The sequence below is a fragment of the Pseudochaenichthys georgianus genome, chromosome 2, assembly GCF_902827115.2.
Source record: "Pseudochaenichthys georgianus chromosome 2, fPseGeo1.2, whole genome shotgun sequence".
NCBI classification, from domain to species: Eukaryota; Metazoa; Chordata; class Actinopteri; order Perciformes; family Channichthyidae; genus Pseudochaenichthys; species Pseudochaenichthys georgianus.
Window position 1 is genome coordinate 9,724,107 of NC_047504.1, and position 144,179 is coordinate 9,868,285.

The 144,179-nt window shown below is 46.5% G+C and overlaps 2 protein-coding genes and 1 long non-coding RNA gene across 5 annotated transcripts in view; all 3 read right to left on the bottom strand.

Moving 5' to 3' along the window:
- Positions 1 to 2,291: 2,291 nt before the first annotated feature.
- Positions 2,292 to 56,525, bottom strand: nrp2a (neuropilin 2a). 3 transcript variants are annotated; one of them, XM_034100529.2, is made up of 18 exons: positions 55,815 to 56,525; positions 47,782 to 47,959; positions 38,673 to 38,854; positions 32,013 to 32,243; positions 30,504 to 30,659; positions 29,757 to 29,926; positions 29,145 to 29,300; positions 22,168 to 22,312; positions 20,742 to 20,917; positions 20,229 to 20,408; positions 19,996 to 20,140; positions 15,245 to 15,325; positions 15,007 to 15,114; positions 11,879 to 12,144; positions 10,956 to 11,052; positions 9,305 to 9,337; positions 4,692 to 4,754; positions 2,292 to 4,613 (listed from the first exon to the last, which is right to left on the bottom strand). In XM_034100529.2, exons 1-18 carry the CDS (start codon positions 55,888 to 55,890, stop codon positions 4,309 to 4,311), a joined length of 2,748 nt encoding a protein of 915 aa, XP_033956420.1. In that variant the 5' UTR covers positions 55,891 to 56,525; the 3' UTR covers positions 2,292 to 4,308. The 3 variants fall into 3 exon arrangements, with proteins under 3 accessions (XP_033956420.1, XP_033956429.1, XP_033956439.1); XM_034100538.2 differs by lacking the exon at positions 9,305 to 9,337; XM_034100548.2 differs by lacking the exons at positions 2,292 to 4,613; positions 4,692 to 4,754 and adding an exon at positions 4,884 to 7,460.
- A 29,698-nt stretch (positions 56,526 to 86,223) lies between these two features.
- Positions 86,224 to 144,179, bottom strand: part of pard3ba (par-3 family cell polarity regulator beta a) — a 168,113-nt gene continuing 110,157 nt past the window's right edge. The window contains exons 20-24 of the mRNA XM_034101017.1: positions 119,410 to 119,520; positions 119,033 to 119,302; positions 112,237 to 112,348; positions 97,908 to 97,984; positions 86,224 to 87,322 (exon numbers count right to left, since the gene is read on the bottom strand). Of these exons, the coding sequence (XP_033956908.1) occupies positions 86,980 to 87,322; positions 97,908 to 97,984; positions 112,237 to 112,348; positions 119,033 to 119,302; positions 119,410 to 119,520 (913 nt within the window). The 3' untranslated portion in view covers positions 86,224 to 86,979. The remainder of the gene's footprint in view (positions 87,323 to 97,907; positions 97,985 to 112,236; positions 112,349 to 119,032; positions 119,303 to 119,409; positions 119,521 to 144,179) is intronic.
- LOC139435118 (uncharacterized) lies at positions 134,275 to 135,596 on the bottom strand. The gene is made up of 2 exons (XR_011644392.1): positions 134,890 to 135,596; positions 134,275 to 134,428 (listed from the first exon to the last, which is right to left on the bottom strand). It is a non-coding gene; the product is annotated as an uncharacterized lncRNA (long non-coding RNA).

Here is a 144,179-nt window from a genome sequence, read left to right on the forward strand (position 1 = left end):
CAGGAAGTAAGGCATCTAAAGGTGAGTCCCAAAATAAAACAGGTTATTATTTATATAATATAGAGTTTAATTCAGCAGTAACTTAAAATCATAATGTATAAGCAGTGATTTTACTGGTCCCTCACATCGAGCACATCAACACCTTCACTCAAACTGAAGCAAACACCCAGGACAGATGGTTAGGACCCACTGCGAGGGGCCTCCTGCAATGCCTGATAACAAGTGTCTCGTGCTATATTGGGCAACCGTGACTGTAACCACAGCCTCAAGTGGAGCGAACAGGTGGCCCGCCTCACAGAACCAGTGGTCACGTTGCGTGTCCACAATGAAGGTTCAGTCAAGAGGAAATGCTCCAGACACCATATGATGGCCTCAAAAAATATCAGAGGCTTCTGCTGGGAAATCAAATCCGGAGCTTTGTAACTAAACTTCGCTGCATAAGTCGTGAGCTTCAGTCTGCAGGGAGGAGCATCAAAACATAAAATAGAACATTTGGCCCTGAAATTGCCCCTTATCACCCTCAGTAGATTTGGATTTCCTCAGCTGCTTCACAATGACAAGAAAGCTGACCTAGTTTGGGGTCCTGTATCAGCTGTTTGGAGCTTCCCAATCATTTCCTCCATGTATTTGTGTTTCAGAGGCAGTATCTCAGATGAATAGAAGGGTTAACATACAAACATACCTTGACACACACCACCTCCACTTTGCTAGGACACCGTGAGAAGCCTACATGTTGTACCATTCAGGAAATATTAAGTGATTAAGTTAGAAAACCAAACAAAGTTTCCCCCCTCGCTGCGATGACTAATGTGCTGCCTGTTTGCCCCCTTTCCATCTTGATTACATAATCCCCGCATTAATTAGCTGTGTGTTGAAGTCACTTCCTGTGGCGCGACCCTCAAATAGGCTCCATCCACCCACAATCTGGCCTATCGACTTACAGGGTGCCAGAGCTTTTTCTTTGAAGGCCGCCTCGGCTTCTGAGGCACATAAACCCTCTGATCTGACGGCTAAAGGAAAGGGCCCCCGCAGTGTACCGTTTGCAGACTGATACAAACCTTGAAAAACAACATTTGGATAACACACGCACTCACACAGGGAAACACAATTGAGAATAATTTGGTTGTGAAAACAAGAGGCGGTATGGAACAATGACAATCTGGCTCCTTTGGTAATTTCCTGTCGGCGTTCATTCGTGTGATGTGGTCGTGACTGTTCTGCCGGGATCAATCAGACCTGTGAGCAGATGGCATCGCGCTCCTCCAGCGGACTGGGGCTTTTCTGTGTTTTTCAGAGGCGGTAATTGGCCCGCTATGTCACGGACCGGAGCATGCTAACAGCCACTGCCATCGCACTGTGCAGCGGCAACAAGTGTCCTCCTGTCTGTACGGAACCTAATGTCCTACCTGAGTGACAGGCTCCGCTTCATATCTGCTCAAAGTTGTGTTACATGTTGCTATAATTAAAAAGCTACCATTAAAACAGATTTCAGGAGTGCATACAAGCAACATTAACTTTGGCACTCATTAAACTCCAAAGTCACTGCTGTAAGACCCCTGTTAAAAGAAATTGGACCACTTTGGCGGTCTCACTAGACGTCCAGGTCAGAGACCCAGGAGAGCCTCAGATATCACACATTCTGCATCTCTGTTTGCTAACAGGGTTTGCATTTAGGTGAGGAAAGCTTATGTGGGTAAATGGAACCGTGTGTGGGAAACTCTGCAAGCTGTATAAAGCAGAGGCAGAGTAATTGCATGTGTTGTGTGTGTGTGTGTGTGTGTGGTGTGTGTGTGTGTGTGTGTGTGTGTGTGTGTGTGTGTGTGTGTGTGTGTGTGTGTGTGTGTGTGTGTGTGTGTGTGTGTGTGTGTGTGTGTGTGTGTGTGTGTGTGTGTGTGTGTGTGTGTGTGTGGCTGGCTGAGACGTCGGGTACTTCAAAGCTTTGATGTTGGAGCTCCTAAATGAGGGCCACCAGAGGTCCAGACTAATGGGACATCATGTGGAGATTAGAGGCCAAGTGTAGCAGGCTGACAACAAGGCATTATGTGTGTGTGTGTGTGTGTGTGTGTGTGTGTGTGTGTGTGTGTGTGTGTGTGAAGAAAAGAGCGAGAGTCTGTGTGTGTGATTCCCCGTGTGTATTCTTTTTGCAATTAAAAGTGAGCCTCAGATGGAGTTTGTGGGTAATTGGACAGGAAACACAAGTCTTGCCTGAATGTCAATAAGACTACGAAAACCTCCATCAAACTTCTTGTACACGATGTATCACAGTAAGAAAGGCTTATTTCTCATTATGGTATAAATCCTTTATTAAATAATCATAACAATAATTATAATAACAATCATAAAAAGAGCATTTCTGTACAAAGTCCCCTTCAAAACAACAACAGCAGTCCGAGCAGTGCGAAAGGGGGGATCCCGTCCTTTTTTAATTTTATTTACGTGTTTTGGTCCTCCCAGGCAGAAGGGGGCGCTGGGACAGGTCGCTGTCAGCGTCAGCTTTCTGTTTCTGATACCGGCTCCAAAGGCAAGCTGGACCCCCGAGGCTCCAAGGCACTTTGAAGAGAGTCAGTGGGGTCCAGAGAAGAGGGCCTCAGAGGAGAGGGTGTGTGTGTGTGTGTGTGTGTGTGTGTGTGTGTGTGTGTGTGTGTGTGTGTGTGTGTGTGTGTGTGTGTGTGTGTGTGTGTGTGTGTGTGTGTTGTGTGTGTGTGTGTGTGTGTGTGTGTGTGTGCGTGTGTGTGCGTGTGTGTGTGGTGACAGCAAGATGGGATGAAATGTGTGTGTATTGAATCCATGGGGCATTTCTGTACTCCATGGTCTAAAATATATACCGTAAGCAGCAACTGTTGTTCCCTTTGATTCTCAGTGTTTTATGAGTGTGTTCATGTTCTGTATATACATCTGTAGCAATGTGTGTGTGTGTGTGTGTGTGTGTGTGTGTGTGTGCGTGTGCGTGCGTGTGCGTGCGTGCGTGGGAGCTGACTTCCTCTCCCACCCTCTTCTTCTCATGGCTTATGAGTCCATCAAGAGCGCGTGCAATACAAGACCCTTTCTGATTGGTTCAAAAACAGTCCCGAAGAATGCCTGCCTTGCTTTGCGAGAGCCGACATTTAAAAAAAAAAAAAAAAAAAAAAAACCCAGGCCACAATTAGCCAGTAGTTTGAGGTGGGGGTGGTGTGCTCTGTGTGTATGTGTGAGTAAGGGGGGATAGGTCCTTTAATCATGGCTTTTGAGGTCCACGTGGAACGAGAAAGATATGGATACCTCTTCTCTTGTCTTCGTGTCGCCTCAACTTTCCTTTTTCATCATTTCCGTGGACAGTTTCTTTTAAGGCGTGTTGTGTGTCCGGGGCACGCAGTTAGTGTTATTCCCCCGCAGAAAGCCCCCGTGAGAGAGCAGGGGTCTCCGTGTCTCTCTGTGCGTCTTCAGTGGTTCTCAGTCCCTCGCCAGCAATCCATAGGTTGCACCGACCAAAGCTCCTTGACCTTTTTACCATTAACCACAATGTAAACATGACCTTCTATTTGACAGGAACCAGTAACAACTAAATCTAACAATAACTCTCTGTCTTTAAAAGAATGTGTTAAAAAGTCGCCCCCCCCCCCCCACTCCCCACCTCTACACACACATACGCCTCTTTTTTTCTACTTATCTGCCATCACAGGCTGGCGGTAGGCCAGAACGAAAACATTAAACAGAGAGGAACGGAGCGATGGACGTCTGGGACTAAAAATACCGCAGACTGTCAGGAACTAGGAGGATAACTGAGGCTGATAGGTAGCAGAGTCTACGGACGGAACAAAAAAAAGCCAACAGGCCACACAAAGGAGCTAAGTTCTAGGCCACTGTGTTCACATGTGATCAAAAGACGCTTGCTAAGCACGTTCCTAACCTACCACCTTTCCAACACGACGTGTTCTGTGTAGCTCACAGTATCCTGCTTCAAAACTTCACCTGGTACAAATCTAGGATGCATTTATACACGCTTGGTGGAACAGGATTCTGTAATTGATATGTGTAGATACTTTTTGAGGCGTAACATCCCCGCAGTGGAACGATCCACCTGGGTAACCGCAGTCTTTCTCTCATTGGTTATTTCACCACAAAAATACTACCAACACTGGTCTGTGCCGTTTTTTGAGCTTTGAAGTTCCCATTTGAGCTAAATAAAAGTGGCTTTCTGCTGTCCATATGTCTGAGCATCTGCACCCCTCACTGAGGAAGCAACTAAAGGTGAGGAAATGAAGAATAAAGTGAGAGGTTTTCACAGAATGGCAGCATCTCTCGCTCCGTCTCCCCTCTCGCGAAGCCTCCTCACGCCTCGGTGCAGCAGCGCTGTTGGTTCAGCTTGACCTTGTGCTTGAGGCCGTCGTACAGTTCGAAGTTGTAGTTCTCCAGGGTGGTGGAGGAGCGTGACGACAGGCCGCTGTAGGAGCAGGTGCAGTACAGCAGGAGGCCGGCGCACACCGCCCCCAGCACCACGCCCAGGGAGCTCATCACGATGATGGTGACCAGGATGGGGTCCAGGGTGTACAGCCACGAGTTGTCCTTCTCCGAGACGCGGGTCACCGGAGGGTCGGAGGACGGGGACGCTGTGTTCCACTCTGGGAAATGTAAAACTGGGAAGGGAAGAGAAAAGTTAGCGACATGACACTCAGAAGTGACTCAATCTGATCGAAGGGGTTGCTGTGACTTACCTCCACCGAGAGAGTCTCTGCCACTGAAAAGACGTCCATCTCCGAAGTCATTGGGTCTTCGAACTGTTAAAAAGAAACACAAAAATATAAGTCTTGAAGCATGAAACCTTAATATAATTGAAGTTATAAAGCTTTTTGCTGTTCCCAAGTTAAAACCATGACAATCAACAGGTTATTCACACGTTCCTACTCAGCGTCCATATACACACACGAGTCTGGGAATAATAGAAAAATATGACTTTATTAATAGAGAAAGATCATTATGATACATTCCTGTCAAACACACAGTCATCACATAGCATACGGATGGTATAAGACTGTTCATTCTGTGTGGATAAAGATGCAAACATCGAATAAGCAACATCATTATCACCGGTAAATTCATCGACACGGGTACTGTCAAACTTAAGAGTGGTGCATAAGATGATTAAAGAAAAAAAAACGAATGGCCACATTTAAGTAGTGCTTGTGAGAGGGGTGTGAACGGATATGTATGAGAGTGTCTGAATTGGATGATTATAAGTGTTGTAAAAACTTGCAGCGGCTGCAACACTTGAGCCAAATAGCTTGAGTGTACTTTAGATGAGTTTTCTCCTCACTGTGTGTGTGTGTGTGTGTGTGTGTGTTTGCGCTCGCTGCTCTTGGCAGGCATGCATAGTGGGAGTAACTGGTTGGCAAGGCACACGTCTGGATCTGGGGGTCTTTAGATGGCCGATGGCGTTATTAATACAGTTTCCGGGGCAACTGAAGTTGGCAGGGGATTGGGTGACGGAGGTGCGGTAGATGGGAGGGAAAAGTGCTTACCGCAGCCTTAATAAATGTTATCCGTCCATTAACTAATTACAACTATTAGAGGCTTGGAGCGTGACGGTGTGGAGATGGCAGAGTACGGTGCCCCCGAGTTGATTTAAAAGCCTGTGGTGAGAGCCTGCCAAAAACCCTCCTTTTTCTCCACCGAGAGAAAAGTGCAGCTTCTAGATCGTGGGCGACAAATGGAGGTGCTTTCTGCTGAGCTGCGGGCGAGGAGGTGATGGATTTCTGCTGGTGTGACAGATCCCGAGAGCACGGGCCGTTAAGCCACAGAGTGAAGACCTCAATTCCATTCAATCTGAGCGGTTCAAATGGGCTTGTGTCAAATCTCGCCACCTCTGTACCGACTGATGAGAGAGAAACAGGGGCCAACTTGTCTGTGTCGGTAAGAATGATTAGAAATGTCCCAATAAAGCATGTTTTAAGATCCCAGATTTATGTTAAACATGAATAAGAAGTGCATTCACTATGTTTTACATTATGTTAAAGCCATTCATGGCGTCTTATGGCACTGTAGGAAGAAGCATCACTAGCTCTGCTCTGGTTCTCATAACGCCTCTGAAGGGTGGCATACACAGATACACTTATTACTTCCAGCTGGTCCAGTGGCATTGTGGGATTTGTAGGAGTATAAATCAAGAGCAAAATGGTGATGGCAGACAGCTGTGTCTATTTACAACCCTAAAAACAACAAGCATATATCCCCACTGAAAACACAACAAGGCTGGGCTCAGCATGGGTTTCATCTGGGCGGCTCAGAGACATATGGAGGAACAATGGGGGTGGGTGGTATGTAGCATAAATGGGAGTGGGAACAACGTGCTTTATTACGCCAGAGAATCAAGATGAAACACTAAACACTGAAGACGGCTGCATCCATCACCGACTGACGCCTTTATCAAGAACAGACACGACGCTCAATCAAAGAGCTGGTTATCTCCATTTGTGATGCAGCACTTAAAGTATGATGGATTTGCATTCCTTTGTTTTTAAATGTGAACATGCTCTGTTGAAAAAGCACAATGGGGGGATTTTTCCTAACAACCCCCTCACTATTGGTACAACTCATATCACAGCTTTCTCGTGTTGTTATTACAGAGATACCAAGAGCTTTCTTTCTCCGGGGCTTGCCAGATCATTTCCACAGCCGGCACGTTGAATGCCTCTCAGCCAAACAGTTTCCTCGTCTCTCTCTCCGCGCTGCCGAGCTCCAGGGTCTCTGGGGTCTTGTTTCAGCCCTGTGGTTTGGCAGCTCCGGCTGGCTCTCGCAGCAGGAGCGGCTCGACCCCTTCTCTTTGCAGCCCACACATGTCTGTGTGTGTCCGGGCTGGGGTCAGTCCACGAGGACCGCTGGCGTTACGAGCAGCCAGACGGCACTCAATGGGCCGAGACAAGCTGTTCGGATAAATAACTTACTCAGACTTTAGTCCTCGCATCAGGAGCAGCACAGTGTGAAATGTCAGCAGCAAACTCCTTAATGGAACAGAGAAAAAACCCAAGCTACATCCATCCAGGCGGAGAGGGAGGTGTTTCTTTAGCAAATGTTCACATGGCAGTTTAGTCATCATCACCCTCTGTAAGCTAAATGAGGGTGGGGGTCGTCCAGTGGATGTTCTGTCAATCACACTGACATCACACGTACGCCCTGCTCTGCCACACACACGCAGCTAATGCTCCTCCCTCAGCAGAGGGTCCGGTGTCGGTCCCGGCTGTCCAGCCTCACGGTCAGGACTGGCTCCACCCCTGGGGCGGCCATACTGGAGGACCAGTTAGAGTACTGGAAGCACTGCGAGGAGCTGTGATAGGCCACCGACAGCTGGCTCTTCTTGGTGGCCAGGTGTTGCCGGCAGCAACAGAGGGCCCTGACCAAGATGGCCACCGCCAGGAGAAGGAGGGCGACCCCCGCGGCCATAATGTAATACCAGTGGATGGGTAAGGGAGGCACAGGAACGCCTCCCCCTGGTGGAGAGATACAGAGTGATTGGCCAGCGGGAAAAGAGAGGAGTGGCACTTTTCTACATTTAATTCTTTATTTTCTATCCCTGTTGTTCTTCATCATACGAACAGCAGGCGTGCACCTCGTGTGAACATGCACAAGCATGCCAGTTGCAAAAATTAAAACAAATCTCCAAGGCCAAAAATAAAAGTAAAAATGCATCCATGTCTCTCATGTAGCTGGGGTTGCAGTCGGAGTTTTCACACCAAGACCATCGAGGGATTTGGGTTGAAATCAGTCCAATGGTTGATCCGGTCAAATTCAATGCAATTAATTTTTCAAAAAAAGCTCCAATGGAATGACTTGGTGTGAAACAGAAGCCAAACATAATTAGTTCTATAAGCAACCACACACATTGAATTAGGACGCTTCCTCTTCCTGTTTCACACTGGCACAGGAAGTCACTGCCCCCCCGATAAACCTCATGCAAGAATCAGTGGGATCCAATGTTCCAGAGCTCTGAGCTGATAGTGGGCTGGGATTTGTTATTTATCTGGCAGATTTGTTTTGAGTGCATAAATGATCCTGTTCTGTTCGTGGTTTCTGATTGTCTTCTTTCTCATGCATCCTGCTGCTGGCCAGTCCTCTCCCCCCTCAAGACAAGCCCCGCCTCCTTGGAGACTATCTCCACAGATCTTATACGCTGCTAACCCTGGCTTGAACCCTGGCTTGAACCCTCTTCTCAAATTCTTGGTAACTGACCACCTTCCAAGAAGATTTTATTCGCCTGCTATGTGAAAACGATCCCCTGAAGCCCGGGTGTTCCTTCAGACAGAGAGCTGTAAGACCGAGAGAATGTCAAATTGAACTAGGAAAGGTGAAGCAGAGCTGAATACATCCTGACTTTTGGACCGTGTCACATAATTACAGAGGGAAATGGTGCTGCTACTTCACACGGCACACACTCATTAGACAGAGCCGAGTGAGGGAGAGGGGAGAGACGCCGCGCCTGCCGCTGCTCAGTCACTCTATCTGATTGCTTTCCACTGGGGACACTGGTGTGTGTGTGCGTGTGATATGCATGTGTGTGTTTGTGCATGTTTATCAAGTGTTAGAGACTCCGTGTGTGTGTGTGTGTGTGTGTGTGTGTGTGTGTGTGTGTGTGTGTGTGTGTGTGTGTGTGTGTGTGTGTGTGTGTGTGTGTGTGTGTGTGTGTGTGTGTGTGTGTGTGTGTGTGTGTGTGTGTGAGGCAGAGGAGTAGAAAAGCTGAAGAAGTGCACACACATCACATTCTCACTGAAACCGCCGGGCTCTTATCTTATTGGAAGACATTATGAGATGCCAAAACACTAACATCAATCTCATAGAGTCCCCCAGGATGCTCTAAATATTTTTCACGAGGCAGACAGTTATTCAAAACCCTTCAGGCTGCGTCAGGCAGTGAGAATATGTAGCTCTTTTCAAATATCTGACTCCATGAGGTGCGCTTGATTTAGCTTGCCTTGCACGCAGGGTTAGCTCTTTGAGGCTAACGCTTTGCTTCCACGGAGACTGACAAGGTAAAACTAGTGCACAACAGCACAGTGAGATTATTCATTTGGCATTTTCTGAATGTAGATTTTAGCGAGGGGTTTAGTATTTGATCGGTGATACATGCCGATGCCATGAACCACCCGTTTTGATAATGAATGCAGATTCATCTGGAGTCGCGCAGCTATGGCCGACTCAGCCTCTGTGTTGTTGCGTTGGGCTTTTCATTTAAGTGTTCGATACAACTCGGTGCCACCAAGCAGCAAAACCCCAGGCTAGTGCAGACCAACGGGCAGGAAGCAAGACCACAGAGGAAGTGACTTCAAGGCAAACTCACCTGGGTTTTCAGGAGAAAACGCCGCGAAGGGTTCTGCGAGGACAAAGAGAGAGGAGACGGGAGGGAGAGAGACAACTGTTAGATGACTTTAAATAGAATGGGAAGAGTCAGCCAAATGTCACGCAAATGTCACGAGACTATCAAAGTCGTCCTGAGGAAATTTGAGTTAATTCCTCAGATAAGTCACATGAGTTATGGCATTTACTCGGCTGCTTTGCCAGAATGCAATTTCAGTGGTGGAGAATCTAAATCTAAGATGGCTTTATGGGCTACGTGTGTGTGTGTGTGTGTGTGTGTGTGTGTGTGTGTGTGTGTGTGTGTGTGTGTGTGTGTGTGTGTGTGTGTGTGTGTGTGTGTGTGTGTGTGTGTGTGTGTGTGTGTGTGTGTGTGTGTGTGTGTGTGTGTGTCTTCGCAAAGTTCACGCATTTCAAGTTGTTTATCTGCCGAGGCCAGTTAAACTGGAGCGGGCAGGTTTTTTTTGTCTGGCTTGCTGCAAATACACAGAGCAGAACCTTTACTTTGATTGGCTGGAATGCAAACACAGAGAACCGATGTGTGTGTGTCTTACTGTGTGTGTGTGTGTGTGTGTGTGTGTGTGTGTGTGTGTGTGTGTGTGTGTGTGTGTGTGTGTGTGTGTGTGTGTGTGTGTGTGTGTGTGTCAGGGGGCGAGTGGGAGAAAAAGAAAGACGGAAAACGACTTGGGAACTTGTGCCTCTTGGCGGGAACCCAAATATACCGTGAAAAACTCGACTGCGTCGGGTGATAAGCAACATCCCAGCTTGCTCTGGGAGTGGCGAAGGAGGTGAGGGAAGGAAGGAAGGAAGGAGGAAACACAGCAGCTTGGAGGCAGTGGGGGGGTGGGGGGGGGGTCTTAGCTGTCATCTTTGCCTTCCAAGCTGCTGAGCTGCATCGACTCTCTGAAGACTCTCATGACACAGCCAAATGATTGATAGCAGAAACACACACGGCAGAAGTGTTGGAGCGACAGACACACACTCACAGCGACAGACACACACTCTCTCAAGTCGAGATGACGTCAGGGTCCTGGCCGTGCACCCCGGCTCGCTCTCTGATCTGTTTAAGACCCTCTCCAAAGCCCCTGCTCGGGCCAGATTAAGGGCTGTGCTGGCGCTCGGCTCGCACCAGGCACCGGGAAGTTGCTCGGGAAACAGCCTGTCTCGTAATTCCCCTCGACGGCTCGGGAAAAGCTCTGTTTACAAATACGACGGAGGAATGAGCGTGCGAGAGAGAAGAAGAGAAATCTAATAAACATAGATTAGCATCGCCGGGGCCCACGGGGCGTTTATGGCCTAGTTTGACTATTCTTCTTTCTTTTTCTTTCTGGGGGAATAAACGATGTGCCTCCCACTCCTTCCTGCTTTCATCTCCGTGCTCGGTGGGCTTCTCGGAGGAAAGGCTGTCTCCGAAACTGGGATGGGTTTAGGGGGGGGGGGTGTTTATCTCTGCATGTGTGTCGCTGATCAACGACCCGCTGGTTAACAGTGGAGGAGGTGTGAGGGGTGTTGGTTTTCAAATATTCTTTCGGAGTGAGAAGATGGAGAAAAATAAAGTTTGTCACCATATGTGTGTCTGTCAGAGTGTGTGTGTATCCGTCAGTGTGTGTGTGTCTGTCAGAGTGTGTGTGACTTACGTGTACACTCTTTCAGGGGCGTGCTGGAGCTCATGTGGATGTTGTCTATCCAGATGTGTCCTCTGGTGCCGTGCACGAAGAAACCCTCCATCACAACCTGGCGCGGGAGGAAGACGAGGCATTCAAAGTTGAGAAACAAGAGGAGGAAGAGGAAGACGGAGACAGGAGGAAGGCAACGGGGAAAGAGGATAAAAACTTAATACGGTGCCTGTGATTTCAAAGTTGCACTCAACACTTGCAATCATCCTCTGCGAGCTCCGTCAGCTGACTTCTTTATGAGCGCGCTAACCGCTTGTGATGTCTTTGACAGATGCACGACGCTCCCCAAACAGTCACGCAGCCAGTGGAGACAATACGGGTTACTTTAGCTGGGTTTGAAGCCAAACCTGGCCTTAGGTGACAGAGATTAAAACGGATGCTTTCATATGCTCTGAGAAGACTGATCTCCCTCTAACCAAAGACTTTAAAGACATATCTGGGGAGGCGTACAACAAAGGGTATGACCCAGATCCCTATTATCAAGCAGGCACACTCTAATATAGTCTAATGTGGTGTTTTTCATACCAGATCCATTCCAGAAAACTAGAAGAAACTTTTAATTACCGTACTTTTCGGACTATAAGCCGCGACTTTTCCCCCCATTTTGTTTGTACAGCTAACGGCCACTAGGGAACCTCCTACATCTATGGATCTTACAGGTAAAATTAACCACCTTTAACACTACGGGCTCTAGGACCGGTCCGCGCCCGCCACCTTTAAGCGGCGGGCTCCAGCAGGAAAAGCTGGAGGCCGGAAAAGAGTGAGACAGGTAGCGCGCCAAAGTGAAAGTGGAACCGAGAGACAGAACGAGAGCAAGACAGACGGACAATTTAGCTGCTGCGGCTTATATGCAGGTGCGCTTTATAGTCCGAAAAGTACGGTACCTGGAAGTCTTTGGGGGAGCGAGGCAGGATGGTGCGTCCCTCCCTCCACACGGGGCCCTGGTCGTCTTTCAGGGTCCACAACACGGTCTCCTCGTTGTGGGCGTCCCGCAGCAGGACCTTCAGGTGGCCCTGGGCCTCCCCCGACAGCTGGTAGGAGAAGCTGAGGCACAGGGGCCCGCTGTCGGCCACCAGCACCGGGCTCACGATCCAGGCCTGCTGCTGCTCCGTCTTTAGGCTGGCGTCCATGTGCAGGTAGCTGTTGAGCTCTGGAGGGGAAATAACACGGAGATGAGTTGTCAAGTGGTTTGAGAACTGTTCCTAAATCCAGACTTTCCACGTTTTGAAAAGTCGAAGTGGATAAAGTTTCGGGTTCAGTGAAAAATAAAAGAAACATTGAGAATCTCACAGCGGCGATGTGCAATCAAGCTGTTTTAGTATTTATACCAGATTGTCGAGATGAGCAGAGCTTTGTTTCAACCTTCAGTTCGCTGCTCGCGACAGTCACATGAAAGTCAAAATAATAAGCGTGATTTAAATGGGCTTTTCCATTTCAGCTGGAGGCAATGAAACACAGGACGTTTGAAAAGATGTGAACACTTCTGATATGCTCTGTAAGTGGATGCGGCTGGAACCGGTTTGTGGGGCACTTCTCATACACACAATTGCCATCGTAAATCACCGCCCTTTGCTCACACAGACAGACAGACACATGTTTTCACACAATTACAGATATCTCCAACAGAAAAAAGAAGAAATGAATCACCGCTTGCTAACAGGAACTGGATCACCCGCGCACAACAGTCACCGCTAACAATAGGGAAGTGACAAATGTAAACACGGGGAAGAATGGGTCCAGTGAGAGCGTCACATGGAGCGCCAACAGAACTCCAGCAACGACCCTCGGGGCCCATTTCTCTTCATTCCCTTCCAGGTAAACGACTTGCACTTCGGAAAGGTCCAACAAAAAGCACGCCGCCCCGTTTGTTTACACCCGAGGATGTTTAGTTTGCAAATTGGACGCCGACATGAATTCCATTGTGAGCGATCGCGAGCCTACGGTATGTTTCAGGTTGTGTTTGTGAGAGAAGGACTCGAGGAGGCGTCTAGTGAGGAATTTCTTAAGTGGGCCTCGTGGGAAAATGTCAACAATCTGCAGATGAAATCACCTGCTTTATCATGAACCGCTTCACCCGCGTCACATCAGGGCGAGCTACGGCAGATTTCCAATGTTGCTTTCTTTACAACAGCGTCTGATTTTATCTACAGCACCTCGTCGTAGCATCCAGTGTGTGTTTAGCGCCGCCGTGCATACGCTATTGAACGACTGGGTCGATAACCTTTCGCTGTGTGTGACTGTGAGTGTGTGTCCAGCAGATCCGGAGGGACACATTTCCCTGGGACTTGACAGCTCTCCGCTGCCCGCCATATGCACAGACTCGCCTGTGTGTGACACTTCAGACAGTGTGTGTGACAGTATGTCCCTCGGCCTTTCTCAGCCCTGGAACGAGTGGCGTGTGTGTGTTCTCCTCTGCTCCACATGCTACTGTTTCCCCGTGTGTACACGACCACACCTATGGATGAGGTGCGAGGTGTTTCATCACACGTTTTAATGCGAGCACCGAAGCCTCTTCCGTCCTCACATTTGAAGCGCGGCGTCTCGCAGCGCACCCCCCATTGTTGTGCCTCTTGTTCGCCAGACAGCTCATAATCGAGCCTGTCTCTCCATACACGGCACAACAGAGCATTATTAATCCAGTTCACAGCGGTCTCCGGCAGCGAGAGGCAACAAGGATTCAATCTATGAAGCCTGTTTAGCATGTTTTTCCTAGTGGGGGTGTATTAAGACAAATACACGGGGCTAATTCCTCCTCTCTGCCTAATAACTGGTTTCATGGCTTAGGTCAGAAGATGAGGGGATCAAGGCGCCTGGCTCTCCCGGAGTAAAGGAACGCTATGAAGGATTAAACAGTGATTTGATAGCAGCGAAGTAATGATCCTGCGTCGGCTGACCTTTGACATCAGCGGGAGAATCAAAGGCGTGTCAAAAAAAACGACTTGGAAATGATACTCCACACACCTGACTAATCTGAGCAACCTTTCCCGATCCGGCCGCGATGAAAGACGCCGCTTCAAAGCCCGCTGTCGAAGATGGCTTTGACCTGAATCGCTCGCGCTTCAGGAGCGTCTGCCGCTGAACACGACACAGGTGACATCGCCAATTTGACAACAAAAAAAAGCAGGCCGCGATGAACCTCTCGTTTGATTCCCTGCAGCTGGAGGAACGCTGAATCTTTCATGGAGACTTGGCTCGAGACACACGTGCATTTTAAAACAAAGTTGGATAACAATCCCGATGAAAAACTATAAATAGTGCAATAAAAAAGAACCCTCCGTAAACCCAGCAGGATACTTCTTCTGTAGTTTTTAATAACACGCCGAAAGCTGCACTTTTGATCCGGGGCTGTGTAAAAAAGGGAAAGTGAATAATTATTTCTTCAAGGAGTGACTAAGTAGACGGAGCATGTGCCCGGGGTGATGGAGGGGCAGCAGCGGACGGCTGGGAATAAACGCTTTGCAGTCTCCTGCTCTGAACTTAATTGGAGCTACCGGGTCTCAACCCCTTCCTGGGAGACTTCACATGTTGTGACACTCGGAGGCGAGGGAGCTGGTGTGTGTCACATGTGAAGCTGTATGTGCTGAAGATGGCGGCGGCATCTCCTTCGCTTCATAAATCCATTCTCATCCGCTCGGAGAAGATCAGCGCGGCTGGCAGACGACGACTGAATTAGACCGGCTTCAATTTAAGGAATTATTTTAATGAAATTGAAAAAAGGACTCTATGAAGATGCAGACGGAGAACGACTCCATTTAATTAGTGTCTGCACTCGGCGAAGTTGATAAAATAAACTAAATGCATTTCTGCTTGTGCAATGTTCTGCGCCCGTAAAGAAATGATCCGTGCCTACATAAAAGCTTTGCCGCAAAGATCCAGAAAAAGAAGTAGAGATATCCATCGTCTGCCGGAGCAGCCGACAGCAGGACTACACGCAGCTCGCTGTCCATCACATGGTTGTGAGTCGTTAACCAGACAGTGAATCACGCAGGACCTTCCTATGACTGACACTCACCACCGTGGCTGTGCAGGGTCCAGAGCAGGGGGGCGTTGCGGTCGTGCGTCCACCCACACAGGCCCTGATCGAAGTCACAAATGCTGTCTGATGGAGGATAGGTGGCGACTGCGGAGGTGGAGAGGGAGAGAGAGTCAGAGCTATGAGAAATGCTTTCTTCTTTACATAATGTCCTTTCAAAGGCTTTCATCTTTTCTATCACTCCTCTAATAACGCCATTAATGCTGCCTGGCCTCACCTGTAGTAAAGGTGGTGGCGGTGGTGGTCTCAGCGTCGGCGGGAACAGTCGGTGTGGCGGTGTCGGCCGGCGTGGTCATTTCTGCGGAAACATAACACGCAGCTCAGGTCAATGTAAGAAACAAACATTAGATCAGAGCCATAAGGTCTAGCACAGGGGTGTCAAACTCAATTTCATCACGGGCCACATTCGCATAAAGGTTGCACTCAAAGGGCCGGTTGTAACGATATAAATATATAATATAAATATAAAATAATGTATTATATTACATTATTGCCTCTGAATTGGATTATTATCGGATAGGATAATAACTTGGTAATTAACTACGTCTGAAAGCAGAAGTCCAGGTCTCTTCAGTGCGCATGTCACAAACGAGATGCATTGTGGGACATGTAGTTTATGGGCAACCTGCTTCTGTAAAGTGGCATATAACCGGTATAATAAACGTATTATATTCTTTGCAAGCTCTTTTGCGGGGCCACATAAAATGAAGTCGCGGGCCGGATTTGGCTCCCGGGCCTTGAGTTTGACACCCCTGGTCTAGAGGTTATTAATGTGGAGTTTCTCCTTACATACATGAGGTAGGGCAAAGAAATGTGAGAGGAAGTGATAAGGAACAACGGCAGAAAGGACCAGGAAGTAATGACTTTAATAACCAGACATAGTGTGACATCTTTTGCTTTGTCTTGGGAGTTAGAATCGGAAATAATACGTGTATTTTGTCGAGAAAATCTAAAGCGCTACTACAGCAAAGGGGCAGAGCATAAAAAAGAGGCTTACATATCATAAGAGGCAAAAATAATAAGATAAAAATGAAGCAACTGTGAAATAAAATATGAAGCTACTATACTTTTTTAACAGCAAACCGAGAGGTATACGGTTTGGAGCCATGTCAAACCATAATTCACCACACAAACAGCTCGTCTCATTGTGCTGCGTGTTTAGGGTGAGTGATAGCTCTTATCATAACTGAGAGTGTGAGGTCGCCGTCCGAAAACTAACTTTATCTCCCATTTCCTTCCATCCCAGTGTCAGAGACAGGCACCCAAGCATCCTCCCCTTAGGTTGTGTCTGGGTGCTAGGGCGTCAGGATCAGTCTAACGAGTATGCACACACACACACACACACGCTACACACAGATCCAGAGTTAAGGCTGATGGATAGATGTGTTTAAAAACTCCCACTCTGTTTTCTTTCGGGAACTTCCCTGTGTGTTACCGAGTGCCTCGCTCACTATAACTCATACTGGCTCAGAAGAAGTCACATGTATGATTCTCTCTGCCTTTAACATCTATTTAAGCACGACTAAGTCATCGGGACGGACACACGACACACTACGGCAAGGCAGTGTGCGCCAAACAGACATGTGCTGAGCAGGCTGCTGGAGGAATGTGAGGTGGGAGAAAGCGCCGGGAGGGGATGGGTCGGCCCGGGCGTGTTGTCGATATCACTAATGCAGCGACAAATATATCGCTTCCTTTTCTAACTTAACCGACGTGAAAATCGTATTTCTCGTATTTCCCCGACAGGTCCATCAATTGGATCTGAAACACAAAACGGTGCAAACATCCCCACAGAAAAATCCCACGGATCCATCTGCAAACTTCTCTCTGCTGGGCGGCTGTTAGTGTCAATAGTGGAGCTTCCCACCGGTCTTGCTGCATCATTTAGAGACCATGAAAGGCACCAACCGCTGCGTGATACACAATTGATCCGCTTAGAGGAACTTCCTGTGGAAATGAGTGGCACGGCGCCCCAGCTGGAGAAATGGCAGGCATGAAAGGACGTGACATTAACCCAGCGCTAATGTCACGTCCTTTATGCCCGCCATTAACTTTCTAATGAGACTTTTAACGCTGCCTGCCCACGGGGAAGGGAAGGGACCCTCTTGTTCTTCTTCTACCCTTATATTCCAGTCCTCCACCTAAGTCTTGGGACGGGGTGTTCAAATAAACCTATACATTACTTTAGCGCCCACACACACGCGCTCCCATGTGTGCGACCGAACACACACAAACACCCGATGCAGTCCATTAAGATTCAGCATGCTCCTGAGCGCTGCAGGCTCTCAAAGGGCAGGCCTCGTCACAGTGTAAATGTGCTGACCTTTCCAGGGTGTGACAGCAGAGTCGGGGGCAGCGGGAACGGGCCGCTGCTCGTGTGTTTACGTGACGCGGAGAGAGAACGCGTGTGCGAACGTATGTGACCTGCCCGCCTTGCCCCGAGCCATAACCTTGACGGGGTGTGTGTGTGTGTGTGTGGGTGTGTGTGTGAGGCCTGTTCTGTGCAGAGGCTTCTTGTAATGCAGGGAAAGTCCCTCTGCAGCGGAGTGTTGTCTTACATAATGTGTCTGCTGCTGCAGGTGAGCATGCAAGTCATCATCATGCACGGGATGAGGCACACACACTTAGAACTGGACCCAGGGGAACCGCCGGCACGGATAATGGAGGTGCACACTCGTATAAATACACACCGCAGCTGCGCATGCATAAATATATACGCTCATAAAAACACACGTAGACATACACACGGATAAATGCTTTTTTATGCCTATTTGTCAACACACACACACACACACACACACGCACACACACACACACAATGTATACATCACTTCAGGGGACATTACATTGACTTACATGCATCTCCTGGAGACTTAACCCTAACCAAGTCTTCACCCTAAAATGAATGATCCCCCTTATGGGGACCTCCAATTTGTCCCCATAAGGGAGGCGAGTCCCCTATACGTGACTATGTAAACAGATTTAGGTCCCCACAAGTATAGTAATGCTAGACCACACACACACACACACACACACACACACACACACACACACACACACACACACACACACACACACACACACACACACACACACACACACACACACACACACACACACACAGCTCTCTGCTAAAAGACATTGCTCCCTGTGAAAGTATCTGACTCAGCAATATGTCAGAGAAGAGAAAAAAAAAAAATCTTCAATTATGTAGAAAGCTTTTCTGTAAATCTCCACTTGGCAGGCACACGCAGACAAATGGATGTGCATGCACGCATACACCCAAAAAGAACATGATGGGAAAGATAAGTAGCCATTGTTTGATATTTTGTAGGGTGGGGTTAAGTGATCAGATCAAGGTTCCATCACACACACACATTTCCTAAAGTATGGGTGAGCTCCACCATATTTACTGAGGTTTTGCTGAGCCAGTGTGTGTGTGTGTGTGTGTGTGTGTGTGTGTGTGTGTGTGTGTGTGTCAGCTACTATCCAATTCTCCTAAAACTGAAATGGTCTTACCTGAATAAAAAGGAAGAGATATTTTGCATTTTTTTCCAAGATATGTCGCTAAGATTTATTTCCTGAGCTCATACATTTTTTAGAGAAAAACGTCAAGGTGAGGCTGTGTGCGCGTGTGTGTGTGTGTGTGTGTGTGTGTGTGTGTGTGTGTGAGACAGATGTGAATCAACAGGGGGGGGAACGGAAGGAGTCAGGACCAACAGCAGTGAGATGGAAAAGAGGTGCGAGTGATGAGTGGAGGAGGAGGAGGAGGAGGAGGAGGAGGAGGAGGAGGAGGAGGAGGAGGAGGAGGAGGAGGAGGAGGAGGAGGAGGAGGAGGAGGAGGAGGAAGAGGAGGAGGAGAAAAGAACAACAACATGTACGGACCCACGCACCGGGCCTCAGGGTGGGAACAGAAAGAACTGAGAGCATGTGAACGGGGAGAGAAGCAGCTGCTCCGTTCAACCACAGATACGGGGTAAAAGAGATTCTATTTCATCGGCCGAAACCACGTGAAGGAACTCAAAAGAGGGCATAAGTGAGGACAAAAGGAAAGAAGCGAATAGTTTGGAGTGCGGACGACTCACAGGATGTCACTCGGCAGCGGTGCAGTGTTCCTGCTGAGCGTGGAGGCCTGTGAACAACGTGTGACACGCTTCCTTTGAAACCATTCACACACTATCTGCTCAAAATCACGCCTCTGCATAAAGCGCATATTTGGGGGATCTGTTCGTTGTTCTGCCTTTCCCAGAGGGCACCTGTCAATCAAACAGTAAATGCAAAACACACTGTTTCCTGTGTGGCACGGGGGGAAAGAGCCCAGGTTTGTACATCAGCAGAAGTGAATGTTATGGGCAAAGCGTCTTCTATCATTCACTGCTTTCGCACCGACTGTTTCATGATTTGTTCAGAGCAAAGCAGCGAGTGTGTTTTACTCTGCACGACTAACCATCTCTGCTTAATATTCCATCCCTCTTCAACTACACAACACTTCATCAGCACTTTCAACTGGCACACGCAAATCACCTCGATGAGTCTGGAGAGAGTACGTGTACAGTGTGTTCTTTCCGCAGTGTATTCGGTGTGCTTGTGCTCGACATGTTGTGCTGGAGAGCCATCCTGTTCAGACACAGAGGGAGCGGTAAACAGTGAGAGTCCAGATGTGTGTGTAACCTTACATCTGGAGAACAGACCGTGCTGGAGAGTGAACAAACCGACCGTTCCCCCTCTCCGGGGACACATTCCTCCAAACCGAGCCCTGTCCGCGCCCCGTGTTGTAGCCAACTTATATTTTCCAGGTGAAATAACCTTGGATTCAAATCAAAATCTCAACCTCTTGAGGGTCGCCGCCCGCCCCTTTCCAACACTCCTCACCTCTGCGAACGACTCATGCATATCTAAAGCGAGCCTCACTTCCTCAAGCCCCACGTGCTTCTGGTTAGATCAGCTCATGATGTCAGAATGTCCTACCTGGAAGCTCGCAGCCCAGGATCTCCACCCTCATGCCGATGCCTGCTGGCGACCACCTCTCCGGGTACAGCCTGATGTACTGCGACACGATCTCCTCGAAGCGCCGCAGCTCCGGGGCGTCGTAGTGTGTGTTGCCCTCGAAAAGCTGCCACACATAACACACACAAAAATCATTTTTTTCATTTGGAAACTAATTCAGATTCTCCCCGGCCTCTTCGTCCTCCCTCGCCCACCTTAGGCAGGCTGGTTTTGCTGTCCATGATGAAATTCCACTCTTTGCCGTTCAGGCTGTGCGCCACTTTGTACTTCCGGACAAACGCCCGGTTGTCTGTGGTCGCCCCGCTCGCTGCGTCCCCCCCCCTCGCTCCCTGGGTGATCACTCCTCGCACCGTTTTGGGCACCCCGAGGTCCACCTGGGATTAGATTCAGATGCAGGTGGTTAATATACTTTACACAGAACAACACATGTCATATATTATTAAAGTATACAGTATGTATTCTACTGTACAGTATGTAATTGTGCATTCTTCTAAGGTATATATCTTTCCATATTCCTCCAGCTTACTTTCACCAGTATGGCTATTGCATTGTATTTTATTTCTTTACTAGATGTTACTATATCAAATCTCCAAAACTAAAACGTGACAGCTCATAATATAGCATATGAATGATGTTTCTGCAGTGCCTTAAATAATATGTTTCTGTTGGCGCTCGTCATCTGGAAACACACAGTAAACTCCTCTCACCTGCAGCCACTCCTCTCCGGCCAGCGGCTGCGCGGGGGCGGGGAACCAGCCGGAGCGACTGGCCACCAGCCGGGCGGTGCTGGGGCTCCAGCCCAGGTCCCGGCTGGAGGAGACGGAGATCTGAGCGTCGGGCAGCAGGCCGGACAGCAGGCCCTGCAGCTCGGAGCACGGAGCATCTGGAGAGGGAAGAGGAGAGGCCGCAGATAAGTTTAACCCCGGGCGGCGCTGATGGAGAGGCGGCGACCTCACACACACTCACGCTGCTACACAGATTCCCGCCGGGGAGCTGTTAAGCCTCGCCGCAGGATTGCACTGCTGGCCACTGAGCGGGGAGAGTTCAGACCGGAGCAGAGAGGACAAGTTCTGCAGCTTCATGTTAAATATATTAGACTGCCATTAGTGAGATGAAAGCATGCAATAACGGCCCTGCTTTCAAATCTCAAACACAAACATTTTAAATATGTTATATTCTCTCCAAAAGCTTTGTGTTTTCGCTGTGCTGCACAAATCTTATGTACACTCACTGACTGTGGGGAAAGCCCCGCGTACATGCAAAAGCACTTGGAAATGAAACTCATGCAGATATGGATGAGCGGGTCGCACTGAGAGGAACTTGCTGAGGGAGGATGTGAGAGGCAGAAATGAGGATTAAGGGGATGAGGGAGGTATTATACGATGAGCCAGGAGGCAGGGAAGTAGAGAGTAAGGAGAGGATGATGGCTGGGGGAGAAAGGGAGGAGGGCAAGATGTTGGAGAGGCTCCTACAGAGACAGGAGGAGGGGGAGACACAGAGGAAGGGCACGAGGAAGAGAGATGGGGAGATGTTAGTTGTGCTGACGGTTTAAGAGAACACAGATCAAAGTTTCATGCTGTTATGTCACTGCAAAAGCAGGGGATGTAAATAATAAATAAAAGGCATAGAAAGTGTGTGTGTGTGTGTGTGCGTTCATTGGGGGGGTGCTTGCTTTTGAGGTCAAATGCTATATTTAGAAGCTGTGGATGTACCTGTGCTGCACGATGCTAACGGTTGCTCTGATAGCAGCCGTTGAGGCTGACGCGAATCACAGTTTCCGATGTAAGAGTGAACGGGGAGCCATGAATGATTGATCCAGACTCATCTCTCAATATAGAGGAGACATCAAAAAAGTTTCTAAAACCACGAGGGGGGAAAAGAGGGAGATGGAGACAGAAAGTGGGTGCGGAGAATAAATGGAGAGGGAACTGACACTGCTGCTGGAGAATAGAATCAAAGTCTCCTTAATTAGGTTCCTACGTGTAGGAGATATCAGGAAGAGTGTGAGAAACTACACCTACGTGTGTGTGTCGATGACAGTGTGGGTGTGTTCCTAGTTTTGACGGTTAAGGGGGTCATTTCAGTTTCAGTCAAAGTCAGGAGTGTGGAGCCGGGGGGTTCTGGCACACACACCTGTGATCTGGCACCCGTAGAGCTCGAAGCGCAGGGCGATGCCGTTCTTCCAGGTCTGTGGTCGGATACGAACAAACCGGGCGAGGACCGGCTGCGGGACGCGGTTCAGAACCACCTCAGTCGGGTCTGTGTTGCCGTGGAAAATCTGTAGAGTAAAGAGAGACAAAGGTGTAAGGAGATGTACCGCTCATTATGGTATCAGTTCCCATCTCTCGCTTTCTCACACACACACACACACACACACACACACACACACACACACACACGACACTGCTCTACACACCCCCACAGTGCACGGTTTCGCTCTGCTTCACACACACACACACACACACACACAGTGGCAGTCCGGACAAAGCAGAGACAACCCAAACACGGATCCGATATCACCGGCCCAGCTGTCGATGTGTTTTGGGGTCAAAGGTTCAACGCTGGGAGGCTGGGAAAACCTGACGATGGATGAGGGTTTCTCTCACACACACACACACACACACACACACACACACACACACACACACACACACACACACACACACACACACACACACACACACACACACACACACACACACACACACACACACACACACACACACACACACACACACACACACACACACACACACACACACACACACACACACACACACACACACACACACACACACACACACACACACACACACACACACACACACACACACACACACACACACACACACACACACACACACACACACACACACTGCTCCTCATATACCAGCTACCTCCATGCTGGTGGCCGCTGGAAGCTGTGGGAGACATGACCCGACATGTCCAAACACGATTGGCTGTGAGACGCGCAGGAAGTGTCTCCAGGTGGGCAGGATGTGAGAGAAATGTACTTCCCAAAGCATCAACATTCACTTCTTATTGACGAGCACTCCCTTCCTTCCACGGGCACTGAAGCAGCAGGGTGGGGCAGCAGGGGTCGGAGGGCAAACGTAACCAGGGTGCTCGAGTTACTTCCTGTTTTGGGTTTCGAGGGCGTTCACTCAATGACGGACAGAGATGCTCCTTTTTGTAATATTGTCACACAAGTTCTTTTCTAATCACTTCCTCTTCCCTCCATCATGTCAACACCTCCATCCATTAGCCCTCTTAAATATCCTCCTCCAAACCGCCGAGTTGCTATCTCTGCACACATCCTCTCGCCCTTATTGCCTTTCTTCCTCTTGTTGGTGGCTACAAACTGAAACCGCTCACACAAAGACACAGGAAACCACACACACACACACACATCCTACACTCTCAAAGAAGGAGAGGAAGTGTCTTTAAGTGAGTGACTGTTAAGTGTCATTCACGATGTGTCTGTGGTCGCTGTGGGTCTGGAGATATTCCGCTAACATCACACAATGGAAAGACAAGTGCTACAAGCAGCTGAATTAAACATTAAAGGCATCATTTCCTAAAAACATGCCTCGACGATTTCCCCTTTACTCTCTTCCTAGCACACGATGATCAAACCAAAGCACACGGCCTTCGCTTAAGAATTTGATTCCTTCTTGTGTTGATAATGTTGTGTTGTGAGTCTGCGATATCGGCGTTAAAAGGGCCTATTTGTCAAATTCCCTGTGCGGCACATACCTCCAAAAATTGATTCCATAACCAGCGGGAATATGATAGATACGAATTCAAAATCCGACTCAAGGGGTTTTATTTGATTTTGGGCACGGCCTGATTTAATCAAGTGCAGCTGACTCTGGTAATACAAAGCAGTGCGAGTGTTTGAACAGATAAGCGGGTCTATCTGCGCGGTATCTGCTGCTGGATTGAGGATAGACAGCCGCGGTGTTTACCTCAGAGGCCAAACAGTGGATGTGGGCTCTGATGGGGGTTATGTAAACACCCACGCATGCTCACACAAAGTGGAGCGTATAGCGCAGGGCTCGGCTCGCATACAACCAACCAACCGCCACCGCTCCCGGATAACGTGTGCGTGAAACAAAGGGCAGCAGAGAGGGGACAGGAAAAACAAGAACAATGTCCTTAGAAGAACGGTTTTAAAACGGATGAAGAAAGGGAGGAGAAAGAGAGGAGAGGTTGAATGGAGGGCAGCAGATATAACTGAAAAAGGAATGAGGAAGAGGAGGCAAGGCAACGGACACATTCATCACCAACACGGGAAATACTCGTGTTCATATCTTGATAAGGGAAAACGGTTAATTCATCAGAATGGCCTCCATCTTGAAATGAATTGCTATCTTTATATAACATTCAGAATCCGACAAACACCATTATTCAAGATTAAAATATAATTAATTTGATTTCCAGAAATGATGCGAGTTAAACAAATGGATTTATAATAAACATGCCTGCCTGCCTGTCTATATTACATTTACAATAATGAATTAGATAAATGCATGTCATGCCTTTATCTATTTCCCTTTGAACGAGATGCCCATCACGACTTACACGCCATTAGCCGGGTGCATTTCAATATTTCTTTTTATCTTTGGATAAAAAGCAGAGATGTATAATCTATCATCACCGACACAGAAAGAAATATCAGTTCAATATAAATCGACTCTTTGCTTTTCTCTCTTGGAGGTGAGAGGGGAGACGGAAGATGAGAAGTCAGCTCCTCCACTTCCTCCCGTCTATTGTCCCGCTACCTGAGGGTCGCTCATCTGACCTCAGACCCATTACTGCCAAGGTTAAAGGTCAATACCCTTAGGCAGCAGATGGTTGCTCATTGACCAACTTGTAGATAGTATAGTTACTTTTTGACTAACTAGGAATGTGACGTGAATTGAAATGTAGCGGCCTTTGCATGGGTGGAAAGTGACTAAGGACATTTACTCAAATATAGCACTTTACGTTCCTTGAGTATTTTCCTTTATGGGTACTTTTAAGTCGGGATTTGTACTTGTAATGGAGTATGTTAAGACCATAGTATTAGTACCTTTTCTTAAGTGAAGCAGAACTTCTTCCAACACTGCATACTGTCAGTGTGTTGTGTGGCCTCCTCTGAAATCTGCCTGACGACTGGCATGTTTTTGTGCCATGCAGGCAAGGTGGCCTGAATAATTAACGTCATCATGTTGTGTCTCCTAGTCTGGAGGCTCATGAAAATATAACGAAGCCCTGCACACACACACACACACACACACACCTGGCGACCAGACTGGTTTGTGTGGACACTGGCGGGACACGGGCACCATGGGTATTTAACTATTGATGACCTCTCTGGAGAAGGAGGTCACCGTGAAAGGCGCGTTGCAGTAAGCAGCCTCTCTGATGCTCTGGATTGGCCAATGGAGTAAGAAAGAAGCCGGTGTGCATCCACAACACGTCTTAGATCACAAAAAACATGTTTTCTGGAGAACGAGTGAGATAGATGTACCATCATAGCTTTTCTCACATGTCTCCTTCCTTTGCCAGTTTTCCTTCACGCTGACGGCACCACGGGGAGCGAGCTCTGCACGAGACATTACTCGTTTCCCGGCTGCTTCTTCATCCCTGCGTTGTTCCCCAGATCCCAGCCTCTGTTCTCCGTCCATTACACTCGTCAGCCCCGTCTTCTTGCTCTAGTTATTTCCACTGTCTATTTCTCTCTTTCTTTCTGGCCATTACCCCTCCTTTCTCCTCCATCTCTGCCCAGACGTTCTCTCCCTCCCTTCTCGCTATGAAGATGTTGACAGTAGGAACTGGTTCCAGCTGGCCACTCTCCACTACTGGCTCTAAGAGGAGCAAGCAGTGTGTGTGTGTTGTGTGGTGTGTGTGTGTGTGTTGTGTGGTGTGTGTGTGTGTGTGTGTGTGTGTGTGTGTGTGTGTGTGTGTGTGTGTGTGTGTGTGTGTGTGTGTGTGTGTGTGTGTGTGTGTGTGTGTGTGTGTGTGTGTGTGTGTGTGTGTGTGTGTGTGTGTGTGTGTGTGTGTGTGTGTGTGTGTGTGTGTGTGTGTGTGTGTGTGTGAGGTTCAAACGGTGGAATTGCCTTACACCACCTTATGTCGTATTCTGTCAGAGTGTTTATGCTGAATATGGTTTGTATTAGCTCAAAGAGGTACAAACACGTGTGTGTATGAGGGTGTGTGACAGTGTGATGGGGGGCTGGCTGAAATGCTGTGTGTGCATTTTTCTCTCTCTCCCATGTTACTGTGTGTGTGTGTGTGTGTGTGTGTGTGTGTGTGTGTGTGTGTGTGTGTGTGTGTGTGTGTGTGTGTGTGTGTGTGTGTGTGTGTGTGTGTGTGTGTGTGTTGCCTCACAATGCTTTCCAGTAACACAATACCGTGTTAGCGCTGGGGCTGCTGGGATTTTTCCTCCCAGACGGATGACAATGTTTTAATTGTTAATTTGTTTAGGTGGACGTGTCATTGTGTGTGTGTGTGTGTGTGTGTGTGTGTGTGTGTGTGTGTGTGTGTGTGTGTGTGTGTGTGTGTGTGTGTGTGAGATATGCAATTCCTAAGTGTGCTCGCGTCTCATCAAGTAATGAGGTGCATATGTGAGTAGTGTGATTGAGAATTAACAAGTCACACGGGTGTCAAACTGAAAATGTGTTGGCGTGCAGAAAATGAGTGAAAAAAATTATCACACACACACACACACACACACACACACACACACACACACACACACAGAGCCTGAGGTGATTGTAATCTGTGTTTTTCTCAGCCGCGAGAAATGTTACACTTTTACAAGAAAGAAATGTGTGTGTCCCACAATGCCAGCGTCTCTGTCTGCCTCTCCAATAATCTGGATTGGCATTAAATCAGTCGGCCTCGACAATAAATCTCCCCCAATATCAAACACCGTGAGGCAAGAGGTGCCGAGCCAATCCTTTTTCCTGGGTGATTCATATCTGACGCACACACTCATGATGCCTCAGCCTTCCACAAACACCGCTGCACATGCACTCCCAAGGCCACATGGCTTCCAGCTCACCGTGAAAAGACAATTAAAAGAAGCAAATCCCAGTCATTACAGGACCCCCGACGAGACTTTAGTTTCAACCACTTAAAGGCTCTTTGGGGGGGGGGGGGCTTAGGACGGGCTAACTGGGAGTTTGTTCGACAAGGCGGTGGATTAGCAGTCACGGAAGAAGACTCACCCTAACCCGCGGGGCTCATGGGGAGGGTACCGTGAACTCAGCGCTGGGCTCAAATTATGACTGCGACTCGAGTGCCGTTTGTCAAAAGTGTTATTATTTCCTCCCACATCGTCCATCACTGTCTGCGGTCGGCGAAAATACAAAGAAAGTTTTATTCAACTTAATCCGAGATGTCTGTGTTGTACATCCAGAATGTGATTGAAAAAATAAGTCTCGTTCATTGGACTCAATGTTGTCATCCTTTCTTTATGCTCATCAAAACCAGATGCTATACTTAATTGTATCTCCATTTGTTGTATAGATGATGTAATGCCCCATTGGCGCACAAACTTTTCTGTTGGCTTTTAAGTCAAATCTTTTTATTGATTTTTCAATTTCCTTCAGGGCTGGGTGCAAAAGTAGCAAGCGTTACCAATTGTCTCATTTATAAAAGGGACCACTCAGTGAAGCAGCATCCCTCCTAAAAGCACGTCGATGTCTCCGTCTGAGTCCGTGTCTGGACGTTGGGACAGATTAGAGGACTCAGATTACACGGTACAGACACACATCATATACAGATGCACACGCGCAGATCTGCAGACGGAGAGATCAGCCAGGGGTTATTTAAAGGAGGGGTCTGCGCATGTTGCACGTGTGTGTATGTGGAAGGAGTGGGGGGTGCAATACATCGCACAGATGTTGACTTTTTAAGTCAAATCCACGTCCCCTCAATAATCTCCACATCAAATACCCCCCACTGGCCCCACCCAAAACCAATCACCGGCACACACAGAAGGGAGCCCCCGGTCTGTGTGGGTAAGTGTGTGTGGATTAACCCTCCACACACCCGCCACTCGCCACTCTCCACTCTCCTGCAATCCACAGCGACCTTAACCCAGATATGTGGAGTTCCAATCCCCTGGAGACGGGCTTACTGTAGGTCACATAGACCACCTGCACGGTATTCGTACACAACCCCCCCCCCCAGCATCCATTCCAGAAGATGATGATGCTCTGAAACTCCTCACCTGCTCCGTCCGCACACCTGGTGACTCCACAGAGCGAGGTGTGTGTTTATGTGTGCGTCAGTGAGATATGATGCATCGCGGCCAGATACGGGCACACAGAGGACTCCATTGTTCTTGTTTGTCAGCCTCCCCTCCTCTCTTTAAATCTCTATCTCTTCCCCTGTTCCCTTCCTCATGACCGGGGTCATTAACAGTCCTCGAAGGAGAACGACTCCTTCAGGAATGTTCCATCTATTGATAGGACTCTCCTGCGCACACAGCGGCTTCTTTTGTTGGGAAACATATCATGATGGTTTAATAGAAAGGTTACAGAAAGGTGGTTGTAAATAACTCTACTCCACTTCACGTGTTTTAATGCAGGCTGTTCCGAAACACTCACATGCAGCTACACAAAGTAATGCACCTTAAATTGTTTATATCCCACAAAAACAATTCAAGTACGAGGAAGTACAACATGTAAACCAGGGGTCTCAAACTCAAGGCCCGGGGGCCAAATCCGGCCCGCGACTTCATTTTATATGGCCCGCAAGAGCTTGCAAATAATATAATACGTTTATAATATAATATGCCCATAAACTACATGTCCCACAATGCATCTCGTTTTGTGACATGCGCACTGAAGAGACTTGCAATGATTTGCCCTGGACTTCTGCTTTCAGACGTAGTTAATTACTAAGTTATTATCCTATCCGATAATAATCCAATTCAGAGGCAATAATGTAATATAATACATTATTTTATATATATATTATATATTTATATAGTTACAACCGGCCCTTTGAGTGCAACCTTTATGTGAATGTGGCCCGCGATGAAGTTGAGTTTGACACCCCTGATGTAAACAGTCAGCGTAGTGAGGAGAGTCTTGTTTGAAACCAAATCCTACCTTGTGGTTCTTGCCGTGCCGGTACACCATCCAGTCCTCCCCGTTGGTGCTGACCTCCATCTTGAAGGTGGTGACGTAGTAGGACTTCTGCGTCTCTTTTGAAACGGCCCCCTGCATGGCGATGCCTGTCAACACCTTCAGGAAGTGGAGGTCAACCTGGGGGAAAAGGTGGAAAGTAGAAATGATTTAAAACTAGATTTCCTAATGGATCAGAAAGAAGGAGATAGAAAGGCTGTAGGGATTGGTGGTGGTCAGGGCTGATGGAGATACCAGCTGCTGAGTCTATCTGTCACACAGACAGCAGGGCCTGCTGCTGATGGAGCTTACGGGGGGGGGGTCTGTGTGTGTGTGCATCTTTGCATTGTCGTGAGGCGAGGAAGGCTGGAGGCAAAGATCAATGGCGTAGTGTTCGGATGCATTCCTGAGGAGCACCCTCATCAATCACCGGCGTGTGTGTGTACACTTTACACTCGTGGACAGTGTGTTTCCAGACAGGGACGATTGAGAGCGCGGAAGCACTTCCTTATCATCGCTTCACAGTTTTATTTTCAGTGTGTGTGCTGTATGTCACGGTGCGTATAAGACAGCTGGATGTATTAGGACGTTTCAGACCTGGATGTACTCCTTGTTGCTGTCCTCTGAAGGCGTCCAGGCGTTGTCTTCGTTGTTGAGGCGGGCCTGCCGGGGCAACCAGCGGCTGTCGTAGAAGGACGTGGACGCCGAGATCTGATCGTCGCTGATCTTCCCCGACTCCATGCCCAGCGCCATGCTGCAGTGGAACGCTGAGAGACGGAGAGGGGGAGAAAGCTGAGCGTTAACTGTGTGGAGATGGAAAATAAGCAGCAAGAAAAACAAGAAGAGAGAGAGGAAGGAAGGAAGGAAGGAAGGAAGGAAGGAGTGATGACAGATGCAAGACTGAAAAAGAAGATCCCAGCAGAATATTATACAGTTTGAAGACAGAGAGACGGAGAAAGTAAATCCAGACAGAGAAAGGGCAAAGGGAGACAGAGAGCAGCCCAACAGGTGAGCGGAGGTAAATTGAGGTGAAGCTAATTTATAGACTAAAAGAAAAATAGTTTCTGAGTCTGCTTCTGAGAAACCGTGCTCTCTTCGGAGGAGACTGAGGGGTGAGAGAGAGAGCTCGAGATTTAAAATAGCATTAAAGTAGGTAAAGCTGAAAAGGTCGAGAGGGTAAGAGGAGCGAGAGATGAAGACAGAAAGATGAGTGTCAATCAGCGGAGAAGAAGCTCTCACACACACACACACACACACACACACACACACACACACACACACACACACACACACACGCACACACACACACACACACACACACACACGGAGTTATCTGGCACTCACAGTTGCTGACTTCTTTGTGCGTCATGTTGTATCGGGCGGAGAAGCCGTCTTTGGCCACAGCCATGTCGGTGTGGAAGGAGAGGGACAGCAGGCCGGAGGACGACTGGATCTCCGGAGGGATCTTCGTCCCGCAGTACCGACCAATCAGAGGAGACACTGCAGAAACAGAAGGAAATCTAATTAATGAACTATTCTGTCTAAATACATACATTATAGGTTGATTTCAGGGTGTGTTTTATTTTGAAAAACTGATCTGGTTTCATATACTGAGTTTTCCATATGACCCTACACGTGTCTGATGGAAGAGGAATCCAGCTCGATCCGAGTTCAGTGGCAAGCTGCTCCAGTAAGTGTTGTCTAATGAGTCGCAGCATGCTTCTCCCACATTTATTTCCCCCATCTCTCCCCCCTTTTCTCTCCCGTCCATCCCTCCATCTGCCATGTGTGTCTCAGCCAAGGCCCAGCAGGAGGACTGGAATCCCTGCCTCTAAAGCAAGCTGCACTGGGATCAGCTGCCGACACACACACACACTTACACACACCAGTGAGGATTACAATAGTCTCAGGGGTAGCTCCCTCACCAGACACCAAATTCCTCACCCTTGCGTTGTTCTGTCTCCCGTCCCTCCCTCATGCCCGGGGACTCGGCTCACTGGAACTGGGTTACACTTTAATTTCCTCCTAATTCTCAACTTTGAATGGTATAAATTGTTTTCAGCTATCAAAGCTCCCAAATTCGAGGCTATAATTGGAATTTTAAATCCACTCGGATCCCTTTTTAGCAACCGCAAATAGAATAATTAGAGCAAATCCTCAGTTATCGGCTTCATATTTCAAAAAAGGGGGAAGAAGTCGGCATGAGAGAGAGAGAGAGAGAAAGGTGGGAAGTGTAATGTGCTATTCATCAGCACTACAGCAACTAACAGCACCCTATGGCGGTCACTTTCAAAGGCCTTCATAATATCCCTTTAAATGTTGTTTCCTCACTACTTCCTGATCTCGACCGATAGGCCACTTTCGCCACCTCCTATTGGATACACACAGATATTCATCGTAGCCATCACTCTCACTCGCCCGGGGGAGGAAGGAAGCGCTAGGTGATAAGGAGAGAGGACTGGGGGGGTAGGAAGGGGGGGTGATGAAGGGTGTTATTAAGGAGAGGGAAGAGGGGCATGGGAAAGGCTTGCTCCTTAGGGGGGTCGAGGCACTTTCAGCTCACCGTGTGAAATAATATTTCCTCTCTGTAATGTGTACGGTTTACATCAAAGAGAGCCATGGCTGCACAGGAAATTGAACACTGGTATGCAAATGTCTGTGTGGGAATGTGGAGGATGAGATGTGGATGTAATGACTGTGTGTTATCCCCAGGATGTGTGTGTGTTATCCCATGTGTGTGTGTGTGTGTGTTATCCCATGTGTGTGTGTGTGTGTGTTATCCCCAGGATGTGTGTTTTTCAATGCACTTGAACAAACGAGTGTATAAGGCTTTCGTCCAGCGTGTGTCCTCACCTTGCGGAAGGCCATCCCACACGTCCAGCCAGTCGTACTTGCAGTCGCCCTCTCCCACCAGCAGGGGGTCGTTCTCCAGGTCAAAGGTCAGGAACGTGAGGACGATGTCCATGTGGGGCGGGGCGATGATCATGTACGAGCACTCCAGGTTGTGAGGGTATTTATCCGGGAAGCCCGGGGAGTCGATCATGCCGGAGGAGCTGGTGAAGTTGCGGAAGCAGAATTCCGACCCTGCGAGGATAAACGGGTATTTAGAGAGGAATAAGCAATCGGTCATATTAGGGGAAGATACGGGCGTTAGCAATCGATCACACTGGGATATCTCATCTGACTTGCAGAGGGTGTTGCAGAGAGTCGTTCATCACTGACAGCATGCAGGGATACAGTAGCTGTGGTGCTGAGACACACACACAGGTCGCTGATGGAGAGGAAATACACAGTGGGTAAATACACAGTGGGCGTATCCAACTCTGCAGCGCGCGATATGAGCATCGCCACTTTAAAGTTGAACCACTTCTGTATTCAAAAGCAGTCTGTATGTTGCTGGAAAACTATTATACCTTCAGAAAAGTCGTCATTTTATGTTTGACGACTTTATAGCGGCCTTAAACAAAAAACCCGTTCTCATACATTTCCCTGTATGACTCAACAACACACACTTATGCAAGGCTAACAAGTGAATAGACTGAACCCTGCTCTATTCTATATACTCCACACACTCTCGTCAACTCCCATTCTTTTGCACACACACACCTCAAACGTTGTGTAATGGTTAAGTGGGCCCTCTGCGGCGGCCCCTCATCAGCCATGCAGATTTATGCGCGCTGGGCGGCTCATCTTGAGCGGCGGCAGCTGTGTGGCTCAGATCAGCTACCCATCAGCCACTGCTCCGCGCCCCACTGGGGATCCTGAGTCACGGGCCGGTGTTTATGGACCGGCACATCGATGAGGGTGCGAGAGTCACAGCGACTTCACACACACACCGACTTCACAAACTTTTCTGTCACCTTCTCTATCGATACACAGTCTGGTCTGTGTTCCTATTTTCAACTTTGCCAGGAGGGCATGCGACAAGACTTCTCATCAGGTCTAACAGCGCATGTCAGAAATGCCTGCGGTTCGGCCTTCTTTATGTCAACCGATGCCACCTAAATCGCTGCTCATGTTGAGGCTATTTTTGCTGTAAGTGGACACAGTTTTATTTCTTTGCCATTTTAAACTCAAAGTACATTCCCCTTTGCTAAAACGCTCACAGGCCAGCGTCATGAAAAAGTCTGTTCGTGTAGTATTTTCCCACCGCCGGGCGAGCAGATAAAGGCCTGCTGAAGAGACTCGGGGGCTTTCTGGTCGGTTTCAAACTGGGAGAGTGTGTCTGCAGCAGCAGCTCTGCGTCGTGTCAGAGAAGTGGCAGGCCAGCCTTTGATAATACTTATTCATAAAGAGCAGCAGCGACGTAACCGGCGCATTCCTCCTGCAGCATTCCTCCAAGGCACCAGTCCTTATTATCAGACAGCCCTATAAAAGCTGAGGGTCGACCGGCTGCTCCGCCCCCCCCCCCCCCGTCTACACTTGGTTAATGGCAGAGAGCTGACCCCAATCACGATGAGAAAGAAAAAGAAAACTCAGGAGACAGTGTGTGTCTCTCGCTCTTGTTCTCCAGCAGCTTCAATTCTCCGTTTCTTCTTCTTCTTTTTTTATTCACATTTGAACGCCTATTGTTTCCCTCGACTCCTGCATGCTTCCTGTGTATGTGTATCCGTCAACATGTTGTTCTGCAGATGTTGACACAAACGTATGAAATCTTCCCACGCATGTTAAAAGCAGCACTCAACCTCTTGTGTGTCGACGCCCACACACACACACACACACTACAACATCAATACACGCCGTGGATGATATACCTTCATGCTAGGAGCCAGGCTGCCCACACACACACAAACACAAACACACACACACACTGCAACATCAATACACGTGCACACATCTAGGCATGTTGAAATATGGTGGTAATTTTCAGGAAGCTACCGGCGATATCTCCCCATCCCCTCAACTACTGACCTCGCCTCCCTGAAGCGATGACGGTATTCTTGTGCGCGTCTACCAACTGACTAAAGAGCAGGAATCGAAGTATACTCGAGTGCCAGAAAAGCGTAAAGCAGTGATGTGATTGTAAAACAGTAAATAAACCCTGCAGTATTCATGAGCCATATGCCATGCAAGTGTGTCTTTGTCTGTTTTTGTGTACGCCTTTTATTTAAGTGTATATTTTGCTGCCGGCATGTTTTCCTCTGTGTGTGTGTCTCTCAGTGTGTGTGAGACCCAGTAACACACTGGCCTTGTTCCTTACTGGGTCACCGTGCAGCAGTCTGAAGTCTCACCGCCCAAAACCTCAATCTGAGCACAGCTTGACTCCATCGCTTCAAAACACACCGCTCTGTGCTTTTACACACACGACCCAGCCGCTTCACACACCCTGCCTCGCCACGTGTGCCCGGGTGTTTGCGTGTGCAGCCGTGTTTGCGTGTGCAGCCGTGTTTGCGTATGCATGAGTAGTTCTGTTCGCGCTCATTACTTCACAGTGTATGAACTTGCTAAAAACAAGTCCCGGTTAGTGCCTCCCTCCGCCAGCCGTGGTTGGTGCTTTCCTCGCACCCTGAGATGCCATTTGGCAAGACATGTCTGCTGGCAGAGGAGGGGAGGTCACGGCGTGAGTGTGCATGTGTGTGTGTGTGTGTGTGTGTGTGTGTGTGTGTGACTCAGGGGGGTGAGTTGCTGGGTAGAATCCACTCGATGCTTGCACATGAGTGCCTGATGTAGTCGCAGCTCCACATGTTGTGTCAGGGCATCCCATCCCCCCTCTTCTTCTCTCATCCTTTCCTCCGCTTCCTGTCTTCTCAGCAGCGACATGCCGAGTCTGTGTTCATTCGTTCTTTTAACTCTCCGTCTCGCCTCGCTCGTCCCGTCCTCGGCACGCCACTCTGAGGGGCTCACCTCTGCACACATCAAACCCCCCCCTCCAACCTCTCTACCTGCCTGTCTGCATCTGACATGCATCTGCTCCTCGTGTTACCCCTGCTGCAGCTCACTTCCACATTTCATTGAAGAAAACCCCTCCTGGGGCATGTGGGGAGGGGTGTGTGTGCGTGCGTGTGTAGCGGAAGAGGCGTGCTACGTACACATTGGGGTTGGGGTGGAAAACCCACAACAACAACAACAACAGCAAACAAGAAGACGACCCGAGCAAAGAAAAACACAATCTTGGCGTGCCACGGCTCGACACTTTTATGGACCCGGAGAGACATCAGTCTGAAGCAGCTTTATTTAGAACGCGTCCTCTTTCACGCTGCGTGGTGGAATGAAGCCTCCTGCTGTGTGTGATCAGATTTTCTTTTGTATGCTGATCGGATGTATTCGCTCTTTAATTAAATGTACCTTTGCTGGTTAATTACTTGAGTGTAATTCCAGCGTTGGGACGATTCAGGCATAGCGTGGCAGTACGCCATATCGTAACATCACTGCTGCAAATGTTGCCATCCAATCAGCGCTATAACATCCGACACACACACGGGGACCGATGTTGTGACTGGCACTTGGTCGGGGGTTCCTGCCTGAGGCCCTGCTCGCGCCGTGACCCCGCAGATGCCACGACAGCGGTCATGGAAGGACTCACCACCCCGGGGTGGGGGGGGGGGGGCCGTAGTCTTAACTCGGGATTGGCTGCGACGTTATCGCCCCCCGCCATCCTACTGGTGGGCTTTAGGGAACTGGGAAGAATGGGGCTCTACTGGAAAGTCTTCCCCCTGTAGCCGTGGTAACAGCGTCAGCACCACATGACTGTCTGTAAGTGAAAGTGTGTGAGGGATGGATGGGGGGTTGGGGGGGGGTGATAGTCTGGGGGGGGTGATAGTCGGGGGCTGAATAAAGGGTTAAGCACGCATGAGGAGGCGTAAAGTAGGCCACAACAATAATAGGGAGGAGGGGAGGGGTGCTGTTTGACTGTACGGCAGGATTAAGGCATACGTGTAATGTGTGTGTGTGTGTGTGTGTGTGTGTGTGTGTGTGTGTGTGTGTGTGTGTGTGTGTGTGTGTGTGTGTGTGTGTGTGTGTGTGTGTGTGTGTGTGTGTGTGTGTGTGTGTGTGTGTGTGTGTTGGATGTTTTTTTGGGGCAAACGCTCGCCCTGGCACTGAAGGGTGGAGGGGTATCAGGGAGTACAGTCAAAGGTCGGTCCGGCTGCTCCTCGCTGGAAATAATTAGCTGTACCCCATTACACACACACACGCACGCACACGCACACACACACACACACAGAGATTGTTTGTCCAATTCGAAAACCCCCTGGAGATGTTACAGTCAGCAGCGCTTATGTAATAGGGTTCAATGAACAAAACAAAAAAAAAAGGCAGTATCATTAGTTCATAGAACAGAAAACAGGCCAAGGTCTCTCACTCACACACACTTACACACACAGCCAGAAGCAGACACACACTGTCTGACTTCTAGACGCAGCATGGTGGGGTCAGTCTGGACTGGAAGCTGGACTGTCTGTTTAATATAAGAGGGAAACTGACACACACACACACACACACACACTTCCCAGCTGTGTGCCGAGATTCCTATCTCTGCAAGACGCGCCCTTTAAAAACACATACGACCCATACACACCCCCCCGCTACCAGAAGTAGATCTAATCCACTGTAAGCTAGTATTTCCTTCACTGTCTGAAAACATTGGAAAGGACCAAATAACATGTTAAAGTCTTCCACTGCTAACTACAGATACACAACAATGAAACTAAAATCCATTAACGAGTGTAAAAAGTGATGGCGGTGGAATTACTTCCCGTCTGGTAAATAAGGACATCTCGGGCGGGATCTCTGCGCTCCGTCAGAAGTGGCGAGCTGTGCGTAGCGGAAACCCGTGGCCCAAACACACAAACAGCTCTGATGAGAAACTGTGGCAACGGCGTAATTAACACATGGCCTCAATCACGCATCCCGAATACATTTTCACTCCTGCTTCGTCGGCCTCTCTCCCTTCACCCCAATCACTTCCCTACTGCGCCTGTCTCTCCCTCACTCGCACACATGAGAGTCTATCATCCCGCCTACACACACACGCATCTCACACAACAAGCTGAGTGGAACCACCCACACACACACCGCCAGCAGAAACCTACATGTGCTCTGACACCATCTCTTATCCCCCGCCCTGAATTTATACCGGGATTTTGTTAAATCCATGGCAACTGCATCCCCCGTACACCAGCCTCAATCAAGCGTGTGTGTGTGATACAGATGCAATGTACACTATCACAGGGGTTCGAGCTGGTGGCCTTGGTAACGGCGCTGAGCTGAACGTCAAATCTGGGTCACTTCGCTTGACACAGAAACGGAGATGTTTTTCAGAGGGGGTAACTCAACGCTTTCTTTGTAGCAAGGACGCTTTTCTTGCTTTCACTTTTATAAATAAGTTGAATTAGATAGTGGCTGCGAGAGCACATGCAGCCGGTGACTCACCTGAACATAAATCTCTGAGCCGCCTCCCTGACCATTTCACCTCGCCTACTACACACACACACACACACACACACACACACACCACACACACACACACCACACACACACACACACCACACACCTCTCCACCACCACTAAAAACAAAGACACTTCCCACTACAATCTCACCTGCAGTATGCGCCTCACCTCGTGCACTTCCACGACCTCGGGAAATTCCATGTCGCCACACACTCATCCCCATCAATCTCCTCTCCACCGCCTCCACTCGTAAACCTTTAACCTTTAAGTCCAACTCCAAGTTGCCTCGGAGCTCTCCCCCCCCCTCCCCTCATCTCCCCAGAGGAAGCGGATCCTGCTCCAATTAAACCGGCATTCCTCACATGCTTCCAGGCGGCTTGAAAGTCGTTTTTCTCCCCTCTCTTGAACTTTTGTTTACATGCACGGCTGCCGCTGCTGATGTAAATTGTTTTAAGAGTGTCGGGGTGGATGATCAGAGGCTTCGGGCCATTAACGTGCGGCAGAGACAAAACCATTAGCTGGAGTTTTAATGCACAGTTTATGTCGGGATCAGAGTGTGGAAAAGTTGAAACTCATGTTTCCCACAAAATGTAAATACTTTCAGATTACTTCAAGAGATAGATAGATTGTACGCCATGAGCAGCGGAGCCTGGTTTCTGTCTCTATCGTTTAAAAAGCAACATAAATCAGACGCTATCCTTTGAGTTTCAAACTTCACATCGGTATCGTGTAACACTGACAGAAGATTATACTAAATCAAAGTGTAAGAACATCAGAAGAAACAGAAAAGCCTTTGCTAGCTGTTGAATATCCAACGAAAAATCCTACTTATGTTTATTTATTGAAATGTTTACCAAAAACAGTCTCCTGCATTATCTACAGACTTATTCATACATATTTAAACAGATCGCACTATTGTTTGAAGAACATGTTACTTGTATTAAAAATGCCAAGTCATTCAGTTTGAAATATAAAACCTCACATACCAGTTGCCATATTGATTATGAGATCAATTAAGATGCATCAAATCCCATAACCAATCAGCAATCACACCCGAATGTTCATGAACCAAACAAACAGGTGTGTTCGTATAACAGCCAATCGTGTTCCAGCTCCATGCCTCACCTGTTTTGAAGACTTCGTAGCGCAGAGAGAAGCCGGCCCCCTGGTGGGCGTAGTCCGACACGAATCGGATCTGCAGGGAGGATCCGGACGAGATGATGGGCGCCGGGGCGATGTTGCTGCAGTGCCGACCCAGAACATCGGAGTTCTCTGATGTCCCATCGCGGATCTCGATGAAGTCGTACCTGAAGAGAAAACAAGATTACTTCCTGTTGCTTGAAAACTATTTTAAAACAATTCCGTTCATTGAGCTGAATGCAGCAGGAAGGAACTAAGAGAGGAAAGGATATACAAGCTAGGGGGCAGTGTGAAGATAATCATAGATAGAGGGCTCAGCTAGTAAAACGCAGACAGGTGTGGACCTCTTCAGCCTCAGGTCAGGATACACAGCGTCACATTAAGATATAAGTAAATATATCTTTCACTTCAGTAAAAGATATTTCACCAAACTTGAACTCTTTCCCCTCACCTGTATTCAATTAATGCTGAGGCAAACACATTCAGATCCCTTTTTACGCAAGCTTACATCCCAACATCGTGATTCAAAGGGAAGATTAACGATTAATAAAAGTGTAGAAATAGACGGTTCATGGACAAAATAAAGAGTCTCGGAGAGAGGAAAGGTGAGGAGGACTCAGGGAGCTCTCAAGGAGACCATTTAAGATAAATAAATGTGAGGCGCTTGCTTTTAGCTTCCACATGCTTGCACACTCAGCTCATTATAACCTTTGACTGGCCAAGTGACCCTGAACGATAAAGCACATACTTAACTGTCAGCTCAGTGTGTGTGTGTGTGTGTGTGTGTGTGTGTGTGTGTGTGTGTGTGTGTGTGTGTGTGTTGTGTGTGTGTGTGTGTGTGTGTGTGTGTGTGTGTGTGTGTGTGTGTGTGTGTGTGTGTGTTTTTATGAGAGAGAGGCTGAACGAGCCCACCTGGCTGATCCTCAAATAGCTCATGTGTCGTCCCTCTAACATTGTTAACATAGAATATGCGTCACATGACATTGTTGCCAGCTCATTTATGTATGTGTATGTCCATATAAAGTACAGAGAAAGAGACATTAAGACAGACGAATATAGAAAACCATAATGTACTATAAATTATTCATTACCTCCTGTGGTTTGCACATAGCATTGTTGATATGAGTAAGAAAGGCATCTGGAGAACCCCAGGGGTTTTAAAGGTAATCATTTGGGGTTGTGTGACAATATTGGAAGGTGTGGAAAACTCCATAATTTCTGTTTGTGCGCTCGAGTGCTGCTTTAAGTGACTTCATCTCAAAACTGGCAATTATACTAAAGGTAATCGTCACTTTTCCACCTCCATGTTCAGCTAAACATGCATGTTATTGTATTTCGAGACGCGCCACTGTGAAACGTTTCCTTGTAATCCGCTCTCCATAATATCTATCCCCGTCTGTTTCTCTCTCCAGGGCCACCGAGTGTCTCCTCACCCCCCATATTGTGATTCCCTGCGTAACTAACTGCATCGCCACACGAGCCCCGCAGCTCCACCCAGCGCGCCCTCCGTCACACACACTCACGCAGACACACTCGTCTCAATTAGTTCATATGACGAAGCCGTCAGAAAGACGACGGCCCGCCGCTGTGGTCTCCCTAATTACTGTGAAGGGTGCTTTGAAGCTGAAAAAGCTTCGCAGACATCTCTTGACTTTTTCAGACACTTTTTAAACACCGCATCTTTGCTAATATTCTAAACAAGAAACTCAGACTGAAAAGTATTAAGCAAAGCTGAGAGGTAGCAATCAGCTCTCGGCTGTGTTCCTTTATGGCATCGAAAGCACTAAGACTGCCTTTGTACTGCGGCTTGGAAATAAAACAGTCAGTAAGCCTCTTTTTTGGCTATCTCACTCCTGCAGTGTGTTGATTCCTACACAGAGCATTGCAGCTGATGCGGGGGATAATCCCAGCCAATTTAATCTGGGTCAAAGTGGCACACGCACAGGTAAGGATCAAAGTGTGGATACGGCAACAAGACTGCCATGTTTCCACAACACTGCTGGCAATGTTGAGTATCAAGGGGTACTCAACGTGCACTGCCCAGGGACCATTTAGCAGATTACAGTTCATAAATAAAGATTCATAAAATGTAAATTGGCAAAGCAATTGAATTTATCTCTACTTTTTTTATTATTATTATTTGTTTTATTTATGGAATATCAGGCCTGTACCTTTGTTGGCGGGTCCTGAACATCCTCCAATGGCACTTATTTTGATAAACAAGCTCTATTGGCTTTTTAAAAAACATTTCTATTACCTTATGTATCAACAGGTAAACACGAATACCATAGTTGATCAATGTATCGTCATTGCAGCACCCTCTCTCAGGCCTGGTTTGGCCCACACGCTGTGATTGGGTACCACTGGTCTAAAGAGAGGTGGTAGGAGAGGTGATATCTACCTGCCGGCTGTCCACTCTCTCAGCCTTTCCCTCTGGGCCCTCCACTGCATGGAAGTGCAATACTAAATCGCGGGAGTGCTCTTTCACAATTTCACATTATATCTGTGCATCAGCATGGAGGAACGTTTGTGAATTATTCAGAGACAGATGTCGTTCCTCTCTAAAGAAGACTTTAGAGTCACGGTCGAAGTAAATCTGCACAAAAGTTGCACTTGAGTAAAGAAGTCCGATCCTCTTGAATGTCTTGGTTGTAATCCTGCATTACGGAGGCGATCGGGAAGGCTTTAGCTGCGAGCTCCCACGGTGAGCCGTAAGAGCCACGGCTATCCCTAAGTACGCCTGCTAGAGCTGTAACTGACACACGCTTAGGGAAAACACACACACTCAAACAAGTGCCAACAAACGCACCCGTGGAGATAGACAGACGCGTGCACTCGCAGATGTGGTAAACACTGGCGTGCGCGCACACACTCGTCACAAACAGGGGATAAAAGGCCTGCGAAAGAGCTGAGAGCCTAATTAGGTTTTAATTGATTTTGGAGTGGGTCTCTCTCCTTCTGTCTCGCTCTCTCCTGTCGTGGATTAGCATCAGCGAGTGAGTGTTCCTCAGATGTGATTATTGACCCGCTCGCTCAGCCTCTCCCCGGGCTCTGATGAATACATGCATGAGGGCCTGACGTGTGAGAGCCCCATGTCTGTCTCTCTCAAACACTTGAACGCATTCCCCGACACACACACACGCACACACACACACACACACACACACAAAGCCCCCCATCCAGATCCAGATTCCATTAGGGTGGATGTTTTGCTCCAAACCCCGCCTCATGTCTGACACCACCCGTTCCCCATGCTTCCCGTTTGTCTGGCTGTGTTTAGCGAGCCATTACGGGGGCACCGGTTTGAACCCTCCCCTCATTTCTCCCGTGGAGGATAGCCGGAGCAGAGGGAGAGGGGTTAAGGAAACTAAAAACCCCAAGGGCCAGTAATTCTGCACCAGTTCAGACATGTCTTCTCTTCCTCCGCTCTCATATATCACTCCGCCTGTACGCCACAACAACTAATTGCCTTTCACACCTTTGCTGTTGGTTGAGGATAGGGATGTTCCCCGTAGGCGTAGGCACCTCAGTACAGAATAACATAACTGCTGCATGTGTGTACTGTATATTTAAAGGGCTCTCAAACGGACTTTTATGGCATTTAGGGCTCATTATCTTACTCAGAAATGTACAAATCACCAGAAATTGTCATTTAACTACCTGTTTGTGAAATAAATAGTGTGGGATCTTGCTTATGATTTACGTTCATGTACATAAAGACAAAGCATTCACTGGGAGCGTCAACATTACACAAAAGATTAACACGTAATTTGCTGCGGGCGCGTCATGGTCGTCTGATTTATTTTGTTTATGCATGTAAAAGAGCAACAGCTGTTCGCGAACATCAGCCTTGGCTGCGCTCACACTCTCGAGGCCTTCAGTTGAAATGATTTCCCCTCTCCGCCGCATTGTGTTTCCGCCCTTTTTCCACTCTCGGAGCACGGGAACCCACCAGATCACGATCGGGTAAACAACGCAGAGACGTCCGTCGCTTTCTTCTGCACATCAGTGCTGGAGCAGAAATGAAGAAAGGCGGAGGGCGTACAGTAGACACACGCCCAGCTACACAGCGTCTACACACTCGCTCCTCCCGCACCCTCAAAGGGGACTCTAATAAACCATAAGTGCCTCTGAAATATTAACTAGATGCTGCGAGCGAAATCCCTGCAGATCCTGAAGGCCTGCCATCTTCAATCTAGCCCCCAAAACATAGCACTCCTCTTCCTCGTGTGCTCCTGCCTCACCTCCCTCTCCTGCTGTCCTTCACAGACTCATACTTACACATGACCGGGGCAAACCGCCGACCGCAGGCCGTCTGCCTCGGCCCCAGACCTTCTAGTGCCATCGATCTGAAACATCAGACTCTAACTGCGTCTGAGCAAGATCAGCAGGTATTCAGATCTTCCAATGCCGCGTTCGCATTCATCCAGACAAAGTTCCTCGAAAGGAATCGTCTTAACTGGCTGGTTTTAACATTTACTCATTATATCCCCATGATAGCGCTGACAGCTGTATTAGCTGTGACCGCCGGACACTGGTGACCGCCGGACCCTGGTGACCGCCGGACCCTGGTGACCACCGGACCCTGGTGACCGCCGGACACTGGTGACTGCGATCTTGTCCGACCGAGCGCCAGATATTGACGCATCAGAACCTGAACAACTCCCTTTAGTCGTGACCTCTGGCCACTCATCTGTCTCTCCTTTCATCCCTGACCGTCACCCTCCTCCTCATCTCCCTCCATCCTTGCCTCTGGCCCTAGCTGATCATCAATGGATTTCCCATTACAAGCGGAATACAGACATTGATCCCACACCTCTCTGCGCCCCCTCTGGGCATTAGTAAGATGGTGATATCATGCACACACACATATGGAAACACACCAGGGGAGTGTGGCCATGTGTCGGTGACGCTCCTCGCTGTGAGCCGAGGATTCACAGCTCTGTGTGTGAAGTTATATAAAGTTATATCTTCAAATCTCCCCCGCCCTCAGGCTGCAGTCAATAACAAATAACCGAATAAGAGTGAGGAAATAAAAAGCACATAGGTGGAAGAAATGGATCTTCTGGGGTGCATTCGGTTTTATGACGTGGATGTGTGATTCAAGTGTGTAAAAATAAGACGCTCCATCCTCAGGCTATAGGGGAGAGGGAGAATGAGAGAACAAAAGGGAGGAAAGAGAAAGAAGATGCTGCTGGTATATCACTAGGTAGCATCCTGGGGCTCGGTGATGGCAGATTGCATTAGAGATATGGGCCTGATATTTCATCTAGCCGTTATTACATTTAGTTCACATCAATCGGCTGGCAACCTGGAGGTAAGAGCTATTTGGCACGCGGTCGGACTCCCCTGAAATGAAATCCTGAATTAAAGTGCCACCTCAGACACGGAGCACCTGCATCGAGCCGGGATTTGGTCGGTGCAGCAGAGCCGCGGCGCACCGTCCGAGCGCTGACTGTCTGAACCAAGCGGCAAACTCTGGGGAACAGCCGGGAAGCCAATACGGAAGTGCCACACACTGCAGTTCATACATGGGCCACTAGGGACTGGCTGCAGAAAGGAGACATTTCCATAGACCCCCATGTTAAAATGGGAAAAAAACATGTTTCTACCCATGGATGCAATACATATTATTATCGATATAGTTAGATTCCACCTTCATGATTATGGATCTGTGAGTGAATTGTTTTCTAACACAACCCTTTTATTTATATTAGGTCTTAAAGTTTTTGCATAAATTAGGGCGTGGTCACGTTGATGGACGTACATGCCTCACTGTCAGCTAACAGCAACTTGTCCACTCTGCTAGGCTACAACCATAGAGGCTACAACGTTAGTTAGTCATAGTACTGTACTTAACCCTTTAGCTTTAGCCGTGTTCGTGGTGATTGTGCCTTTTAGGGAATATTGTTACATATACCAGACAATTAAAATGTCGTGCTGTGCGCTTGAATGTACGAACAGAACTTCCAAGAAGTCTAAAATGATAATATTATACATGTTAACCCCGTTCGCAGGTGTTTGTGTGCTTGGTAGCTTAGCTTGTTACTTATTAGCCAGCTAAGGACGTAACCCTTTATGCATACATATACATTTTAGTTTATGATTCAGCCTTGGGTAAGACTTTTATAGTCTATGGCTATGACGTCCATAATGCTAAACGGGAGCAAATGTTAATAGGGGACCGAATTATCCCAGTGGTGGCCGCCGGAGCTAACGGAGCCGCAGGGGGCTAGCTCCAGCCGGCGTCCCGGAGCTAGCCCACTGCGGCTCCGTTAGGTCCGGGCGGTGGAGTCCGTCTTTTCTCAACGTGTGAATGACGAGCATTAAGAATAACAAAATATAGCTAATTCTCTTGCAGATTGTCTCATTTGATTATGAATGTAACGTTTATATAGGGGAACTACACTGTTAGCAGTAACTTGGTATGCATGTGTTTCATGTTAGCTTAGCTTCTTAGCCTGAGCTAGCTCTGTTTACTTCCAGTTCGGAGGCAGCAGGTCCCGCCTCGGCTCCGCCTCTTTGCCCTTATTTGGAGCAGGCGGGATTAGACTCTGACTTCACAGTCGAGCCGTAAGTGGCCGACTCCGCCTACTAAGGGCTTCACGGCAACTCTGCAGAGTCCTATGGGTGACGTCACGGACACTACGTCCATTTATATATACAGTCTATGGTCTGAACCCACTGAGGGAAATCAGCAGCTGGCTGGGGGTATTAGCTGCAGCAGACCCCTCGTCTGGGCTGACCAAGCTCTTTCCTCCGTTGTATACGTGCCTACAGGGCCCAAGGGGATATGAGAGCTCTTACACAGACAGGTCGCATGCCTAAGTGTCTACGTGCATGTGTTTTTGAAGCGAAACCACTGGAAACATGTGTCCTTTTACAATCTTTGTGACCATAGTATTGTATATTTTCCAGCAGTACAGGACACGTAGCTCTGCAGGTAACACACAGCTCGGGTTGCTCTGCAGTCCCAGCTGTCATGCAGATTCTCAGGCTTGACCAAGATGGCGAGCCCTCCACCTCTGCAGCCCCCCGGCCCTCGCAGAGCACCGTGAAAACATGCAGACATCTCTGTGCCCTCACACAGCCGTGCCTAATCAAACAGGCAAGGAAAGGAAGCTACCCATAACGCTGCTACAAGGCTTGATCAATCCCGGTAAAAAGCATAGCACAGGACATGAGGGCAGGAGTATCGAGCTGTACTTTGACTTTTTCCACTTATTTCTGCTGCGCCCCAAAGGGAAATGCCTCTTCCATGAAACACAGAAGGGCAAACACATTAGTGTTCGAGGTTATAAACAAATGTTGCCGTGATCCGTTTCCCCTCTAATGGGCCTTCAACACGTGGGTTATCACAAGGAGAATGGATGTAGAGAAGAGGAGCTATACTCGCTCACATGCTTGCAGAGTTACTCACACGCCTTTTGACCACCCACGCTCACTGACTCTCACACACACACTCATACGAGGGCAGATTGGGAGGGAGTGTGTGTGAGAGGGCAGGCAAAGGCCTCAGTTCCTCCAGGCAAGTGTAAAAAAAACATTGCAATAAAAGTGTCTGTGGAGAGGAGAAAATAGGAGCCATTTCAGTTTCTCCTCCTCCTCCTGCCGCATGCCTTAGGCTGTGAGAGACTCCACACACTGCTTATCGCCAGCTGAGCTCTCCATACACAGGAAGTCCAGTGAGCCGCCGTGTTAACACTGTGACGCTGGTGTAAAAGCGTTTATTATTACTGAGAAACGTATTGCGAAAGGGGGATAATTATGCAACGGTTTGACAAAAGCGACAGGAGACACAAAGCGGAGACATCAAAATAACATTCTCCGGCTCGATGCGGCAAGACACAACTGCGCGAATAGAATCGACAATCATTACAAAACCCTTTCACTGACGCCGCCATTGATGTGCCCGTGAAAGGTGCTTCTTCTGCCTGCCACACAAAGTGCTTTGTCAGTGAACAATGCAAAAACACTCGTGTAGGATTATTAATTCTTCGATTTACAGAGAGAAGAAAGGACTGGGGGATAAAATAGTCGTAATTGCAGCGACCAAATCTTCTGTGTTCACTTTAAGCAGACGCAAAGGTCTTAAAGTGGGGGTATTTTGTAACATTTCCGCTGACTCGGTTGTTTAAAAGTAGATTAAACAGAGGAGACTTCGACTTCTTCCTCGTTCCTCTGAGGTCAAAGACAATAGGAGATCATATGATTTGGATTGTTCATGTCTCTGAGAAAGGAAACTGACTAACAGCTGGGCTAAATTATTTCCTGCTCCTTCCTCTCTCTGTTCATAAAATCATGATGTATTTCTTTCATCCGGTCCAATCCTTCTGATACAGTTTTGAGAAAGGCAGAAAAGGCTTTAAGACAAACAAAAAAACGTGTTCAAGCCTCCAAGCTGAATGAAACAGGAGGTACGGCGTCACGAGTCACCAATGGATGAAACACATGGACTAATTACGAATCATTCTTTCCATTCACTGTCTATTTTTGATGAGCTTATCTGTGTCTACCGTCGTGCAAATGAGAAGTGGAAACATGCACATTTCGGCTTCTTTTTACCGTGGAGGCTCTGTGCAGCTGATGTGCCCTTGAGCAAGGAATTTAATGCAGGAATTTGCTCAGCAGAAGCCTTTAAAGAGGTCAGTGGTTGCACTGGGCAGCATCCAGGAAGTAATGTGTTTAATGGTGTGAATGTGAGAAAAGAAGGCACTGAAAGTGCCCATTCTCTCCTGAAATAATTATTTCACGAAAAGAAAACCCGCAGTCCACTTAATGGTCTGCAGGAAGCTTGGATCAACAATTATAATTTCCTTTGCAATTGACCTGTTGTGGTCGAAATGTTTCCACAACTTGGGACGGAGCCAACCCACTGGCTGTGAATTATAATAAGATGTTAATAAGGTGTGCTTCGACAGGAAATGACTTATTTGGGATGCAAATTCTTCTGCAGCATACTAATGAAAAAGTCAACACGAATCACCATTCATCCAGAATAATAAGTGCTATTTGTAAAAGCAATTTGACTCTGCTAGAAGAGAGTTTCAGACATCAATATGACATCTCCAAAAAGCCGCCCCTCCCGTCTTACTTGCAGTCCAGCCTCTCGATTTCAAAGTGCGGGTTGAAGTTGAGGACGATGCGCTGCGAGGGCTCCGGCACCGTGATGATCCAGTGACAGTTCTGGTGAGGGGGGTACTCCAGAGGGTAACCAGGGGAGGTGATGTAACCCGCCTCGGTGGCATCGTACACGCCTCCACACGCTGGCACTGAAGGAGAGAGAAAGGATGGAGAAAGGAGGGGGAACAGTTATTGATGGTAAAAGACATGAAATCCAGATTTGATGCATTTCTACAGCATTCAACCATCTGCTCCCTATACCAGTGACTCAGAGGACCCTCCTTCATTTGCCTTCCCTGTATGAAGATGTGATGAGCAACAAATGAACAGTAAAACAAAGGAAGCAATTTCGGCTGTCAGTTTGGAGGAAATTGGAAAAACTTCTCCATTGTGGATTCTCAATGCGAGCTATTAAAACAATAAAAGATCATCAACGCTGCATTTGGTGAGCGTACACACATGGAGGAAACACAGAGGCTTTTTTTCACTCTTCCACACCCAGGCTCTTATCTCTCCAGTTCCCCGTCGGGAGCGTTCACCAAGTGTAATTGTTGCTCCGGCAAGCCAATCTGCAAACATTAGGACACATTCCCTGATCCTATCACGCTCTCCCAGGAACAATAGCCTGCCAATGGCGTCGCTCGGCAGGCTGAGACAGGAAATGACACGCAGACGGCTTGTCTAGCGGGGTTCTGGGGTCACAGCGACTCTGTAATGAGAAGCTCAGGCAGCAACAAAGGCCCTTTTCTCCGCCTGCGCCCTGACAGCTAGGCGGCTCGCGCGCTTCACGTTATCTCCCATAAACACGCCAAACACATAAACTCACATGCACGTACAAAGGGAACATGTATATGGGTGTTTTGCATGCACACCAACAGACACACACATAGCATTGTGCACAATCTTTTATTACTCTTGCATTGCAATAGATTTGCCGGCATTATTATTCTTCACGGAGCCAAAGGCGCAACGTGTTCTCCATGACAACAGCGTGGAGGTAGGGGGGGTTTGGCTCTCTACCGCCTGCTGTATGTGTGTGTGCACCGTGGGGATATCAATGTAATGAACTTTGTGATATTGAACTCAAAGAGACAAATGTTTTCTTAATATTGTAGCTGGCGTGCCACGAGGGCATCGCCAACAGGCTACCGGAAGCTAGCACTGCGCTAACAAACACTGGGCTAACCATGGAGCCGCTGAGATGCATACTCTTGACATAAATGGGTTGATATTCTTGCCTGTTTCTTTCAAATTCCTGTGAAAGCATCAATAAAGGAAGCGGGAAATAAAGAAAAAAACACACCAAAGGTTTGAAGTGTAATAGACCCTTCAAGTGTTGACATTTCCACCGCCTATTGTGCTTAAAAGGCACACTTAAGATTCTCTGACATTTGATAGAGCTGCGATGGCTTCCTTACTTTGTTGCTGTAGAGGAGCGATGCCCACGCTCGGCTGCCAGTGATTTCATGCGAGTGCACGACTCCAGCCGCCCACATGCACACACACACATTTGTACAACGTTACACAAATGTGCAACACACACAAGTTGTAGCTACGCGTGCACATGGGAAGGCTCGTACAGTACTGGGATGCGTGCTTAAACGCACGCCCACGCTTTTATACACAAACACGCGCACACACATCCCGGCTCCATGTTCAAACGGCCACCCACGCACGCACACACACACACACACACACACACACACACACACACACACACACACACACACACAAACAAACAGAGGGCCTGTCAATCACACAGAGGTGGGAGAAACAGCTAACTGAAACATTTCAAAAAAGATAGCAGGGATGGAAAAGAATGACAGAGACAGACAGAAGCCACACACACACACACACACACACATATCACTTTATCTGCTGCCGATGTGCAGACAGTCATTGTTGAGAGGCCTATGGAGGGACCGGTGTGCAGGAGGCTATCGGCGCGCAGAGCCTCGCCAGATTAAGCCGTTTGGGGAGAAACCTGCAGCCTCAACACTTTTTTTCCCTGAGCTGCCCATTCAATGGCCTCCGAGAAGGATGAAGAGGAGGGGGGGGGAGGGAAGGAGGGGGGGAGGAGGGAGGAGGGGGGATTACGGCAGGGTGGAAAATGAAAGGAGCGGATGAAAGTGGAGGATTGAGAAGGAGGAGAGGCGATGGATAAAAGATGGATTGAGGAGGAAAGGGGAAGATTGATCGTACGGGCAGGCGGGTGACGGCGGCGGTGGTGGGGGGGGGGGTGATGTGCGATGGGGGGGAGTGAGAGGACCGAGGAGGGGAGAGAGTGGACGAGTGACAGGCGGAGAGAGAGAGAAGGAGGCGACAAAAGGGAAGGAGAAATACAGATGGTGAGGAAGAGAGAGAAAGATACGATGAGTAAGGGAAGTGATGGAGTGAAGGGTGTGTGTGTGTGTGTGTGTGTGTGTGTGTGTGTGTGTGTGTGTGTGTGTGTGTGTGTGTGTGGGTGTGGGTGTGGGTGTGGGTGGGTGTGGGTGTGTGTGGTTGCGCGCAGAGAGCCTGACGAGCCTCATTAAGACATGCCTGCTATCCAGCGGCTCCCTGTAGACACTGACCCCACTGGGAACCCTCTGTCAGTCAGCTCACACACACACTAGCCCTGGCACTGTGTGTGTGTGTGTGTGTGTGTGTGTGTGTGTGTGTGTGTGTGTGTGTGTGTGTGTGTGTGTGTGTGTGTGTGTGTGTGTGTGTGTGTGTGTGTGTGTGTGTGTGTGTGTGTGTGTGTGTGTGTGTGTGTGTGTGTGTTTGCTGCTGCTGGGAAAAAATAAAGATTGATGGGGATGCAGCAGCCTCCATATACATCTGATGACAAATATGTGTTTTTTCCTAATTGCTTTAATATCCGTTGCAATTAGTGAGTACAAAATATGCGTGTGTGTGTGTGTGTGTGTGTGTGTGTGTGTGTGTGTGTGTGTGTGTGTGTGTGTGTGTGTGTGAGAGAGCAGAACTTGTGTTGGAGGACCAACACGGGGGAAGCACTCAGGATCTGCCGGTGAGCTTCATGAATTACACTGTCTCTTCTGCTCCAGGAGCCAATCTGTCTACACACAAGTGCCACATATGTTTCTACCATGCTGCAAACAAATCCCCATTACAGTCACAACAATGTCACTGCTGTGTGTGTGAGTGTGTGTGTACTATGTTTTAATAGTGTGTATGAAGTTTGTCATAAATGTGTGTGCGTGCCTCATCCAGTGTGTCAATCAAATGAAGTCAAATCTGTATGTGTGTGCAGTTTCTAGTCTCTCCAGATCAAGTCAAACCCCGAGACGTCTTTTCCCCCGCTGTGAGTGCCTTTATCTTCATTATCTGGGTAAATGTGCATATGTCTGCATGTCTTAGCTCACGTCGTGTGTGTGTGTGCGTGTGCGTGTGCGTGTGTGTGTGTGTGTGTGTGTGTGTGTGTGTGTGTGTGTGTGTGTGTGCCAGCCGCGCTCTAATTTCTACTAGCCCGCCTTATCGGGGGAAGTATGGCGTCACGCTCCAGGATAAGCTGTGTGAGGAGAGGCTGATAAATCCCTCCATCATTCCTAGTGTCTCGTTGCCCCCCCCCCCTTCCTTAATTAAAAAAGTGCTATCGCCCAGAGTGAGGGAATGAGAGGGGAGAGTGGGCAGCACTCATCCATTCAGTCAGGAGCAGGGGTTGTCTCTGCGACTCGCTTTTAATCTCACCCATTCCACACTAGACTGGACCCAAGGAGAGGGAGAGGATGAGGAGGAGGGAGGAAGAAAAGAGCTGCACTCTGTTCCCCCGGTGCTCTCACACCTTCATGCTGAGGCAGAAGGATGCTACTCTGGGGATTAGACACAGTGTGTGAGCAGTCATAGTGGCAGAGGGTGTGTGAGAGTTTTAAATTCTATAAACAATTAAATATCCTCAATAAGGTGGTTGTACACTTTCTGGGAGAATTTGTTTTCCATACTTGGAAATGGTGGTATGTGTGTTTAAGTCACAAACTACACAAAACAACAAAGGCCAAAAATATCTGATTGTTATTTCAAAATTGAATTGTATTCTCTATTTTTAATCCTTTCCAATAAAAGTGCACAACTGCTTATAAGCCAGATATTTTAACCCTGGCTCATATTTATATATATATTTGCGACAATTGCTACGAAATATCTTATAAAAACAACTTTCTCTAACAGATATATAACCTGATGTTTAAGATCGATTCTCCCTTTTCTTCCAGATGAAACAAAAAAGAGACACTCAACAACAACCAGCCCGGAAATGCAACATCCACAAACAATAGCTCTTTGTTAAACTGTGCTTAATGCGTTTAAGTAAGGATTAACTACCTTTAGGAAAGTAACAAAAGCTACATGAAAGTACGACAATATCCCCAAATCCCCCTTTCCTCTCCTGCTCCCTCCCTAACAGGATAAGTGCTCCATGCTAATCATCTATGCTGGCCATCCTGATCAATGGATCAATGCAGTAAACAGATGGCTGCTGGGGCCTGCAGGGGGCTAATGGTGAGGGTCTAATCCGAAACACTACCTGCCTGCAGTTTCTCCGTCTCCCTGGTGCTCTGCTTTGTCTCCGTGCGGCAGCCGGAGCACTTTTCACAAAACATCTCCCCGTCTACAGAGGAGAACCTGAGCCTCCACCGGTCGAGGGAGAGCCGTGAAGAATTGAGCTTTGCTGCGGGAGTCTTGGTGATTTGCTGCTACCCTTTAGCCCCCACCTCACACCGTGTTACCTTTCAGTGGTGCCGAACAAAAACCTTTCTGGGGGAATTGCAGTTCTTATTTAATTCACACCCTTTCCTCTTTAACCCCACGTGTGACTTACAGTCAATTTGAAACGCTTTCCTCCTGACAATGCTAACCCCCTTTCAGCTCCCATCTAAAGCCGTCCCTGAGCCCCCGTTAAGAGCCCCCTGTGCGGCTAATGCGACAGAGTGAAAGACCAGGCTCTGTTTTATTTATGGTGTCTTGTTTTTAATTTCACCCCCAGTGCGGTGGGCTGTTTCAGGGCTTTTGCACGAGCCTGTGACTCTCATACCTAGGGCTGCTCGATTATGGCAAAAATCATAATCGCGATTATTTGGGTCAATAATTGTAATTGCGATTATTAAATGCGATTATTCATTGACTTTGAAAACATCCATTTATTGGAGAAAAAAAATGTCAACAGTATGTTTTTAACAGTTGATTACCCTGAACTTTAAGTTTAACTCAATTGAAAACCCCAAAAAAAAAAGAATTATATAAAAAAAAAAGTAATATTAAAAAAATAATCGTTTTATTTCGATTACGTTCTTTTCGTAATCGCGATTAAAATACGATTAATTGAGCAGCCCTATACCTGACTGCTATTGAACGGGCCGCTCCGTGTTGTCTTCGGCTATGAATGCTAATAGGTGACCTTGTTCGTCGCGGCTGATACCTCTGAGGCTGGGGCAGATTAAAACACCGGGAAATGCAAAGAATTGAAGGGCGCCGTGTCGAGGGAGAAAAAAGGCGAAGTGGAAAACAAATAAAAAAAATTAACACAGACAAAGAAGGAAGATAAAAATGAGCCAGGAGAACACATGTGGAAAATAAATGATTACATTTGTGGAAATCCAACTCTGGGAGAAGTCGATAGGTAGAGAGGATGCACAGCCGCCCGTCAATAAACATGCAAATGAGCTGCTTAATGGCCTGCATATGAACGCGTGTGCTGAGGAGTAATTGATGCACATGTCACTGAGTCAAACTATTGTGATTACAGTACAAGTGGATTAGAAGCCTCTCTGTTTGGGTATTAGGATTGCAGAAAATAGGTCTGGAGAAATGAAAAGGGGAGGAGGCACCAGCAGGGGCCACAATGGGAAATCTTTCATGGGTCATTTACCTCTACACTTCTCGCAGAGATGCCTCAGCCATGCATCCTTTTTGCTCCAAAACATTTTAATGGAAACCTTTTCTGCCACTGGAAATGTACCAAGCAGCTCCAACCAGATGGAGTCGATCATCAAAAGCTCCGATATGTTTCACAAGGGCATCATTTTAAAACACTTATTGTATTTCCCTTTAGCTGCGTCACACAGGACCAGGGTCACTTTATAAACCCCTTAACGCTTTCTGTTCCCTAGTCCGGTGACATTTTAACTCTTTGACCCCTGGACGCTTTGATGTTGCCCTCTCCTCACTCTGATGCACAATCCACCCCCCATAAATCCTCTTCTTTCTTGTTCCTGGTGGATGGTCACTTTTCTGTGCCTTACAGCTTTGCATCTGCCTCCCATTCTTCCCTGCAGTCCCTGTCCCCTCACATCTCTCTCTGAACCTCCCTGTTTCTGTCTCCCTTGTGTTCTCCTTCAGCCTCTCTTCCCTCTGGCGTCTGTGTGTAATGTGGCTCTGGAGGGGAGCGGGAGGCAGGGGCATGCGGTGCAGTGTCTTGGCAGGGGAAAGGGAGAGAGAGAGGGGATCTAGCTTCTTGCTTGCCTGATGGCTGCCAAGAGGCCCACATCTGTGTCTGATCAAGGGGTACAGGCAGCTAGTAAAACACACACACACACACACACACACACACACACACACACACACACACACACACACAGAGAGAAATGCAGAGCGACTGTCCTATTTAAAACAAGTAGCCTAAACAAGAGGACGAGCCCATGTGCAGTGGACAGAGCCGCAGTGAAACCAGCGGGTGGTGTTGTGAAGCCCAACCGTCATCATGGGACTATGAACAGCTCGTCAACCCGCATGGAGAAAGGGAACTACAGCCACATGTAGACTATAGACATATATACATATCTATACATCTTATTCTGTATACTCAATGTAATAGACAACGATGTCACAAACAAATATTATATTAAAACCTATAATTGTTCTCCATTGTTGCTAAGATCCCAGTTCATATGTGCGTCGACATTATCTGGAGTGAAACCACCTTAAAAGCATCAACAATGCTAGGTACTCCCTGAGCCAAAGACCATGTGTCATCCCACCATTGGCGTCACTCCTCAGTGTGGTGAGCCTATACACGCACACACTTCTGCTGACTTGATAAAGCAACAACCTCTCCTTATTATTAAAACAATTATTATTAGATCAAGCCAGCAGATGGAAGTCCGGGCTCCCTGGCGTTAAATCCACATTTAATGAGGCTTCGAAATACATTTGGCGCTGTTACAACGAACGCTTCGTTCTCTCTGAATCCACTCGTTCGCCACAGTGTGTTACGGAGAGGAGTAGATTTGAGTTTCGAAGCAAGGCTCGGAAGCCCCGCCACCAGCTGCAGGGCTTCTCCTCCTGCACTATAATCGGCTTTCTTATTGTTATTTGATTGCGGGGAGCGCGCGGAGGTGGAGGTGACGGTGCACCAACCAGCAGCCGTGCCTCGCTCCACCCCGCACACACAACCCCAAGGAGGCAATGAAGGAGAGACTCGTGGTGCCTGATGAAGATAATAGTGGTGATTACAGTCCTATTAGAGCAATCCTAGGGTGGCACTGGAGCTTTTACGCACAGGTTCTTGGGCACTAATGTATACAATCGCTCAGCCTACGCCTACAATCTGCTTTCTCCCGGATGTGAAATATAATTTTAATCAGGGTTTGTTTATTTCCCTTGACGAATAATTAAATTGCATACAAACAAAACAAGGGGAAACTCGAGGTAAACAATGTGTTTGAATTGTTCATGCAGGGCTGGAGGTAGGCTCTATGCTGGGACAGATAGCTGTTTCCAATCTAAATATTTCATGCAAGCAACTTCTTTAGTTTTAGATGTGGAACAGCTGGCTTGGCACATAGGGCTGGCTCCTATGATAAACCCATATACAGAATAAATATAAAACAACTCTAAGCCCAATGCTTCCCACATTTACGGGAACATGAAGAAAGCGAGAGACACAATAATTAATAATGATGGAATAATAGGAAACACATGACAATATCTCTTCAAAAACAAATTATCTCCCAGATTCCCTAGATACATTTCATTCTCCTGTGTTTAGGTAAAGAAGTGACTCAAACTCACCCTCCTCTCCTCGGACTCTCAAAGCCAGGTGACACAATGCCATCAACAATCCAATCCATGATGACTCAAAATCCATCGTGGATGTTGCAGAAAGAGAGCTTTAAGTTTCTAATGTTTCCGATAACAATTCTGCTGCTCCTCCAACAAACAAAAAAAATCCACACCCCTGTATTAGACCAAAAAGGAATATTCCCACGGAGTCTATTAAACCATGGTGGAGCAAACTGTGTGCCAACTACATGTCATTGAAGACATCCAGAGATTTCTATCGGCACAGCTCCTTTAAAGTCTGTCCATTTAGCACAGCGAAGCCACTCATCCAAAACAAACTCCTTGATCGATACTGTGCGCTCCAGACCGCGGCTCCAGGGTGCGCCAAGTCCCGCCTGACAGGCTCCCAGTCCCCGTGTCTCCCTCTCTGCGTCCCCGCGTACTTTGCGCACACGAGGGTCGTCCTTGGTAATAGCAAGTCCTCCGTTACAGCTCTCAAAGCCTCAGTCCGAGGGTCAGACGCTGCTTTCCAGTGTCCCGGGATAATAAATAAGAAACGGTGTTGCGCTCTTGCTCTCCAAAAAGCCCGGTAGTCTCATGCCATCTCCCGCTGCAGCTCCTCTCTCTGCTGCTCCGTAACGCTCTGCGCTCTGCTCAGACTCCGGCGTGTGTCCTGTCGACGTGTATGGGAGGTGTGTGTGTGTAGTGTGTGTGTGTGTGAGAGAGAGTGATCGCGGTTTTGAGCTGAGCAGCTATCGCGTTACAGTCACGGCGCCTCGGCTCCGCCCCCTCCCGTTGGTCTCTGATTATAGGGAGGGAGAGAGAGAGAGCTCCCCCATTCCCTTTCTCTCACTCACACACCCCTTTCAGAAGATACCACAGATAGGAGCTCTGCCACAGATAAGCTCCAGATAAGATGTATTCTAATGGTGAAGCGGGGAGCTTCTCCTAAGGCTGCTTGCAAGGGAACATGAGGAGGAATCCCAGAAAGAGAGGAGCAGGGAGTGTCTGACGGTTTGGCCGCACAACTCCGCCACAAGACACATCCAAAGAGCAAGCCCTCAACTCAATGGAGGCAGAGCCCACCTCAGCCCTGCCCAGTCTCTGCCCTGCAATCTGCTCGCCTAAATACAGAGCGGGAGGCCGCGTAATGACACAGTACTGAGCCCAAAATAATCTGCAGCGGCCAGCCCTGCGCCCTGCCTCTGGCTTGTGTTACCTTGTAATGTAATGCACTGCGGCCTGGCCGTGTAATGAGGTACAGTGTGTGGCCGGCTTTATTTGGAACAGCTAGGTGCATTCCTACAGGTCAGGAGGAGGCGTCCTGTGCACTTTTCTATGTGTGCATGCTTTGTTTTGAGGGAAACAACATGAGCACGACATGATGGTGGGAGAAAACAAGCTTCTATCAACTCGCCTTATTGTCCCGTGACTAAACAAAGTCAACCAAAGAGCTCCGTGCCCTTGACAGAAGGTTGTATGACAGGTCGGGTTGTCACTAGACTCAACTGTCACCCCCCCCCCCCCCCCCGGGTTTACTAGATGCCATCAGCTTTTATACAGCCCTCCTAGCCCGCCTCTCACCCTAGGGTGCGCTGGCTGTCAGACGTCACTGCGATTGGCTAATCTGAGCCTCTGGGCGAGTGTCTGCACTGCCGTAAACCAGTTTGCCGCGTGCTGGAGTTGTTTAACGCTTTTCTGCGCCACTAGTGGTTATTGACGCGAAAGCATTGATTACACTTTCTGATGAGTGGTGGATTAACCCCCGCCATGACCCTTCACTGAGATAAAGAGAAAACACAGCCACTATAAAACCTTCAACAACACTGGGTCACTTCTTGCTCTGCTCTGCCCCCTCCCACTCCCCAGAGGTCATTTGATACTCCTCTTTCCCATTTGTCAACATCTCTGCCCCCACCGTCAGCTTTCAACCCCCCCCCCCCCCCCCCCCCCCCAAATATTGGGTCAACGCATGGCTAATGGAGGGCAACGGTGCACCGGAGAACCTGAGAAAGAGGCAGATGGGAATGTTGAGGGTGAATCGATCCCACGAGGGAATACATCCCGCAGCTATAAATAAACAGTTGTCTTCTTCTTGGAGTATCTCCGTAAAGCACCACTTTCTGTGCACATTCAGTCCTGTGGGCGATACTCACACTCGTTCACACATGGGCTCAACACGGATTTAGTAGCAGGGAGCTGGCAGGGTGAACTCTGTTTGATGTCCGGTCCGAATGATTCAGATATTTATGTTCTCACATGCAGCTCCGCAGGGCAATGTCTGGACCCTTTCAGGATTGCAGTGCATGTGTGAAAGAGGCTCGAGTAATGCAACTCCTTGCAAGCACATGCCATGCTATACAGTGTGGCTTAAAAAAGCCACTGCATGTCTCGGTGTCAGAGGCTGTTTAAGAACCGCAGCAGTGAAATCAAACACTTGCAGCTGCAATATGCGCAGCCCCTTTTTCTAATGTATTTCACCCAGGTTCTTATCATCTGTATTCCCTCTGTCACCCGTCTGCCCCGAAATACCGCCGACAAATGGCTGCCGTTCAGGCGGACTCCTCACCCCGGCACACCTGCGCTGTGTGCACTCATGGGTGGCGGAGGGGAACACAACAGGGTCTTTCTACCCCGTTCTGTGTGTGTGTGTGTGTGTGTGTGTGTGTGTGTGTGTGTGTGTGTGTGTGTGTGTGTGTGTGTGTGTGTGTGTGTGTGTGTGTGTGTGTGTGTGTGTGTGTGTGTGTGTGTGTGTGTGTGTGTGTGTGTGTGTGTGTGTGTGTGTGTGTGTGAGAGAGAGACAGAGGGGGAGATAGATACCAACCGCTGCCTCTCTTATCACAACCTGCCCCAGAGACTGACAGCATGACTGATAACTCTCCCTCTTTTCTCTCCACCGTCTCTGTCACACACAAACACACACCATAGCTCTTTCACTCACTCAACACCCCCCCCCCCCCCCCCCCCTCTTCCATCAGTGTGTTTGGCCAGTCAGCCGGCCGTGGGTTCAAGGAGAAACTGTGTGAGAGTCTAGTAGTCTCTCAGAGAGGCTGAGTGATCCGGTGGAGGCCTTCATCACCGACAGACGTGGCTTTAGATCTGCTGCTGGGGAGATAAGGCAGAGATAGCCCCGACTTGACCCTATCAGCATGCGGAGAGTGTGTGTGAGGCATTGTAGGCACCTCGAGGGTCAAGGAGGGAGCTCTGGGATCCCCTTTGATATAAATCGAAGTGACACCTGACCTCAGCCAGAAATATCAGAGCTTTCCAACCATTAACACATGCTAACTGCTACACACATCCCAGTGCACAGCTCTCATTAGCATAATGTATGCTTCTCTTCAGTTCTGTTTGTATTTGTATCTTTGCTGCGACCCAATTTTCTGTTGGGATCATTAAAGTTTATCTCATCTACGCGCACACCCGCCTTGACTGAAATATATTTCCAACACCAATTCCTCCTGAGGAAGAGTCGCCCTGTTTGCAGCAGAAGGCACAGAGCTCTCACATCTATTTCCAGACTTACTGCCACCCGTCACATTCCTGCTGGGCCACCCAGGCTATGGGCATGCCCTGGCCAGGGGAATAATTACACACACACACACACTTCTAGCGACTGTACTGCGTACACTAATCTCGCCTGATCGGTGCTGGCTGGGTCGTATGGAAACATCTGGTGTCTGGCTGCTGTCTCACCACTCCTCCTCCTCCTCCTCCTCCTCCTCCTCCTCCGGGTGCTTCTGTATATGCTACCTTCGATACCAAAAAACAGCTCAATTATCAAAACACTACAGATGCACTACAGAATACAAAGCAGACAAAGCTTTAAAGTAGAGCTGCGTGGAAATGCAGATTCAAGGAAACACCTTTCCAACAGGTTTTGGGGATTTTGCTCTGCAGGCTGGTGTCCGTCAGTGTGTGTGTGTGTGTGTGTGTGTGTGTGTGTGTGTGTGTGTGTGTGTGTGTGTGTGTGTGTGTGTGTGTGTGTGTGTGTGTGTGTGTGTGTGTGTGTGTGTGTGTGTGTGTGTGTGTGTGTGTGTGTGTGTGTGTGTGTGTGTGTGTGTGTGTGTGTGTCAGACAGAAGAGATGAGTACACACACTGACTGCAGACTGAAGTCATACCTAATGACTCCTCTGAGCTCCTCTGAGTACATGATTCACCTGCAGTACACGGCTGGGCCTAATGGGGGCAGGCAACTGCACCGAGCCAAGGTGCTGACAAACCACACTGCAGGCAATCTCCAGGAACATGGCGTAAATATGATCAAACTTGACGCTAGATTATGCATACATTAAAACGATTAAGATATGAAGGCAAACATGGAGGCTAACTACACTTATGACAGCTTTACAGACAGATCTAATGTGCTTCATTGAAGAGCATCTTGGACGGCAGTTAAAAACATGCAGAATCGATCAATCATTCAGTAAATAAATCACCGTGGATGACCAGAATGTGCCAAATGCCCTATTTTGACAAGCGCTAATTTATTAAATTGCTGTTTTTGAGCCATATGAGCTTTCACATGCAAGATGGCTGCGCTCGATGCATCCACCATAGATGTTGTCAGCTTCAAAAATGTTGTTTGCTCACTTTAATTGCAAGACGCCCGCTCTATTCCCCGGCCGCCTCTTGTTTATGATACAGCATCATTATCCTCTGTGTGCTGCGAGGAGAGAGAGAGCAGTCCTCTCTTCCTCTGCTGCTCCACCAGGATCTATTTTACTTCTGCTCCGTCCTTTCATCTCCTTCCACTGGCCTGCTGTGTGTCTTTATAGTCACATCAAAGTGACCTTCACCACCCTTTTCCCTCCAAAACCCACTACCCACCCTTTCTTTTTAGTCTGGAGACCCAGGGAAAGGAAGGGGGGGGGGTTACTACACATATTTTCCAGACAGCTGTACAATACCTGACATGTCGAGCGATCGAAACACAATTGCATAAAAATGTACGGATACTCTTGCATCATCTTAAAAAGAGTATTCTAGTGAGTGTGCATTTCAATTTGAGTATGTCTGTGTGTTCGAGACCCCCCCCCCCCCCCCCCCCCCCTTCTAACCCCACTCCATCACGGCAGGAATGAGTGGGGCATTAGGAGGCGATAATAAAAAGACAAGAGGCCGTTCTCCACGGCTTGTTTACTCTGCAGGGCCTTTATCACTCGGCCTCTGAAGGAAAGATCAGCGCTCGACAAACCGGGGCGCGAAAGCACTGGAGGACGGGTGCATGCTAATGAGAGAGAGACTTTTGTTGCGAGGGGGGGGGGAGATAAAAGTGTTGCACGGCTAGGAGCTACAGTTGTGTCTGCATCTGCTACGAGAATAAGAAGAATGGTGTCTTTATGAAGTCAGGCACTTTATGTATGTATGCAGGCTGTAAGTGTGACCAAAGACACGCTGTCATATTACATCATGGGGGGGGGGGTAATCTTTATATAAACATGCCTATTTATAATCTGCATATAAATGTACAGTAGATATTTTCCGCATGATTATTTTAAAGGATTATACTGGGATTAATCTCTTTCCCTTATTGTCAACATATTTCCATGTAGGGGAAGAACCCACACACTTTGTATTCCCTACCCTGTCTGTGCAACACTGAAACATTTAAAAACAAGTCACAATTGCATACTTTAAGAAATATAAAAAGAATAACACAGCCGGTAATTGTTAGCATACAGGAGATGATGTATCTTTTAGGGACTATTTGTGGCTGCGGATGAATACACAATTGGCGCTCTATTGTATTACGGTGCATGACCAGCTTCTTTCCCAGCGCTGTGGCCTCCCTCACTCCCATCCCTGTCAACCACAAAACTCACTTTAACTTTGAACATGCACACATACAAACACAAAAGACTACAGGCTAAAATACCACATGTTATTTATTTGTATTTATTAAAGGAGGGGTAGGTAAGTTTGAGAAACCGGCTCGAGATCGCTAGAATTTGAAAATACACAACCGGAGAAAATCTGCCACTTCCTTATAGGGCCCCTCCTCCAACACACACGAACGCGCACATGACCAATGAGGGCACGAGATTAGTGTGTGCCCCGATGGAAGGCTGACAGGCAGGTAGGCCATCTGCTTTTTACAGTATTACGGCTTCCACAGATGACATTTTTTTATGGATTTTTTGTCAAAGCACTTCAGATATTCATTGCTATCGGGATGTTAAGAGCATTCCATGGAATATAACAAAAAGTGTATCGAGCCGGTTTCTGAAACTTACCTACCCCACCTTTAAGTATCAAACTTATTTTTAGTAAGTATTTATATTTAAACATTGTAGCTTTTCTTTATTAAATCATCTTTAAAACTGTATTTTAACATTCTGGTAAAGTGCATTTAAGTGATGACCCTGATAATTGCTACTATCTCTGCTTTAGTGGATGTGTTCTTATTTATGTACTGCAGTGAGAGATGCCAACTGAATTTCGTTACACTGATGTGTGATGACAATAAAGATATTCTATTCTATGAAGGTGCATGGAATTGAAAGAAATGGATCTACAGTTTCTGTGTTAGATATTATAATGTCAGCCACTGCAACAGTGTGGCTCACTGATGTGTTTTAGTCATTTGTGGACAACAACTGAGCTCCCTGGTACAGACGGATGAGATATATCAGGGTTCGGCTACACAGGAAATAAGTGGGTCCATATATTGTTGCTTTTGGTCTTATAATGGCATCTGTCAAAACACGATAAAGCAGTGTGGGAAGGGAAGAGAGACATTTTAAACATTTCTTTGTGTTTCCGAGGGAGAATCATGCGACAAATTAAATATACAGAGAGAAATGGGAAGACAGATGGGCCGAGGAAGTTTGAGATGTAAAGAGGAGATTTGCTGTGCATCTGCTGCGGGAGGAAGAGCACGAAGAAGAGGGAGTGAGGGGAGCACGGAAGAGGAAGAGTCACATTAACAGAAAGACGCAGAGGAGGGCACTTAGGATGAGATGGTGGAGCATTTTAAAAAAGCGAGGATCTTCGAGAAAGGCGGCTCCTTTAATGTGGTTTAACCCGGGTGCATTCACATTACCATGGTAATCTTATCAATACCGTGTGTGTGTACACGTGTGTGTGTGTGTGTGTGTGTGTGTGTGTGTGTGTGTGTGTGTACGTGTGTGTGTTGGGGACAGCTAAGCACTCGGCCCCATTAGCAGAACCTAATTGACTTACAGCCTTCTGACCACAAAGGTAACATCTGTGTCAGCCATGTAAGTGAATGCCCCGTGTCACCACACACACACACACACACACACACACGCGCACACACACACACGCACACACACACACACACACACGCACGCACACACAGCTTTAATGACATTTGGTTCATTGTGCAACCCTTTGCCACTGATTGACCTTGATATGCACCAGTGGATGCAAACTAGACCGTATCTTTGTCTCCTTGAGAGGAGATGAAGTGGGAAATGGAGCCAAAAGAGAGACACAGAGGCACTTTAAAAAGACTGGAGCTTTCAGCAGGGAGAACTCATCGTATTCTACACTGTCGGAAAGCACCTCGTTTTTATTGGTTTTATTGTTCCATTTCAGTTTACACTTAGCAAAATAGATGAATTTCACATCCTCCTACGGGAATATCCTACAATAAATATGCATTACTGTATAGACCTTTTTTCATTCCTTTGTCGGGCCACTTTGAAAACTCGAGTCGCTTTGGTAGAGCACATTTGGAGTTGTTACATATCGTGTCGAAACGCTCATGTTTTCGGGGTCTTGTCTCATGTGCAATGCCTTGTTAACATGCTGCTGTAACAAAACCCAATTTGGAATCAATCAATACATCATATCCAAATGTATCTGCAAATGACTCAATCGTGGCATGTGACCGGTTTGTGGTGGCTTTAAGGTAATCGTAAAAACAAAGACTTTAGAAATCAAACACTATACAAACTATTTTAAAAGCCCAGACATAGTAATAGTGAATCTGAAATCATTGGAGTGCTCCCTTAACTTCAGAGGAAGAGAAACCTCTAAGACACAAACAGACAGACAGGAAGAGCAGGCAGCAGGTAAACAAGACAAGCTCCGGATCCATCCTTATTTAGCCATGGATATAGAATATCAAATGGAGGACAGGGGACCTTAACAGCCCGCTATTATTGAAAATGACTAATATATTGTGAAGAGGGAAAGACGGAGAGAGAAAGAGAGATGGATGAGATAAGGGATCTGATGGAGACTGACACTCAATCTTTCTGAATAGTAATCCAATAACGTCTCCTGAGTTTCCTTATGGCTAATCAATTGTGCCGCAGCGCAGAAACAAATCACCATATCGCCGAGTCAATAACCGTCAGTCAGGGAAATACCTCGCCTCAACTGTCAGTGTGTATCAACTGGGCCGAGCTTCAGCCCTGCTTTGGGGGGACAGGGGGACGAGGGGACAGGGTGACGGGGGGGGGGACAGGGGTATGTTTGGTATATGCGCTCTGCCAGCTTTCTGGAAAGGTGGCCCATGCTGGTTGTAATTTAGATAGCGATAAGGGGAGATTGCGAGGCGTTATCAAACACGCCCTGACCTCAGGTGAAGCCAAGCGAGACGAGGTAAAGACGGATGATGATGTATGGCTGATGGGGCAAACACAACAAACACGTTTATCAGGGGCGGGGGAGAGGTCATCCTGCAGCTCAAAAGTTCAACTTCATTCATTGCATAATTCACGTGTTAGCTCATGAGCAAGGCTAGCTGTTTTATCAGGGTATCACCAGCAACCAGTGGGCTGAATTTAGCCTAAGCCACAAAGGGAATATTGGCCAAAAGACAAGCCAGTCAGAAAATGATTCTTTCTACCTTCCGCGTTGTGGTTGGAGTCAGCTTCCGATGTTTTCTGGTCACAAAGTGTAAAAACCTCAAAGCCTCGAAAGTTGAATCCAAACCAAAGTCCCAGGAAGGAGCGTCCTTGGTGCTGCAGCTGATCAGGGTCTAAAAGAGACTCCGGTTTCTCACAGTATAAGTTCTGTAGGCAATAGCTGTCCTGTCTAATTAGCAGCTTCATTAATCACAGCCCACCTGCACTCCACTGGCCTTAACAAGTGGAGGCCGATTGGAGCGGAGAAACATTTCAGGGTGGCCCTTTGGGGGAAATGTAGAATTGCTTCCACAAAAGGACATTTATAGAACTTTAAAAATGTGACACTGACAGAATAAGATAGTTCCAGACTAACTTGCTCTGGTGCTTCGGACTAAATAAAACGACTTAATATGCTCACTGTGGATGCATGTTAAATGTTTTATGGGGTATTAATTACAGCGAGGCGAATCTGTCGAGGCTCCACCCTGATGAATGAAACATGTGACCGCTGTCACTGCCAAGCCAGCATTGACCTAGATAGGCTTGGTGTATTTTTTATTACTGTCTGAAGTATATTACTTTCATTAATTTAGCCGAGTGCTGGAAGGATGTTTTTGTTTGTTCGGGGGGACATTTTCACAACAAGGGACCCTCAGTGACCATACATTGCATTTAAATACAAATCCCATCAAAGGGTCGATACACAAGTATGTCATTCTTTTCTTTATTTGATTGAACCAGCAGAAAGTTACAAATAAGTTAAAGTGAGGCTATTTTGTATTAGCAGAAACTTTGCCTTAATACTAACTTGAATGATATATTATTACAATTTTAATTAGGAGGACTTTCTTTCTTAAACTGATGTATCACTGCCATCTGAAAACGGGATAGTAGAATAATGATGTGTAATGTTATACTGTAGTATCAGGGATATCTAACTTTAAAATAGATAATTTTTTGACCACAGCTGCATAAATGTAGTGTGTAAAAGGTTTTAAGCGCGTTCATTATTCATGAATTAAAACGTGCAGTTATGTTTATGTAAATGGGTCCCACATTGCACAGTCTAATGGAGTCACATCCACCCATCAATTATCTGCATCTATTTCTCATTACAACATGAATCGTGAGTAAATAATATGATTTAATGCTTGCATATGACGAGACGATTCAAACAGTATTTTAGATATTGATAACTGATGGTTTTAAATGTGTTGAATGATAATATGCTTATTATCTATTATCAAAGAGCACTTTAAGTGAAGTGTAATGGGGCACACATTAAAGAAAGCTCCTGTGGTGCAGAATTGACATAATGGGAATCCACCCTGAGGTTAAGAGTCTAACGAAATAAAACTATTTATTTCTTAATGAATTATCAATTAATTAGTAAATGATTGAGTTTCCTCAGGCGGCTTGCACTGATTGGCTGACCTAGTATCACTCTGCTGATCTGTAAAGCAGACGTCTGAAGGAAGACGAGACTTCTGCTGGAGAGACGTACCGCTTTCACTCGAAAAGGTGTATTTTCTTCATGAAACGGACAAAAGCGTCGCGTTATTTGTATGTATGACGGGAAACGGCCTCTTTGTCTGCGATGCAGCTCCATCCGAGACGCAAGAGGTTCAACATGGGTTTCATCTCAAGAGTTTTCCTTCTAAAAAGCTGTAAATGCATTTCCCCCGAACACTTCCTGTCTGACTGCTGTGACGCTCCGACGCCAGTCACACATGAACTTGTCATTAGTAAAAAAGCTGCTAAATATCTACAGCAAATCCCTCGAGAGGAGTTGGATATGTGACCGTGTTATCTTCTGATGCTCTTGAGATTCATTCTGCACCAGAGCTGTTGGCACGAAGAAACACTGTTGGTTTGGCTGGGTTATACCCTATGTGTGTGTGTGTGTGTGTGTGTGTGTGTGTGTGTGTGTGTGTGTGTGTGTGTGTGTGTGTGTGTGTGTGTGTGTGTGTGTGTGTGTGTGTGTGTGTGTGTGTGTGTGTGTGTGTGTGTGTGTGTGTGTGCGCCATCTGGAAGTGAACAGCGTGTGGTTCCTTAGTGACGGCCCAGTTGAGTCAGATGTGGTTGAGTAGCTGCTAACCCAGCGGCCATGTTTGAAGAAGATAATGTGGTTTCTGTGGAGAAAGTCCTTTAAAGAAGTTGACGTGGAAAGAAAAGATATCAATCACTCAATGTTTATTTATATAGCCCAATATCACAGATGTTACATTTGTCTCAGTGGACTTCACAGTGTGTACAGAATATCAGTATGACAATACGACACTCTCTGTCCTTAGACCCTCTGTCCTTATACCCTCTGTCCTCAGACTCTCTGTCCTTAGACCCTCTGTCTTTAGACCCTCACATCGTACAAGGAAACACTTCCAGAAAAGGAAAAACCCCACAGTTTAAAGGGAACATGGGAGAAACCTCAGGGAGAGCAACAGGACAGACAGACGTGCAATAGATGCCGTGTGTGAATCGAAGAGATAATACATTTGCAACATAGGTAGTCCAGATGTTTGGAAATGCATGTGTGTATAATAGGAAGAGGAATCCACGAGGATGTCAACAATCCTGTGGGAGCCATCAGGGAAGTAGTTTGATGAGAGTCAGGCAGGACCGCAGAGACAGGTTCAGCCACGACTCGAAATCCAGGACTCAGATCAGGACTCAGGACTCAGGATCCAGGACTCAGGATCCAGGACTCAGGATCCAGGACTAAGGATCCAGGACTCAGGATCCAGGACTCAGGATCCAGGACACAGGATTCAGGACTCAGGATGCAGGATCCAGGAAATAGGATCCAGGACACAGGATCCAGGACTCAGGACGCAGGATCCAGGACACAGGATCCAGGACTCAGGATGCAGGATCCAGGACACAGGATCCAGGACACAGGATCCAGGACTCAGGATAGAGGATCCAGGAAACAGGATCCAGGACACAGGATCCAGGACACAGGATCGAGGATCCAGGAAACAGGATCCAGGACTCAGGATAGAAGATCCAGGAAACAGGACCGCAGCAACAGGATGATGTATCACTTAATTAGTTGAATATTTAAGAGTCAATAGACTTTATTAACTCTTTTGTCATGCAATGTGTGTGTGTGTGTGTGTGTGTGTGTGTGTGTGTGTGTGTGTGTGTGTGTGTGTGTGTGTGTGTGTGTGTGTGTGTGTGTGTGTGTGAAGGGGGGCAGCTTTGTGAACAAAACATCGTACTTTCCCTTTCCTTCACCTTCCCGCCCTCACCTCTGTCTCATGTGAAGAGGAAACAACAATGGCACCATTAAGTGTCTGAGGGGGTCTTTGATGTGAATGGCCCCTCAATGGTCCTTTTCATCAGCCAGGGGGGAGGGGACCGCCTGTGAAAAGGGGGGAGGGGGGGGAGTCAAGTGGCTGCAGTGAAGGAGGACCTTGTCTCAATGCAGTAAGTCATTAAACACTTTTATTTCAGAGTCAAACCAGGAGAAGAATCCATACCAGCTCTATTTTGCAATTTTACGTTCAAGCTTGCAAAACAATGTGACAGCCATTTTGATTGATGTATGGTAAACATCCGAGTGTCACTCGCTCCACCCTTGTCTCCACATTAAGTACCATTTCCCCGGTGCGCATCCATCTCCTGCATTTTATCAAACTATGTCAAACTTGCCCCAAAGTCACCCGCCAACAAGCGAACAGCTCTCAATAAAAAACGAGTAAGTTGTCAATCATTCGGCTGCACAGCCCAACAGACACAGGCGGCAGACAGGATCCAAACTCGCTGATGTATATTCAATCTCAGAATACGCCGAGGGACTCGTGAGACGTCCAACAGGGAGCTTCATCATCCAGAGACGGAAACCCTATGTTGGTAATTTCGTCCCCTCGATTGTCTGTGCTTCAGAAGAGCAACCCGCTGCAGGTGGCATGCTGGCAGGCGATGGGATGGGACCTCCTGAGCCAGTGGGCCGAGGGACATCAGAGGAATAAAATACATTTTCCCCGAGCCTGAATCAACACCGCGACTGTTTCCACTTCTCCTTCAAATGCTGATATTGTGGAAAGAAAGATGGTGTCCAGGATGAATAATAATAAAGTGAACAATATTTGTAACAAAAACACAAACTCCAGCCTGACAGCCGGACGGTGTCATGCCCACCACCCTGACCTTCACACTCGCACATCGGCCAACACCTTGCACAAGCCGGTATGAAAAATTGACGGATCAAATTTGATAAAAACATGGAAATAAATTAAATTGGATTGAAGTGGATTAGAGGATTGGTTAAGTATGTACATTGGGATCAGGTCAGTGGTCTCTTTTACTCACCATATCCGCCCTGCCACCATGAAGCTCTTCCCAGGCAAGTGCCATCATGCTGACCTTTCCACAGACAATAAAGTGAATATATATTGTTATATTGTTCATGCTGGAGATGTGTGTCACTGTGTGTGAACGCGAAGGGACCAGGAATAAGAAAAAAAGGAAGGTGGCAGATAAGAAATGAAGAAAAAGACATGGGGGGGGAAGAAGTAGGAAGATAGAGGAAAGTGGAGAATCATAATGCAAGGAGGGCAGGAAGAAGGAGAGGGAAACTGTCATATCTCCGCCGTAATGGGGGAAAGGGAGCCTTTGCTGATTGGAGTTGCCATGGCAATGGTTGGCACCTAGTGTATGTGTGTGTCTGTGCATGATTATATTTGTGTGTGCAGGGCTTGTGTGTTATAGTGCTTGTGAGCATCTGGAAGTGTTTGTCACTGTGTAGATGTGTGTGTGTGTGTGTGTGTGTGTGTGTGTGTGTGTGTGTGTGTGTGTGTGTGTGTGTGTGTGTGTGTGTGTGTGTGTGTGTGTGTGTGTGTGTGTGTGTGTGTGTGTGTGTGTGTGTGTGTGTGTGTGTGTGTGTGTGTGTGTGTGTGTGTGTGTGTGTGTGTGTGTGTGTGTGTTTGAATGGGGGATCTTGTTGGGGGATTATCAGTGTTGTCAAAGGCAAATGAGGGAGGGGACCATAGAGACACAACAAAGCGCTACTCGCCTTCTCTGTGGATTGCAAACACACAGTAAACATGCAACCAGGAGACACACATGTGAGAGTGTGTGTGAGAGAGATAGCTGTCACTCTCTCGGCTGTATCTTCACGCAGCTACACACGTCAAACAGATTTTTGGATGATGGAAAGTGGCCGGAAAGGGACGAGAGCCAGAAACAGAGGAGCTTGGATGTCCACATGTGAGAATAAATGTCCGTCCAAGTCTTCAGACAGCAACACAGATGAATGCGAGCTTCTTCCTGCCAGTCTCGCTGACATGTGCCAAGGAGAAAACTTAACATGCAGTAAAGTGTGGATGTATACTCAGCCCTGATTCAAATTTGTGAAGAGGAAAGTAGTCTGGCATCGAAACACCAAAAACACACATAAGGTAAACTTAGAGAAAGTCTGTCGATAGTAATACTGTGCAAGCTGTCAATTTAACATTTTGACACCCACACAAAACGCACAAAATGTGAACCATATTGGGGCTTTTTGTAATCCAATTGCTCTCTGACAGCAACACACACACAGCCAAACTCCTCCAGGTAATGACTGCAGCCAGACTCATTATTTCCCATCCCAGGTTCCAGGGTGTTTTCCGGCGGAAAGGTCAAAACAATAGCCTCTAATTGTTTTTCGGGGGTCACAAACCGGTTTGTCGAAACGTCCAAGCCAGCACCTTGCGTGTCATGCTCATTATTAATAAGGGCCGCCGTGCTGCAGCGTCTCACGCCCTGCTCTGGGTCAATATGCTTTCAATTCGAGCAAGTGAAACTTCAAAACGGGAAGCCGGCTGGGTGCCATGCTGCTCAAACCCACACAGTAACAAAATGATGGATGTGTTGAGTCAATTGGCCAGACTGTGTCTTGGAACGTGTCTCTATTAGGATTCATCTTTGACATGCAGCTTTTTCTTTACTTATAAATCGTTTTCCCAGAGATCGCCCATCAGTCAACAGAGTTTATTGAGCTCAGCTTCCTCCGACTTTTCAGCTTCGCCCATGCCAACATCCCAGGTCTCTTATTTAACATGAAATGCATCACTAGCCGTGTGGCTTCCCGTGGAAATAGCCACCAGACACTGGGTGTTAAGAAGGCTGTATGCTGAGCCACTAATCTGTGATAGACAGGTGCATAATGAACACGTATTTATAGGCAGGTTTATTTATAAAGGACGTGTCAAACACAAAGGCAATTCCAAGTGCTTTTTATAAAGGCATTCATTAAAAAATCCGACATGAGACGATAAGACGTTCAAAATATAATAAACAAGAAATTAAAATGACAAATTGTGAAATAAGTAGAATCGGGTTACGGACAAGATGGATCTTTAAGTGATTCATTTAAAAGGGAATGGAAAATAGTATTTAATGGAAGTCATGTTGAAGTTGGTTTAAACTCTATGGAGCATGATGACAACACGCCAGTCCTTAATAATCCCTTTAGACTGCAACGGGATTTGTTTAAGCACTTAATATGGTGCATACAACTAGGTGATCTTATTTGGTCAAATGGATGCACATAAAGGTCAAATAGAAGAGGACCAAGCATAGAGCCCTGTGGAACGTTTTGTCTAGTAGTATCTTACAGTATGTTACTGACAGGCGACATCCAACATGCATCCAACATGTGAGGGAAAGAATCCTCTGGTTGGTGTTGAATGTGAAAAAAAAATGAATGTCAAACTATTAAAAAAAGGGTCCAAATAAATATAAGTGTCGATGCTAGGTGGTGGTGATATGCTGCCCTGGTAAAAGACAGCTGAACCGGACAGTAGTTGCTTTGTTGCAACAACTTTCCAATTGTTTAACATACAACGTTTTGAGCTGTGTTCACAGATGCATCTAGAACATTGGAGTGCATTGTTAAACTCGCGGCCAAGATTTGTGCTGCTGTGTCAGACGAGTCCTTGCATAATTATTGCTCTTAGTAACTGAACTTGATTACAACGTTTTTTAATATCCAAGCTATGAATAAATAAATGATCACCGCGAACCTGTCATGACAACAGGCCGGTTTCAGTTTACACTCCGAATTCCCGCTGAGTAAATACAACAATCTGCCTGTTGTCATCTCACTTCAGATCCTCTGCCGCTGTGGGGAAGTGCTCCCGTTCATAAATCATTCACTTATTCTGCAACCCAGATATGCGAGAGACGAATGTATCGCAGTCCACAGCCGCCTGTCCCGCATTATGTCCGTCTTTCCTGTGATAGAAAATCCCAGCGCAAGTTTCCGACTTAGCAAATGTCTCGGAGGTTTGGTGAAGAGACTTCCACGCGGTCACAATGGGCTTTTCATGAGAGCTTCAGCGCCTTGATAATTAGCCAGCGGTTGGCTAAAACTGGACGCCATTTGCAGTGTTTTGCACGAGTGTGTGAGCGCTGGTGATGGGGAGGGAAACGGAGTTGACACAATGCACTGGCAGCTGCTGTAAACGATAGCAAGGTCATCACTATTGACTGTGTGTGATGGAGAGACTGGGAGAGAGCTGGCAAGTGTGAGTGAGGAAGTGCAGCTACATCTCCATCAATTTGTAAAAGGTTCTTAAGAGGAATTTCCTAACTTTACTTTTAAAATTAAGTGCATTTCCATCAACTTTATTGGAGAGTATAAAATATCTTAAGCACAATGTATGGTAGGTGTCCCGGTTGATTGTAGTGATGCGTGGCGAGCTGTCGAATAAGAAGACTTAGCCGAGTCAGATGAAACGAAAAACAAAGCTACAGAGAAAATGGATCAAGGCCGAGTGGTGGAATCGCTCTCCATGTTTCATGTTGCTGGATTGTATTTCATGTCGTCTGGAGACCGTTATGAGAATATCCGGCATCGCAGCCAAAACAGCTCATCATTCATGTCGCTCGTCTATTCGCTGTCCGTTCAAAACATATCATCCTCAGTGACAAAAGCAAATCAGGCTGGAGCGAGAATACAAATCTTTCCATGGGGTCAGGTTTTCTGATGTGACACTTCAAGATGTGCAAAAAAAAGCATACTTGGAAATCTGGCTAGTGTGCAAGTGGGGTGTGAGATAAGGGGATTGTGCATAAACAGAGGAACACTCTGTACCTGTGAGCTGATGCTTCTGACAGCGAGGGTGTTGATGTTCTTCGGGTGCTCTCCCCACTGACCCCTGCTTGTCAGCTCCATGCTTCCTGTTTGGTGAATAAGCAATGCAGACAAACTGAGCGCATAGCATTGAGGCATCACCCTTACATTTGTGCAAACATATGGATTAACTCCAAAGTACTCCAGGGTTTGCCAGTACAAGGTGACACACCACTGTTGGGTGTGGTTTTCCATTAAAGGTGGGGTAGGTAGAAAATCTGCCAGTTCCTTATAGAGCCCCTCCTCCAACACACACGAACGCGCACATGACCAATGAGGGCACGAGATAAGTTTGTGCCCCGATGGAAGGCTGACAGGCAGGTAGGCCATGGTTGTACTTTTTACAGTATTACGGCTTCTACAGATGATATTTCTTTATGGATTTTTTGTCAAAGCACTTCAGATATTCATTGCTATCGGGATGTTCAGAGCATTCCATGGAATATAACAAAAAGTGTATCTCGAGCCGGTTTCTGAAACTTACCTACCCCCCCTTTAAGTGTTTACACATCCTGGACATGTTCATTTTCTACCATTGATTGATTGAGACATTTATTTCGAACAAGTAAAATAAATAATTACAAAACAAATGTTGCAGTGCATAGTCATGTAAGAGAAATCAAAACAAAAAATGACATTTACAACAACAACAACAGCATTAGCAACATAAACAGTGCCACATAGTGTTCGAAAAGGAGTGAGAAGAAGTATAACTTATTTAATCTCACCCCCTTGTCCCTAAATGATTTATTTATAATCTATAATCTGCAATAATTATCATTTTTATGCATCATTATTGATAGTATTAGTATTATCAATCTGCTTTACCATCGCCCACTTCATGCATAAGAAACATCACTGTTTAATTGTTCATCATCACCGTCTTTGATATGATCGTAAAGAGAAGCCTGGATGTAATAGCAGTAGCTTAATGGGGAAATGGGTGCACAAACACTTTGGTGCTAAGGCAACATGGAGAATAAAACTGCGGCATGTAAATATTTATTAAAATCCACCCGCGATGCCTCACTGTGCTCTAGATTTCCTTCTGGTGCGATATGATTTTTAATGAATTGGCCAGCATCCAGCAGAACAATATCACCCCAACAATAGCTGCGTTTACTCACCGCTAAATATCTGGTGGGCCTGCCGATTCTCTGCTGATGTGAACACTAAATACGGAGATGCCATTAGTGTGGGCCAGGCAGCCCGCCGCCATTATCTTAGCAACGGCATCTTGACATAAACATTTTGGAGGCAATTAAAGATTACGTGTGTGTGTGCATGCGAAGCTGTCAAACAGCAATTACGGTGACAATGTCCTCAATGTGGTTCCGGACGGCTCATCTTCATATCAGAGCAGAGCGTGATGTTTCACTATTTGATTAATGTGTTTTCAGACGGACGAGTGTAGCGCGCGGGGACGTATTTGCAACAACAACAAAAATGCGCGAAAGCACACCCGAAAACACACACACGGAGATGAGATGGATGCGAGGCAGTACATGGATCTTAATTGATGCACAACATCCTTTGTTTCATTATTTACAGGCTCGCCTCATTATTCTAACATTCCCAACTGTAAGTACTCCACCGAGCTGCTGCCATGACATAAACAAATAAAAACAGAAGCTCAGAATAGCAAATGGCCCCGACTGCTTCAGGAAGATGCGTGTGTGGGGTTTACATTATTTGTAGTGTGACAGAATGTGAGGACGCTAGCTAACAATGTTTGTAATTAAAGAAGTGAGTGCTTTTAGGAATATTAGGACGTTCCCTACTCAAACTAAATCCGTTCTCTCTGAATGTAACTGAGCAGGCTTATTTCATAAAGCTCCTTTTCCCCTCATTAACACGGAAAGGACATTTCAGATCTCTGGAGAGGCTTTCAAGCACGCGCAGTGTTTCTGCGAAAGAGAGGAAAGATGTGTTCATATCTAACCAGCAGGAGTTGGACACCTCTTTAAAATAAAAGGTGTTAATATGTCTCACAATGCTAGTAATGGTCTGTAATGGCTTTACTCTCCTGCCAGCAGTCATCTTATACGAACAGACGCACATGTGTCCATGATGTAAATGTCACGTTGGATGGAAACCCTGTAAAAATACAATTAAATTGAAGGAGATTTCCAAAATTGTTCGCACCATTTTTCCTGTGTGTGAGAGACATCTGGGAGTGAGTGAGATCACTTTATTCTGTGTGTGTGTGTGTGTGTGTGTGTGTGTGTGTGTGTGTGTGTGTGTGTGTGTGTGTGTGTGTGTGTGTGTGTGTGTGTGTGTGTGTGTGTGTGTGTGTGTGTGTGTGTCAGACCTTAATCGAAGCAGGCTGTCGTGCTAGACGAGCCATTATGAGGATAAATCTTGATTTAATCCGCAGAGTTAGTGGCCTTAAAAAAGATAATGCTCCTGTATACTGGGGTCCAGCCACTAGAGAGCCTGACATGTAGTCTGTGTGTGTGTGTGTGTGTGTGTGTGTGTGTGTGTGTGTGTGTGTGTGTGTGTGTGTGTGTGTGTGTGTGTGTGTGTGTGTGTGTGTGTGTGTGTGTGTGTGTGTGTGTGTGTGTGTGTGTGTGTGTGTGTGTGTGTGTGTGTGTGTGTGTGTGTGTGTGTGTGTGTGTACTCTTACAGGAGTAGACAGCTGAGACCGAGCCAAAGGCAGGAAGGCATGCCTGTGGCATGAGCAGCAAACTTTCCAGAGTAACTGAGACCCCCAGCTGGTCCCTGCAGGGTGGACTCACTCCAACCCGAGGGTCCGAGAGGTAGACCTGAAGGAGGATGGAAATAGACAGGGGGGGGGGAAGTACTCAGACCTTATGCACTTAAGCTAAAGAAGTACCAGAGTGTAGAAGTACTCTGCAACAAGTACAAGTCCTGCATTCAAAATGTTACTCAAGTAAAAGTATTGTTACTAAATAAATGGAGTGGAGTGAAAAGTACCCGATCGACCTCTGACCTGTGGAGGAGGAGAACAAAGCAGCATCACATTGAAATAGTAGACAGTAGTCAGACTGATAAGAAACAAAGTGTGCGAGCAGAAGAAACCCTGCAGTGGACACTACATCGCAGAGCAGGGCATTAAAGCAGCTTGTCCATCAAGAGACCCCCGACATGCATGGAGCGGGCGAGCCCTAAGAGAGACACACACCGACGAGTCAATCAGGCTGCGAGGCAGAGTCACGGCCGCCCGGACACTAACCCCGCGGCTTAACCTCCTCACACCGCATCAATATGCTCACCGGGAGGAAGAGGAGGAGGAGGAGGAGGAGGAGGAAGTCAAATATGCACACATGATTATTTAAAATAAAGTACACATGCAATATATACAGCAGGGAGAAGTACTCAGATCTTGTACTCAATTAAGCACCAGAGTATAGGAATATTCACTTAGCATTAGCTCAAACCTGAAGAAAGGTGCGTTCGATGGTCGCCCTGGAAATGGTACGAAACGAACAGAAAAGCATTCCAAGAACAAAAAGAATGCAAATGGAAGAAGAGCAAACATCATGCATTACATCCTGCTAGATATCAGTGACATGCACAGTGATAAAAACACACTGAGAAATATAATGAAATAAATCCTATTCTTCCTCTGTTTCCGAAAGAGGCCAATTCTCACCGCTCGAAGCCACTGAACCCAAACTGGGGTTTTGCAGACTCAGCAATATCAATGTTTGGTTTGGCGAGATATTATGAAGCAGCAGCGGAGCAGAGAGAAGCGAGAGGACGGGTCATCAGAGGGACCTACAGCTGATCAGTCTGTAGGCCGAGGGTACGCACTCTGATACTAGCTTTAGTATTTTTCACAATTCGTCCAAAAATAAGGCTCCAAACCCCCCCCCCCCCCTCTCTCTCTCTCTCTCTCTCTCTCTCTCTCTCTCTCTCTCTCTCTCTCTCTCACCTCCACTGCACATCAACTTGCAAATGAAAGCATGAACGCTGCCTTCTCTTCTCTGGCCTCCATGTTTGCTCTCCTCCTGCAGCGTGTGTGTGACCGGTTCACTGCAATCTGAGCCCCGAGGCCTGCAGAGAGAACGCATAAAGCCACAGTCAGAGAGCATTAGAAGCTGGACCAGCGCCAACAAAACACACGGAATAAACACACACACACACACACACACACACACACACACACACACACACACACACACACACACACACACACACACACACACACACACACACACCATGTATACACCACTTCAGGGGACATTACATTGACTTACATGCATTTCCTGGAGACTTATCCTAACCTTAACCATAACCACCACATGCCTAACCCTAACCCTAACCCTAACCAAGTCTTCACCCTAAAATTAATGATCCCCCTTATGGGGACCTCCAATTTGTCCCCATAAGGGAGGCGAGTCCCCACACGTGACTGTATATACAGATTTAGGTCCCCACAAGTATAGTAATGCTAGGACACACACACACACACACACACACACACACACACACACACACACACACACACACACACACACACACACACACACACACACACACACACACACACACACACACACACACACACACACACACACACACACACACACACACACACACACACCTATAGGGCTGTTGGTCACTTTGCTCCACTCAAGAGGAGGAATAGGATGTGACTCGGACCCACAGGCCTTAACCCCCCCCCAAGGCGTCTCCATACATGTGTGTGTGTGTGTGTGTGTGTGTGTGTGTGTGTGTGTGTGTGTGTGTGTGTGTGTGTGTGTGTCACCTCTATGTGTAGGACTGCCCACACACAATCTGGTGCAAACAATGGGGACTCTATCCTGCTTTAAGGCATATGTGTGTGTCCTTGCTAGGACTTAAGGAAAACACACAGGGAATACCCGGCTAACCCCCCCCCCCCCCCCCCCCCCCCCCCGTCTGTCCTTCTCCTGTGCAGTGGGCTGAGATAAGGCGCGTTATAAAAACTCTCTCTCTCAGAGGGTGGTCAGAACGGCAGGTCACATATCTCTGGTGTTTACAGGGGAGATCCATGATGTGAGCGGGTACCAGGAGAACAAGGCTGAGTGTGTGTGTGTGTGTGTGTGTGTGTGTGTGTGTGTGTGTGTGTGTGTGTGTGTGTGTGTGTGTGTGTTTACTGAACTCATTTGTATCTATGTTTGTTGAGGAAAGATTGTGTATCACTCAAGGCGACGGTACACTGTGAGTGCGAGGCCTTGCCAGGGAATGTGCATATAAATCAGGGAGGAGGTCAAACAAGTGCACTAGGGGAAATATGGACCAAGTCAGGACGAGCCTTGCTGCTAAAAATGATTTCTTTGCTTGTTAATCTTATCTGCAGTTTTTAGCTTTTAAAAGAGATTGGCTGTGTGTGTGTGTGTGTGTGTGTGTGTGTGTGTGTGTGTGTGTGTGTGTGTGTGTGTGTGTGTGTGTGTGTGTGTGTGTGTGTGTGTGTGTGTGTGTGTGTCTCATTTCCTCCCTATCACAGAGCTTATCTGTGGACTGCTAGGAATTGGGGGAGAGGAGTGACAGAATGGAAAGAGGAGACGGAGGAGTGTGTCGGGGAGAAACGGAGAGACGGAGAGATGGAAAGTCAAGCTGCGGAGTGAGAAGGGCAGGCAGTTGGTAACTTGATGTTGTGAGGAAGTGTGTGTCTGCAAAGGAGGCATAATGAAGGGGAAAGCACACAGAAACGACTTTCTGAAACTCCCCATTATGCTTGTCTTTGTGCATCGCATGAGACGCCTCTGCAAAGGCAGCTCTAAACTGTCTGGAAAAATGGCAAAACGTGTTTTCGCTCATCCACGGGAAACTCTTTCCTGCAATGAGAAGAGTCTTGCATCAAAATGAAAAACTTGGAGAGGAAGGTGATAAGAGGAGGAAGCAAGTTTGTCTTCACTGCAGCGAGCTTCTCAATTAGCCACTAATTGCCTCGCCTTAACGAGCAGGACATTTCTTAGCTCTAATGAAGCTAGTGGCAGGCGAGTGTGTGTGTGTGTGTGTGTTTTGAAAGATAGAAAGCCCAGAGACGGAGCGGAGATCTAATGGAGTCGGGTCCGCAGCTCATTCTCAGCGGGCTGTTGGCATTCTGTGGAAGGAATGCGCGGATGGGTTACACTGCTGGCTGCGACAGGCTTTCCAATGAGGCTCCACTTTGTCTTCAGCCTCATCTCATCCCCGTCGGAACGACCCTCTCTGCAGCATGAACACGAGGCCGGAAATCAAATGACCTGCCTGTTTGCTGCAGCTGCATGGACGCACATGTGATTTGAGAAATGGAACTCCACTTGGAACAGAACATAGAGGCCAGAGCATGAAATTGGGATTTGCATTGGGTGGAGGAATGTTTCCGGTCAACATATGTTTTCCATCAAAAACGAAATGCATTTATTGTAAAAATGATTGGTCGTGTCTAGTGCTGCGTACCGGTACGCCGAACCGGTACTGGACTTGTAAAAAGTTTCGGTTCAAGTCCGGTTAAAACCGGAACGTCAGGAACCGGTACTTGGACTCGCAAAAAAACTGGCACTTACGTATATTCTGGTGTCTGTGGTTATTTAAACATTCCCTGATAAACGTTATTCAGCGTCAATAAATGAGTGCTAATCCCAGTGTGCTCAGTGTACAACATCACATGTCATTTCACCTTCGATTCACGGTTTGAAAACGTAGCGTTTCGCCACATGCTAATGCTAACCGGAAGTGAAGACTTTTCAGAATAAAAGTATTAAGTAAATAGTGTGAACTTCCGGATTTTCAGAATAAAACTGATTTAAATTAAATAGTGTATTTAATTCAAAATTACGCCATATCAACATTGATTTTAATTTCTAACAGTATGTATGTACATCACTATGTATGTAGTATATACTGTTTAATGTAAACATGTAGAGTTGTAGAAAAGACATGGTGTACAGACAGTACAGTACACTCTGACTGTACAGTCACTACAGTGTAGTGTATACTGTATAGTAGGTGTGTAACAGTGTAATGCGTATAGTCTACTCTACACTCTACCTTTCAGCAACGTTTTAGGGATTGAGGCTCAGTCAGCTCAGGGACTGTTTGGTTACTTTAGTTTGGTAAATGAAATACATGTTTGAACTTTGTAGTAGTTCACTGTAGTTGCTGTCATAAGTCATTTGTAGACTAAGTGGCAAAAAATGTTTTTTTTTTACATTTGTACTTTGTAGAGAAATGTAGACACAAGTTGGAAGGGAGCGCAATAAACCTGACGAGTTTGAATTTGAGTTGATTATGAGTTAATGTTCAATTGATAATTAGCTCACAATAAGTTCACTTTAGTTACTCACACAACTTGACACAAGCCATGGGTTCAGGTCCGGACTTATAAGTCCGGACCTGAACCTGAACCTCTGGACTTGAGTCCGGACCTGAACCTGAATGTGAGTCCAGGTACGCAGCACTAGTCGTGTCTCTCTCTTATTATTCACTAAAGATGCTATCAAGTTGCATTGTGGGATATTAATCGAGACTATAAATCTCTTGTTAATTTCAAACAGCCCCGACTTTATAGAAGTTAAATCTATTAATAATACTGGAGTATCACATGTTGGGAGAGATGCTTCTTTGCAGAGAGGAGCTCCAGATAGTTGAACCCTCTAAACAGAGCCAGGCTAGCTGTTCCCTACTGATGCCAGTCTTTGTGCTAAGCTAGTTTCAGTGCTTTCTTACGACGAAATAGTTTTCAAGATGTTGAACTGGTCCTTGTGAACAACCTCGGCCCACAGTGTGAGGTCAAACACTACACCAAAAGGTTAACCTTTGACCTATCAGTGCCCCGACTGCACAATTAGAGGATCCACTGTACTCCAGGTTGTGTGTGTTTTTACAGAAGACAGTATATCACTCGCTTTTTTAAGCTCACGCGGAAACTAAGCAGTCGCTAACAGGGACACACGACATATCAGCCCAACTTTTCCCTGCAGTTCACAGCAACCCAACACCCCTGACACAAGCTCACCCCCGCACCCCTGGCTGCCAAGCAACCCACCTGGCATCTGTAGGAGAAGGGCGCCAATGTCACAGTCACTGCCAGGCGGTCAGCTGAGCCTCTGACACACACACACACACACACACACACACACACACACACACACACACACACACACACACACACACACACACACACACACACACACACACACACACACACACACACACACACACACACACACACACACACACACACACACACACACACACACACACACAGTGATGGAAAAGTTTGCGTTAGAATGAGATCTTAAACAAAGATATGAGTGTGTGCGTGATGGACAGCTCAGTCTGGACACACCAAATATTTGTAACATATCGCATGCTCAACCGCACTGTGTTAACTTGCATGCCGATTTGTGCTGTGTGCATGTGTTGGACAAAGTGCATACATCTAATTTCATATGGTTCCAGTGTCTGCTTCACAGCGATGCATTTCCCTGGTGCATGCTTCCTTTGCTCGGCTGCAGTTGTGTGTGTCAGAGGCCAGGCCGGTGCTGAAAGCCTGATGGATGGGGTCCAGGGGTCATGGACTTCAGCTGTTGCCGGCCACAGCACAAACCCAGTGAACCGCACTGCTAGCACTGGGTTAGCATCACCGGCACGGCAGAACTTCCTGGGATGCTTCTCCCCGGGGAATGGGAAAGCTGAGAGGGTCCAGGGAGATATTTAAGGAGAATATTTGGAAAGTTTGGAATGCTGGCAAGAAGGTGCAACCTGGTAGATGCAGGGTATCATGTCTTTTCAATTGAGTTGTATATTGCAGCCCAATCAGATTGTTGTCTTTGCTTCATCATAAAAACAAGTCGTTTCAAAAGTCTTTCTCTTCTCTTAAATTGGGATTCCTCCACAGAACCCAGTTGTTTGGTCTATGGTTTATTTCAAGTAACATTTGAGGACTTCTTGCTTCTTTACAGAATATTTTCTTTGTATGCAACTTGGCATGGCGGAGAATTCTTTGATGATGAGAATAGGCGCTTGGGTTCATGCTCGTAGCTTGTGAGTATAAATAAGACTTAAGAGGTTACAGATGTAGGAATATGATCAGCATCCAAGGTATGTTTCATTAAAAAGACATTTGAAAACAGAGTTATAAATGTTGTGTCGGCAGGTTTTTATTTATGCTAGAGCTCACCACATTCCACGATAGCGTCTCTGCAGAGAACAAAGGGAGTTTTATTTGATGAAGGATTGTACAGGATGTGATGTTCCAGGGGCTCAGTGACTCTGCCCAAAATCTAGCTTTTCCCCCCAATAATGGGATACATGAACCTTTCATTGTTGCCACAACGATGTCATCAGCTCTGCAAAGGGCTGCTGTGCCAGGAGCGGCGACCACGGTTGCCATGGCGACAGTTTAGTGTAAGAGATGCTGTGGTGTGTGTGGGCAAAGAGAGAGGCAGCCGGGATGCCATCGCTGCTTTTTAGGGTAAATATGTGAACATCGACTCAGCGAAAAGGAAGAAGACATTAAAGGGATAGTGGAAATCCGCGAATTTTGGGTTTAATTTATGTATTTTTATTAAAAATAAGCATAATAAACCTTTTTTTTTTTATTTCATGCGCCTAGTTTCATTTTATTTTCAATTTTACTGCTCCCGACCACGCCCTCTCAATGAAACGAAATACTTCGGGAATCTTCGGGTGATGACGAAAACAAAGGAAGACGGGCACAAACATTGGACGAGGCACGAGTATTTTATTATGTTTTCTGGCAGATTTAATGCATCATTAGCCTGTACCATTGTGTACAACGCCATTTATTGCCTGTCGATTAGGCGACCGGAGGCCTCGTCATCCGATAATCAGGTACACAGTGTCGAATGTGTACACTACAGTCATCATATATGATATATGATGATAGACTAACAGTACTGTGAGTACAGCCTACACTTGACAGGCAGCCTGGCTAGCCTAGGATTAGGACCATACTACATCAAAAGACCGATTGGCTCTAGCTGTATATCATGCTAGTATACAATTCATTTAAATGTATTCATGTAATTAATGCCCATAAGGCTGTTACATATACAATAATAAATGTGACAAGATAATTTATGTGAACCTGACCCTGGTATGTTATGAAATGTACCCTACATGCAGTCATCCTCGGGCATAGCCATAGGCCTACAGTACATGCATGCCAACTTTTGCAATATATAATATAGCGCCTAGCGTGAGCTATGCTTAGGGACCTACCAGTCAAGATTATTTGTGCGTAGGGGTGCATCATCTGGCGCCTGGTCCTGGTCATCCTCGCCATTGCCCATGCCGTGAACTAACTCCATCACCTCGGGCTCGAACAAATAAGGACGTAATGGTCCATCGTCTGGCTCAATATTCTCACCATCGTCGCTTACTGAACCGGATTCAGATTCAGTTCCTAAGACTACATTTTCGCAGGAAAGCCGAGAGGATGTTTCTGACTCGCTATCATCACTGGATACCTCGTACAATCCTTCTTCTTTGTCTGGTATATTTGCCCTTCCACGTTCATTCTGCATAGACGCCGTGGTTTGTTATTGTTTCGTCTTCCTGAGTTTTCCTCACTTCCGGTTTGGCTGACTCGATCATTTCGTTTCTAAAAAAGTTCGGGGAAGCTGCAATAAAGTGCTTCTAACATGCGTAAGGCAATTATTATATATTTTTAATCAGGTGTGATTGTTTTGGTACGTAATTATGCTTGTATATAAGTTAAAACGAAACTATTTGGGGTTCAATTTCCACTATCCCTTTAAGTACAAATGGATGTCTTAAACACAGCATGAGGTGAAACCAAGCAAGAATTGCACAGGATATGAAATTATTTTCAATATCGGCCCGAGTGTGGAAATTCAATTTCACAGCTCGTGAACAATATCAAACAAACATGCTGGCTGAAAGAGCACACTCCAACTTGAGTGATACTGTATCAAAAGGCTACACAGCAGACATAAAAGCCAATGAGGTGGGTGAAGGGCAGGCTAACGGCTAACGGCAATCCATAATTCCACCAATCTCCATATTCAGGCCGTATAAACTGCACATTAGCCACCAGCTATTCCCATGGCCCGTCTCAGACCTGCGAGGGGAGGCGGGCCGCTTTCTAATGAACTGTATAATTAAATGAGGGGCTGCGCTCCGCCCGCTCCCACTGCTCTCCATTCCCAGACCATGATGCCTTTAACGAGCGCTGAATTGAAATGAATGGCGGCAGGTGAAGGACAGAAGGACAGCGGGCTAATGCAGTGGAATGTGCCTTTAATGAAGAGGATAAAAGAGATTGGGGGGGGCAACGTGAGCCGAGGTCACTGAGAGCACTCACCCATACCTTCACTACTGTATCCCCCCCTCCATCTATCTCCGTCTATCTTGTTGGGAGCTGTGTGGGAGAGATAAGCGATGCTGCGCTCCACGTTGCCCTCCCCAGAGCGCCCCTTTTGATTGACACATGCTAACAAGCTAAGGTGTTCGACAGGGCGCCGGCAGAATAGGTAATGCTGCGAGAACATAACTGGGGGATTCTCCGACAACCCGCGGTTCATGACAATCGACTGGGGAACGGCGGAACAGCCTGTGCTTCTGCGTCAAGAATCGGGGCTTATGAAGTGTCAAATTAATTCAAACTCATAACACAAGAAGGAAATAGGTGGGTCTTCAAAAAGAAGAATCGAGGAACTTCGACTCAAGGCTTCTAAGGAGGGGTGTTGATTTCACGCTAAGGGAGGACAAGTTGCTGATGCTAGGCGTGCAAATATGTCTGTCAGCGAATCGAGGGCCGTGACCATCTGAGCGTGTGTGTCATGTGGTTGAACTTTAAAAGTCTCTTCTGAATGACCGTGAACAAAGTGCAGACACTCACAAGACACACACACACTGAGTACACAAGATGTGTGTTAGAGCCAACCACGGCTGACAGTGATGTCTGTGCTTTTGTTTAATGGATGTTAAACGCAATTAATACTGCGATGTTCCGTCCGTGCTGTTGTTTATCGTCTCTGGCAGCACACTGACCACAGGCACTCGGCGGAGGCTGTGTACTGCGAATAGTTATTCTTTAAAGTACGGCGGACGGGCAGTGAAGGCAGCTTAAGTGCTGAGAGATGTGTTGCCCTCAAGGGAGAACACATCGCTCATGTATAGGAAACACTGCCATAGTTATAGATGTAATACCAGGTGGGCTCTCCCTGTGTCTGCAAAGCCTCAAATCCATGTTCCCTCTCCCCCCCACCAAACCCTAAGGAAAGCAAGTGAGCGGACCTTTGGTAAAAAGGTTTATTTTGGGATCGATTCCTTCTTCCTGTTAGTGTGTTCTCTTAGTTTAAATAGCGCATACATGCAACTTTTAATCAACAGACACTCAAACATACTGGAATGTCTTTGCACAGCTTAGGCGTTAGCATTCTTTCACACACAGTGACGTCATGAGCTACCCACAATGCAACGCGTGCCATATATATATATATATATATATATAAATACGCCATTTTCCTGGAGGTGCTAATATCCTGGAGGTGCTAATATAAACAGCTAGCTAAAGTAGCCAGGCAGAGCGCACTAGGTTGAATACCCCACTAGTCACAATAATAGTATCATGCCATTGCATATATGTGGTATTTTAGAGTTGACTAGATATTGATTAAGGCAATAGACTATGATATTCTGCTTGCACCTCGCGTGAAATGGTGGATACCGGAAGTACAGTGTCGCCCTCGGCCCAAAACCCGTATGTGTGTGTGAAAGAATAGCGTAATGCCATTATCGTGGCATTGTTGCGCCATGATAATGCCTTTGGTCATCATCAAGCTACGCTACATGTGACTGTTAATGAACTAAACACCCTCTTTTTGGAGTATGTGCTTTGTGTCATCACAGGACGGCCAGCAGACAGCGGCTGTGTGTTTTCCTTGTTATTGTTTATCCAGCTTATGTTTGCATTGTAATGCTGTTTTTAATATGAACAGAAGTGGGTTATAATAAGCATTTGTTTATTTGTAACTCAGCTTGAAGGTTACTGTATGGGAAATAGTTCATTGTCCAAAAGCATCTTTATGTTTGAAGTCTATTTCAAATCAGACAGGGGTGGGGGGGGTCAGAGACGAGGTGGATCAGCAGCTCCTTGTTGGCATTGACGCTAATTAAACACTAACTGATAGTAAAAGCCTTCTCCGCACTCTAATTATTCCCCATTTCAAGTCTAATTTCACCAATCAGTGCCATCTTTATTTCTGAGAGCAAATTGGGCACTAATCATTTTCTAGTGGAGCTTTCTCTGCGTCTAATTGTTGAATATTATTTAGCCATTATCAGAACGCCGGCTACTCTTATCAGTCATCTCACAGGGCAAATGTATCTGGAGATTGTGCTCAGAGAAATTAAGCTGAATATTTTTAATGAATTTTAACAGCCTTGCCGCAGTTTGACTGGGTATTTTTAAATACTCATAATCTGGATAATTACTTAAATGAAACAGAAATAGGATGAAATGATTTAGTGCGGCTCAAAGACTGAATTTCAAAAGTGTTTAATGCAAAATATTTGTATTTAAAAAAAGATTTATTCGATGGCACGTTTAAATCCAAACACCGTTGACACTTTTAATATGTTCTAGTCGTTAAAGATAACATGTTTCATTAGCTGCACCATATATTATCTTGTGTGTGGATCAAGATTTATACATTTTATTATAATAGAAACACCACAGAAATATCACAGACTCATATACAAAGCATTTAACAAATGTACAGAAAATGTATAAGCTACGAATAATCAAAGAAAAAAAGAAGTGTGACGGCAGGATGTAAAGGAAGTCAAAGAGACCAACATGAAGGACAAGAGGACACTTTGAAGGGGAGTTACTTCCTGTTTCCTGTTTTGTCGACTTCCTGTGTCTCCTGGTGCGGCTGGTCAAGGTGATCCCTTAGTTTCCTCTGCAGCTTGTGCAAAACGCTGGAAAAGACTTGATTCTACACGACATACTAACTCTATACATCTACGCTGTTAATTGAATTGCCCTTCATTTAATTTAATAATAAAATCTATCAAAATACACATTGGCACATTCACAAAGCGCTTGCCAACATGATTATATACACACTAGTTAAAGCTGGCCAGAGTTATGACCAGATGCTTCTGAAAATAAGCCTGGTGTTCAGAGCTTGTCTCTTCTTGTTCTTTTGTCAGATAACTAATATGTTTCTCACTTCTCTGCCCTGACAGAGACGGCGGATATCACAGATCTGGGAGCAGCTGAATCTGTTATATCTACACTGCACCTATCAGAGGGTTCTTCCGCTTCTGGTCGGGCTGCCTGTCGTCCCTGTAGCGCTCCCCGGTGTCGGGGTGCCTCTCTGGGCTGGTGTATCGTCCCTGGTTGGCCTGCCGGTACCCGTCCACCCGCCCCCCCGCGGCCTCATAGAAGTGGTCCCCTCTCTGGCCCGCGGGGGGCGGCAGGACGTCCTGCCTCACGGGGGCGCGGTGCTGCTGATCTGCTCGGGGGGACGAGGGGTAGTAGCGCTGGTTGTTGGGCGCCTGCACGCGGCCCTGGTGGGGGACGGGGTCTCTGGGCACGGGTCTGGAGTGGGTGGGGTAGTCGTATGGATCCCTCCTGGAAGAGAAATGTGGAAAATTAGCAAACTATAGGATTGCAGGACTTTCTGAAACACATAGTCTAGAATAGATCTATGCTAGGCAAGGCACGGCACGGCAGTTTATTTATATACCTTTCACACGAGGCATTTCAAAGTGCTTTACAAAACTGAAAGACATTAAGAGCATGAAGAAATAGGGCAGCAGAAACACTTAAAAGCAAAGATAATAAAGCATGAATAACACAGGTACATGAATACAAGTTACAGTGCCGTGTGCGATATTAATATATCAATTAAAAGCAGCGGCAAAAAGAAAGTATCCAGTAAGACAATATTTAATACTGGTTTAAACTGGTGTGGAGCGGAGGCCGTGCCACGGATCCCCCCCCCCCCCCCTTGCGGTAAGCCTCCTCCTGTTATTCAGTGTACGGTGCGAGGCTGTGGCCTTGGCAGGATCAAGTTGTGGGGGGAACGTGGATGGAGAGATGCCAAGAGATAACAGCAAATGCCTTGGTAAGCATATATGAGGCTATGTGTGTGTTTAGCTGGAGTGTGTAGGAATGTGTGTGCGAGTGTGTGTCCCAGGGGTCTGCAGTAACGAGGCAGCCAGCTGGAAGTCTCCGGTTCCCTCCCCGTAGCTCCGGGTGATTAGGGGCTAAACCCCGGGGTAAGGCGACACGCGGGACTTGGGGAGCCGGTAGGAGGGAGAGAAGAGGGGCGAGTAAGAGAAAAGAGGAGAGGGAGGGCTGCTCACCTTTCAGAGGCCCATTCAAATGTTTTCCATCTTATGTGCTGTTTCCAGCGCCGGGTGACATATCTATAAGCACATCTAAAAGTGGAGGGGAAACTCTCCTATTTATAAAAGTGGTGATCGACAAGCAGCCCTGTCAACATCCTAAATTAAGTATCTTTGTAAACACTAACGAAGACGGCATCGCAGCCTCTTCTGGGCCATATATAGAAGTGCTTACAGTCACATGTCAACCCAATGCACACGCCTAAAAAGTACTGGTACAAAACAGGAAGCCTCGACAGACCGAGATCGTCAGCATAAATTCTATCATCCATTTCCTGTTTGTAAAGGTCGTTAAGTAAAATGCTACACTAGAGAAATCAAAGAACTACACATAACTATTGTTGGAGCAAATGCTTAAGCGTTCATTAATTGGCGACGCTTCAAACTACGATGCCGCATCACCCGGTGGAGCAGATTTAGACATTTACTTCCCACCCCTCAACAATGGCTCCCACTGTAGTGATTACACAGAAGCCTTGAGCTTAGCCTTCTCCCTTGTTCTGCAATCATATCCCTGCGTCTCCTCTGCTGCCCCCCCCCCCCCCCCCCCCGAGTCCAGCCTGGCACCTGTTGACTGGCCAATTAGAATGACTCACTCACCGCAGATTAGCGTGTGTGTGTGTGTGTGTATGTGTATGTGTGTGTGTGTGTGTGCAAAAGAGGACTTCCCTTGAGGATATTCGTGGACGCCGGTGACGTGGAGTTCTATATGTGTGTGTGTGTCCCAGATATCAGTGTGTTTTTTTTTTTTCCTGTGACCACCCAAACAGATCGGTGGGACAGGATACACAGGTGGTCCCAGGAATGAACAGCGCTGCCTTGTCAGTCAGCGGAGCCACACACACACACACACACACACACACACACACACACACACACACACACACACACACACACACACACACACACACACACACACACACACACACACACACACACACAACACACACACACACACACACACACACACACACACACACACACACACACACACACACACACACACACACACACACACACACACACACACACACACACGTAAGAGAAAGAGAGCAGTTGTAGAGGCAGTCTGGGTAAAACCTCTAACACGCTGGAGAGAGGCGGAGAGACGAAGGTCAAACGGCTCATTAATCCAGATGAAATGGTGAAGGCCACCAGGGGAGGCACAGAGGGAAGGAAAGGAGGATCCAGGGGTAGAGGAGGGGGAACACCTGGGTCTCCACCCGACTCAGGGCCACCCAAACGGACAGGAACCTCCGCTGGCTGCCCCATTCTTCTCTCATCACTCTCTAATCCCCCCCGACTCTCTGCAATCCACCATCTTTTTCTCCACCGAATATTCATCTTCCTCTCCTTTTACGTCACCTCGGGTAACTGTCCCCGTAACCTCCTCCATGTGCACTCTTTTACTTCCTCCTTGCTCATCCGCAGCGCTACCTTCAGCTTCTCCGAGATAATAAGGAGTAACAATAGTTCCATGTGAGGACTAAACCTTTGACACTTGTGGATTCAAATTGCAAGGAAATCCAAACTGAAAGCGTAACTTTCTATAAAAACATCCTAAATTGTTTTAATTATTACCAATTACGCACAAACCCAAAATAAATAAACCAGTTTGTATGAAAAGTACCAGTTTAGGTACCCTTAAATAGGTTCTTTGGTGGCATGAATGAAATAGGAAACATTCCTCAGTGCCTGGGTCTGGATGACCTTTGACCCTGGTGTTACATGGCTTAGTAGTCCAGGAGTAGTGGCTTTATGGGTACTGCTCATATGGGACCACTTATCTTTTCTTATCAGACAGGAGAGTGTCAACATTTAACTGTCTTAGCAGGAGGAAAGGAAGCAAGAATCCAACGTCTTTTTCCTTGACATTGAATTAACCCAATTAACATGTGTAATATTATTGTTAAAACATTGCATAGAAGCAGAACTAGTGGAAGTCCTGACACATTGTGGTAACTAGCACTTGTGTGTGTGTGTGTGTGTGTGTGTGTGTGTGTGTGTGTGTGTGTGTGTGTGTGTGTGTGTGTGTGTGTGTGTGTGTGTGTGTGGGCAAGCAGCTGGGGGATTAGGGGGTCCACAGGCCTCAGTGACCCACAGAGAGCTCCTCAGCCCGGGTCACAGCTGGCTGCAGGCTGGACGAAGTGAACGTGTTCAGTCTTTGTGTTTCCGTGGACTAACCTGAAGTGTCCAAAAGCCAAGTCAGATGTCCAAAACCGCGCCAGAGGACGAGTGCGTGGGTGCGCTTGTATATCTAGATGTTGATGTGAGACCTTTCGCACTTCAACATGTCCTGTTATTCCTTGTATCCTGGTGATATAGCTATTTCTCATTGGTCAGAAGAAGTCATTTACTGATAACATTCATAAAGTGCAAAAATACATGTTTTATTTGATGGAATGTTAGGTTGCTACGTAGTGAGGAGCGGAGGAGGCAGACGCGTCTCTGAGCCGAAGTGGAGCAGCTCCAGGGTGTGATGCGAGCCTCGGGGAGCAGGAGAGTGCAGCGCTGTAATGACACGTCGTGTAATACGTCTGACTCACACTTCCAGCACACCAGCACCATATACCCATCCATGTGTGAGCAGGGGGTGTGTGTGATTACAGCGATCTGGAACTGGGAGAGTGTGTGCTTCCGCCTTATGACCGTCAGGAATGTGTGTGTGTGGTGGAAGCATGGGGAATAAGGGGTGGGGGTCACACCGCACCTGCCCCTAGGAAACGGAAGGAGGAAATGAGTAATAGAACCCCCACACCGGTCCTCCTAAACAGCTGGACATGTGTCTCCCAGCAATACCCGTGTTTAAGCAAAGATGTTTCATTCAGAAAAAGAACTGAAATATTATATTTATATCAAGCCTTTCTGGAGCCATAAAGAACGCCTTAAACAATGAACAGGTACCGAGTACCTGCTCTGCCTTCAGTTTCACGTTCAAGACTGTGTGTGTGTCTGCTTTTCCCCCCACACATGCATACACAATGAGTGCAAATGTTAAACTGCACTCACATTAATTTCATTTGCACATTTCATTCATTAATGCGAGAACATACAGATGCAGCACCGAGGCATATGTGAGCACATCTGCCAGCGATGTGCTCACCTGCTAGCCAACCGACGAGCAACAGACACGCGTCGCATGCACAATGAAATAATCGCTCTGCGGAAAAGCAGCTGCTGCACTTCACTGCCACACACACTGCCACACACACACACACACACACACACACACACACACACACACACACACACACACACACACACACACACACACACACACACACACACACACACACACACACACACACACACACACACACACACACACACACACACACACACACACACACACACACACACACACACACACACACACTTTTCTGGGTCAAAATCCACAGTCTATGGTTTCTTTGAGATTAGTTGAAGACAGAGATAAAACATAGTCATGAATTATTATTTAAAAATATGTAATACGGTATGTTTAGAAAATTGCCATACTCATTAGTGAATGATGCATTCTCCAGATGCATCTTCGTCCTAACCCTGCACACACACACACAGTCGCTAATGGCGCTGTGCTAGCTGAGTGCTACGGACACAGAGCAGGCCCCTGGCTCCGCTGCAGAGGAAACCATTAGCCACTCTGCCCCGGCCGCGAGGCAGCGCTGCTAATCAAACCCCGCTATGTCAACAACAGTGCAGTGGAAATTGGCTCTCACCAACACACATGTGCCTGCTCTAAATGGGCCCGTGTTTACGCGCTCTGCTACCGAGCGGTGACGAGGGATGTGAAGAGTAGCAGGGCTGCCAGCAGAGGGGACGGATAGAAAGGGAGGCTTCCTGCTGGAAATGAGAAGGTGAGGAGAGACAAGTGGCCGCAGCACATCAGTGTGTAAACTTAGAATAGCTGCCCTCATAAAGCTCAGAGGACTCATTCATGCTTTCGTGATGTCATGCTTTTAGTCCAGTCCGCGGAAAGAAGTCCGGTCAATTTAACTTCAGCTGTGAACGACAAACATCCATGACCAATGGTGGCTGAAATGCCCGGAGCGCAAAAGAAGGGAAGAGGTAGGAAACCAAAGTGTTGGACATCAGACAAATCAGCAGAAGAAGAACGACAGGAAGTAAACACCAACGGGAACTCAGGGCAGATTTACGTCTTGGACAGTTCTCAAAGAGGGAGAGTTATCATGTAATAGAGACGTGCTGAGGGAGCAGCAGCTAACGACAGAAACAGATGGGAGAGACTTTAAGCTCCACTTTCTCAGATTGTTCGCAGTTCAAACTTAGTTCACTGCGTGCCCTTTCTATTATATTTTATTGCATCCTGTGCAAAGAAGAGGACATTTCAATGGCTGCTGAGCCGTCTTCCACAGAGCTGCCCGTCAGTGTCTGCAGACTGAATGTCAGGCAGACAGACACTGACGGGCAGCTAATGAACATTATCCAAACCGTACTTTTTATCTGAACGCCTCAAAATATAAGCCGCAGAACACGAGAGCTGCTACATCTTCATTACTCAAAGAGGCTCGAACAGAGAATCGGACCTTTTCACAGGACGCATATTGCCGTGTCATCGCAGGGTAAACACGGCTGTAATTACCGTACTTTTCGGACTATAAAGCGCACCTGCATATGAGCCGCAGCAGCTAAATTGTCCGTCTGTCTTGCTCTCGTTCTGTCTCTCGGTTCCACTTTTACTTTGGCGCGCTACCTGTCTCACTCTTTTCCGGCCTCCAGCTTTTCCTGCTGGAGCCCAATATGGTCTAGCTGCGGCCACGGCCAGTACACGGCGGTACACGACACGCCCACCTGACACGACACTACGGTGGCTGAGAGGCACCACCGTTAAAAGCGAATTGACGAGATTTACATCATACAGCCCATGTAGTATAAACATTGATTTTAATTTCTTACAGTAGGAGAGGTTTTGGGGTTTAGGAGGGAGGAAGGAAGATTAGGATTAGGTAAAAAGGTAGGGAGTGGTTAGGGTTAGGATGGAGGGAAGGGTTAGATTGAAGGGAGGGAAGAAAACTGCTACCCGGGAACGTTCATACTGGGTAGTTTATTTAGTTTAAAAAAAATTATCCAACGAGTTAGAGATCACAAAGGAAGTGTAGTACCGCCGTTTGGCCACAAGACTCCGGCGCACTCCTGGGGGCTTGGTTCAACCTCCACTGGCCGCGGCCGCAGCTAGACCCTTCTCCTGGAGCCCGCCGCTTAAAGGTGGCGGGCGCGGACCGGTCATAGAGCCCGTAGCGTTAAAGGTGGTTAATTTTACCTGTAAAATCCATAGGTTTAGGAGGTTCCCTAGTGGCCGTTAGCTGTACAAACAAAATGGGGGGGAAAGTCGCGGCTTATAGTCCGAAAAGTACGGTAATGACATGGTATAGGAAGAAACCACAATTACATTGAATAACAGCCGTTGGTTCTATGCAATGCCATTGGGCCTACGTCTCGTCGTCTTGCTTTAAAACGTATTCCAACGGTTAATGGATTTCCAAGATTCTTGTCGACTAATCATTTCAGAAATAAAACATTCTGAGCTCCGAAGCCTCAAAGTGTATGTTTTGGTTTATTTATAAAGAGATTATTTAATTTTCCTGAACGCAAACCTGACTTTGGGAACAAGGAAATAAGAGGAGACGCTAAGATAGACAGAGGAAAAGGATTGTAAACAGGTAAAGCCACTCGGAGCTAAAGCTTTTCATTCTACTGATTCCATTACACTTCTCTGTGTCTGCGCACAAACACCGTTAGCAGGACAAACGCCACTGCCTCTGCACACCGATGGGATGCCTCATAAAGGGCCTGCAAATGAGAGACGGGGACAGGACACCTCTCGGGAAATCAAATCCCCACATTGCTTCAGATGCTCTTGGGTTGCTTATTTAACAATAAAAGACAGAGGTCACATCACCTTTTAAACCAATCACAGAGGGTCTTGGAAAGAGATCAGCAGCTGTCATGGGCCAAACGCCGAAAAAACGATTACGAGGAAAGTCTCTCCAGGACCGGAGAAATGAAATAAGTTACGGAGACAATAACTCTAACTGAGTTGGGCGAGTTTTAAGTGAGTCATCCGACAGCTGGACAGCAGCGGGCCGGGGATCGCTTGATCATTTATGAAACTGTGAGAAGCAGAATGGGGTTTTAATAAAGACGAGACGAGGGCAGAGGAAATATGAGTTCTCCCCTGACATTGAAAATACCGTCCGGACTCTACGGGAGTTTCAAAATACGGAATTTAACGATATTACAGATTTGAAATAAATACAAACAGTATTGGTGATTTTTTGGGAGGTTTTTTCCAGTTGACCAAATTCGAAAGCAGTTTCCATCCGGCCCTTATTTACTCACCTATTATAATCAACACATTACGTTCCCTCAGAAGGGGCGGAGTCATTTATTAGTTTCTATTTGTGTTGCTAAGTGAGTCCAGTCTTGACATGGCTCATTACGGCCTGAGCAGACACAGCCCTGGGTGAAAATGCTCATGCGCTGAGGCATGGAGGAGAAAATCAAGTGGCTGTAAGACTGGGAAAGTGTGTGCACTTTTCAGGAAGGTCGGATAAGAGTCCTTAAGGGATGCTTCGCAAACATACCGGAGGATACTCAACATGCTGAGGACAATCAAGATGCTGCCCTGTGGTTTTTAAGGGGGGGGGCCGAGAGCGCCTGATGAGAGCACTAAGCGTTCAGTCCACAAACAAAAGAACCTGAGAGGATGCTTGACAGAAAGAGGAGCGTGATAAAGGTCTTCAGAAGTCCAAAAGTGGAGGAGCGACTGACATAAAGGGCACGACACAGCGAGCGTTGCTGGCTTACAAAGGAGATCCAAACCGAACCACACACACACCAAACAGAAAGTAGTGCCAACTTTTGTAAACCTTAACATTTCCTCCAATAATCAACAAAATAACGTTGACTAATTTCTGCTGTTCTCTATTACACTGAACATAATTTGGACCCGGCCCGAAATAAACGGTATCGATGTCACAACAAGCAAGCTACATTTTGCTAATTTTCTTTCTCGACTCCCTAGGAAACGTCGATTCAGCAGCCTGTGACGACCTGGCCTCGCACGCCTGCCTCCTCCTCAGTGGGTCATCTCACTGTCCAGATGTGACCGGAGCTTCCTAAGCTGGTGTGTGTTCATTCTGACTCAGCGGCTTCACATTAATCAACCAATTATCAGCCGCAGCCAGCACCGTTGTCGCGCCAACCCGGCCCTCCTAATCCAATCACCTTGGGGGAGTGGGTCAGGGGTTGCTCTGATTGGATAACCCCGGGCTGGGTCGCCGAGCCCATGACCCGCTGCTTTGAATTGGTAATGATGTTAATATTCTCCATATGGCGATGTGTGTGTGTGTGCATCTGTGTGTGTCCCCAAGCACAGAGCCTCTCCGCAGGCTGAGCTGCACCCCGGCATTAATGGCTGACGGAGACAGAGGTAAGAGCCAAAGTAGCACTATCCCCCCCCCCCCGGGGCCAACCACTCGACGCAGCCCTCTCTCCAAATCCTCTTTCCCAGACTTCAGCTCCTCAAGTTGGCTGCCGCGCTGTAGCTCTCGGCGCTGAGTCCCAGGCGGGGGTCCGTTTTCTTTCCATGCTTCCTTGGCATCCACTCCTTCAGGTCTAAAGAAACTCGTGATTTGAGGGCTGGGAATAACCAGACAGATCTGCCAGTGAAGGGAAATCTGATGAAAACAAGAAAGTGGGAAGGCAACTTGGCAAACCTCCTGTTCTTTTTTGCCTGGGAGGAAAGCGGAATACACTGGAAGCTACAAAAAGTCAAATTCAGTTGAACGCATGTCATAAAAACAGATCCAGAAACACTGAAATCTCAAAATGCAATGGGCCATATTTACGAGGATGGACGTGTTTGACACCTCAAGTGAAATATTTAAATATGCTTCAATTCCATCGCCATCCTTCTGACTCATTCCTCTCCTCTCTCCCATCTGTGAGGTGCTTTGCTACATCTCCTGTACCACACACACACACACACACACACACACACACACACACACACACACACACACACACACACACACACACACACACACACACACACACACACACACACACACACACACACACACACACACACACACACACACACACACACACACACACACACACACACACACACACACACACACCACACACACACACACACACACACACACACACACACACACACACACACACACACACACACACACACACACACACACACACACACACACACACACACACCTCCAGCTGCAGCCCCAGCCGGCTCCACACAAAGGCAGGCCAAATGTATGCTAATGGCAACCAGGCCAATGGTGGAGCCGCACTCATTTTGAGAGGAAATGGCTTTCAATAATGGCGGCCCCCGGGGGGATTTCGCACAAAGTTCAGCTCCACTTTGAAAAATGCATTCAATTCACTGCTGTGTCGGCTCTCTCTTTTTCTCCTGTTCTACCCCTCGATGAAAAAAAGAAAAAAGATTTCCCGGAATATTTTTGCGCCTCCCTCCTCTCGCCTCTGTATTTATGCTAGTGGGAGTTTTTGAGGGGGGGACTGAGGAGTCATGATTTATCTTTACAGAAACAAGTACACAAACATGTGAGTGGTCAAATCCTGGCTCTGCTCCTCGGCCTTCTGGTGCTCCAAAGAGGAGACAAACAACAATTAGATAACAACGGGAAGATGTCTTGAGCTAATGGACACTATCCGGGCCGTGTCGTCGCAGGGTAAACACGGCTGTAATTAATAACATGGCATAGGAAGAAGCCACCGTTGGTTCTATGCAGTGACATCGGGCCTCCGTCCGGTCGTCTTGCTTCAAAACGTATTCAAACGGTTAATGGATTTCCAAGATTCTTGTCGACTAATCATTTCAGAAATAAAACTTTCCTTTCTGAACGCCTGGGGAGGTTTTCAATTTTCCGGACTTGCCTCAATATTATTCCGGAGAAAGTTCTGATAAGTGCTTCTTTTATCTGCGCCTGAGTGCAGCCGGAGCTGTCAAAGGTCGTGCCGGTGTCTCTCAGTGTGTCCGTCTTCATTTGGGTTTGTCTCCACAGCTGGATAATCTGTCCCCGTGCTCATCCTCATGTCCCTCCTCTCCCTCAGATTCTCAGTGTGTGTGTGTGTGTGTGTGTGTGTGTGTGTGTGTGGAGCTGGTGCTGATGTCTGAGCTTCCCTGGTGCCTGTCATATCAGGGGGGGCAATAACCCGTGAAATGACTGTTCTCTTTTTCTCACTCCTCCTCCTTTCCATCCCGGTGTCCCTTCTCTTCCTCATTCTCGTCCTCTCACTTTCCTCGCTCCACTTCGCTTTCCGGGGGGGGGGGGGGGGCGCCGCCAACATCACAAAGATGGCACTTGCTCGGCGTGTGTACACACACATACTCTCACGGACTGTAATGTGGAGAGGTATGTGTGTGTACTTCATTTGACATGGGAGAGTTTAAACAAATAAAAAGGAACATGTGCGGTTCTGTTAAACCCACACTAGAGGGTATACATTCTTCATACCACCCCCTCTGCGTGCGTGCGTGCGTGCGTGCGTGTGTGTGAGATCCTCCTGCCTGTGCCCTGCTCTCTGGAGAGCTGAGCACTCCTATTCCTAGGATGAGTAGACGCTCCCAAGGCAAACACTCCAGATTTAATTATAAGCTCCAAAGAGGATTAGTCTGTGCTGTGTGTGTGCGTGTGTGTGTGTGTGTGTGTGTGTGTGTGTGTGTGTGTGTGTGTGTGTGTGTTGGAGACACAAAGGGAGGGAGTGGCATTGTGGACAGAGTGGTCTCTCACCTGGGTTGCGTGGGGTACTGCCGGTCCACCTCTTCGTAGCGGGGCGCTGTCCGGGACTCGGCTCCTCTGGGCGCCATCTGTGAGGAGAGGATAGACAGATGTAAGGAGACGAGAAAGGACCGAGCATCAGTCCGGCAGCCAAAGCACCCTTGAGCAACTAGTTTAACACATACTGTAATTATAGAAGGGAGATTACAAAAAATTAGTTAAGTTGTTTGCGGATTGTCGGCCTGCTGAAGCGGAACAGGCGTTTCCTCAGGCTGTACGCTTAACCTCAGCGATACGGAGATTAAGTGGACGGATATTCAGTATTTCCATGTATCGTGTGCGGCCGAAGCAGAGAGGAAGAACGCAAGCAATGCCCCGCATGTGGTACCGTACACACACGTAACCACATGCGTGCGCCTACATGGACCGTGTGTGTGTGTTGTTCATTCAAACATGCCAGTTATATGAAGAACATGACATGATAGGGTAGGTTGCTCACGCCGTCATCCACACGCTGATTACAGTCAGACATCTGGTCGGCTCAGGCAGCATGAGAAGAACACAGAGCTGAACATTAGAGCGTGGAAAGATGTCGCAGTGAAGGCACTACATACGAATGTGAATCTGAAAACTAACATAACATGTGGTCTTTAAAGTTTGTTGTTCTCACATGGAGAACGCGTGCCTTCGTGTGCTTGCACAATAGGTGCCGGGTTACAGCCGCACACAGGGGTTTACACAGAGACCGAGAGGGGCGAGCATACAGTTTCAATCATCTGGGCTCTGGGCTCTGCTTCCACGTACAAACACAGGCTGTTTACTCAGAGGACATTTCACCGCTCAAACACACCACTGTGGCGTGACACACACACTCCAGCAGTCACACACTGAGGCAGCCGAACACACAGCAACTGACGTGTGTGTGTACACAAACACACAATCACAGGTCCAGCAGACCCCCACATCTAAAGAGGTAAACACGTTTAGTATCTCACACACACACACACACACACACACACACACACACACACACACACACACACACACACACACACACACACACACACACACACACACACACACACACACACACACACACACACACACACACACACACACACACACACACACACACACACACACACACACCAGAGTCTAAATGACTCCGTGAAGGACGAGTGTATCGCCGTGTTTTGCATGTACATATGGGTTTAAACTCACTCTGCATGTCGATGCCTCGGCGGCGCATTACCAGATATCATTAGCATGTAATGTTGGAAGCTCTAATGCCTCTGAATGGGAGCCAGGAAGTGAAAGCACATCAGAGGCAAGGCTGCTGCGCCATTCACCAAAGTGGCTTTGTGCCTGTGTGTGTGTGTGTGTGTGTGTATGTTAATATTGTGGAAGTGCGCAGGTTTAATATGATGTCTGGAAGCGGATGCTCCGTCTTGTGGATGGCTGTGCCTGTGCGCTAGGTAGGGGACATTATGCGTAATGTGAGGTAAAGGGACATTAGCCTCAGAAAGAAGCTGGGACTCAGGTGGGAGGCCTTCTGTGTGTGTGCGACCAAGTGTGTGTGTGTTTCACAAGACATCATACATCTTGTGAGTGTGAAGCGCAGCAGAAGGGAACAGGAAGATTAGGAGGGGAGGAAATGTGTGTTTGGATAAAATGAGTGATACTCTTTGTCCACTGATTGTATTAACATAGTAGCCTGCAGACATGGGCCTAAATGATGCCTTTATTAACTCCACGCACACGCACACACACACACACACACACACACACACACACACACACACACACACACACACACACACACACACACACACACACACACACACACACTATGGCTGTCATATGGAAGCCGTTTCTGCAGAAGCCCATTTCCCCAAATTAGACGGCCTGCTTCGGTGCCAGATGATGAACTTGTAAACAAACACACACAGTAGGTCTCGGTCTCACCATGGCAACTGGTAAAACAGCGAAATTAAATTATCCGGGTTAGAGACAAAACGCAACAGTAAAAGAACATCTGAATTGGCGGTCAGACAGAAACCGGCCTCGTCTTCAGAGCGCCAGAGGCGGAAACGTTGAAGTTGTTATTCCTCGCACGCAAGGTCACGTCCTCGTGCTGAACCTGGTGACACCGCATGTGTATCTGCAGTATGTGTGTGTGTGTGTGTGTGTGTGTGTGTGGTTATCAGTGGAAAGTCAATGTCTCGTGCAGACAGTAGCTGGCAGATTCTCTCCAGACCGCCTGCCAGACCACAATAGAGCATTTCCCTTTTCTCTTTACCGTGTCTTGTGGGAAAATCGTAAAGTTGGAAGACTTTCTTAGTCTTTCACTGCGGCTGTGTGTAATCTACACCCAAAGCTTACAATCAGCAGATCCGCAGACTTGCTTTTTAATACTTTGGGGAGAGCAAATCAGCTTAAACATCAGGAGCAATCGTTGTTGTAAAGAGTATAATAGTGCAGAGTCATCGCTGCAGCTGACAAACGCTCCGGCAGAGTGCTTGGCACGTGTGTGTGTGTGTGTGTGTGTGTGAATGAGAAAAATGTCCCTTTTTCCAAATTAGAAAGCCCCGTCTTGACAGTGCCAGATGATATGCATTGCAACACACACACACACACACACACACACACACACACACACACACACACACACACACACACACACACACACACACACACACACACACACACACACACACACACACACACACACACACACACACACACACACACACACACACACACACACACACACACACACACACACACACACACACACACACACACACACACACACACACACACACACACACACACACACACCCCAATCAACTCCAGCAGCACAGCTGTCGCATTCATCAGAAAGTATTGCCGGGGATCAGGAAATGAATTTTCTTGGAGCACTTTTGGCGTCGCAATGCTCCCATATACAATAAGCCTCATACGAGAGTCCAAGTGCTCTGACACAATGCCTGAGCGGGGCTTTTATCCGGGGACTGAGATGCTCAGATTTGCCTTTTTCCAAAGCGCTTCGCTGCGCCGTCTCCTGCCAACGGCATAATTAGCCTCCTGTACTGCCATCTATTCCTCTCCCATCCATCCATCCATCCCTTTCTTCCCTCCTTCCCTCCATCCGTCTTGGATGCTCATTACGCATGTGTCTCAGTGTGGAGCCTCTGCTGGCGCCCCATGCCCACCTCCTGTTGGCAGCCTCGCCCCCAAGCCCTGCATCCGACTGGCACGAGGAGGCGGTAAACACCCGATATCCATCCACTGTGATGAGATAGTGCTGATGCCCCGTGAGAGGAGGGGGGGCAGATTAAGGGAAGGGGCTGGCAGAGAGGAAATCTGTTAAAGATTGGGTACGCAAAACAAAACGGAAAGTCAAACTGCCACTTGTTGTTGAGAGCAAGACGGTAAACTTGTTATGTTGAAATACAGAGAAACAACACCTTTATATATAAAGGTAGACACCCACCCACACACAGGCTGCAGGGTAACATGACGCAACATGTTGTTAAGATGCACAGATGTCTGCAGGAGGCTTTGAATGCATGCATATTTAGAAAAACAACATTAATAGTCAGGATGGATGGATGTTAGGGCGCTGCCTTTTCAGATAGAACTGGTCAATGTAGTTTCAGTCTTCAAGAGGACTTATTATACTATTTTGTTCAATTGTTCCGACACCATATGAAGTCAGAACCAATGCACTTCCATACAATGCTGTTGAAAGTTAATTTTATATTCGCCCTGTGATTCAGAATCACTCACAGATGTAATGTGTTATTTAATTAAGCAGTCATATGATTGCGATTCTATAACACAAACTATTATTGTAATCAACAATATCCTAAAATAATTTCATAATGTGGCTAATTTGCTCCCAAACCTACGCTTTCTGCTCGAGTTAATCTCCGTCAGAAAGTAGTTCCTCAAAAGTAGTTCCCATGGTAACGATAGCCGATCAATCGAACACTCCTGCTTCCCCGCTTACAGTTATTGATATAATTATAGTAAATAATATATTATTAACCAATTTATTGAAAACAATTTATTGACAACAATTTATTGACAACAATTCTTGAATTAGGCTATTTATTTATTTATTTACATATTTAACATTTTGGCTTCAGAATGAAGGTGGATGTTCATGCTGCCATTAAAAGTGCAATTTTTGAAACAGCTCTCCATGAACTCCATGCCAGACTCTTTAGCAGGTGGTGCCGTGGTGTTCACGGGTAGGTTATAGGAAGAGCTTTCCTCCAGTGGCCGTTTCATGGCGTGTCCCGGACCGGCAGAAAGCGCGTTGCTCCACATCTTTCTGTTGTCCAGAGATGGAGCAGTAGCTGCGAAGCGATGACTCATTTTTATGCCCGCTAACGGACATGATTTCTCTGGCCGATTTCCAACGAGAGACAGTGTAACGGCTGTGTGTCGCTAAACGTCGCTATGGAAACCACACGATGTAGGCTTGGAAGTAGTTTCGGTAGGCGAGTGGCGTGTGTAGGCCACTGGATACTTTGTGATTAGGCACGTTCTATTTGATCGTTGTTTGATCGTGGAATCAAACACGCCTATTGACCAATCAGAGAGCTTGCTCAAACCTACGTGTTATAGAATGGCCTTTACAACACTCTTCCACTAAGTTATATGAACATCGTTATTCCCTAATTCTGCAAACAGACGGTCAAACAGTTAAAACACATCCTTTGCTCGGGTAATCATCTCGCAGACTCGCTTAAACTTCTCTGTTCATTCCCTCGTGTATCTGATCGAGTGTCTTTCTACAATAGAACGTTTTTCTACATGTTTTCATAAAATAGCTTGTTGGCATAGTTACCGACTAATAACCAACCAAATCTGTGAAAGGTCAGAGCAGCTCTTTCCTGCTAAGCCGCTGGCACACACAAGATTATGCTGTATTAAGACGCTCCGAGTGTGTGTGTATCAAACAGGAGGCTCACTTGCCCCCCAGTGTACACTAAACACTCCCACACCTGGACCCTGCGCACTCTGCTCGTTAGCAGCAGATGGCACACACACACACGCACACACACACACACACACACACACACACACACACACACACACACACACACACACACACACACACACACACACACACACACACACACACACACACACACACACACACACACACACACACACACACACACACACACACACACACACACACACACACACACACACACACACACACACACACACACACACACACACACACACACACACACACACACACACACACACACACACACACACACACACACACACACACACACACACACACACACACACACACACACACACACCGGGGGTCCAAAGGTTACACACACTCAGACTGGAATGCAGCCTATTTTGGTAATAGGCCAATCTGCTGGTAATTGTCTTCATTGTTAGTGTTTGTCTCGGCCTCAACTCTTGACCTTCAAATGGCTTTTCATACATTTACATACAGCTTTGGACATTGACTGGACGTGTGTGTGTGTGTGTGTGTGTGTGTGTGTGTGTGTGTGTGTGTGTGTGTGTTCAATCCTCCCATGTGAGGATGTAACAGGTAGGGGGAAGAGACTGGTTAGCTAATTATCTAGCTAAGTATGAGTTGTACATGCTTTTGCTAAGTCTCTCGACAGACTACTTTATCCGTCTGAATACATTTGCCAAGCTCTCAAACTAAAAACGTCTAAATGTTTATATGCTTCAGAGAACTTTTAAGTACAAGTTCTACTTTCCCCGAAACGTACCGACGTCACCGGCTGGAAGCGGACACACAGAAATATGTTTCGCAACCCATGAGAGTATTTAATTTGTTGAAAGGAACATTTCAGAACTGGATGATTGTTATATCCTTGAAAGGGCATCCACATATAAATATTTGGGGAAATGAATTGATTGCTATTCTCTACAGTACACCCATATTTAACAACCCGTATAACACCCCATTTAACCACATCACACCCATGTTCCACTGTCCATATAAGAATGTGTTTACCCCCAGCGCACATGGACACTCTGTCATCCCTGTTACGGGTTAAATCACTTGTATTGTTTTTGGTTTGTTCCGATTGTAAACAGAATATTACATTTCTACTAAACTGCCCGCCAACATAATTAGTGGCTTGCAGAACATTGCCTCAGAGAGGGGGACCGACATGTGTGTGTCACATGAGGCTACAATCAACTCCCACCCGTAACCTGTCCCATGTGTGTGTCGGTGTGTGTGGCCGTGGCCGTGGGGTGTTGTTTGTGTACTGAAGTCGTGTCCCGGTGCCTCTCCCCTCTCAGTGGGACTGTTTGCCTCTCTGCTGTTCGCTGACATAACACCCAAATACCCCTGTGTGTGTGTGTGTGTGTGTGTGAGCAAGCGAAGTGAAGTCCCCGATAGTGTGTGAGTTACAGAGACAGCTTGTTCCAGGTCTTGAAGCACACACCTCTCCAGTCGTCTGCCTTACGCTAACAGAGGAGGGGATGTGGGGGTCGACACCACCACCACCGGCGAGGCTTTGATGAGTCACTCCAGCGCCTCACGTCCTCCGATGGCCTGCTGCAAATGTCGTGAGGTGGATGTGTTTGACCTTCGCACACTTTCGATGCACCTCCTGCCAAGTCCAGGCGCTCCAGAGTTCGTCCTCGTGGCGTTTGTTTGTCGGAAGCACAGGTTTGCCTCAGAGGTTTTCCTTTCCTTGATGATGAAGCAGCTTTTCTGATCTCCCAGTCTGTCAGTGTAATGTCTCACAAGGGTCCTCTTCTCCGTCCTCCATCTGTTTGAGTTCCTCATCGTACGACGTATCCATTGTCTCTTTTTCTTCTCCAGATGAACTCAATTTGAGGATTAAACGAAGAAGTAAAACACATGTTGGCTTTGTTTTAGAGCTGCGAGGAATAGTCGACCAGTGGGGTAACCAAACATTCTTGTATCAAGAATAACACAAGTTGAAATTGACAGCGTTACGACAACAAAAGCCATGAGAGCATTACTTCACAAGTTGGTTTGGTTAGGTGATGAGGTGCGACCTCAGCAAAGAGACGTGAAGCCGACCTCACCGAGCCTCTCCTTCTTTAACTCAAGCGACTGGTGACGAGCTTTGAAGTGAAAGAGGAGTGAGCAGCAGAATGAGAGATGTCTATCAACTGGCAGACCGATCACACTCTGCAGTTTGCCCGTAGGCCAGAGAGAGACACGCTGAGGGATAAAGACAGACGCCAGATCGCTCCCCGTAGGCCTCCGTCAGCCCGGATGGTAGGAAGGAGACGAGGAAGTAAAACAGACTCTCAGCTGGTTGCTGCGCAGCATTGGAATGAAGCGACTTGAAACAAAAGAGAAGAGTGTTCGGAGCCTCGGGGACGAGCCGCGGAGACGAGGACAGAGACGAGCCGTGGACGGAATCGCTCATTGTGACTTTGCCAAGAGAAAAGGTGCGAGCGGAAACTCTCGATAGCAGTGGGAAGAAACATAATGCCCCCGGGGGCGGCAAGAGTTCAGCGCGTGTGTGTTTCTGGAGAAGGAGGAAATGAAGTCGGTCAAAAGGAATGGAGATATTTAACAATCTTGAAAAGAAATTGCCTCACACCTCCTTCTCGGAAACAATTAAAGGGGAACATCTTCAAGTGGTATCTTCATTAGTATGTCGTGCCTCTGCTGTGACAGAACACACGGTGTGAGGATTTCACAAAAGCACATTTGTTTTCAGAACGTTAACGAAGCATCTAATCCGGATAATGTGCCTTCATCTGGATTGTTAGCACAAGAAACCACATGTGCATGCAAACATGGATTCATCTCAATTCTCCTGCAAGTGCTTTAACCTAAAAGGATCCTGCGAGACTTGTACCGAGGAACTGTCCTCGCAGCAAGACTTTCATTTCATAATTATGGCCTCCACAGTGTCCTTCCTTCTTTCCCCCTCTGTCGCAGTAGCGTGTTCAGGGTTATTCTGGGGTGTATGATCCAAACACTAACTTGTGGCGGGGCCTGTGTAATTACACGGATCCAGAATAGCAGCGGCCCGGTCCAGAGCTGTGGGACCGAGGGGAAGGCTTTGATCAGCGCACAGCATCGACTGCTGCACCGAGGCTCACGAGGAAACCAGGATCAGGAGACAGCCCTTCGTGTAATTACGGAATTACGAGATTTCCCCTCAAAAAAGTTGGTGTGTGTGTGAGCTGCCAGCGTGGGTTTGGCTGCAGCCAGAGACATGAACTCTGAAAACAGTGTGTGTGTGTGTGTGTGTGTGTGTGTGTGTGTGTGTGTGTAATAGTTGCCTGATTGTGTGTTTCTTATGTGTTTGTGGTATGTAACCCCTTAAAGGTCTGTTATAAAATGTGTGTGAGTGGGCGTTGGTACTCGTGCGTTGGTAACTACTGTGCTTGTATGTAGTGTGTGTGCATGTGTGTGTGCACGTGTGTGTAAAGTGAGTCCAGGCTACATGTTTCTAAACTTGTGAGCATGACAAATAGAAAGCAGGACTGAATCCAACTTGACTGGATGCCTCAAATGCAGCTTTTCCCATGGGGATAGAGTGTGTGTGTGTGTGTGTGTGTGCGTGCGTGTGTGCGTGCGTGCGTGCGTGTGTGTGTGTGTGTGTGAGAGAGAGAGAAAGTGAGACAGATAGACACAGAGATATGTTGAGTGATTGTGTGTGTGCTAGCTGGTCACTCTTTCCTCATTAAAATATGGCAGGTGCATCGGTAAAACCTCCAATCGAGAGAGAGACACACACACACACACACACACACACATGCACACACACACGCACACACAGACACGCACACACGCGGGGCATATGCTAACCTGATTAACACTAGCATTAGACTAACATTAGTGCTGCCTCCTTCAGAGAAACACCCCCGGACCAGCTGCTCCTGCTTCCTCACTGTCTTCCGTATGCACACATCTCCGTCTCCCACGCACCCATTCGCCCATTCCACTTCTTTTATCAATTCTACATTTATAACAGTTTATTTGCACAAAGTTTCTAATTAATTGGACAGCGAGCAAACACCAAACATGTATTGCACACAATGAATATGCATGCTAACATAACAGCAACCCCCATAGGGAAATCTCCTCGTATGCCTCAGGTAGATTGTAACGTCATGTTCGAGGACACCCTGCGTGCCATAATGTTACTTATTAGACCAGTGGTTCTCAAATGGGGGTACGTGGACCCCTAGGGGTGCGTTGGAGTACTGCAGGGGGTACGTGAGATTTATTTTATGTTAATAATAAAACCTTAATGCATTTAAACAAACTGCTGATAGTAGATTAATTACTTTCTTCAAAGGTTTACAGAAACTCTGGATAATAACCTGTAAGAAGTGACCCGACAGTAAATAATACATATATTTATAACTAGTTTAGCTAGTTCCAGAGTAGATAAACTAGCTAAGTGTGTTAGGTCTAACTCTTAGTGTATTTTGCTCGGCTCAACGGTCCGTCACAGCGGGGAGCTGTGGTCATGTTCGCGTGTTCTCCGTCAGCAGCAGCTGATCTGATCCCTCTCTCCCGTCCGGTTAGACTTCACTCGCGTGTACGTCCAAATCTATCAGATCCAGCTAGTTCTAGTTAATTATATGACTGCCTGCTTTTCAAAGGACCTAAACAATAAGCGTTGCTTGACAACGGCGTGTGGCCGCAAAGTATAGCACAGCATTATGCATGTGTTTATATGAGGGGTCAAAATCCCATGCTCATAACATGCTCATATATTTTTTCTCTTCATTCCCCACGCCCCAACATAAATAAATAAATAAATATACACATTTTAGGGAAAGTAACGAGGTTTGAGCAGTGTGGGTTTTATATGAACAGAGTTTCACATATTTCAAAAGGCGAAGTGTAATAGCTGCAGTTTGCCTCGCTGTCAGAATGACAAAGGCCCTCAGTGAAGCTCGAGCCCATGTTTCACTACATTAAGTACAACTTATTAAAAAGATCAGTTCAAAGCAGCTAATGTCGTCTCAGTGTTATCGCATGATGTTAAAATTGGTTTGCCATGAATTTAGTGATGGATTGTAAACATTTGAAATGTAGCATTTAAGTGTTTCTCAGTTAGAAGGTTGTCGTTTTAATAACTCAGACTCTGATGGTGCAGCGCCGTACTGTACCTCTTTATAAGCATTTTGTCCCCTAACACATTGTTTTTGCGCTGATCAGGGGGTACGTGGCTGAACTGTTTTTTCAAAGGGGGTACATTATTGAAAAAAGTTTGAGAACCACTGCTTTAGACGCTTTTATCCAAAGCGACTTTCATACTCAATACTGTGGGCGATCCCCACAGGAGCACTTTGGGGTGAAGTGTCTCAGGGACACAACGACATGCTGACTGCAGTGGGGTTTGAACCTGTGATCCATACACCAACGCTCTACCCACTGCGCCACACGCCTCCATAATTTCGACTATACATTTTCTAAACTATCACGTATTAGTCTTGCTGCCCCTTTCCATTCCTTCCCTTGTTTCGGTCGATGTGTCCCACCTGTCTCCTCATCGCGCCAATCCAACTTCACCCTGATACAAGTGCTAATCTATCCATCTTATTTTCTTAGACTTTGTGTTATTGCTTTGTCATGTTTTCTATTTGTCCTCATAAACATGCAGTGGAGGAAGTAGCACTGTACTTATACTGAAGTAAAAGTAATAAGTGAGTTAAGTACATTTAAGTAAAAGCTAAATATACCAAATCTAAAAGAAGTTGTTATCTAAAGGGGCCATTCTCTGAATAATATCTATCAAAGTTAATGATGCTTTAATGTCTGCCATTTAAATGTTGCAGCTGTTAATGATGAGATAAACTGCTATACATAATCATACATAGTAGATAATCAATGATTTGGCACAAATTGAAAATATAAACCCCAAAAATTAACATGATAGGGCTCCACCAATAACATTACCTGCAAAAGAGTAAAAAGTCTGCTGCCAACATATAGTGGAGCAGAGGTGGAAATACTCAAGTGCAGGTACCTTAAAACATGTACAGCTGTTTCTTCAGTACTTCCCACCACTGTGTAAACACATGTCCCCCTCTCCGTTCTCCTGCCTCGCTGCCACTCCCTTATCATCTCCCTCGGGTGCCCCTCTTGTCTTTAGAAGCAGCTTCCCCAACAGTAGACGCACAGCGGGACGGCCTGCCAGCACCCCCATTAGCACCGTGAGCGTGTGTCCTCAGGTGAGCGAGAGAAAAAGGGAGTGATGTAAGGAGGCACCTGCGAGGTCAACGCAGGAACAGATTTCACCAGTGAATAAATATCAACATATAACCAGCGGTCCCATCTGCAGCTGGTAATAACTTCCTGACGCCTAACTCTCAGATCACAGTCGAATACGTGCACCTCATTAGGACCGGGGGCGCACAAACCCAACGGGGCTTTTGCCTGTAGGCACATACTACCAGTACTCGTGTGTGTGTGTGTGTGTGTGTGTCATCTATCACGGTGACAGGCTGCTGCGTGTTTACTTAATGATGTGGGGGTTTATTTATGAAGTGATGGCCGACGTGTGGGAGAGAGAGAAAGTGAAAGGGGGGGGGGGGGGGATTGAGACAGCCCGAGGATGTGACATTAAAATATCATCAAGGTGATGGATGTCCACACACACACGACATTAGAGAGAAGTACATAAAACAGCTGCGCGACGGATGACAAGTCGTATCTGGACTTTTGCGAGTGCCTCTGTGTGTGTGTTTTATAATGACTGAGTGTGTAGTCGTGTGTGTGCTTTTTCAATGACTTCTGTGTTCATTAATGTGCTGCCACGGTGGTTTACGACTCGCAGGGTAATGAGTTGAAGATAAGATGAGTTCATGGGCGTATGTGTGTGTTTTTTCTATACTGTGTGCGTCTTTGTTACACTGGATAACAGTACTTTTACAAAACAGAAAACATGATATTTTGATTGCTACCTGAGCAGTCGAAATCTTCTTCAAAATTCACCACTTTTTGATAATTGCAAAATCCTGTTTATTCAGAAATAATTATTATATATACAGTATTATACTTGCTTTCAGTTTGTCTTTGGATATCGGACATTTATATAACACAATGGATTTAAGATGAGATATCTGGGCCTCTGCTTCATCGATGTTGGAAAGAATGACGTTCTCACTAACAATAGACCTCTTATTTATCCCTGTACGAATGTGAAGCACAACATTCTACTGTAGATTGTGGAAATATTGAGTTTGAAAAAACTTTATCCGTCTGTACAATAACAATGTCATGTGAAAAGTTATTCCCCACTTACAGAACAAAGGAGTCCATGAAAAGAAAACGCCATGTGGTTTAATTGGCCATCAAGACATTACGGCGAGCCTATCATTAGCATAGAGAGAAAATAGACGGAGAGAAGGGGATAGGGCGACTTTCATAATTACAAGTCTGACCTATACACAGACAGGGAACAAGGGGGAAGGGTCACTTAGAGACGGGTAGAAAGACAGGGACACGGAGGGAGAGGGGTTAGGGGAGAGAGATGAGGAGGGGGACATGCAGTCCTGTTTGAAGGCCGGATTTAGCTGCACACGCACCCACTGAAACGTGGCTCTCCACACACACACAGTACACACACACACACACACACACACACACACACACACACACACACACACACACACACACACACACACACACACACACACACACACACACACACACACACACACACACACACACACACACACACACACACACACACACACACACACACACACACACACACACACACACACACACACACACACACACACACACACACACACACACACACACACACACACATAAACCACTCAGAGAGGGAGCTCCTGGTCTTGTGTGGAGAGCTTGAATAGACCTTTTTAACCATTCAAGGCTACAGAGATAGCATAAAAGAGCATCGCGGCGCTGGTGGTTGAGGCGGCGGCTAAAAGGCTGATCACACAAGGCCGAAGCCAGCGATAGAGCGCCGCGCTATAGTTGCACCACACGGAGAGAGAAAACAGGTGAATATTCGTGGAGTAATGTCGTGTGGACACAGTTAAACTAAAAGGTAGCAACCATCCACATTATGTCTTATTCCAGTCTCAAATGTGTATATATCTGCATCCACACAGTTCTGTTTCCTACATCTACTGAGAACTGATGGGAAAATATAGATGTATTTCCAGTTGTTCGTACAATACAATCCTTTTTCCGCCATCATGTCGTGTTTCTCCCATCTCCTCTCTTTTCTTTTCGTACCTGATATTACTTCCCAGGTGTTTTACGGTTGTACTGTTTCTTCGCCACGTGTGTGTGATTGTGAGACGGGGTGTTTCATTATCGGGCTCCTCGGGGGACCAACATACCGCTGGCTCTCACCGTGGACACACCTATGTCTTTTTTTTGGGTGAAAAACAACAAACGAGGGCAGAGGTTGCGCCTCACGCTGGCTGCACTTTAATTGCATCAGCGTTTGGGTTCTGAAGGCGGCGGCGGCGCATGCTGCACAGGGAAGTGCAGTGAGTGATGAAGACCTTTGGGCCTCAAGGAAAGCAGCCGGGGAGTGTCTCTGCCTAATGAAGACTGGTTGGCAGCGCTTCATTGCTCAATATACACGTGGAAGCGAGGAAGCGAGCACAGCAGGAAGCATGTTGTCAGGTGACTGGGTGTGCTGTCAGTAGAGTTCCCGTTGCAAGCTTAAAGGAAATCCATTTGGAAAGAATTCTGACTTGGATCAAAGTGTGATTTTCTGCATCCTTGGGCACGCAATTCATAAGATCCCTTTTTAAAATGTCAGATAAATGGCTATTGATCTCCGTGGTGGAGTTCGGGAGTGTACGGAGGGAAATGAAATGATTCCTCAGGCCGGATCGATACAGGCGCAGGGACGTGTAGCAGTGCAGCTTGCTTAGGAGAGGCGACTGCAGGGAGATGGCAGGCCGCTCGGGTCCAAACTATGTTAAAGAAAGAGAGGGAGAAGAGCGGAGGGAGGTTGTATTGAGCCGAAGGAAAGGGTGGATGGAAATGTCACCGGTCTAATAGATCTCTCCATAAACTAAACGAGCAGGAGAGCGGGCGCGCCTCGGTGGCACACGGCACCTCAAAATGTTAACAAGGGAGCTGAAAATAGCCCGAGAAAGGCTAAGGGGGAAAACAGGCCGGCCTCACAGGAACACCGGAGAGCTCTGGAGACACGTATTCCTTCATTTGACATTTCAATCTTTGAAAATGGTGTCCAGCGTGGGCGTGTTGGGCGTTTGGATGGATATTTAGGGCAAGAAGCGGAAAAAAGCTCTCCTTGTAAACTAAAAAGCTACACACAACAGATGCATGCGCACTTACCCGACTCGGGTCGTTCTCCAGCGCTCTGCGTCGAGCGGCTTCCAGCTCATCGTATCCCGGAGCGGCTCGGTTCTGCTGGTACTCCCTGCGTTGCCCCTGGAGACGTGGATCACTGCAGACAGACAGAGAGGGTGTTAAAAATGGCAGATCGTTGCCGAGAAGCTATTCGCTAAATCTTGTGGATTTAGGTAAAAAGACCAACAGGGTTCTCATCGTGGCCTTCAAGTCAAATTCCTAAAGTAAATCCAGATAAACGGTTTAATTTTCACACCGCAGCTGGGGATTAAAAAGGGAAGAGAAAGCCAGGAGGAACATGGCACATTCAGGTTCATCCTTTTCTTGAATCCACCTGTATTTTTCTTGCCTTGCAGCGACAACCCTTGACAGCGCGGGAAGATTGACAGACAATATCCACAAAGTACCGCCTCTGAGAAGACATCAGTGCATGAACTGAACTTCCCCCAGCTGACAGAGGAAACCAAGGTGGGAAAATGGAGCAGGGAAAAGGAGGGAAAGGCACTTGATGGATGTGCCTTTTCACTGTAAAGTGACATCGACCAATGCGGCGCCTCCTCAATTGAACTGCAGACGCATTGAAAAGTCGTCCCCCGAATGATCCCACTGCGCCTGACCTTCAAGTGACCGAGATGCGAAAAAGAAAAATACCCCAGCGACAAAAAACACAAAATGAAAAGATAAGAACTAGGAGAGAATTGGGACAAAACTTTAAGAGAAACATCATCATGCTCACTGGACCTTAATGCTAGATAAGCAACACACACCTGGGAGTACAGAGCATGCATAAACAAGAGTACGGACACACACACACACACACACACACACACACACACACACACACACACACACACACACACACACACACACACACACACACACACACACACACACACACACACACACACACACACACACACACACACACACACACACACACACACACACACACACACACACACACACACACACACAAGTCCAGACACAAAATGGTGCGCCTGAGTGAGCAAAGTACGACATAGTGCTGCCGTTTATCTGTGTTTACTGGCGGCATTGGAAACCGTATCTCATGTTGACACTGATACGCTGCTCGTTTGCCGTTTCGTCTGCGGGAGATACACTGTGAACAAATATTCCAAAAAAGGGGCAAACTTTGCAGCCCTTCTTCCACCCTGCAAAACTCAAACAAGTGCACGTAAGGAAGGCCTTTGTCTGGCAGGTAAACACCCACGCAGCCTCCATCAAACGGGCGGTGTGTTGTACATGCTAATGGTCTAACCCCCGGGCGGATATTGACCGAAGGAGAGCGAGGCACCGAGCAGAGAGGTTCATTAGTGAAGTCCGTAGCTTACGTGTTTAAGTCTCTCTCGTGACCCTGCCTTTAATTAGAAAATCTGAGTGTGTTTGTGTGAACCTCAGGAATGTGTAAAAAGCGTGTGTTTCCACGTCGAGTTAATCCTCGTAATTGAGTATGTGGGACTCGCTGTGACGCGGGGAACATGTCCGGATGTCATAATGAGTTATACACGCGATATGAAAAACTGTAGATGCTACTGCTAAATAAAGGATGTATCCAACGGGCTTCTCGAGATCGCTTCAACGCTCAGCTAATCAATGCTAATCTGCATTCCCCATAGCGCTGCAACAGCCATGCTGTTCAGATATTCACCCCCTAATCTCCCGTATTATTTATTTACTCACTTATTACTTGCTTTTTATTGCTCTTACTCGCCTCTGCCGCCCACTGGCTCTTCCCTATGCCCAAACACACAAACAACGGACCCTTGGAGAACGGATGCATGACGGCAACTTGTGCTTATTTATTTTTCACGCCACTCCTCTTCTACCGAACCCATTAGCCAATCCCTGGGCCCGTAATTAAAGCTGCCATGTTGATTGAGCGTGCGTGTCGCTCTTCCAAAGAAACAATACTGTAATTATCTCATTACGCCGCGGCCTCCATCACTGACAACGCCAAATGCTATCATATTAATAGCAGAAGCCGGAGGCTGATTCTGGATAAGACGGGGGGGGGGGGGGGGGGCTGACACTTTTAGCGGGCTGCTTTCCAAACAGTGTCACAAGAGGGAGAGGATGCATAAGTGTGTGTATAAGTAGACACATTTATGCTGTCCTACATGTGTGTGTGAGGGAGGCAGGAAGGCTCCCCTGGTGTCATCAGCAGCTCATAACGGCTGCTGATTGCCTGTCTGCGAACCTGGGACCAGTTGCATAAACACGACGGAAAAAAGCTTTCGTGATTTAAAATGCTCTCGATAGAATTGACTGTTTTTGACACGGAGAGACAGCTGGGCTCAGACCGGTTGCAGACAGACCCCCGTGTTAGATAGATTTACTATCCAACACGAGTCGACCTTAAAGTCAGATTGCGATGGGAACCAGGGATGTGTGCGGATTTCCCTCAAACAAACCTTTTATATGTGAGACTCACTCGTACCAAATAGGGGTTTGGGTTTGTCCACATTGTTTAGTTCAGCCCTTCAGGAAGAACCCTGTGTGAGCATCCATTTCCAAGAGGGCGGTAAGCTCGTAAGCATCAGCCTGAGTGTCGGACATGTAAATAGACTGCAACTAATCCATACATCAATAAAGTCTTATTTCGCCATATTAGCTCAACCACAGAATTTGCTACCACTTAAGCCGGACGTGTTTTCCGCGCAAGTATCATAATCCATCCATACTTCAGAGTATCTGACTATGCAGGTCGATCCGAGAGCGCACCGAGGGAAGTAATACCGGAGGAGGAGGAGACGAGAGGAAGAGGAGATGAGACACAGGATCAGGAAATGAAAGATGCACCAGAAGACAGAATGAGAGCAAAACCAAACGGCAACATAAAGACGGAGATGGAAACTTGGAGTGAAAAGAAGGAGCAGGGGAACTGGAGTGAGAACAACAACCTTCAGATATGAAAGGGTAGCGGGAGAGAGTGTGAGAAATGCAGCTATCCTGTGGTGTGAGCCTGTGTGGGGGCAGACTAATTAGGAAGTGTGCGCCGCCGCCGCCGCCGGCTGATTTGGTGACTGCTTCTCGCGGCGGCCGGCTGATTTGGTGACTGCTTCTCGCGGCGGCCGGCTGATTTGGTGACTGCTTCTCGCGGCGGCCGGCTGATTTGGTGACTGCTTCTCGCCGCCGCCGGCTGATTTGGTGACTGCTTCTCGCGGCGGCCGGCTGATTTGGTGACTGCTTCTCGCCGCCGCCGGCTGATTTAAACACAACACACCGGGGGGGGAAACGCTCAGACAGGCACTTTTTGTCTTCACTGCCTGCGAGCTGGAGGTGAGCAGGCATCAAAGTGCGTGGTCAGTGTTTGATTTCCTGGTACAGTTTTGGGAATAGAGTCAGATAGAAACTCTGTGGAGGCTTTTTAATGTCCCCCGACACAAACACATCCAGGCTGTGTCTCGAACACTGGATCCTGCACTTCCCATGGTGTAACCAACACTACCTCATACTTCAGACCCCCTTCAGAGCTGCAACTGTTTCCGATGGCGTCTAACACAACAGACAGATTACTCATCATGCTTCTGTGGTGGCTAAGTGCTCAGCCATAAAAATGAAACGTGATTAACTCACAATCTAACACTAGTCCTCCGTGTAACTGGCCATGAGCAAAGGAAAGGCTGGGAGCTGATTGGATGCAGAAAGGAAGTTGCTCTAATAAAACAGGCTTTAAAGACTTGATACGCAGCCTCCACTAATGACGTGTTGTCTTTCCCCTTTGATCTCCTGCTAGGTCAGGCGTTGTCTAAATCCGAGCAGGCTGTGTTTTCTGCATGTGGATGTCTTCTTATATAATGTGGCTGGTTGCTTTCCAGTCCGTCCTCTCTGTAGGGGAAGAAATCTGTGCCGCTCCAAAATGAGAAGCCAACACTATTCAGGAATGAGAAATCTACATCCAAAGCAGCTTGCAGTTTCTTTCACAACATGTTTCCACGATTAGTCGAGGCTGTCTCCAGTGATTTTGACTTTGCCGCAGTGTCAGGTGAACTTAAAGGCATGTTCTCCTCGTTGTAGAAACCTCGGAGCATGCTCACTGATGTGTCATTTATTTGTCTTAGCTTACAAGCTCGCCTTCATCTTGCTTTTCTTAGCACAACACACCCCTCTCCCTGGAGTCGTTACTTCTCTCTTCTCCTTCTTGCTCCGGCTACGAGCGGTGCCTTCTGGCTAATACAATTTGACAAGCATAGCTAACCTTTTTTCCTCCACAGGTCAGCCTCTAGCATAGCTCTAATCAGATGTGACGCCCATCACGGCACACACCTGCCATTGAAGGCCTAATGAAAATGTCCAACGGTAAATTAGGGAGACAGCGCCAGAGTCCACTGTTGAGGGCTCTGACAGGAGGGGAGTTGGGGGGGGGGGGCTATCATGTCTCAGTTGGCTCAACTATGCAAACACAGAGTGGGCAGAGGCATGCACATGTACCTTCAAAAACATTTGGATAAAGCTCGATTAGCATTGAGGATGTCTCACTTGCATAATGAGCAGCATCATTAAAACGATGATGAAAGATATGTTGTTCCCTTGGAAACAATGAAAGAAACGTGCATGCCGTGCTTTGTGGGAACATAGCGTACTCCGACACGCACTTCAACTCATGAATATATATATATTTTACACACACAGTAGGTACGCTTACACCAAGGATTTTTCTGTGGTCCCATAAAAAGCCGGACCACACACAGCATTGTTGCTAGGCTACACCAGGTTTTTCTCGCCTAGATAAACACGACAGGTGGGTGGCTCTGTGTGTGTCTATTTCTGGCTGTGTGTACGTCTGTGTGAATGAAAGCACAGGGGTTCCAACCTCGAGCGGGCTGCGTTGTGTTTTAACAGATGTGCAGACTTTGTGAATGAGCCCTCGTCCCAGCCGCAGGTGGGAAGTAACCGCCGACGAGGCTGTGGATGGGAGTGACTGTGGCATCCTTACTAATATACCTCTATTCGTATGGAGGTAGGACTTTCACTCTTAGTGTTAAAGCATGGCTAATATTACATGTGTTAGATTTCATTTCAAATGGAAACAAAGACAACATTTTCAGGTTCATATTTCTATGGAGTGTCTCCATGATGTAATGTTCAAAAAGCTCATACTGCCTGAGCTGCAGCACCTCTGTTCACCCTCTGTCTGAAACCAGAGCCAGTCTGATTTGGGATGTTAGCCTTTACATGCACATAAACCTAGATAGCACACTCCAGGAACGGGAGAACCCCAAAAAGAATAATATGGCCTCTTTAAGAGTACCTTTCATTTGTGTTTTGGCAATATGGCCGCCCACTCATGACGCTAATAGACATTTATTTCTGTCTTTCTTTGTCGCTGGAGACCAAGCTAACAAGCCAAAGATGGCCCCTCGTCCATCATGCTAATGCTAAAGACTATCTAATATACATTATGAGCAAACCGGGGGACGGAGACTGGACACACCGAGAGTCACAGCGATGGAGAGAGAGAGAGAGAGAGAGAGGGGGAGAAAACAGGCTGGTAATGAAGTACCCAGCACGAGTGGATGAGAGCTAAAGTGGTCTAACAGATCTGTCAGGCTGCTAGACTGTGGCTAATTATCGCTCTTCCTCTCCTCTGTGACTTCTTCCCTCTCCATTTCTCTTTCCATTTTGGCTCTCACTTTCTTCCCTCCTTCTCGACGCCGCGTTCTCTTCTTCTCCGCGTCCCTCCGTCTGTCACTCCTCTCCGTTCCCATCTGTCTCCTCTCCATGTCCAAGCCTCTCCTCCTCTCGGTGTCTTCTCTTTCTCTGGATGAGATTGGGTGTCTGGGGCTTAGCTTTTTTGATTTGCAAGTCAATAGTAACTTCTGTCAGAGAGTTTGTGTTGAGGGAAGTTTTAATGTGGCTGTATTATTTCCTACGGGGAATGAGGAATTTGCATTAGAATCCCCTCTGGATTCACTGCAAGTTCGACTCTGAAACTTCAGCGGTAATAATATATAATACGGTGGGCTCTGCCGTCCGGGTATGATCATCAATAATACGTTTTACTCACATTGTATTGACTCAAATTGCTTGTTAGATACCTCCACCTTCACTTCTTTGGAAGGCATGCAGGAAAACTTTCAAATTCAACTCGTGTTCACATCCATACTCGGTTAACAATGAAGGCTAGTGCAGCAAAACTGACTCTAAAACACTTTTGTGTACTCATTTATTTATCTTTGCACCCCTGAGATTGACTCAAGTAATTCCAGCAGCAATCCTTTAGCGTTCATATGTGTATAACGCATCTGCCTTACACACATTATCGTGCGTAGTGTGAACAGACACGGGTACAGCTGGTGGTCTGAGAAAAGAATTCAAATTCAACCTTGTGCTTTCAGGATGTGCTCGGCTGCACCTGGACCCTGTATGTATGTGTGTGTGTGTGTGTGTGTGTGTGTGTGTGTGTGTGTGTGTGTGTGTGTGTGTGTGTGTGTTTGCACGTCAATAAGGGGAGAAACAGGGAGAGACCGTGCCCTAAAAGGAAGGAAACATGCATGTGTGTAAGAGTGTGTGGGTGTGTGCATACATAAGGGTGTTGCTACAGTGTAAGCATGCGTTCATGTTTTATGCATTTTCTGGCAGCGCATGAATTTAGATATGTGCAAATACTCCCTCAGGCATGCCGGTCAAGCCATGGTGTGTGACCTTGGGTGTACCTGCACAACTTGCTACACACACACACACATTTAAAAACACTTATATGTATTACAATGCATGTGGGGTCAGAAGTGTGGTCCTTGAAAGTGTAAAGAGTGATCACCTGTCTGCCTGTGTGGGCGGGGGTCTTGACTTGTTGACCTTGGCGTAGAGGCCGTCCAGCTCCTCCTCCGAGGCCTTCAGCGGGTTGGACCCCCCGGTGGGCGGGGCGGGGGAGGGCGTGCGACTCACAAACGCCTGGGGCGACGGCGGCGGGCGGAAGTTGCTGATGCGGGCGTAGTTCGGGTCGCTGTCGTCGTCTTCCACGTCGGGGAAGGAGGCCGAGTCGGGGGTGGCGTGGCCAGACTCGATAGTGGCGTAACGCGGCTCATAGCTGTCGGACATTTAGTGGAAGACGGCAGTTTAGAGGGACATGTCTGGCACTTTGTAAGGAAATACAAACTTTAAACTATAAAAAGACATATTTCCTCCCAGTCATACCCGTCTCTTTGGGGCGGGATCCTGTCCAGCTCCTCTTCACTCAGGGCCTCCAGCTTGGTTTTGGAGGACTTGCCGGCGTCTTTGCTCTTGTCTTCCTTCTTCTTACCAAACCTGGACAACACCAAAACAGACACAAAGGTTAGTTTGAAACCACCTGAACGACTCTTCCTTTCTTCATAACACTAAGACCTCAGGAGGATGCTTTTATTTTGAAGGCAAGGTTTATGCACCATAATATGTTTTGGACACTTATGATGAAATATTCACTTCACTCAACAGAGCACGCAGGAGTTGATGAAAAGAGGCTGTTTAACTCACACACACGAATATTCTTTGACTTCACATTTCTACACAGTCAGACACACACACACACACACACACACACACACACACACACACACACACACACACACACACACACACACACACACACACACACACACACACACACACACACACACACACACACACACACACACACACACACACACACACACACACACACACACACACACACACACACACACACACACACACACACCACACACACACACACACACACACACACACACACACACACACACACACACACACACACACACAGCGAAACCAACTCATTCTTACTTCTGTGTGTTCATTAGTGGCTTTGCCTGGAAAAAGCTTAATGAGAGATATGGGTATAATGTCGCAGCAGGCACTGACAATCCACTAGTGTGTGTGTGTGTGTGTGTGTGTGTGTGTGTGTGTGTGTGTGTGTGTGTGTGTGTGGGCACATGAAAAAGAGCGATAACTGTCACGCAGCATATGGAGCATGAATATTTGAACATTTTGTCCAATAAAAAAGCAGTTACGCCACAGTGGGCTTTTCTTATCGCCATAACGACCACCATCACCATTATCATTCTGGAAGTCTCATTTTACAAAATATTCTCGTCACCTCTGTTCTCGTTTTAATGAAGCTCACACTTGGAAGAAATTAACCAAGGCTTCTCGCTGTAAATATTTCATATCTCTCCGTCGCTATTTCGCCTCCTCCGTCTCACAACCTACTTCTTTTTCTTCCTCCTCTCGCCCTCTCCGAGCCCCCGCTGAGCCGCTCTAATGTCTGTGTTTATCTCATTAACGGCGAGGCACTTCTCCTCACTGCTACGGGCGGGGACGTGGCCTGAATCCTAACCCGTTGGCCCTGGCCAGCATCAGAGCCGCAGTGAAGCCACATTGACCTGGCACCGTCCTGCAAAGCAATTAGTGATGTTTGTATCTCCTCTCCACTTATACCTCTGTGTTTCAACGTTGCCAGCAGCAACGCCGACACTCACATGGCTTGTGAGTCGCTGTGAAGAAGGCACAGAGAGTTGGCACACCAAATATCTTCTTTTATTTCACTAAGTTTGTATGTCCTATGTTTAAGAGTCTGGCAGAAAGGATTCACCTCAAGCGTTTGAAGGGATGTGGTGGAGTCAGTCGAGTCTAGTGAGAATGCTTTGTTTCAATTGAATACACCTGTATGGCTGTGCAGGGCCTTTAAGTAATGAGTAGTAAACCAATTACTGGTAAACTGATCCTAAATTCGATAACACATAGGTGTGAGCAAGCTCTCTGATTGGTCAATAGGCGTGTTTGATTCCACGATCAAACAACGGTCAAATAGAACGTGCCTTTTCACAACAAGTCAGTATCCCTCCGCGTCTGAGAAAAACGGTATACCGTTGGGCCTAAAAGCAAACTGTTTTGGGCTTAAGGCACCAAATATGTGACGATGGCGTTTAACGAGGAAACTAAAAATCATAAATGCCACAACGACAGGGAGCGCCAGAACAGGAGAGGGGCAATGACCTTTGCCCAGTAGCTTCGTTCGAGGCCTTCCTATCAACACTGCCCGAATCAGCAAAGGCTTTCTACCACCATCCAAGGAAGTCGGTGAAGCCGGGATGCGGTGTGGTATAGCATGGAGCCCTTGGGGGTGAACAGCCTGGGGTCCATGATGACCCGCATTAGTGAAGAGGCTGGCACAGAAGCACCTGCATACAGCGGCTGGCGGAGGCAGGGTTGGAGGCCAGAGAAATCATGTCCGTTAGCGGGCATAAAAACGAGTCATCGCTTCGCAGCTACTGCTCCATCTCTGGACAACAGAAATATGTGGAGCAACGCGCTTTTTGCCGGTCCGGGACACGCCATGAAACGGCCACTGGAGGAAAGCTCTTCCTATAACCTACCCGTGAACACCACAGCACCACCTGCAAACAAGTCTGGCATGGAGTTCACGGAGAGCAGTTTCAAGAATTGCACTTTTAATGGCGGCATGAACATCCACCTTCATTCTGAAGCCAAAATGTTAAATATGTAAATAAATAAATAAATAGCCTAATTCAAGAATTGTTGTCAATAAATTGTTGTCAATAAATTGGTTAATAATATATTATTTACTATAATTATATCAATAACTGTAAGCGGGGTAGCAGGAGTGTTCGATTGATCGGCTATCGTTACCATGGGAACTACTTTCTGACGGAGATTAACTCAAGCAGAAAGCGTAGGTTTGGGAGCCCACATTATGAAATTATTTTACGATATTGTTGATTACAATGATAGTTTGTGTTATAGAATCGCAATCATACACTTGAGGCCGTTCTTGAACGTCATTATTGGTACGCCTGTACTGCCGTACTCTCGTGTATGATTGCTTAAGTGTACCGCACTTGATTTTATTAAGTTCAAATCTGCAGCATTGTTTTATCTTCATTTTGTATTCCGGTGACTTCTCCTGCTGAGCCCTTGTTGCTTTATTTCCCCCACCTCACTTCCTAGAGATGACTTGCCGCAGAAGCAGTGTGGGCGCTGCAGCAGCATCTTTTTTCTTCTTCTCGGGACTATTTAGATTTTCTAAATACTACCCACATTATGCAGGAGCCAAAAGCAGCCTGCCAATTACCTCGATTATAAGCATATAGAATTCAACGCTGAGTGAAAGCAGTATCAGCTTTATTCCTCTCAGTCTGCATCAATAGACACGTAATTATATTACACGCAAATATATGATTATCCAAAATCCCAGGTTTACCTTGCTTTGCTAAGCTGTCTGATAGATTCACTCCACACACACACACGCACACGCACACACACACACACACGCACACACGCGCACACACACGCGCACGCACACACACGCACACGCACCTTAATCAACATGCAAAGGGGGCAGAGGTCCACAGTTGGACCCATCATTATATCTGCATTAATTAGGAAAGCCACTTTTTCTCACCGCATTGTCTGGGAAGAAGATGGAAGGAAGTAAGAGGGGGGGGGGGTGTGGGACTCCCAATTAGAGACATGTACCTGCCATGGGGGAGGTGGTTATCCCCCGCTCTCCTATTATCTCACCCCTTCTTCATCGCCAAATCTTCTCCCACTCTTTTCTCTCTGACTATTTTTGTTTCATTACTTTCTCTCTCCTTTGTTTGGTTTATTAATTCTTAGGACAGTTTCTGCTCCGTCACTCTTTCATAAATGTGACAGTTAATTAGTTAATTTCCTGTTGGGTGCACCATGGCAGCACTATAAAGCTAAAGCACAAACATCTACGAAAGCAGCTCTAAAACCGACGTTACTCACACACTATACATCTGTATGTGGCTCAGTAACGCAGGTAGGCAGCCACACACACTCAGACAGCAATACACATCAATACAACACACACACACACACACACACACACACACACACACATACTCTGTCGGGAACTGCAAACAGTCTCAGGGAATAGGACATCTCATTAACTTAGCATTATCTACCTACACAACCACTCCATCAAACTCTCATTAGGGGGAGGTAGGGGGTCCGAGTGAGTCAGTCTGCGCTGGTGTTCCATTTAATACACTCCCCACTGTCATGGGAGCTACTGGGAACCATCATTAGCCGCCGACTCACGCCTTCACACTGGCATCACCTCTGCTAGCCAGGCAGCTTCAAAGCAGACGACTCTGGACTGATGTGTTTGCATTGAACTCTGGGAAAGAGAGTTCCCGCGAGTATGTCTGACACGAGGGCTGAGGCAAACTATACTCGCCCAAGGAGATGTCTTCACGTTTTGTTAGACGGACATCCAAACACGATTCACCCTTATATGATAGAGAAAAGTCTCCCCCTCTCATTATGAACAATGTAACACCACGAGGTAATAAAGGACTGTCACTTTAATAAAGGAATATCTGGAGTGTGGTTGAATGTTTTTTACATGGCTGCACCAACGTATAGTTAGACATTATTTTTCTGTCGATCGACCGACATTGTTGCAGCGCTTCATGTCGCTATGTTACACTGCACCCATTTTAAAGGAAATGCTAAAAAACTGAAAAAGATTTACCCCCAAATACATTCACATTATATTTGTACAGTTTTGTTGTCATCTATTTCCTAAGGAAGCCGTGTCGGGACTCATTCCAATATATATTTCTTGAAGACTCTTCTTCTTTTCCTGAATCCTATGTGAAATAACGACGTGTGCAATCATCGACGATGACGACGGCACTTTACAGAATCAACAGCGTGATCTGGACGGCCAGCCGCTCGCAGCGCTGCAGCTGAGAAACTGGACTGACCGTAATTACTACAGCGACTGTCATTCTCATTACTGTAGGGGAGGTGGAGGAAAGGGGGGGGGGCTCCGTTAGCCGTGCTCTAATGAGGCTCTATATGGAACAGGGAGATCACAGCTAGCCAGTGTGCTGATGTCACCGACCTGACCTGTGCAATTAGAGCGAGGGAGAGGGCGGTCTATTAGAAACACGTAACAATTACTGAACTCTCTCTTAGCAAAGTGCATTCCACTCCTGCAGCCACCAACATCCCATCTCTGCAGACTAGCGGCGTGACGGCAGCCCTTTTCCTCCATGGAGTCATTTCTTCGCTTCCGCTTTCAGAAATAAGGGCGCTTTGTTTTCTGCAATTGTGACAACAGCTCCGGCGCTGTGCAGTGTCTGGGTGGGGGGGTGGGTACAACCAGGAACAAGAGTGTGTGTGTTGAGGAAGTTGAGGACCTGTGTATTACACACGGTTAAGGATGGCTGTGTGAAGTTTCATTACATTGACTTTTCTTGGTTGTAGCCTCTGCGAAGGATGGGTAATCTCCACATAAGCATTAGCCGTGTGTCGCCTCACAAACGAATGCTACCTGTTCACAAGAAGCAGAACGTTTTAATTACGTCGACAAGAAGGCAAGACGTTTTGGAGAGAAACTGTGGAGCTTTTTCTGCAGTGTTCTTTACTCTGTAGCAACATCCCAGAGGAGATTAAAGCATGCCAGATATTCTTGGGTATGCATGTCTTTTAAATTCTCATAAAGGCGATTGGACAAGCCTCGTGGTTTGATGCTCGAAACTTACATCACTATAATCAGAACACTGAGTTTAAAGCAAGTGCGACATCAGGCTAAATATCCTATTCGTCTTGGAGAATGACTGAAAGTTAGATCGAGCGGTTAAAAGAGAAAAAGAACGAGTTGGTGAGAAAAAGAGGAATTGAAGGAACAGGCTAAATAGACGATCTGCCTCGGAGAATAAACGAGACCCTGAGAATAAAAAGAGGCAGAGAAGAAAGGGAGGAAAGAAAGTGAGAGAAAAGAGAGGGGTGTGTGAGCCAAAGCTCCCGTGAAAGTGCAGCTGGGGAGGAATAAGGAGCGTAGGAATATATGGAAGCAGTTAATCAGCCACGCAGAAATGTTATCGCAGTAATTTGATTGCTCTGTATGCATTTGGAGAGGAGTGCACATATCTCTGTGGAGTTTGCAGCAAAGAGGGGGGAGGGAGAGAGAAACGGGAGACACACACAGAGAGATTAACACTACAGAGGGTTGTGATGTAACACGCAGCCTCCTTCTCCTGTTCTGGCTACAGTGAGACAAGTCGGAAAGTATTTCTGGATGGAAATAGACAGAAAGACATTCGCGGGCAAAAAATAGACAACAAGCGCCCTTTACATTTCTACTGGTTTCCTGGTGGAACTGGGGATCAGACTACAAGCAGACCGCCACCCAAAACCAAGGTCAAGCCAGGCCACTCGCTTTGATTGACAGCGCCATTAGCCAATCCTCTGCAGAACGCCCCGTCTTTGATCGATATAAAAAAAAAGACAAATCTGCCAGCAGGTCCTGAGTGTTCCCCACTGGGCATAATTAAATCTATTTATCAGACTTCCTCTCCATATGCCCTGCGCCGCATACCAGCAATTTGGCCCAAATCCGCTTCCATTAATGGCTGATATTAGCAGCGATAGCACTTTATAAGAAAAGGGGAGTGTGAGAGATAAAACTGCAGCGAGCTCCACCCGATGCTAATCGCAGTTAAAACAGCTTCACTTAGAGCGTATGAATTATGCAGGGGGGAAGATGTGTGTGTCGAGGTTTCATCATTCCTTATTTTGATCTCTTATACTTGAACGTGGGTGAACTCGAACGCATGAGAACATTCCTGGAAATAATGAAAGGTCAAAATGAGAGGAATCAGTTTTTAAATGACTGTACAGAAACACGTGCAGGAGGGCAACGTGGAGGCAGACAGACAGGTATGAACACACAGCAGATTGCTCTCAGGGGAAGAGAAAGAAGCAGATATGGAGCGCAACCATCTTAATCAACGCCTGGACAGTCCCTCGAGTTCTGATACTGTCAGACAAAGACGGAAGAAAGGGAGGGTAAGGAAATAAGAAGGATGAACAAAGAGAAAAGGAAGGAAGAATGGGAGAAAGAAGATGAAATAAAGGGAGAAAGGAGAATCTGGAGGGTGCACAATGGATAACGGGGACATTACGAGAGGAAGGGGAACGGAAGAGGGAAGGAGAGATAAAGATTGAGATCAAGGAAAGGGAAAACATCTGGAATGAAAAAGAGAGAAAGTAGAGAAATATGGGTGAAAAAGAGCCAATGAGGAGGTTCTGCGTGAGGTTCTGCCGCCTGGTGAAATACTGTCTCGGCTTTAATTGTTTGCATTCTGATTTGTGTCACTTTTCCACAAAAAGATCCGTCGCCATCGGCAATTTGTCTCGTCTTCCCTCCCCACTTCTGTCAGGGAAGCCTTTCATATTTAACGAGAGCATTCTCACACCCTGCCGTCGTCAGCCGTGTGTGTATACAGTGAACAAACACGTCAGTGACTGGGTGGCGACTACAGCGACGCCTCCACCCCTCTGGTGCTTTATGTTAATACACTTTAAGTGAAGGGGAAAAGATTCATAGCGCTTTCCTGGCCGGGGGCTTGGGGGAAAGGCTAGGTCAGCGTGGCTCCAGATGACAGCCATTGGCAGAGAGGGAAAGGTCGCACTCTGGGCTCCCGCGGCCCTCCACACATCGTCGGACAAGAAACACTTAACCTTCTCCGTCTGGGAGGCGGAGGTCATGCTCCCTGTGTGCCTGGGCGTCAGATGTCCTGCATGTGTGTGTCATTAGACATTAAGTGACAGAGGAAGTCCATCCATCACTCGTGGCATGAAGATGACTGGAAGGGACATTTTGAGGTGTAATCGCTTCCTGGCGCCCTGATGTGAATGCAAATTGGTTATTTCCCGTGGCCACGTGAATACCTTTAATTGGCGGCTGAGCGATGGGCAGTCGGCGGGGCGAAATGCCACTGAGCCGTCTGGCCGATACGGATGCGTCTGCTCTTCAAAGCCACCCTCCCCCGGGGTCGCTCCAAATGTCATAACTCGATAGGAATTGATGGATCGGGAAACTGATCAACACAAATGGAAGTCTCAGCTTCGCCGTCTCATTTGATAATTACCTTATGGGGGTAATAATTCACTGTACAAATGTGCGTATCATGTTCCTCAGTCGGATGAGTCACAGACGTTACCGGTAGGAATAAAACATATTGAATGATATCTCTGCAGCTTGAAAAACGGCAAGAGGACATTAGTGAGTGATTAGCTCTCGCAGAACAGAGACGCTATCGGCCATTAAGCTGATATATAACGGAAGATGTGGCTGACTAAGGAAGTTAGACAAGAGACAGTGCAATTAAACAGTACAGACTTCCAAAAACTTCCCCGGGAAACTCTGGAAGAAGGAGGTAAACAAGCCGTTTGAAGCCTATGAATAAAGTCATTAATTCTTCCACTGCTTCGCTGGAGCAACGTCACGGTCAAACTGCGGAGGACCGGCACTCCCCCGCGCTGTAAATAAGACGAGAGCTCGGAGACAAACGGTGTGGTAGAAGAAGGTGTAGAAGTGGGAGAAGAGACGGGAAGGAGGGCGGGAGGCCTGTTGCCACTGCCCCTTTATCAGCTGATATATATGCATGAGGATTTCCTCATCATCTCCACTGTCAATTCCCCGTCGCTCTGATATTTGACTGACAGCCTCACATCAACTCCAATAAACCCGCACATCATTTCAGGAATGCTGCCCATCGCGCCGGATGGAGGCTGGAAACGGGAGAGGCAGGAAGTTAATTTGTTTTCCGGCGGCTGCCGTAGGTGATAGCGGCCGTGTCTGTTTGCCTCCGTGGCGAAGTTGTAAATTAGAATTATGCCTCAATAGACGGCAGGGAGACTGCTACGAGAAAGCTCATTTTCGAAGACTGGCTACTTGGCAGCTTCTTATATTTCGAGCAGCAGGGAGCAAATTGTGCAAGACTGTGAATTATGAAGAATTTAAGAAATAGCTGTCATTTTTAAGATTACATCCCCTGTGAGAAGGCCGACGCATTGCTTCGTGTTAAAGCGGCCGTATTATGTTCATTTTCAGGTTCGTATTTGTATGGTGTGCGTCTACTGGGACATGTTTACATGCTTTCATGGTCAAAAATGTCACTTTTCAGGGTTTTACTTACTTCAAAAAATTGTAATAAAAGATAAGCTTTAGAGCCATAAAGCGCTGCCTCGAATCAAATAGAGAAAACACAAAGAACATCTAATTGCAGACGATAAGATACATTAACCCTCTGTGGGATTTGCATGATTGCCGTCTCCATTTCATCATTCTAACACGACCACGATCTGCCAGGCTTTACCTTCCCTCCCGTGGAAACATGTATTCAAGTCTCAAGCCTCGTCGGCGCGCTCCATACGTGTCAAGTGATGCAAAGGAAAAGATTTGTGGTCGAGCATATATTATTTATGGTAAAGATAAAGAGATGAATAGAGATGAAGCGAGAGCGAGCCATAATGCTTATCCACAGGAGGAAGGTTTGTCCGGTGTGCAAAAGGTATAGCCTTATGCATATTTTACTAAAGAGAATACTGGCATTAATAAATACTCTCTTGAAGTGCATATTTCATTTTCAGGGCAGCTAACAGCCCTTAAATGCCAGATGAGATGCTGGATCAAAGAAATCCACCTGCAGTGCATTCACCACGGCCAGGATTAGGTGATGCTCCTCCAGTTCACCCCCACCGCGGCTTAGAGTCACCGCTGACACACCCACACAAACATGTCAGGGATTTTGGGATGCCAAAACACTTTTGACAACCAGGGAGCGTTCAAATAGTCGTCTATACCTATCCTTCCTTTCCTTCCTTTCCTTTGCTTGCTCTTCCTATGCATTTAAAGGTACTATGAAGGTGCTAAAGACACCAATTACCACGTTGATCTTTTCCTCTTCTTCTTCGAGTCCGTAGCCATCTCAGATGTCGTTCTGCCAGTATCGGGCACAGGCCACAGCTGATGGGGTAGGTTCTGCCAGGTCTTCTGGACTGCACCGGGGGGCATCGGCACATTCCAGTAGGTGGGACATTGTCTGCGCTGATCCACAGCTGCACGTGTCTTCCGTGGTGTAGTTCCACACTTTCATCAGAGCTTTGCACCTCCCCTGTTCCACACGCAGTCTATTAAGTGACTTCCAGGTTGTCCAGCCAAGGTCGTGGTCACTAGCGAGGCTTTCCGTTGGTGCGATTCCTCTGTCCAGCCATTCTTTTCCTCTGACGCACAGGAAACCGCATGCAAAGGAGAACTGACCCAGAAGGGCTAAGTGCAGCCAGATCCTAACTGACCCAGAAGGGCTAAGTGCAGCCATGACAAAAGATGTTTTGGTTCTCTAGATCTAAGGAAAGTTGCTTCATTGCTTCCTTTTGTGTCTCTATTAAAGGAAAAGCCTTCCCACAATACTTTGCGGCAGGGTCATTTAAAGCAACAATCCATTCGGCCGCTGCAAATGTCAGCTATGGATAAATTGAAAACATCCTTCTTAGTAGACGTGATTGTGTTTTGGACAGAAAATCTGCACAGTACTGGACGTGTCCCTACACTTTTAAATGTGCTATAAATAAAGTCACACACATAAGTGATTGCAGTGATGTACCTGAACGAGTTCAATGAACGATCGTTCATGAACGTGTTCATATTTTGGGCGAACGTGAACTGAACGTACTGTATTTCCGCTCGATGAACGTAATTGAGAACGTGTTCATTCTCAGCGCTGTATAACGGCGTTCAAAAGTGCGTTCATTCTCAGCACTGTATTATAACGGCGTTCAAAAGTGTGCCAGATTTCATATGCCTTTCAGCCGAAACCCCAGTTAAAACACACAGTAAACAGGCTTCAAAATAATGCGGAAAACCACCCAATCTGGCAACAGCAAGCTGCCTGTGACGCGTACGCGCCTGTCACCCGTGGCTGTCGCACTAAAATATAAATATACTAAATATATCAGACTCCTCACAACAAACAGTGTGGAACCGCGGAACCGGCGAGCATTGAATGAATGAATGAATTAGTATGGACGAAGCCGAGAGCAGCTGGAGCAGCACTGCTCAGAGTGAGACTCTACGGCAGGGGTGGGGAACCTCCGGCCTCCGGGCCGTATACGGCGTGTACGGCCCTCGAGGTAATTTATAAACACACGCAAAAAATAAAAAAATGAAAGAAATCTCGACCGCAAAAAAATTAAACAAGCGAGTGCCTGTTTTTCCTGGCCAAGGTCAGGGTCCTTGAACACAACACGAGCCTAACGTGTCATCACGTGCTATATGTCTCGACTGACAGGGGTGCAGTTCTGACGGAGAGCACCAGAACGCCACTCCAGCACTTCAGAAATTGCAGTTCCGATAAGTCCATACACATGCCGCAGTTTCTGCGTGGCTGTGTCTTTAGTTGAAAGCCCAGTGGCGATCTGCTCATCTGTCATACTGATCAGACAGTCAATAACTGTGTTGTTATCATTAGCATCTGGTTAGCTAGCTATGCTAACGAATATAAGAAGCTTTTTCTACAACCAATGAGGTAAAGGCACATCTTTATATGATCATTATAGTTATAAAAAAATAAGAGAAAACAGTAAACAGGTATAAAATACTATATGACAGTTATTAATAAAGAAGAATACAGTTTGAAAGGGGAGTGATTTGTCAAATATCCATAAATTAAAAGAAAATCTTCTTACAGTTGTGTTTGGGTGTTGAGAGATGTGTCCATAGATCTCCTAATGTTGCTCTCAAAGTGCACCAGATTGATGCTTTTAACTTCAACATTTAAAAAAAAATCTTCCCATGGGAGCACGCCACACCCTGCACGTGCATGCATACGCGAGTCATGGTGAGATATCTGGATTAAGAGGTTGCTTTTTCTTTGCACAGAATGAAATGAATGGGCTGTGATTTTAGTTTGTTTAAGCAGAGGTCAATAACTTGTACGGCCCTCTGAGGATATTGTAAAAATTGAAATGGCCCTTGAGAGGAAAAAGGTTCCCCACCCCTGCTCTACGGCGTCGGCGTATGAGCATTTAAAAGAGTTTTACGTTAAAGTCAGTACTGACTCAGACGGAAAATATCAAACGTTTGCCTGTAAACTGTGTCCGCCCGGTTTGAAAAAGCAAGTCCGTACATCGACGACAACAAACCTTAAACGGCACATTGAGAATAAGCACACGACTAGCCTTTCACGGTATGTGTGAGTGGCGAATAAAAAAGAGAGCCAAAACAGATCCACTACCACCCAAATCCCATTGACATCGTACAGGAGACAAATAATAGCTCGCAGCAACGTATTGAAAAAAGAACTATAAACTATAAATTAGTTCATTTTTGAAACCATGAACTTTAGTTCAACATTTTGAATTATGAACTATGAACTGAACTAGTTCATTTTAAAATGTGTGAACTGTGAACTGAACTAGTTCATGTAGAAAGTGAACTTTCCCAACACTGCCGATGATGTCATCACATTCCACATGACACATCCCAGTCTTTTAAGCATTTTAAATGACATCATCGGCAATGACATCATCGGCAACGTCATGTAGAATGTGATGACATCATCGGTGACATCATAGAGCCTCTCCAGAAAGTTTGCAAATAGACCCCCCGTTCCTCCACAAAGTTTACGTTTTTTGACGATGCCAAGCAAACGCAGACAAGCCGCTCGCCCCGTGCGCAGACGCAGAAGACCTCAGAAGAAGTCCCTGGCTGCTCGCAGACGCAAGAGAGTGGTCCGACGCAGGCGCTAAGCAACGACAGGAAATATGTAGTCCAAGCTTTTAAAAAGGTTTTGCCTTTTTAAAAGCTTTTGCTACATTTTAATGGTCCTTACGACTATTGTAAACCTTTAGGTTGAGGCAGGAAATATGTAGCACAAGCTTTTAAAAAGGTTTGCCTTTTTAAAAGCTTTTGCTACATTTTAATGGTCCTTATGACTATTGTAAACGTTTAGGTTGAGGCTCTACGGCAGGGGTCTCCAACCTTTTTGACCAAAGGAGCCACAACCCTTTTCCACAAAAATGTTTGAAAAAGAAAAATTATTTTAAAAAGTTTGCAATAGTCATAAAAACCATTAAAAATGTAGCACAAGCTTTTAAAAAGGAAAACCTTTTTAAAAGCTTGTGCTACATTTTTCCTGCCTCAAAAACGTTTACAATAGTCATAAGGACCATTAATATGTAGTACAAGCTAAAAGCTTGTGCTACATTTTAATGGTCCTTACGACTATTGTAAACCTTTAGGTTGAGGCTCAGCATGAGGATATGAGGAAATGTTAAAAACTAAACGTATTTAACACAAGTATGCTACTTTAAATATTCATTTTGAGCATGTATTCATGATAACCTAACATAAGCAAGATATACTTTCATTCAAAACTGAGAAGACGCCCAATGATGCAACACTTTACAAAATCAAGCCAACATAATAAGATATTCATGGTTTTAAAGAAAGAAAATGTATATGTTTTAATTTTTCTCCAATTGATTTTGCTTTTCTCCAGACGGCCAGCCCTGCACCCAGTGATGTACCTGAACGAGTTCAATGAACGATCGTTCATGAACGCGTTCATATTTTGGGCGAACGTGAACTGAACGTACTGTATTTCCGCTCGATGAACGTAATTGAGAACGCGTTCATTCTCAGCACTGTATTATAACGGCGTTCAAAAGTGTGCCAGATTTCATATGCCTTTCAGCCGAAACCCCAGTTAAAACACACAGTAAACAGGCTTCAAAATAATGCGGAAAACCACCCAATCTGGCAACAGCAAGCTGCCTGTGACGCGTACGCGCCTGTCACCCGTGGCTGTCGCACTAAAATATAAATATACTAAATATATCAGACTCCTCACAACAAACAGTGTGGAACCGCGGAACCGGCGAGCATTGAATGAATGAATGAATTAGTATGGACGAAGCCGAGAGCAGCTGGAGCAGCACTGCTCAGAGTGAGACTCTACGGCAGGGGTGGGGAACCTCCGGCCTCCGGGCCGTATACGGCGTGTACGGCCCTCGAGGTAATTTATAAACACACGCAAAAAATAAAAAAATGAAAGAAATCTCGACCGCAAAAAAATTAAACAAGCGAGTGCCTGTTTTTCCTGGCCAAGGTCAGGGTCCTTGAACACAACACGAGCCTAACGTGTCATCACGTGCTATATGTCTCGACTGACAGGGGTGCAGTTCTGACGGAGAGCACCAGAACGCCACTCCAGCACTTCAGAAATTGCAGTTCCGATAAGTCCATACACATGCCGCAGTTTCTGCGTGTCTGTGTCTTTAGTTGAAAGCCCAGTGGCGATCTGCTCATCTGTCATACTGATCAGACAGTCAATAACTGTGTTGTTATCATTAGCATCTGGTTAGCTAGCTATGCTAACGAATATAAGAAGCTTTTTCTACAACCAATGAGGTAAAGGCACATCTTTATATGATCATTATAGTTATAAAAAAATAAGAGAATACAGTAAACAGGTATAAAATACTATATGACAGTTATTAATAAAGAAGAATACAGTTTGAAAGGGGAGTGATTTGTCAAATATCCATAAATTAAAAGAAAATCTTCTTACAGTTGTGTTTGGGTGTTGAGAGATGTGTCCATAGATCTCCTAATGTTGCTCTCAAAGTGCACCAGATTGATGCTTTTAACTTCAACATTTAAAAAAAAATCTTCCCATGGGAGCACGCCACACCCTGCACGTGCATGCATACGCGAGTCATGGTGAGATATCTGGATTAAGAGGTTGCTTTTTCTTTGCACAGAATGAAATGAATGGGCTGTGATTTTAGTTTGTTTAAGCAGAGGTCAATAACTTGTACGGCCCTCTGAGGATATTGTAAAAATTGAAATGGCCCTTGAGAGGAAAAAGGTTCCCCACCCCTGCTCTACGGCGTCGGCGTATGAGCATTTAAAAGAGTTTTACGTTAAAGTCAGTACTGACTCAGACGGAAAATATCAAACGTTTGCCTGTAAACTGTGTCCGCCCGGTTTGAAAAAGCAAGTCCGTACATCGACGACAACAAACCTTAAACGGCACATTGAGAATAAGCACACGACTAGCCTTTCACGGTATGTGTGAGTGGCGAATAAAAAAGAGAGCCAAAACAGATCCACTACCACCCAAATCCCATTGACATCGTACAGGAGACAAATAATAGCTCGCAGCAACGTATTGAAAAAAGAACTATAAACTATAAATTAGTTCATTTTTGAAACCATGAACTTTAGTTCAACATTTTGAATTATGAACTATGAACTGAACTAGTTCATTTTAAAATGTGTGAACTGTGAACTGAACTAGTTCATGTAGAAAGTGAACTTTCCCAACACTGCCTGCACCAAACTCCAATGGCTCCTCCGCCCACCCCCAGTCCATCTCCAACAATCAGGTACGAGCAGGTGACGGCCCCCCCCAGAAGCAGCAGCCGCCCCCCCAAGCCGCTCCTCCTCCCTCCTCCCCACGCTGAGGAGGAGAGTGTCCGCAGACGCTAAGCAACGACAGGAAATATGTAGTACAAGCTTTTAAAAAGGTTTTGCCTTTTTAAAAGCTTGTGCTACATTTTTAATGGTCCTTATGACTATTAAAATATAAAATTATTTTTCTTTTTTTCTTTTGAAAAAAGACGCCTGCGTCGGACCACCCTCTTGCCTGCGAGCAGCCAGGGACGTCTCCTGTGTCTGCGCACGGGGCAAGCGGCTTGTCTCCGTTTGCTTGGCATCATCAAAAAACATAAACTCTGTGGAGGAACGAGGGGTCTATTTGCAAACTTTCAGGAGAGGCTCTATGATGTCACCGATGATGTCATCACATTCCACATGACACATCCCAGTCTTTTAAGCATTTTAAATGACATCATCGGCAATGACATCATCGGCAACGTCATGTAGAATGTGATGACATCATCGGTGACATCATAGAGCCTCTCCAGAAAGTTTGCAAATAGACCCCCCGTTCCTCCACAAAGTTTACGTTTTTTGACGATGCCAAGCAAACGCAGACAAGCCGCTCGCCCCGTGCGCAGACGCAGAAGACCTCAGAAGAAGTCCCTGGCTGCTCGCAGACGCAAGAGAGTGGTCCGACGCAGGCGCTAAGCAACGACAGGAAATATGTAGTCCAAGCTTTTAAAAAGGTTTTGCCTTTTTAAAAGCTTTTGCTACATTTTAATGGTCCTTACGACTATTGTAAACCTTTAGGTTGAGGCAGGAAATATGTAGCACAAGCTTTTAAAAAGGTTTGCCTTTTTAAAAGCTTGTGCTACATTTTAATGGTCCTTATGACTATTGTAAACGTTTAGGTTGAGGCTCTACGGCAGGGGTCTCCAACCTTTTTGACCAAAGGAGCCACAACCCTTTTCCACAAAAATGTTTGAAAAAGAAAAATTATTTTAAAAAGTTTGCAATAGTCATAAAAACCATTAAAAATGTAGCACAAGCTTTTAAAAAGGAAAACCTTTTTAAAAGCTTGTGCTACATTTTTCCTGCCTCAAAAACGTTTACAATAGTCATAAGGACCATTAATATGTAGTACAAGCTAAAAGCTTGTGCTACATTTTAATGGTCCTTACGACTATTGTAAACCTTTAGGTTGAGGCTCAGCATGAGGATATGAGGAAATGTTAAAAACTAAACGTATTTAACACAAGTATGCTACTTTAAATATTCATTTTGAGCATGTATTCATGATAACCTAACATAAGCAAGATATACTTTCATTCAAAACTGAGAAGACGCCCAATGATGCAACACTTTACAAAATCAAGCCAACATAATAAGATATTCATGGTTTTAAAGAAAGAAAATGTATATGTTTTAATTTTTCTCCAATTGATTTTGCTTTTCTCCAGACGGCCAGCCCTGCACCCAGTGATGTACCTGAACGAGTTCAATGAACGATCGTTCATGAACGCGTTCATATTTTGGGCGAACGTGAACTGAACGTACTGTATTTCCGCTCGATGAACGTAATTGAGAACGCGTTCATTCTCAGCACTGTATTATAACGGCGTTCAAAAGTGTGCCAGATTTCATATGCCTTTCAGCCGAAACCCCAGTTAAAACACACAGTAAACAGGCTTCAAAATAATGCGGAAAACCACCCAATCTGGCAACAGCAAGCTGCCTGTGACGCGTACGCGCCTGTCACCCGTGGCTGTCGCACTAAAATATAAATATACTAAATATATCAGACTCCTCACAACAAACAGTGTGGAACCGCGGAACCGGCGAGCATTGAATGAATGAATGAATTAGTATGGACGAAGCCGAGAGCAGCTGGAGCAGCACTGCTCAGAGTGAGACTCTACGGCAGGGGTGGGGAACCTCCGGCCTCCGGGCCGTATACGGCGTGTACGGCCCTCGAGGTAATTTATAAACACACGCAAAAAATAAAAAAATGAAAGAAATCTCGACCGCAAAAAAATTAAACAAGCGAGTGCCTGTTTTTCCTGGCCAAGGTCAGGGTCCTTGAACACAACACGAGCCTAACGTGTCATCACGTGCTATATGTCTCGACTGACAGGGGTGCAGTTCTGACGGAGAGCACCAGAACGCCACTCCAGCACTTCAGAAATTGCAGTTCCGATAAGTCCATACACATGCCGCAGTTTCTGCGTGTCTGTGTCTTTAGTTGAAAGCCCAGTGGCGATCTGCTCATCTGTCATACTGATCAGACAGTCAATAACTGTGTTGTTATCATTAGCATCTGGTTAGCTAGCTATGCTAACGAATATAAGAAGCTTTTTCTACAACCAATGAGGTAAAGGCACATCTTTATATGATCATTATAGTTATAAAAAAATAAGAGAATACAGTAAACAGGTATAAAATACTATATGACAGTTATTAATAAAGAAGAATACAGTTTGAAAGGGGAGTGATTTGTCAAATATCCATAAATTAAAAGAAAATCTGCTTACAGTTGTGTTTGGGTGTTGAGAGATGTGTCCATAGATCTCCTAATGTTGCTCTCAAAGTGCACCAGATTGATGCTTTTAACTTCAACATTTAAAAAAAAATCTTCCCAGGGGAGCACGCCACACCCTGCACGTGCATGCATACGCGAGTCATGGTGAGATATCTGGATTAAGAGGTTGCTTTTTCTTTGCACAGAATGAAATGAATGGGCTGTGATTTTAGTTTGTTTAAGCAGAGGTCAATAACTTGTACGGCCCTCTGAGGATATTGTAAAAATTGAAATGGCCCTTGAGAGGAAAAAGGTTCCCCACCCCTGCTCTACGGCGTCGGCGTATGAGCATTTAAAAGAGTTTTACGTTAAAGTCAGTACTGACTCAGACGGAAAATATCAAACGTTTGCCTGTAAACTGTGTCCGCCCGGTTTGAAAAAGCAAGTCCGTACATCGACGACAACAAACCTTAAACGGCACATTGAGAATAAGCACACGACTAGCCTTTCACGGTATGTGTGAGTGGCGAATAAAAAAGAGAGCCAAAACAGATCCACTACCACCCAAATCCCATTGACATCGTACAGGAGACAAATAATAGCTCGCAGCAACGTATTGAAAAAAGAACTATAAACTATAAATTAGTTCATTTTTGAAACCATGAACTTTAGTTCAACATTTTGAATTATGAACTATGAACTGAACTAGTTCATTTTAAAATGTGTGAACTGTGAACTGAACTAGTTCATGTAGAAAGTGAACTTTCCCAACACTGGCTGTCGCACTAAAATATAAATATACTAAATATATCAGACTCCTCACAACAAACAGTGTGGAACCGCGGAACCGGCGAGCATTGAATGAATGAATGAATTAGTATGGACGAAGCCGAGAGCAGCTGGAGCAGCACTGCTCAGAGTGAGACTCTACGGCAGGGGTGGGGAACCTCCGGCCTCCGGGCCGCATACGGCGTGTACGGCCCTCGAGGTAATTTATAAACACACGCAAAAAATAAAAAAATGAAAGAAATCTCGACCGCAAAAAAATTAAACAAGCGAGTGCCTGTTTTTCCTGGCCAAGGTCAGGGTCCTTGAACACAACACGAGCCTAACGTGTCATCACGTGCTATATGTCTCGACTGACAGGGGTGCAGTTCTGACGGAGAGCACCAGAACGCCACTCCAGCACTTCAGAAATTGCAGTTCCGATAAGTCCATACACATGCCGCAGTTTCTGCGTGTCTGTGTCTTTAGTTGAAAGCCCAGTGGCGATCTGCTCATCTGTCATACTGATCAGACAGTCAATAACTGTGTTGTTATCATTAGCATCTGGTTAGCTAGCTATGCTAACGAATATAAGAAGCTTTTTCTACAACCAATGAGGTAAAGGCACATCTTTATATGATCATTATAGTTATAAAAAAATAAGAGAATACAGTAAACAGGTATAAAATACTATATGACAGTTATTAATAAAGAAGAATACAGTTTGAAAGGGGAGTGATTTGTCAAATATCCATAAATTAAAAGAAAATCTTCTTACAGTTGTGTTTGGGTGTTGAGAGATGTGTCCATAGATCTCCTAATGTTGCTCTCAAAGTGCACCAGATTGATGCTTTTAACTTCAACATTTAAAAAAAAATCTTCCCAGGGGAGCACGCCACACCCTGCACGTGCATGCATACGCGAGTCATGGTGAGATATCTGGATTAAGAGGTTGCTTTTTCTTTGCACAGAATGAAATGAATGGGCTGTGATTTTAGTTTGTTTAAGCAGAGGTCAATAACTTGTACGGCCCTCTGAGGATATTGTAAAAATTGAAATGGCCCTTGAGAGGAAAAAGGTTCCCCACCCCTGCTCTACGGCGTCGGCGTATGAGCATTTAAAAGAGTTTTACGTTAAAGTCAGTACTGACTCAGACGGAAAATATCAAACGTTTGCCTGTAAACTGTGTCCGCCCGGTTTGAAAAAGCAAGTCCGTACATCGACGACAACAAACCTTAAACGGCACATTGAGAATAAGCACACGACTAGCCTTTCACGGTATGTGTGAGTGGCGAATAAAAAAGAGAGCCAAAACAGATCCACTACCACCCAAATCCCATTGACATCGTACAGGAGACAAATAATAGCTCGCAGCAACGTATTGAAAAAAGAACTATAAACTATAAATTAGTTCATTTTTGAAACCATGAACTTTAGTTCAACATTTTGAATTATGAACTATGAACTGAACTAGTTCATTTTAAAATGTGTGAACTGTGAACTGAACTAGTTCATGTAGAAAGTGAACTTTCCCAACACTGCCGATGATGTCATCACATTCCACATGACACATCCCAGTCTTTTAAGCATTTTAAATGACATCATCGGCAATGACATCATCGGCAACGTCATGTAGAATGTGATGACATCATCGGTGACATCATAGAGCCTCTCCAGAAAGTTTGCAAATAGACCCCCCGTTCCTCCACAAAGTTTACGTTTTTTGACGATGCCAAGCAAACGCAGACAAGCCGCTCGCCCCGTGCGCAGACGCAGAAGACCTCAGAAGAAGTCCCTGGCTGCTCGCAGACGCAAGAGAGTGGTCCGACGCAGGCGCTAAGCAACGACAGGAAATATGTAGTCCAAGCTTTTAAAAAGGTTTTGCCTTTTTAAAAGCTTTTGCTACATTTTAATGGTCCTTACGACTATTGTAAACCTTTAGGTTGAGGCAGGAAATATGTAGCACAAGCTTTTAAAAAGGTTTGCCTTTTTAAAAGCTTGTGCTACATTTTAATGGTCCTTATGACTATTGTAAACGTTTAGGTTGAGGCTCTACGGCAGGGGTCTCCAACCTTTTTGACCAAAGGAGCCACAACCCTTTTCCACAAAAATGTTTGAAAAAGAAAAATTATTTTAAAAAGTTTGCAATAGTCATAAAAACCATTAAAAATGTAGCACAAGCTTTTAAAAAGGAAAACCTTTTTAAAAGCTTGTGCTACATTTTTCCTGCCTCAAAAACGTTTACAATAGTCATAAGGACCATTAATATGTAGTACAAGCTAAAAGCTTGTGCTACATTTTAATGGTCCTTACGACTATTGTAAACCTTTAGGTTGAGGCTCAGCATGAGGATATGAGGAAATGTTAAAAACTAAACGTATTTAACACAAGTATGCTACTTTAAATATTCATTTTGAGCATGTATTCATGATAACCTAACATAAGCAAGATATACTTTCATTCAAAACTGAGAAGACGCCCAATGATGCAACACTTTACAAAATCAAGCCAACATAATAAGATATTCATGGTTTTAAAGAAAGAAAATGTATATGTTTTAATTTTTCTCCAATTGATTTTGCTTTTCTCCAGACGGCCAGCCCTGCACCCAGTGATGTACCTGAACGAGTTCAATGAACGATCGTTCATGAACGCGTTCATATTTTGGGCGAACGTGAACTGAACGTACTGTATTTCCGCTCGATGAACGTAATTGAGAACGCGTTCATTCTCAGCACTGTATTATAACGGCGTTCAAAAGTGTGCCAGATTTCATATGCCTTTCAGCCGAAACCCCAGTTAAAACACACAGTAAACAGGCTTCAAAATAATGCGGAAAACCACCCAATCTGGCAACAGCAAGCTGCCTGTGACGCGTACGCGCCTGTCACCCGTGGCTGTCGCACTAAAATATAAATATACTAAATATATCAGACTCCTCACAACAAACAGTGTGGAACCGCGGAACCGGCGAGCATTGAATGAATGAATGAATTAGTATGGACGAAGCCGAGAGCAGCTGGAGCAGCACTGCTCAGAGTGAGACTCTACGGCAGGGGTGGGGAACCTCCGGCCTCCGGGCCATATACGGCGTGTACGGCCCTCGAGGTAATTTATAAACACACGCAAAAAATAAAAAAATGAAAGAAATCTCGACCGCAAAAAAATTAAACAAGCGAGTGCCTGTTTTTCCTGGCCAAGGTCAGGGTCCTTGAACACAACACGAGCCTAACGTGTCATCACGTGCTATATGTCTCGACTGACAGGGGTGCAGTTCTGACGGAGAGCACCAGAACGCCACTCCAGCACTTCAGAAATTGCAGTTCCGATAAGTCCATACACATGCCGCAGTTTCTGCGTGTCTGTGTCTTTAGTTGAAAGCCCAGTGGCGATCTGCTCATCTGTCATACTGATCAGACAGTCAATAACTGTGTTGTTATCATTAGCATCTGGTTAGCTAGCTATGCTAACGAATATAAGAAGCTTTTTCTACAACCAGTGAGGTAAAGGCACATCTTTATATGATCATTATAGTTATAAAAAAATAAGAGAATACAGTAAACAGGTATAAAATACTATATGACAGTTATTAATAAAGAAGAATACAGTTTGAAAGGGGAGTGATTTGTCAAATATCCATAAATTAAAAGAAAATCTTCTTACAGTTGTGTTTGGGTGTTGAGAGATGTGTCCATAGATCTCCTAATGTTGCTCTCAAAGTGCACCAGATTGATGCTTTTAACTTCAACATTTAAAAAAAAATCTTCCCAGGGGAGCACGCCACACCCTGCACGTGCATGCATACGCGAGTCATGGTGAGATATCTGGATTAAGAGGTTGCTTTTTCTTTGCACAGAATGAAATGAATGGGCTGTGATTTTAGTTTGTTTAAGCAGAGGTCAATAACTTGTACGGCCCTCTGAGGATATTGTAAAAATTGAAATGGCCCTTGAGAGGAAAAAGGTTCCCCACCCCTGCTCTACGGCGTCGGCGTATGAGCATTTAAAAGAGTTTTACGTTAAAGTCAGTACTGACTCAGACGGAAAATATCAAACGTTTGCCTGTAAACTGTGTCCGCCCGGTTTGAAAAAGCAAGTCCGTACATCGACGACAACAAACCTTAAACGGCACATTGAGAATAAGCACACGACTAGCCTTTCACGGTATGTGTGAGTGGCGAATAAAAAAGAGAGCCAAAACAGATCCACTACCACCCAAATCCCATTGACATCGTACAGGAGACAAATAATAGCTCGCAGCAACGTATTGAAAAAAGAACTATAAACTATAAATTAGTTCATTTTTGAAACCATGAACTTTAGTTCAACATTTTGAATTATGAACTATGAACTGAACTAGTTCATTTTAAAATGTGTGAACTGTGAACTGAACTAGTTCATGTAGAAAGTGAACTTTCCCAACACTGCCGATGATGTCATCACATTCCACATGACACATCCCAGTCTTTTAAGCATTTTAAATGACATCATCGGCAATGACATCATCGGCAACGTCATGTAGAATGTGATGACATCATCGGTGACATCATAGAGCCTCTCCAGAAAGTTTGCAAATAGACCCCCCGTTCCTCCACAAAGTTTACGTTTTTTGACGATGCCAAGCAAACGCAGACAAGCCGCTCGCCCCGTGCGCAGACGCAGAAGACCTCAGAAGAAGTCCCTGGCTGCTCGCAGACGCAAGAGAGTGGTCCGACGCAGGCGCTAAGCAACGACAGGAAATATGTAGTCCAAGCTTTTAAAAAGGTTTTGCCTTTTTAAAAGCTTTTGCTACATTTTAATGGTCCTTACGACTATTGTAAACCTTTAGGTTGAGGCAGGAAATATGTAGCACAAGCTTTTAAAAAGGTTTGCCTTTTTAAAAGCTTGTGCTACATTTTAATGGTCCTTATGACTATTGTAAACGTTTAGGTTGAGGCTCTACGGCAGGGGTCTCCAACCTTTTTGACCAAAGGAGCCACAACCCTTTTCCACAAAAATGTTTGAAAAAGAAAAATTATTTTAAAAAGTTTGCAATAGTCATAAAAACCATTAAAAATGTAGCACAAGCTTTTAAAAAGGAAAACCTTTTTAAAAGCTTGTGCTACATTTTTCCTGCCTCAAAAACGTTTACAATAGTCATAAGGACCATTAATATGTAGTACAAGCTAAAAGCTTGTGCTACATTTTAATGGTCCTTACGACTATTGTAAACCTTTAGGTTGAGGCTCAGCATGAGGATATGAGGAAATGTTAAAAACTAAACGTATTTAACACAAGTATGCTACTTTAAATATTCATTTTGAGCATGTATTCATGATAACCTAACATAAGCAAGATATACTTTCATTCAAAACTGAGAAGACGCCCAATGATGCAACACTTTACAAAATCAAGCCAACATAATAAGATATTCATGGTTTTAAAGAAAGAAAATGTATATGTTTTAATTTTTCTCCAATTGATTTTGCTTTTCTCCAGACGGCCAGCCCTGCACCCAGTGATGTACCTGAACGAGTTCAATGAACGATCGTTCATGAACGCGTTCATATTTTGGGCGAACGTGAACTGAACGTACTGTATTTCCGCTCGATGAACGTAATTGAGAACGCGTTCATTCTCAGCACTGTATTATAACGGCGTTCAAAAGTGTGCCAGATTTCATATGCCTTTCAGCCGAAACCCCAGTTAAAACACACAGTAAACAGGCTTCAAAATAATGCGGAAAACCACCCAATCTGGCAACAGCAAGCTGCCTGTGACGCGTACGCGCCTGTCACCCGTGGCTGTCGCACTAAAATATAAATATACTAAATATATCAGACTCCTCACAACAAACAGTGTGGAACCGCGGAACCGGCGAGCATTGAATGAATGAATGAATTAGTATGGACGAAGCCGAGAGCAGCTGGAGCAGCACTGCTCAGAGTGAGACTCTACGGCAGGGGTGGGGAACCTCCGGCCTCCGGGCCGTATACGGCGTGTACGGCCCTCGAGGTAATTTATAAACACACGCAAAAAATAAAAAAATGAAAGAAATCTCGACCGCAAAAAAATTAAACAAGCGAGTGCCTGTTTTTCCTGGCCAAGGTCAGGGTCCTTGAACACAACACGAGCCTAACGTGTCATCACGTGCTATATGTCTCGACTGACAGGGGTGCAGTTCTGACGGAGAGCACCAGAACGCCACTCCAGCACTTCAGAAATTGCAGTTCCGATAAGTCCATACACATGCCGCAGTTTCTGCGTGTCTGTGTCTTTAGTTGAAAGCCCAGTGGCGATCTGCTCATCTGTCATACTGATCAGACAGTCAATAACTGTGTTGTTATCATTAGCATCTGGTTAGCTAGCTATGCTAACGAATATAAGAAGCTTTTTCTACAACCAATGAGGTAAAGGCACATCTTTATATGATCATTAT

Coding starts and splice junctions, on each gene's coding strand:
- nrp2a (XM_034100529.2), bottom strand. CDS start 55,890: ATGGATTTTGAGTCATCATGGATTGGATTGTTGATGGCATTGTGTCAC. Junction 9,338..10,955: donor GCCCCTGAAAGAGTGTACAC/GTAAGTCACACA, acceptor TTGTCCTCGCAG/AACCCTTCGCGGCGTTTTCT. Junction 4,755..9,304: donor GTTTTCTCCTGAAAACCCAG/GTGAGTTTGCCT, acceptor TCTTTTTAACAG/TTCGAAGACCCAATGACTTC.